This window comes from Pholcus phalangioides, unplaced genomic scaffold (assembly GCF_987345545.1).
Source record: "Pholcus phalangioides strain wild (caught in Gottingen) unplaced genomic scaffold, Ppha-v1.0 ptg000039l_1, whole genome shotgun sequence".
NCBI classification, from domain to species: domain Eukaryota; kingdom Metazoa; phylum Arthropoda; class Arachnida; order Araneae; family Pholcidae; genus Pholcus; species Pholcus phalangioides.
Genome location: NW_028301625.1, coordinates 25,622,440 through 25,766,618, shown reverse-complemented (window position 1 = coordinate 25,766,618; position 144,179 = coordinate 25,622,440). Strand labels below are relative to the sequence as shown.

The following is a 144,179-nucleotide window of genomic DNA, read 5'->3' as shown; positions in this document are numbered from 1 at the left end:
TCTCGAGGCGGCTGAACTCTGAAGGCTGGGCCACGCCTGGCCAAATGTCACGAGGCAGCTTTGTGTATTATGTGTAATATATACATTTTATATAATCGTTTTCACGGTCCGGGGGACCCAGGGGACTCGGAAGGGGGACACTTACACTTTCAGCACAACTCACTAGGCAGTAAATTGCCTATGGGATTTTACCAAGGCATTCGTGCTTTGAAGTTGGGAACCACAGAAAACCAACTTCAGCCGACCACCACTGTATCGACGGTGGGTTCAAATGTGTAACTGCACCGCAAGTCACATAAGCGATCTGTAAATGTGCCACTTGGTCCATTTATTATAAAATTCGGTCTGAGGCCGCGTCCCACATTCAGCCCGCGGGTCTTGGGTTGAGCATGTATGATATATAGGGTTGTATGTAATATGTAAGGAAAGTCCCTAGGCCACATTTTACTGGCGAACCGATGATCCTACAGGCATACTTCCAATTAGGAAAGTATCCAAATAGCGTGTAGAACTCAGATACGCCATTCATGTTGCAAGGGGTCGTGTAGTTATTAAAATACAAAACTAACTTTTTATATGGACACCTTGTCCTTAAAAAACCCAATTAGAACGTTGTTGCCCAGTCTCCTCTGAGGCCAACAAAATTCCAAGTTTGTAAGTGCAACATTCACTGAGATATTCAAATTCAAAAATCGGAGTAAAATTGGGAAAGAACAGCATAAATAAGAAAAAAAAGCGTTGTCCGTTAAGTTTTGCTGTTTGCCCCCCGGATTTTCCTCCAATTTTTGAATTTGAATATCTCAGTGAATGTTGCACTTACAAACGTGGAATTTTGTTGGCCTCAGAGGAGATAGGGCAACAACATTCTAATCGGGTTTTTAAGGACAGGGTGTCCATAAAAAAAGTTTTGCATTTTAATAACTATACGACCCTTTGCAACATGAATGGCGTATCTGAGTTCTACACGCTATTTGGATACTTTCCTAATTGGAAGTATGCCTCTAGGATCATCGGTTCGCCAGTAAAATGTGGCCTAGGGACTTTCCTTACATATTATATACAATCCTATATATAATACATGCTCAACCCAAGACCCGCGGACTGAATGTGGGCCGCGACCTCAGACCGAATTTTATAATAAATGGACTAAGTGGCACATTTACAGATCGCTCATGTGACTTGCGGTGCAGTTACACATCACTTAAGTGGCCTGCAAGACATTTAGATTACTAATATGACCACGGCACATTTACAGATCACTTGATTGACTCATGGAACATCTACAGATCACTTGAGTGTCCCACGGCACCGTTCTAGAGCCCTTAAAAACCTGTGGTATATTTAGAAATAACTTGAGTGGTTCGTGTGCATTCCTTAAAACCGAGCACAACTCCGTTCTATTGTCATAGGCAATTTACTACCTAGTGGGTTGTACCGGAAGCGTAAGTGTCCCCCCCCCTCCCGAATCCCCGGGTCCTCCGGGCCGTGAAAACGGTTATATACAAAGTATACATTACACATAATGCACAAAGCTGCCTCGCGACATTTGGCCAGTTGTGGCCCAGCATTCAAAGCTCAGTCGCCTGGAGAGCAGTTGCCTAATTGACGCGGTTTTCAGAGCGCTGCCTTACGACAGTTGCCTATACAAGCAGCTTTTGACCTCTCTCGTTCTTGAAGTGTAGACAGTCGGCCTTTGAGTTGTGGGCTTCCAAGTGAGCCCCGATGTTTGGTTGGGCCATTGATCATTGGTAATTTTTGTCGCACCACGATCATTTTCTGCACACGAGGGCTAATTAGACCGGGACTTACAATTTATGGACGATTCCGAACGGCAGGCTTGTTTTGTATACTCATCGAGAGGTTGGGGCGCTAACCCCTCGATGAGGGGACTCCCTGCGGTAGCAATTTTTGGTAGGGCCACTGATGCCTTGTCATTGTTCCCGGCCGACGTCGAGGCCAACCAATGGGTCTTATAGGGGTGGTGAGCTCCCAGGTGAGACACTGAACTGAAGGACCTGCAACAGCCCAAGGCTATCGCTTGGTGATTTATTGTCTTTTACACCCGAAGGGATGGGCTGAAGCGGAGAAATAGCCACCATCGCCCGCCACGGGACCCCCATGGGCACCCGGAGGCAAACGCCACAACCCATGAGCGACGAGCCCCCAGGGCCCGGAGCACCGGCGGCCACTCCTAAAAGAGCCACCTCCACCACTTCTGGCCCGGAGAACAACAATCCAGTCCCCAAGCGCACACAGCTCCAACTCGTCAGCATCCGTACCTCCAGGTGAGGCAGTTCCGCAGCACATCCCCAGATCACTTAGGTGACCCGCGGTCCAATTCCAGATCATTCGAGTGGCCCGCGACACGTTCCCAAACCTCTGAAGTGGCCCCACGCTCTCCTAAAGCTCGAGCACCCTTGCTGTATATCGATCGAAATAAAAGTTTTAAAAAGATGGCACACCGAGACGGAATCCACTGCAGGTTTTTTTTTTTTATCTCTCCACCACATTAAGTTAATAGGAAAGAGTGATCATTATACACACACATATATATATATACTCTCTCTCTGAATCAACAGCAAAGAGATTGATGTTATCAGGTTCCCAAGACGCACGACATCCGGGGCTTTCCTGATGGCGTAAAAATCGACTGGACAATTACTGGTTTCGTTCTTCAATAAGGGGTTGTGCAACTCGACTCGAGCTTTGTAATACACTGCTAAGAGAAAGGCTCTAAAGAAACATCAAATAACGCCACAGTCAAGGATGTTGCAGTGTAAGTTGGACCAATAAAAATCCTATATTTCTACTTTTTTGTACATACCTTTATATAACAATAATAATAATAATAATATTTTTTTCAGGGATTCTTGTCTCGTCAACATTTTTTTTTTTTTAAAAAAGAGGGATTAATAGAATTTTAGCGTGTGTTAAGCTTCATGGAATGATCAAGATGGATGAGAATTGTCAGGAGAAACGTCTTAAGAAGAATCGTTTGTCTGCGGTTTTTTTTTTTTTTTTTCACGTACAGTGGAATCTCGTTTATACGTCGCTCAGTTATACGACTTTCACATTTGTACGACGTTTAGCTTCGGTCGCGATTGGTTCCTTATACATCTGTGATTCCCAACGTGGGCGTTAACGCCCCCTTGGGGGCGATGGGAAGTTGCAGGGGGGCGGTAGAAGCTACGGGTGTAGCATAGGATCCTATGGGTTGGATTGCGTTGGGGGGGGGGGAGGAAATAATTTCTGAAGAAGGGGGCGACGGAACAAAAAAGGTTGGGAACCCATGCTATACATTTTAACCACTTTCCTGACTTGAACGTTTCACACACACGGTTATCCGCTTCTTCCCGAAATTGACTTGCTTATGCTAGGCACGGGCATCGTAATATTTGCCCCTAGAGAGTGCTGACGAAAAGTAGACATTTAACTAAATCTGTACAAACGCTATGGCTTCATGCGACAGCAATACAGGGTGGGCAAAAAGTCTGTAGAAACTTAAAAAAAGGAAAAAACCGGAAAAATAACCGAAATAAAAAAACGGTTTGCACTGTTAGCATAGCTAGGTCACGTTTAAGATAGGAAGAAAAATAACTGAAAAAAAAGACCGATAGGTGGCGCTGGTACGAGCGAGTGGAAATATGCGAATGAGACAGTTATAAGAACTTGCGCTTCTAATCCACAAGCAGTTCACCGTTGTAAACCGTGTATGTGGGCCTGCTGCACTCTGCCGTTGCCGGATTTGTGACTCCCAATGTGTTATCCCCTGTGGTGGTGGTCACGTGGAGCAAACACATACTGCTGTAATAAACGATTTGGAGGCATTCTGTTCGTTATTTGCCATTTGCATATCTTATATTTGACTTGTGTACGTCAGCGCCAACTATCGGCTGTTTTTTAGTTATTTTTTTCCTGTCTTAAAAAAATTCCCGTGACCTTAGCGATGCTAACCTTGCAAACCGTTTTTTATTTCGGTTATTTTTCCGGTTTTTATGAATTTTTGAAGTTTCTATGCGCGGACTTTTTCCCGCCCTGTATAATGATATCTATATACATTATATTGTAATCTAATTACATAGAGTGCAGGCCACTTCATTGACTTGAAATGTGTCGCGGCCCACTCAATTAAGTGATCTGGTACAGCTCCGCGGATCACTTAAGTGATTTCTAAATGTGCCGCGGACTAAATGATCTTTAGATGTGCCGCGGATACAGTGGATTACTTTAGTGACCTAGAACTGTGGCGCAGGTCACTTAAGTGATCTTTAAATGTGCTACGAATCACTTTAGTGTTTTGGAACTGTGCCGCGGTGATCTGTAAATGTGCCACGGGCCACTTGAGTGATCTGGGAATGCACCGCGGGTGATAAAATTATCTTTAGATGGGCCACGCGTCTCTAAAACCGCGCCGTGGATTGCTTCAGTGCTTTAAACTTCGCCGCGGTGATCTGTAAATAGGCAGAGGGTTAATTCAGTGATCTGGAACTGTGGTATCGGTCACTTAAGTGATTTTTAAATGTGCCACAAATCACTTTAGTGCTTTGGAATTGTGCCACAGTGATCTGTGAACAGGCCGCGGGTGACTTAAGTGATCTGGAACTGTGACGCGGGTCAATCAAGTGCTCTGGAACCGCCACAGGTCACTCAAGTGATCTGTAAACATGCCGCGGGACTGCGCTGCAGGTCACTTACGCGATCTGGAAATGTGTCGGCTAGTTTATTTTACAAAATTAGGTTTGAAATCGCCACATTAGATGACTCCGAGGGCCACATTTGCACAGCGGGTCATGGGTTGAGCATATACTCTGTAGACAGTGAAAACGCAAGATGCAAATCAAACACATTGAATTTATTTCAAAATATTCAAATAAATTCAATGGATGTTTTGTGTATGTCTGTTGGGGGGCACTTCTTTCAAAAGAGTGAGTTATGGGACTTAGGCATCTATAGGACGTTTTGACCCGGCATCTTAAACGTCGTATAAACGAGGTTCCACTGTATTTGAAGCGTGTACCATCTATCATACGAGGGTGTCACAAATCTTAATTCTACTTTGAAAGGATAATAATAATAACAATATTAATAATATGTGCGGTGTCTTACACAATAGGTGTCTTCTTCAAAGGGATTTTGAGATTTATACTTGAGAAAAAAAATCGTAAGAGAAAGTTCTTGTTCCGGGTCGGAAGGTCTTATATGGTTTTTTGATTCGTTTTGATTTTACGCTATTTTTACTATGTAGTTGAATTCGTTTCTAGAATATGTATGGATTCAATTTTTGTTGTTGTTGTTGAAATGATGAGATTGTTGTAGAACAGCGTTTCTCAGCCTATGGTCGGCGACGGTGGCATAGGTGGTCCGCAGGCGGACTTGAAAAAATTATCCACCCGTTGTAATTGATATTAGTAATATCCATATGGGTTCATATAAAATTGTGCTTTCATACTTAGGTTCACCGTACATCATCGAGGATGTTACAGGAAGTTGCGATCGTAAATACGGGATATCACTACATTTTTGCCAAAAATTGCTATTTATTCCAGTAATTTATTCCTTTTTTTTGCACTTGAAAACAAAGCAATTTCTTTTCAAGTGCAATTTATAATTGTTTTTAAATGCAATTTATAATTGTTTTTAAATGCAATTTATAATTGTTTTTAAATGCAATTTATTGCTAATTCTAAAATTGCTGAAGGGTATAGATATACAGGGCTGCTATAAATCGCAGTAAACAAAAATGTATTTCACGAAAAAAAGTATTCAAATGATCTCTGTATCGGTGAATTTAAACGATTAATTTTAAATTTTTCAGTGAATGAAAAATGCCTAAGAATATCACACTTCAGACCAGTAGTTTTAAAACCAGCGTGACGTGTCACTTTAGACCAGTGGTTCTCTACCTCTCTACCTTTTTGAGACCGTGGCCTGGTAAATTAAATTTCTATGAATCGAAGGCCCAGTCCTGTTAAAGTTTACGTGGAAGAGAGTAGATCAAATTTGCCCAAGTCTGGAATTTTGAATTTTCCTCCATTCTGGAATTCTGAATTTTCTTCCATTCTGGAATTCTGAATTTGCAGAATATAGTTGTGTATTATTACAGAGTTGGTGACTTCTTAATACAGTTTACTTGTTCATAAGACAGTAAATAAGTGATTACAACTGACATTAATAAAATTATCACCGTTGATTTATAGTAATTATATGCGATGAAAAATGCCTAGAATTACAGGAATACAATGTCGCGGCCCAGTATGACTGATGTCAAGGTCCAACACTAGGCCGAGTCCAGTGCTGACCATAGAACCTGGATCACCTCAACACATGCCCACCCTCTCCGGGAATTACCCGGATCCCTTATGGTCCGTAGGAAGACTTCAGAGATGACATCTAGTACAAAGATCTTCGTGAGTAAGTATGTAAATATGTAAGTGTTGTTACTTCCGGTAAAGTATGAGTTCTCAAAACCCAATTTTCCGGGAGGGAACCCATGATCATAGGCGTAAAATTATTGGAAATATTGGGAGGGCTCAAAAATATTCGGGGAGGGGTCTCAAAGTCAATATTTCTATAGGTATAATGGGAATAGAGGGGCAAATATTGGAGGGAAAGACCGACTCTTACGTATACGTACGAGACTTGCGTAACCCTAGAAAAGCATAGATTTACTGACCCCTTAGATATGCATATGAGGCTAGAGTAACCCTAGAAATACGTAGAAAATTCACAAACTCCTATGCTTACGCGCATATCCGTACAAGGCTTACATAATCAAAGAAAAGCGTACAAAGTTTACTGATGAGTCGGAGTCTCTTGCGTACTCCCTCCTGTATTGCACCATAATTTCTACTTTTCATTATCTTAAAACACTTTATTTTAGCCCTTTCAAAGCTCTACGGAGATATTCGAAATGGGTTCAGCCCCCTTTATTTCGGATAAGGGAAGTACTACCAATGCATTAAAAGCAGTAATAGGATTTCACAGAATTTCATCGAAATCTTTTAGGGGTGACACGCGAGATATTCAAAATTCTAATCTCATTCGCAAGGGTGCCGCGAACCATGGACGGACTTCATTTGAGGGAAGCCCATCTTCCACCCTGGGTGAAAGTTGTTTGATCAGTCGGTGTGAATATATATTGTTTAAATCCCCCCCTCCAAATTATGGGGTGGCGCCCATGAGGGAAATCAACCCCAGCAACGAAAGTAAAAATTTTGGGATTCTTATCTCTGTCAAGATCGGGCAGGGGCGTTACGAAATGTTAAAAAAAATCATAATCTTTATCCCAAGGGTGCTATTAACGCATTCAAATATCTTGACCTTTCATGACGGAAATATATTTTTTAAACAAATATTTTTGCTGTTAAAATTAAAATTTTTTAAATTAACAGTAGTGATGCGCTGAATGGGATACGATTAGTGTTCCTACTTTGGGCAGTTTGCCTGTTATGACCGTTGTATTTATACAATTTTCTGTTAGCCAGAGCAGAAATAATTGCTATATAATTATGTTTCGTTATATCCACTAAGGAAAGGCATCGGCGCTCATCCACTTTTCCCCACATCAACATTGATGGTAGGTCGCCTGTGTGTCTCAAGTGATTCTTGTATAATTCCGGACTATTGAGGAAGACGGTGTCATTATATTATTTAATGTCTGCGTTGAAACTATAGTTCAGGGCACTCGAGAGCCATCTAATTGAAAAACTGCTCGTCCGCCTCTTGACATTTACAACAATAATATAAAAATTCAGTATTTTACTCAACTGTAGTTATCCCTTGATGTAGTGTGTCTCAAACTTTTGGGACCCACGGCTCCCTTGCCCTAGTCATAAATCATTTGCAGCTCCCCAGAATAGTCTAGTAGATATTCTGCATCCAATAAAAGAACCACCTCAAAGCACTGAAAACAGAAACACATCAATATCGTCAGCACGTCGTGACGTCCCTAGGAACCGCGACGCACACTTTGAGAACCACTGTTTTAATGGTGAAAGTAGAGTTCCCGTATCTCTAAACAAGAGTTTCTAATTCTTCGGTCCGCGAAAGATGGTAGAGGTGGTCCACAGGCAGAATTTTGATGATTCAATGATATTTGTGACCATGATCTCATTTATCGATTTTACAGACTATACACGGTAGTAAGGAAAGTCCCGAAGCCAAAATTTACTGGCAAACCGTTGATCTTAGAGGCGTACTTCTAATTAGTATGTACTAATTATAAGTATTCATAATAGCAAACACATACTTCTAAAAGTATTCAAATAACTTGTAGAGAGAGACCTTAGATACGTCATTAATATTGCAAAGGGTTAGAAAATAATTAAAATACAAAAACTAACTTTTTATACTGACACCCTGTCCTCACAAACCCAATTGGAAAGGTGTTGTACTGTCTCTTCTGAGGCTAACAAAACAAAATCCCTCGTTTGTGAATGCAATATCCACTGAGATATCTGAATTCAAAAATTGGAGAAAAATTGGAAAAGCATAGCATAAATAAAGGAAAGAAGCGTTGTTCGTTTTAGCGTTTGTTGTTCTTTCGTAATTTTTCTCAAATTTTTGAATTCAAATATGTCAGTGAATATTGCACTTACAAATGTGGAATTTTTCTTGCTGGCCTCTGAAGAGACAGGACAAGAACTTTGTAATTGGGTTTTGAGGACAGGGTGCCCGTATAAAAAGTTAATTTTGTATTTTAATAACGATGCAATCCCTTGGAAAATGAATGACGTATAGAAGGTCTACATGTTATTTGGGGACTTTTTCTAATTGGAAATATGCCTCTAGGATCAACGGTTCACCAGTAAAATGTGGCCTACGGACTTTCTTTACTACTCTGTATAATTTCGATATTGTTCATTGCTGAAGAGTTTTAGAAATTATCTATTTAAACTGTAAGATTTCACGTGCTTTCATTTTCAATTTTTTTAATATTTTGCATTTTATTCAATTTTATATTACAGTTAAACTTCGATTAACCGTCACTCGTTTAACCCCCAGTTTCTGTTATCCATCACCGTCTAAAAATAAATGTGGAAAAAAATCCCCAGGTTTTAGTCCAAAAAGATCAGATCACTGCTATGGTCGGTGCAAATGCCACCGACAATCATAGATTACTCCTTGTAATTGGGTAACTTCAAAAAAAAAAAAAAACCACGTGCTTTCAAAAATTTAAATATGAACGCGTTGCCTGTGAACCATTATGCCAAAAAAGTGCTCGGATGGACCAAACTTGGATGGAAGCGACGTTATAGAAAAGCTTTTATCGAAGGCTTGCTTTCATCTGATGATGAAATCCGTGACTGTCAAAGAATTTTGGAAGAGATACAACATATACGAGTAAAGGACGCTATTTTCAATGTCGCCACTGCCTAGGCTGACCTTATATTGAAGTTTATATTGATCGTTGTGTGTGTGTGTGCGTAAAATTAAAATCATATGTATGTATTATTCACTTTTAAAGGATTTTATTTTCATTTTCGTCCCAAGCCTGCAGTGAAATTACGTTATTGTACACAGGCGTACGCAGAATTTTCTCAAGGTAAGGGGTTCGATTTTTTTTTCTTCTCAAGGGGGGAATTCACGTTTTTTCCTGCAAAATAACACTATAATCTCGGCTTGGGGGATAAGAACTCCAACCCCCCCCCCTTTGCGTACGCCAATGATTTTACATATGTATTAAGAGATTTCTGTTATCCCTATTCGGTTATCCGTCACAGCGCTGGTCCGGACGGTGACAGTTAATCGAAAGTTTTACTGTACTTTTTACTTGTTTATTTACTTGCTTATGTACTTTTACTTGTTTTATTTTTCTCTTTCTTTTTTTTATATATATTTATACATTTTATTATATATATATACAATTATTTATATTGGCCTATATATATATATATACAAATTTTCTTTAACTGTGCAAATGGATTTCTGTAGTTGGAATGAAGATAAAATAAAATAAAATTCAAATAGAATAAGAAATTATTCAATTGTGTGTGTGTGCAGCTGATATTAGTATGATATATTTTATATTAAATAAAAAAATTACACCTTCATACTTGGTTTAACCATATCTCATGGAGGAAAAATAACGAAATTTTTTTTCCGATTTTAATTCCGGATTATTACAAATTGTGGCCGAAAAAAGAAATTTTCGTCAAGATTGGCAATTATATCTAAAAAAGCCGAAGGACGGGGAATTTTGCTTATTTTACTGCATATCGTAGTAAACAAAAATGTACAGTATTTTGTGGAAAAAAGTTCATTATTGGATTTTAGATATGGCGAAACATGAGACATTGTTAATTGTCCACAAAAACATTGCGATGAGTCGCAAAATCACCAATCGTTGCAAAAATTGACAATAAGCAAGAATTAAAGGGCTACTGGAAATTGCAGTGAGTTAAAATAAAGTTCACGGAAAAAACGTTGAACAAGACAAGCATGTATGCGAAATTAATATTTATAGTCAATTATCATAATATGTACTGCTCAAAACAATTGAGATATGTATAATTTATTTAAACTTATTGAAATGATTAGCTCTCGGGACACAACTCCTTGTGAATAATTAACAATGTTCTTTGTCAATATTTTATCAATTAAAACGTTTGAAAAAAATCACAATTAAATAAAAAATTACATTTCCCTAATTGTTTTGAGAAATGCAGTTTTTAAGTTATAAAAAAATTGTCTTCACTCACGATCATGGGCGTACGCAGAATTTTCTCGGGGGGGGGGGGGTTTCAATTTTTTTTCTTCTTAAGGGAGGTTCACGTTTTTTCCTGCTAAACGACACTATAATCTCGGTTTGAGGGCGGGGTTAGAACCCCCCCCCCCCTTTGCGTACGCCAATGCTCACGATATCAGAAAAGATTAAAAATTCATTATAAGTTCAACTTCGTTGTAGAAACAGGACCATTTGATAAAAAAAGTCGGAAAGGAAAATGTCAAGAATGTCCCGTAACATGTGGGCTCTAAATGATCATACTACTTATGCTGTGAGTCAGTGGTCCATCGAATTGTTTCAGGCATTTTACTGGTTCTCAAGAAAGGCTGAGAAACACAGCTCTCAATGGATTAAATGGGATAGTAAATGTATATTCGGCGCCCAAGGAATACCAAGTCTCGATAAAGTTTCGTGGTAAATTTGTTAGTACGTAATTACAGATGATAATAATCATTAGAAGTATTGTATTTCAGAAGTAATTATTCTTTAGGGATTGCTATAAGGCTATCTTTCGATGTATTTAAATTCATTGTTATGTTTTTGCTACATATATACATTAATGGATAGTAATAGCCATTCCCTCTATCTCTCTCTCCTAGTGGAAAGTCGCAGATTTCACCTTCCCATACCTTCGGAGCTTCCAGATTCGAACCTCACAATTTGCCCACCACAACCACCATCAGCTCGTAGCAGTAGTGTTATTGGTGCGTGCGGTAAGTGTTTCTGATCGGCCATCGAACGCTTTTCACCCACGTGTACACTCACTCACGCACAGGGTTGTGTTGTGTTGGCCCGATGGCTCTTTAATTGAGCATTGCTGCCTGGTGCTTTCTTTCTGCTTCGATCTCACATCCCCTCTCTCCTTTCAACTTAACATTGAATACAACGCCGCGCTGCAGCAATTTCACCCCATCTCCATCCGCGCTTTCAATTTAAGCCTATCATTGGAACAAGGTAATGGTGGTAGGGCAGATGCCCGAAGCATCATTTTCCACGGGTGCTACTGGGTTGCCGCTTTTGGAATCTTAGTCTTATTAGTTCGTTGAACATTTATTGGCTTTTCCATCCGTTTCCGTTTTCCGCCGTAATTTCAGTCTCTTATGCCAATATAGCGGGAAAAATAAATTATACAATTATATACTATGCTACGAGCTGAGTTTTAAATAGGGTCGAATTGAACTTTATGAGAGTATAACTTTCTGATGACTAAGTAAGCACGTATTATCGATATTCGAGATATTGATAAAAGACTCCGATGCGAAACCGATCGATTTATCGGAGTGCTGTTTGCCCGAAAATAATTTTAGTGTTATTTATGAATACTGTAAAAAGATACCTTTGTGTGAGCAACAGCCGTTAATGGAAATCGCATTTCAATATAATTTTTAGATTCTCAATATTTGTCGTTTATACTTGTTACACCTAAAACAATTGGTTGTAGACCTTATTTTTGAAGTATCTCAAACTCGTGGTTGTAACGGAACAATTCCTTTGAAAAGCGTTTGCTTCAAACCGCTGCTACTGAGTTTGTTTGATCTTCGTTGATCTTCTGAAGAATTTGGTTGAACATCTGTAGTATTTCGTCGAATACCCTAGAGATCTGAAGTACCTCAAGGTCTCATCAATTTTATTCAATGGCGTCGTTGTTTACCTGAACTATACGACTGAATTAGATTCAAACATTCTGACTCACATACTTATTCAGTCATTCCATTTGGAATGTTGTTTTTTTGCATGGCTGAAAAAAAAGAGCTTAAGTTACTTCACGAACGAATTGCGAAGTACTCGCTTTGATACAACGCCTCGATATTAGCACTCATAGAACAGTTTTTATGCATCTATGTACGGGGCAATATTAGTCTGAAGAAAGTTGTATGGCAGTGACACGTGTTTCAACAAGGCAACTTCTGAAGAACGTATGTGCCCTGTTATGCTTTAGGAGTTTCATCAGTGACCATGATAACGTAAAGCATTAGTGGTGCATGTGATCATGGAGGGGGGGGGGGGAGCCTTGACGTCTGCGGATGTCAAAGATTGTTGGCACAATTATGGTCTGGAAACACCAGTTTCATTATTATGCCACTATAAATGTGACATGTCAAGTTGGACAAAAACTTTCTGAGAGCAACTTTTGGTGATAATCCAAACTAGAAAGTTGAAGAATCGGTCCCACACAGTGTATGGGTTGGCGATAATATTCTCAATGTTCATTGTCTCCTTCAGGATCATGGTTATGTGTCCATACCTACTGGAAAATTGGTAACCAATGACTTAACAACACAGCAGAATCAGCAGCATGTGAATATTTGCAGTGCCCCAATGACCCATGCAATTTTGAAGGATGAAAGATACCCACTAACTTTATTTGCCAAATTTTTTCCCCTACAGGTGCCAGTCCGTTTGGCAGTATTAATATGAAAAAAGACTGTGGAACATGGAAGACACGAGATAAATAGATGTTTATGAACATCTATTTTTCCAAACGTGGTATTCGAAAACTGATAGACACGTGGAAGAGGATTGCCGAATGAAGAGACAATCGCTATTATCATAACCGAAGATTGTGTTCTGGATGAATTTACTGTAAGATGTGCCATCAACCGTCCGAGGATACATGTGGTTCCAGCATAATGGAGCTGTCGTGCTTTTGCCATGAAATCCGGAATGACTTAGGGGGCCATTCAAGTATTACGTCAGCATCGATGGGGGGGAGGGGTTTCCGATTTGCTGTCTTTTGATGACCAGGGGGAGGGGGGGGGTGGATTGGATAATACTTATGTCATCAACCACCCTTTATGAAGATATGAAATATTCTTAATGGCGTCTTATTCGGTGTGCCAAAAACGGAAAAAACCTTTCGATAGTTATTGGGCACCTGAACTAACATTCTCCCTATTGATAAGTACCATAGACTTAAGATATAAATAGACCGCGCACGCTATTCATAAAACTTGTCGAACGTGAAGAAAAGATGAGCAGTATTGTCGGGGAAAGAACAGGTTCTGCGCTATTACATTTGGCGCGTTTTCGCAGAAGCTAGGATGCTGCTGTAACGAAATTTGACTCAATTCGATCAAGTTGATGAAAACTTTTCTTCATTTTTTCAATGAATTTCACTCATTTTTATGTGAAATATTTAGGGAGTATCAGATTTGAAAAAATAAATTCTATAAAATAAACAAATATTGGAAAACGGAACAACGTATATGTTGTAAAGCCTAATTCATTTATATTTTTAAATATTCTCTTCATTCACTTTGTCGCTTTTAATTTCGAAAATTTATTTATATTAGAGGTTATTAAAACAAAAATATATCTTTCCAGAACATTACAATTACTCTATATACTCATAATTAATGTATAATTAATTATAATGCATCGTATTATGTTATGTAATGTAACACATTCACACTCATACCATATTCAGTCATGAAATAATATTCAAACAATAAGAAAAAGTTTCATTTCTAACATTCCTGAAAAACATTCCTGATGAGTTGAGCAAAACTCATCACACAAAACTGTAAACACTTACATAATATTTCAGGATTAAAATAGATTTTACTCAAGAAAATTACAGAATCTCATCATCAATTTCTCTAAATTATAAGAATTAAAATTCCATGTAGAGTATATATGTGATAATTTAAAGTGTGTGTATATATATATATATATATATATATAATATTTTAGGATATAATATTTCATATATATAATATAATATTTACACATGTCACATATATATATATGTGGCATATGTAATCTCTTCGCTCCAAAAGTATGCATATGTTAATCTTAATTTAAGGTATTAAATCGTTTTTAGAATGATTCTTTTTCAAGATAACATCTGAGGTACACAATATATGACTTCAGGTCTTAGTACAGATATTGACTCAAAAAATCAATTGAATAATTAATTTTCTTGTTTGAAGCGGCAATTTCACATACAACAAACATAAATTAATGAATAAAAAAATTTCTTTTCTGTAATAGTTTTATCTCAGGTGTGAAGAGGGGTAAAAATACTATTATTTTTAGAGGTTGTTATGCATTTTTATGCAAAACTGCAATTGTCTAGAGGGGGGGGGGAAGTTTTCCTCACATTCTATTTAAATAGAATATTTTTCATAAATTTCTCCTTCTGAAAAGCATATTTTCTTCCAAGTTGAGCAAAACTCGAATGAACTCATTAGCTCGCCAAATCTCGCCAAATCTTGCGGAGACGTATATTTCAGTTAAAACTTCATAAAACTCACAATTTCAATCATTTATTGCCAAAAATTCTATTAAAACATTTAATAATGATTTATGACATTTGAATTTTACCAAAACTTGGAACTTTAATTGAATTAAATCCAAAATGGAGTCGTTAAAAACTGAGATTACGTCAGAAATCCATTGCATCGTCAATTTAATATTCCAATTTTTAATTTATAAGAAGAGGAATAAGCAAAAAAGTATTTCCTTGTGAAAGGATACTGGTCCCCCTTTCCTAAACCGCTCAGAACATCCGAAAGCTGCGCAAGTGTTGACCATTCTAATCAAAAATAAGACAGCGCGTGTAGATCGTCATACGAATAGCCATAAGGAAAGCATTGCCAGCGAGATTCCCTGACCAGCCTTTCGACCGGAGTCACGTGACTCCGGATCTTTGCTTCCCATTGTAACCCCTCGCGCGCACTCTATAGTATTATTACTCTGTGATAAGTACCCCTACAGAGTCACTTCAATGATATCTAAATGTTTCACGAATCCTTCAAGTGTGCTCTGGAAATGTTTCCGGGCCACTTAAGTGCTCTGTAACTTTGCCACGCATCACTCAAGTGATCCGTAATTATGCCACGGATCACTTAAGTAATCTGTGAATGTTTCGCGGGTAATTTGAGCGATGTAGAATCACATTGGGGGCCGCTTAAGTGCTCTAAAATTGTGCCACGTGTCACTCAAGGAATATCTAAATGTGCCACGGATCGTTTAAGTGTTCTGGAACTGTGTTACGGGTTACTTAGGTGATCTTTGAATGTGAAAGTGATCGTTGAGGCCTACTTCAGTGATCTGAAAATGTGCCACGGGTAATGTAAGCGATTTGTAAATGTGCTGCTTAGTTCATTTTTACAAAATTAGGTTTGAGAGGTAAGCCACATCAGATAACCTTCAGGGCCACATTTGGTCTGCGGGTCAAGGGTTTACCATATATGGCTTAAAGGGTGGATCGCAATAAATTTTTTAAAGAGACATTTTTTGGGTTCTTACTTTTCAAATAGCATTGAAATTAACAGAAATCGATTATAATAACACATATAAAGGTATTTTTTTCGAAATTTTAATTTTTTAAAAATATTTTTTGAATTAAAAAAAATATATATTTTTTCGTCTGGGGAGCGCACGAACCCCCATGCCCTCTCTCTCGTACGTTTCTGATACCACCAATATGCGTTAGGAGGTAGGGGGCAGTGATGACGAAATTTTGCTGACAAGGAGGGGGGAGGGGGTTAGAGTTTTGCTGACTTTTGCTGACTAGGAGGGGGGGGGTAAAAAATTTCTAAAAATTTGCTTACGTAATACTTGAACGACCCCTTAGATACTAAATTTCTACTCCAACGGATCGGACACGCTGAGCACATCGCATGCCCACCCGCGATTTCATGATGTCTTTTTTTCAGCTCCTTTTTTTGAGTCCACCTGAAGGGTATACGCGACTCTCAGCTGCAAAACCTGGTTATCAAAAGTTATATCATTATAGTCGAACTTCGGTTAACGAGCCTAATTCATTTGCTCGTTATCTGAATCACTCGTTTATGTCGAATCAAACTTCCCCATAGGAAATAAGAGAAACTCGGATAATTCGTTCCACAAACATTCATTAACAAAAAATAACAAAAACAGCATTTAATCAATAGCAGAACACAATAATAGTAAAATAAATAATACACACACAATACAATAATCTTAAAATAATACAATAACGCTATAAATAAACATCAATGCGATAATGTTTACAAATTAACTTACTCTAAACGACGAGAGAGAGGAGGACTATCGATAATGATGACTTACGGAACTTACTGTTGTCTGCAGACTTATTCCCCTTATTGTGACTTTGAAACCTAAGAACCTATCCAAATGGCACTTGCTTTTGCCTCCTTTTTAGTATTTCTCGAAAATAGGAAAATTTTTTATTGTCGTTGGACAGAATCATTGCTCGCACTGCTACAGCTTTATTTGGGTGGTTTCTTTTCTACAAAATTTGCACGGCTTCCCACATTTTACACATTTACCATCTTTCTCATCTCCATTAGAAGAGTGAGGGATTCCCCCTCATTTCTCTTTCTCAGGCGAGATGCCTTCTATATGCTCTTGCCGTTGCATGCAATGGAGATCCATCAGTTCGTCTACGGTTAACTCCTAGCCATGTTCTTCCACTAGTTCTTGAATGCCATATTCATTCACTTCCAGTCTCATGGTCTTCCCCAAAAACAATCTCTTCGACAAATTTTGTAAATTATAGCGCAAGAAATTGACTTTTTGGAATTTGACCATTTTACGTAAGCGTACACATAATCTTTACAATCCCCCTGTACAGAGTGTTAATATGGATATTTTTTTTATCTACTTTTATTTTCTTTTTTGTTTTGTATATTCTTGCATGAGTATATTTAAAGCTTTATATTTGGATATTAAAAAATGTATATATTAAATTCATTACACTAATGAGATAGAATGCTAATGTACTACATAACTTGCTATTAATCGGCTCATTCTGTTACTTTATATTTAGAAAAGAAAAATATACTGAGAAGTAAAATCAATTGCATAACCCTAACCATCATTAAATTAATTTTTGAAAAATTTATGTCAAAATTTGTTCAAAACTTCAGCTCGTTATGCGAATCACTCGTAAACCGAATCATTCGTTAACTGAAGTTGCACTGTAATAATTTGTTTATTTGGGTATACACAACTACAGGAAACCGAATTGCAGTTGTGGAAAAAACACATAATACCAAAAGCATAAACACAAATTCATATAGCTTCTTTATATACAAATCACTCAGAATTAGAGAAAGACAAAAAATATCATCAATCATTGAAAAACATGGAAATCATTAAAATCATCAAAAACAACATATACAAACAGACTCCACATAGTAAATATAAAACTACAATCGTAACATCAGATCTCTAATATTCTTTATAGAAGTACAAAAAAAGTCGATGGATTCAGATAAACTATATTGCACGAATTACTGAGTCTTTCAATAGTGCAAGAATGACAGATATTGGTAGAAAACTACCTCAATACAAAAATATTTTGTTCAATATTGAGGTACACGAAAATTAATTTTGAATAACAACAGCGTTCAACCGATTCTGTGGATCAATAATTTAAGAAAAAATAACATGAGAAAGAAATCACGTCTTTGCTCTAAGCTGTACTGTGTGTTTCTGCCTCAAACACATTCGACCACATTATTGTTTGGCCATTCATTCTTGAAAAATGCTGCTCTGTGTGTGGTGTTGCATCCCGTCGCGAACAGTTTCAAGGGAAAGTGCCCAAATACCACCCCCCAAGCAAAAAAATCGTTAATTCTGAAAATTTGTTTAGAATTAAAAATAATTTTTAAAAACTGATTTAAGTAACTCAACTTAATCAGTTTTTACCATACCTAATATGAAGTGATGCAAATGTGCTTTACTGCAAATTCTTGTACTAATAAATTTTTTCCAACCAAAATAAATAAATAAAATATACAACGCAAATTTTGGATTTTCATCAAAGGGGGTGTCCTAACACCCATCTCCCCTTTTTCAGTTATTTATCTACACATTTATTTTTTATTGGAAACTTGATTAAAACTGTGTTAAGATCGCTTATAACAAATTTATGGAGATGAAAACACGTTTATACACGTTTATACATTTTTATACATAAGTTTTATTAGTAAATAAGGTACATCTAAATTATTTAGTCATTCAAACAGGAATAGCAAACAAAGTTTTTGAGCTTTGTTGACGATGAATACATCTCGTGTGTGGCGCCACTTGAAGCATTTTTCTCAAACGTGTTACTAGTTTTAATATATCTTACAGAAACATATTTCTTTGTTTTATTTTCGGAGGTTTTGTTGATGATTTTCCAGGCTGATATTTTTCTTCAATATGATGAGACTTCTCTCGGCCTTTGATTAGAATTGTTTTCTCCTTACGTTCTTCCACCATTTTTTTTAATATTTTCATAGAGGATTTTAGAGATGCTTTCTGGAGACTCGTCCTGTCACCAAGAATAAGGTCTTGGTTCTGGAAGATGTTAAAGCTAGATGACTGGAAATTTTTTATGTCTCTTGGATCATAAATCAATCGTAATGACTCTAAGTAGTCAGGGAAAAAATATGTACAAATACAAATACAAATACAACACCACAACAGGCAAAATGCCCAGCGAGGTGGCTGAGAAAAAGATGCCCATAACAAATATGGATGTCATATATTACTAAAATACAGCAACCCAATTAAAAATGTAATTAGAAACATTATAAACGATATATACACATGATAGAATATTATACAATGCCCATAAAGAATACTTATGGTTGTCTTATTCTAAGTATTAATAACTTCTCGATTTACCCCAACATGTTTATCGTATTTCTTTTTAAACGTGTCAATTGTGTTACAATTTACTACCTCCGGGGGTAAGCTATTCTATTTATTAACAACCCTATTAGAGAAAAATTCCCTGCCACACCATAACCTTGCATTGTCCCTCACCAATCGATACTGGTGTCCCCTTGTAAAAGCAGTCGATTGGCGGTGTACTAAAAGTTCGTGGTCCATCCTATCCATCCCATTGAAAATTTTGAACACTTCGATCATATCTCCTCGACACCTGCGTTCATCCAATGTAAACATATTCAAAAAATGAAGTCTCTCTTCATAACTCAAGCCCCGTGTTCCAATAAGGACACGTGTAGCTCTTCAACCAAGTCTATGTCCCCCTGTAGGTATGGTCTCCAAAACCTTACAGCATACTCCAGTCCAGGACGAACTAAACCTCGAAAAAGCGGAAGAATGATTTTAGGAGAACGCGAAGAGACCTTCTTGAAAATGAGACCAGGCATTTTATTCACTTTTTTGACCACCGCTGAACAATGTTCAGAAAACCTAAGCCGCTCGTCAATGAGAATTCCCAAATCGGTGACCCTAGTTGCATCCGGGATAGTGACACCATTCAACTCGTAAGAGAACCGTGGGTTGCTCGAACCAAAATGAGCTACCATGCACTTATCAACGCTAAACGTCATGCTCCATTCATTTGCCCATGCTGAAATCCTGTTTAAGTTGGTCTGGAGCACCTCCCTATCGCTTTGATTCCCGATTACCCCCATTAGCTTCACATCATCTGCGAAATTTGCTAGTTATCCCATCGATACCCTGATCGAGTTTATCGATAAAAAGTGAAAAACTATGGGGCCAAGGACACTTCCTTGAGGAACTCCACTTGTGACGCCTGTCCAACCAGAGAATTCCCCGTTCACCATAACTCGTTGCGACCTATCTCTTAACCACGATTCTTCTATCCAATTCAGCAAGTTGCCCCCAATTCCAATCTCGTGTAAACACTTCAAGAGTTTACCATGTTGGACCCGATCGAATGCCTTCTGGAAATCAAGGTAAACAACATCTACATTTTTGCTCTTATCACAAGAAAAGTATATTATGAGTGTCCTAGATCTGTCTCCCCCGGGACACGGATTTGAGATACTCAGAGGGGATGAGTTAGGAATTCAGCTATAGCAAAAACTGTGACTACTCCTGACTGAACGACTATAGCTACACGATTATGACGACTATGCAACGCAATATTCACTTTGGGATCTATAGTTATCAATCGCTAACTGATGCAAAACTTACCATAAGGCTTAAATATGTGTTCAAAGTTGATTTCGCACTGTAAAACGTTTTATAAAGAGAGCAAAGCAACTTTGTCACTGCAAGTAGTCAACTGAATGGTTGTGAAGAGTTTCGTGGCACTTTCGCAAGATAGCAGCTCTGTACATGCAAATTAGAGAGGGGGGGGGAAGACAAATTTAGGGCAGGCACGGTTCTCAGGCACTTTCCCTTATATTCCCCTGTATAATTAATTAACTGAGTGGAAGATAAGGGTAATTTTGATTTTTCAATGATCTCGCAATTTTTGCGAGACATAATTAATTGATAACTTGAGATTGTATTTGAAAGTCGAGATCACTATCATGATTTTTAATAACCATGTATCTAAAAATTTTATACTTTCGCTCTAAGGTTATCAGCATAGAAAACGTAAACCATCCGGCATTCTTTGCGGAGAGGTGTCTAATTTCCTATCCTTGATTGTTGACGCTGGTTGCGTGCCGTTCATGCACACCAACCAACCCAACCAAACCTCTACACATAGCTTCAATCTCACTCCTCCACACCCTTTTTAGTAACAAACACGAAACACTGTGTCCGCCCTACCCAACTCCTTCATAGTAAGTGCGTCTAATGGATTCCTGATAGTAGTCAGTGAGATTGCCGCTATGTTTCGGAGAGGGAGAGAGCACGATGGCGGTAGTGGTGGTGGCGGCAATCCGATGATGATGATGAGAGAGAGAGAGGAGTGGAGTCATATGTCCAGGTTCACATCAGAGAAAGGCAGTGAAACAATTCAGATCCCACACAGCTCTGTACTAAAACCAATTGAAGCTTGTACAAATACATATACATAGTTACTGGATACTAGAAAGTGGGGAATAATGGGAATCAGTTTCTCAGTACGGAAATACGAAAATCTCTCTCGTACCCAATCTCTGGTTTTAAAGCTCATTTGATTGGATGGTCTTCTCCAAAGCACAATAACGGTGAGATTTCATCTAATGATTAAATTGATTCTCACGAACTAATAGTTTCGGGTACATAGTCGGGTTCAAAAACCCTTCCGCGAGGGAGAGTTTACTAAATTTCCAAGATTATTTTACTCTATGAAAGATACCTGGACAATTACTGTACGTACAATTCAATGATAAAACTGGATTTCTCAAGATCATGGACTGGTCTGATACATTTTCAGTAACTCCTGAACGTACAATAATACTTGATCATATAAATGAAATTCCTACTGGCATACAACTTGTGGAATGAATTATTAATTTTATAAAGATATTTTTTCGTTTTGACCTTATATAGCCACAAAATTTTATGTACGTTCAAGCAATCACATTTCATTTTAAATAACCTAAGACGGAACTGTTTCAACGCATGAGCCCACTTGGCCTTGGGCCTCGTGATACTATGATTTTCGATAGTAAGTTTGTAAATAGGCAGGAACTTTTCCAGTTAGGTAAGAGGTCTTCAGAGAAAATCAGCCCGCCTGGTAGCCCATGTTGCTGGACTGCTCAGACACTAGTCTGTCAATTTTTACGGCCACTTATGAATTAAATCACCCGATGTTTCTACTATGGAAAAGCATGAACCAAAGACAATTAGCATGACGCTTTAAGCAGGCCATGTTCTCGAGTTTAATTTATAGATTTTAGTCCAAGAGGACTACTGGAAGGGCAGCCAGCGGGGGAGATAAAGTCCAACTCATAGATATGAGCCATTTGAATTTAATTTCTTGTATTATGTATTAAATAATATTTAATTTCTCATATGGTCTCGTTAAATGAGTTCTTCTATCCACCTGACCAACTGGTAGGCACACTGTCACATGCGTTAAGACTGCCTTGCATACAGGAATACTCTAGGACAGTGGTTCTCAACCGGTGATCCGCGGAGCCCTTGGGGCTCCGTGTGCACTCGCTCCTCGGCCACTCGAGTGAAATTTAAAAAAAACAGTAAATATGAAAAAAATAATTATGAATATTTTTAAATAATATAAAAACAAATCAATAACTTTGATGAATAAATAAAAAATCTGCCCACACACACACACACACACACACACACACACACACACACACACACGGCTCCGCCATAGAAATTATATACCAGAAAGGGTTCCGCGAGTCAAAACAGGATGAGAACCGCTGCTCTAGGAACAGAATTTTTGATAGATATCGAGTCAAGATGGGGACCCGTAAATTGTTTTTTGGTAGATGTTTAGAGCAAAAGTAATTAATACCTCGACCTCCGGGCTGGACCCTTGTCACATCCCTTGTAGAGCGGCATGCATATACATCAATCTTTGTGGCCACTCATGAATTAAATCACGCGATGTTTCTACTAGAAAAGCATCAAACAAAACCATGACGCTTTCAGCACACCATGTTCTCGAGTTTAATTTAAATAATAACGTAATGTTATACAGGGTGTTCTGTTAATGGACCGACGAACTCAGAGGGTTGTTAGTAGGCATCGAGAGGAACAAAAATTGCAATGGAACATGGTGTCGCAAACCACGTTGAGAGGGTGAAAATCGCGAAAAACGCATGCAGGCTCTGAGTCCAGAGGAAACGAAAGGTGGATGTCAGTTGATCGCTGAATGCGTTCGTAGGTTCGCTCACCGAAGTAAGCAGCGTCGTGAAACGCATTCACTGGGGTAGAATCACGCGCTGCGGACGACGTAAATTAGCGCTATTACGGTAGTAAGCACGAGTATCGTGATGGCTGACTACACGAATGAGGAATATGCTGATATGCATCTGATTTACGGTCGAGCAGATGGCAATGGGCACTTAGCACAGCGGATGTACCAACAGCACTATCCGATGAGGCGTTGCCTGCACCATACTACCTTCGCCACGATCGGTCGACTATTACGGTAGACGTGACCTTCCACCCAGCACGGCGTGATGCAAGGAGACCGCGCAATGTACGCACTTCTCAAATGGAAGAAACCGTGCTGCAACGGTTGCCGATTCCCCGTCGACAGGTACATGAGCGGTTGTAGCTGAACTCGATGTTCAGCACACGGCGGTCTGGAATGTTCTGCATAGTGAAAAGATGTACCCCTTCCACATCCAGAAGGTACAGTGCCTAACGTCGTTGTAGACTGTGCAATGACGTCAGCGGCCGCCACTCCCAACAACTCTTGTAATAATGAATCAAATAAGTCTTTTTGTAGTTATTATTGTACTTCTTGTCGTTCCAGAGTGTCGTCGAAACCTGCATGCGTTTTTCGCGATTTTCACCCTCTCAACGTGGTTTGCGACACCATGTTCCATTGCAATTTTTGTTCCTCTTAATGTCTACTAACAATCCTCTGGGTTTGTCGATCCATTAACAGAACATCCTGTATAGTGAACTACTAATTTTTTTTAAACAACGGGCCACAAAATGATCAAGATTCCCCCTAAGTAGAATTTTAACCACTTGTGGAAGGATCAGACCAAGCGCAACCTGTGGCCCTTGAAGATATCTGATGTGCCCTGCGATGCTAAATGTAATAATATTAGACCTTAATGAATATTTTTAAAAAAAGAAGAATATGAATATACTAAAACTCATGAGAGACAGGTGTACAATTCTAATTCTCTATAAGTCGAAATCTACCATTGAGGGTAAAGGCTATATCTAGTAAAAAATGGTGATTCTAATCAGGTCCGTTCGTTCGTAATCGTTCTTACCTAGTTCAGAAGCTTCCAGCCTGAACATTTTGGGCATTTTTTTAACTTCTTATCCTGCTGCAAAGGCTGTTTTTTTGTGGTATAAAACACTTAATGGAATTACCTCTAACAAAATTGAAGAAATGAAAGAAACAAAAACTTAATTAAAAAAAATCCCCTGTTTGACTTAAGATCACGGGATCAGGCCCCATTATCCCGCCAGTTAAGATGCCACTGATCATAATTTTATTTTGAAATTTTGCACTATTTGATTTCATTGTTGCACGCTAACGGGTAAATCTCTTTAAAAACCAATTACACAAGCGGCCCAAGAACGGTTAAGAATCCATTAAGTGACCCGCACTCATCAAAAGATTGAGCACTCCTGTGGGTTAGACAATCCTGTATGAAGATACTGAAGAAAAATGCAATTTTTTACATGTAATAATAGTAGAACTTCTATACGATCTTTTTGATCGAAAAAATGAATATTTGTTTGAATAAAACTTAGTTTCAGAGTTATATTTGATATACAATGTGCTTATTTTTCTCCGGGAAAAATAAAGCAATTCTTTACATATATTGTAGCTTATTTACTTGCTTTAGAAAAGAGACACACGGGCGGCATGTCTGTGGACAAGAGACGCATAGAAAGAATTTCAAGAACGCGTTTTTCTGAGAGAGATGTAACATAAGACGTTCTTTCCTCCTGCACCATGATTTGCCTAACGAGATGCATTTTGCATAGAAAAAAGCCTGAATCTTTCCTTCTTCGAAGTGTTGCTATAAGATCTTGGAATCACTTTTCAAGACACGGCAAAGAGACACATCTATTCCCTATATATTCTCGAACAATTTCTTTCTACCGTGTTATATATAAAGGCAGTTTTCTCCCACAAATATAACGTGTTGTAAAAACGGTTTCAGATTTTAGTCGACATTTTTATTTTTCATTTCTTATCGTTCGAAAGTCGCGATTTTGAAAAATGACGCAACGATACAGTAACGAACGCAATCAATACATTTATTTCACATAAAATACAAAAAAATTATAAGAAAATAATAAATTGAAAAGAAAAATGGATAATAAACCCGAATATTAAGCCCGGAAGTTTAGGCACTAAAAATGATCAAAATAGGCACTAAAAAGGCATTTATAATTAAATAACGGAAGAAAGGAAAATAACTAAAGCTTAGACATTAAGTGTCCGAAAACTGGCTGAATATTGATTGCACTTACTTCGAATTACGAAAGCCTGGATAACCAGGCGGAGATCCAGATGTAGTTCGGAAAGAAAATTCACAGTTTGAATTTTCTTCCCGAACTACATCTCGATCTCCGCTTGGTTATAAAGGCTTTCGTACTTCTTATGAACAGCGGAGAATGACATCGTTTCTCTCTATGCACTTACTCCGTTTACTGTTTCAATTATAGCTTATAATAACTGCATGATTTTCAAAATTAAATTAATTCCATGCCAAAAATAGTGCTTGTTGTCCCTCAAGATTAAATCAATTCCAGAGCCAGCGGCGGATGGGTTTCCACGCCGGAGGGGCTAAGAAACCCTGGAGACAACGTCAGCATCGGTCGGAGAGATCTGGATCGACGATTCCAGCAGCGACTTCTCCAAATGCCACTATCGTTGATCCTGCAGTAAGTCATGGGAGAGAAGATGACTGTGCGTTGAAAGTTTGAAGTCTCAGCGAAGTTTGTGTCGGTCACCTATCGCCATGCTGTGTTCGCAGCCGACATCCAGGACTAGTGCATACTCGGACTGGACTTCCTGAAGAAGCATGGATTCTCTTTGAACATTCGGAGCGACCAATTGCGAACACTGAAAAAACAACACATTGTCCTACTTGGAGGTTGTCGCGACAAAGTTCTTTTGCGAAAAGTGATGGCCATTCCAGAAGCAGGAATCCCCGACGGTGGCAGAATCGGAACCGTTTTCTTGAGAAGGCCAGGGGCCGGAAGAGAGGGATCCAGCATTTCATGGAAGCATCGCGGAGAGATTCTGGCTCCATGCTCGCAGAACTGTCATCGTTGCCTCAAGGCAGATGGGAAATACTGCCCTGCGGACCGTATAATGCGCCAGCTAACATCTCAGGACTTAAGTGACGATTCTTGGAGCAACGAGAACCGAAAAGCACAACTGGAAGATCCCGTCATACGAGTGATCATACACTAGAAGAAATCTACTAGTAACAGACCAGCGTGGCAAAAGACGTCGCCTATTTCAATCCGACCACCAAGAGATATTGGGCCCTCTGGGACTCCTTGGAGATGGCATGCTCTACCATCGTTGGAAGTCAGATGCCGGAAAGACTTTCAGATGGCAACTCATTATATCCGGAGGCCTTGTAGAAGAAGTTTTAAAGATTTGCACGGAAGCCCGACTGATGTACATTTCGGCATCACTAGAACGCTACAAAAGTTAAGCGAGATTCTATGGACTCGGACAGGAGAATTTGAAGCGAGAAGATATGTGTTCGAGAGGCAGGACTTTTTTAGTTGCTGTAAATAAAACGGTTTCTTCGTTCTCAAATACTCGTTCCTGTAAGTTTTTACGCATCTTCATGTCCTCGATGAAGAACCCGAAAGATCCGCGCGACAGAACAATATGTTTATGAAAAAAAATACTAAATTGAGTTATTGAGTTATTGGTTTCAAAAATCGAAGATTTCGAACAAAAGAATGAAATCACGGGGAAGTTAATAGCGATCTCGACTGTATAACGAAGTTGGGGAGGGAGTAATGACCACCGACCCAAACTTTAAACGTAATTTGAGACTCCTTTATGGAAACTGATACCCTTTTGAAGCGGCTGCGTGATACGCAATCGAGATTCTAGAATGAATAGATGATTGATCGGTTTCCGTACCCAAGACGAAAGACTATTTCCTGCGATCAGAGAGAACTTCATAAGAGCTTAAAATAAAAAAACAAAAATAAATGTATATATAATAGTTCATCCCTGAATGTGTGCTTCTTCCATGATTATGTGAAAATCTTGCTTTTCAACTCGGTCATTTTTTTCTAACTTAATCATCTTTTGGTCTGTTTTGACATTGAAGATGCCAATCGTATATTGACCAAAGCAAAAAAAAAAAAAAAAAAAAATGAAAAAGAGGACATTGACCATGGCATTCACATCAGTGATGTCCCGATATAAAAGTGAGAAATCTCGCCAGTAGCGTACCTTAAGAATAAGGTGAAATGCCGCGGGAAGACTGATAATAATAATAAATTAAATAAAAAAAAAAAGGTCAACATGTTATTTTATGGTGTTTTTTGGTTCATCTTCCCACAGGAATGATTCTTTTTCCTTAAATGTCATTTTATTTTCTTTATTATTTCCCTCGATAATGTTTTTTTTTCTTTCTCGTTGAAAAAATTAGGGAGATTGATTCGAGTCTGAGGAAAAAGAGAGAGGGAGAAGAATAAAATAACGTCCATTGTGTATAACATTGTATAAGAAAATTGTAAGATTTCCGTATTTCTCAAGGAAGTGTTCGGTTTTGATAGAAAGATTGATCAGTTCTCTCTCGAGATACTCACTTGTTTTCTATTGAAGTGTTTTCCCAAGGAGGAGTCATGTAGGGGCCCTGGGGTTCTGGGAATATTTATCAAAAGTTTTCGAAAGCGAATTTTCACATGAAGGTGTTCGAGCGCCTATTTTTGACTGTTCTTACAATTCCTGGCCACACGAATTGCACAACGAGTCAACTTTAGGGGTGTGTGCTATTGGTGAGGTTGCAACTTGCCCCACGTTTTGGGAACCCCGCATTTACGGTTTTAATAATTTCTTTCATAAATTCTGAATGTTCATCAATTCTGGAATTCAGCATTTTTATTTAGAAAGAAATAATTCTTTTATTATTTCTTTCATTCACAAATTCTGAATTTCCACCGTATATTTTTGTAAATTCAGAATTTTCATCAATTCTAAAAACTTTTAATTCTGAAACTATTTTTTTTCATTTATTCTGAATTTTCATGAATTATGAAAGTATTTTTTTAAAATTTATTCTGAGTTTTCATCAATTCTGGAAAATCATATCTTTCATTTATTATAAATTTTCAATCAATTCTGGAATTCTTTCTTTCTTTTATTCTGAATTTTCATCAATTCTGAAATTAATCCTTGCATTTATTCCTAATTTTCATGATTTTTATTTTTTGAATTTTCGATTCCCTTCTCTCACAGAAGAAAAAAAATCGGGGCTAAGGGGGCCCTGCTATTATTTTTGCACTGCAGGGCCCTGCGTCTGCTAAGTGCGGCCCTCACTTAAATAACCTATTTGAGAAGTTGCAGAAAATTAGATATCAATCTAGTATCACTTTTTTCTCCCAATTAATACACTTTTTAATTACCACAAACTAATTATCAGGGATGAAATTATGATAAAATAATTACCATAAATATAAATAATCGTCTCATGTTTTCAGTGAAAAAAATACATTTCAATTTACTTCAGTCTTGCACTGTATTTCTCGACGAGGATATTGTGAAAATACTGTATAAACTATAGAGCATGCATTCTCAACCCATGGCCCCTCGTCCTCAAACTTGATTTTGTAAAAATAAACTAAGCGGCACATTAACAGATTACTTTTGCGACCCAAAGCACATTCTCAGACTAATTAAGATACCCGCGACGTAATTACATAACGTGAGTGACCAGCGGCACCATCCCAGATCTCTTAAGTGACCCGCAGCACATTCCCAGATCACTTGAGTGACCCCCACGGCATATTTATAGATGACTTGAGTAGGCTTAACCCACGAGACATTTACAGATCACTCAAGTGACCCGCGGCATATTTACATACCGCTATGTAAGTATCCATGTTTTCCAACCAATGAAAAGGCCCCGCACTTTTCTAAAGGTTGAGCACCCTTGCGTTAGAGCAGCGGTTCTCAACCGGTGCTCCGTACGCACTCCCCAGGGGCTCCGCGGCCGCTCAAGTAAACAAAAACCAGTTAATTTCAAAAAAATAATTATGAATACTTTTAAATAATAAAAATAAATCAGTAACTTTGATGAATAAGTGAAAAAATATGCCTATGGGGCTCCTCCATAGAATTTATATGCCAAAAAGGGCTCCGCGAGTCAGAAAGGTTGAGAATCGCTGCGTTAGAGCATAGTTTCCCAACCTTTTTTGTCCCATCGCCCCCTTCTTCAGAAATATTTTTCTCCCATCGCCCCCAACGCAATCTAACCCATAGGCTCTTATGTTATACCCATAGCTTCTACCACCCCCCTGGAACATTCTATCGCCCCCAGGGGGCGTTAACGCCCACGTTGGGAATCACTGCGTTAGAGAAGTGTGTGATTTTGCCGACAAGTTTGACGATAAATATCGATGTCTCGTACTTAATGGTAACGATTTTCCGTATTTTTATCGATGACATGGTTACCCGAATCATGATGGAATAACAACTTTTCGCACAGTATATATGACTGTATTTGATTATATTTTTCATCAAAAAACGAAACGTCTTGGAAACGTCAACCTCGGTTATGACGACAATGTTTCGTGAAATCTTCGATGTCGTTATAACCAGGTTTGACTGCATCTCAAGATTCTGAATATCAATATACGTACTTTCCCAGTGTCTCTCAACTTTTTTTATTTATTTCCCCCTTGAGAACATATTTTCTTCTGGTGGCCCTCCCCGTCTTATCGAGGCCCTCCTCCTCCCGTCCTCGTCCAGGAAGGAGACCATTTCTACTTGTTGAATTGATTTTTTAAGTCATTTTGTATTGAACAAAAGTAAGGTTGTTTTCCATACCCTGGGCGTGAGCTCCGCTCTTGTGGGGTTTTTTTGCAGAGCAGAGAGGGAGAGAGGAGAGTTTCAATATCATGGGCCCTGGCTGAAGTGATGGTCTAGGGCAGCGGTTCTCAACCTTTTTTCACTCGCGGAGCCCTATCCAGTGTATAATTTCTATGGCGGAGCCCTGTTTGATTCGAAGAGCCCTTTTTTTGTACATAATTTTTATGGCAGAACCTTGTAGGCCTCTTTTATTTATCAAATTTACTGATTTATATTATTTTCCTCGAGTCGTCGCGGAGCACCGGTCTAGGGGCACCTTCTTAGCTCGAATTAACAGCTTACATAGTAGTAGATCTCGGAACAATCTGATCATGGACACGAGGTCCGCTGAAGCATGCCTGGATTGGCACATGCGTTAACCATTTAATCGGCATAGCAGAAAATCACTAAATACCCTGTAAAATGCCATAATTTTTTTTTTCTGAGGTAAGTTTTCTTAAGATTTTCAGCTGGTGGTAAGTAAAGGGGATAAGATTTTCCATTGAGAAATCAGCTTTACAAGATATCTGTGCTCGTCATTGCCAAAATGAAAAGTTTTTAAGAAGACGAAATATCTCGTCAATGTTGGTGATATGGTTAAGAGGATAATGGTTCTATGGCCAGTTCTGCTGTATTCTAAAAGAATTATCACTTTTCTCTTCACCATATTTCACTTGAAAGCTTCATTTCTTCACATTTTTTTTCTTTTCACAAATCTCTGTTGCTCCTGACATGACTCCACTTGATTCTCACCACTGGCCGTCTTAACGCCATAGGCCCATCCGGGCCCGGAGCCTCAAGTATATAGCGGGGCCTCATGAAAATGAGATCCGGCCAAAGTATTTGAGCAAAAGCATCCAAACTGGTGGGTGGACATTTAGGGTAGATTCACATCAGACACGGCAACCACTATTTGACATAAAAATGTTTGTCTGCGCCTGTGCAGCCATGATAGGAAAGATATGAATACGTTCATTGGTTTTATGTTGAAGAATATTTGCCGTGTCTGACACGACACGGTGAGTACCTGTAGATGTGAATCCACCCCTTATAGTTAGGTAGGGCCTCTGAAAATCATTTGTCCCGGAAGCCATGATGCTTTTGAGATGGCCCTACCCATGGCCCCTTAAAATATCCCAGGATCACAAGGGGGGGGGGCATACTATACGTAAACATATATATATATATATATCATTGTTCATTGCCCAAGAACATTCTTCCAAGAACATGTTAATAAATAAAGTTTTAGTATCTTTCGGCCATCTTGGAAAAGAGGAAACAAATATAGTTACTCGTTTTGGCAATTACATAAGTAATCTCCCAATTTATTACGTATTATTAACAACCAAACAAAGTAATTGAGTCATTTATCTGCGTATTAACTCTGCTAATTAATATGGAGTCCTAATACCGCTTAGAGGGGATTTTTTTGCGTCTCATTCCGAATATCCGATACTGTCGATAAAATAAAACGTTACCGAACATTAAGTCGACGAATAGTCATTACCATTGGGTGATTATATGTATTTATTCGTCGTAAGTTTTCATATAAATCACCTATTGTTGTAGAGGGGCTATTGTTTGTGGCGAGAATTTTGGATCCTGTATAGTGTATGATATAGTATAAAGATTATGAATTAGAATCACTCTTTACGTCTAACACTGGGGAATAGTCTCATCAACAAATATCATCAGTAGACTCAGATTCTTGATCCTACATTTACATCTTAATATCTAATTTAGCCGGATAACAGAAAAGCCGGATAAGCTGGAGTTCTATAAATACAGTAGGCCTACTCGTTTTCTACTCTCCCTCCCCTTTCACCATCGAGAACATCTCTCGAGAGAATCAGACACTGCTAAAAACCCTATAAGAGAGACGTTCACTGAATTCTACACCAGGTGTTCAGAGATCAAACTTACTTGAAAATTTTTTGGTCACACTATATAATGTTACTCACGAAATCAATTAAATAAATGTAAAGGGTTCCGCTCTTGGATGAGAGATGGAAACTCTAAATAAGACATCGGGCCTCGATAGCAGAATATGGTTCAAAAGAGGACCATGGGTGAAAAAAGGTTAAAAATCACTGATCTAATGTCTCCAGGCGTCACTTGGGGGAAGTAAGTACCATACTGTTATCATACGTCCCGTATTTTACGACGCACAACTATTATATTTTGGGCGGTCACCTCCACTGGATCCTCGCCAGAATGTCTCTGATCCGACAAAATAGATAAAACTGACCTCATAGACCTTTTAGAATCGGTTGAAGTCTAATTGGCGTTCGTGTATAAAATAGGACCGAGTCGAAATCGTTATCCGCGAACGACGTCCACTCATTGTCAGTACCATCCGTAGGATGTGACAAAAATGATTTGGATCATTAAGCACACGTAAGACAAATAACAAATCCACTTTATGAAGTAGAGGTCTATTAGCTTCAAGCAAAATTGAGGTGTCACACGAAGGCCACTTCATTTAAAAGATCGTATGAAATCGATATCTCAATACTCGTGTCACGTGTGTTTTGGTTGCGTATTCGGGAAGATCGGAACGTTATTTAGTTGGCCTCAACCTTTGCTCTCACGCGATCGCTCCTCCCATTCTGGCTCTTACTACAAATACAACTATTAATAGAATAAATACACTTCTGGACAAAAAAAAGAGCTAAATGTGAATACGTATGGGAGATTAACACGGAACAGTTACTGGAACGAACTAACTTGAACAGCAAACAACTAAGAAGTATGGTACTCGTTATGCACAAATGAATCACAAAGGTTTTAAAAACGGCTGAATTCATTGGCATTGCCAAACAAACTAATAGATATATAGGAAATACGGATATGATGAAATGCCATTTTTAATTTTTTTTTTCCAATTTAAAACATGATTGCACTGAAACTTATATTTTTTATAAAATTAGGATTCTCGTCGTTGCACTGAAAAATGTATGGTATTTATAGATATGTGTATGTGTGTGTATCATGTCTGTGAGAAAACAGGTACTTAAAAAAATGGGTATCAGCAGGGTAATGTGGGAATAGGGAGTTCACAATGAAGAAAACCAACTAAAGTTGATTAAATATGACTTGATGAGCAGTGTTGCCAACAATCAAAAAATTTCCAACCAGATTCTTCATCAAAAACAACTAGAAACCGAGCTTAAAACAACCAGAATCAATTTAGTCATTATTTGGATGACCATGCGTCCTGTCTTTTCGGGACATTTTCATATTTCCTCGTAATTTAGTAGTAGATTAATAGCACACAGGAAAATTTTTAAAGAAGACTAGAAAAATAACTAGCATCTAGATGGATATTTCTTCCCATAATAAATTGCCAAAAAAAAACCCCGATCTAGTCAGAAAATAACTAAGTTGGCAACACTGTTGATGAGAGAGAGAGAGAGTCTATATATGACGATAAAAAGTAAAAATACTCAGTTTGTGTTTTGTTGATGATTGTTGTGATGTCACACACGTACATTTGCATAAGTCACGATATCTCTTCTCCACAACAGTCAAGGTGGACTCCACAAAGAACAGGACACACACATTATCCCCCAGACCTATCTTGTCTCAACGTATCTTTGGACAACTTACTGTCTTGAGATATTTATATAGTACGATAGATGGTATCAAATCAGATAATACTTATAGTATTCCATATAACAGGGTATCCCATAAATAGAGGTACAAACTTTAATGGGAGTTAGAGCCCCTAGGTAGTGCTGTTCACGACAGCCCTTGAGGAGAGAAATACGGGATTTTTTCTCATTTTTTACTGCCAACTCCCTGTGTTCGTATACCGTTGCATATGCTCTTCCTGCATCAACTACCGCTCAAATGTGGAAAAATCACATATGCCTACCGTATTTCCCCTCCAGCGCTGTCATGAATAGCGCCCCCTACCAACTTACGATGACGTTTCAGTTATACAATTCTCAATCCTATTGATGTTCTTTACCTCGCCTTAAAGCTTGTACCTCTATTTATGTATATAGGTTATTAAGGAAAGTCCCCAAGCCGCATTTTACTGGTGAACCATTGATCCGAGAGACATACTTTCAATTAGAAAAGTATCCAAATAACGTGTAGACCATAGTTTCCCAAACTTTTTGTTCCATCGTCCACTTCTTCAGAAATTTTTTTCTCCTATCGCACCCAACTGAAGCGAACCCGTAAAATTCTGTTATACCCGTAGCTTCTATCGCTCCCCTAGACTCATTCCATCGCCCACCAGGTGACGACATTGCCAACTTTGGGAAACACTGCTGCAGAGCATCAGGGGGGCATTTTGAAATATTTTATCACTTTTCCACTTGGCGGCCATACCCGAAGGCAGAGTATATAAACACGGTATTACATATTTATTACCCAACCGTTAGTTATGTGATAAAATTTCCTATGGATATTAAGCTCCTTAAAACCAGGGTGACGTATCCGTCAAATTTGAGCAAAAATATAACGCCAGCATTGCAGGTATAGCTATAGCTAATCGCTGCTCCCTATCCTACTCTTTTGTTCACGATTTCCAAGACATCACTTGGAGCGGAAAACATGGTTCTTTTTTCGAAGATGGACGGCGTTCACTCTCCTTTATAGGCACCTAAACGAGCATAAGAAGCATGGTGACGTCAACTGCACGACAGCATTCTACGGGAAATTGACACTCTGTGACTCCTAATGTGTTGGTGGCTAAGCATGGCCCACACATCCTGCAGGAGAAGCCACCTAGGCTAAAATCTTTTGTGGGCCCCTTGGTCAGATTTTTTACGGGCGTGAAAAATTGAATAAGTGAATTTAAAGTGTGAAGAAGCAAAATTGAACAAGAATCGTCCCGGGCTACAGCCCTGTCAGCCCCACGCCCATCCTTGTAAGGGACCATTGTGGCTACCTCTAAAACATGGAAAAGTATGCGCAGGCATACACGGATGTTGTGGTGCTGGCTACTACTTCCAACTCCTGCTGAGACGTCACACATTGCCAGGCACCATTAAAGGAGGGTAGGCTCTTCTATAAGGCACCACCTACAAAGAAGAGCGGACTTCAGGAAAAAAGAGCAGCTTTGCCGCTCCAAGTAATGTCTTGGAAATAGCTGAAAAAAAGCAGGATAGGGAACAGCTATTGTCTATAGCGTCAGACTTCTTCTCAAGGATTAAGTGTAGGTCAGTGTGGTGGTTCAAGAAGCTATAATTTGATGTAGAGCTTCATGAAACACTAGGCTGATTCATCCGAATACTTTGATGGTGGATGCATCTGTTCACCTTTATAGGCACCTTAGTCCGTAGTAAATTTAATTATAGTTCAAGGGTGCTCAACCAGTGGGAGAGTGCGACCCACTTGATTGGTTTAAAAACGTGTCGCGAGCCACTTAAGTGATCTATAAATATGCCACGGATCACTCAAGTGATCCGAACTCTAAACTGTGACGCGGATATTTTAAGCGATTTGGAAATGTGCTACGGGCCACTTTGAGGATCTAGAACTGTCTAGCGGGTAACTTGAGTGATGTGGAACTGCACCGCGGGCCACTTAAGTGCTGTGGAATTGTGCCACATGTCATTTGAGTAACTTGTAAATAAGACGCGGGTAACTTAAGTGATCTGGAACGGTGCCGTGGGTCACTCAAGTGATCTGTAAATGTATTACTGATCACTTAAAGGATCTGTTAATGTACTACGGATCACTTAAAGGATTTGTTAATGTACTATGGATCACTTAAAGGATCTGTTAATGTATCGGGGTTGATTAAGTGATTTAGGAATGCGCCGTGGACCACTTGCGTGAATTGGAACTAAATGGAGTAATGTGCAATTGCACCGCTGACAGCGAAAGTAGGTACTCTGGAATGTGTCATGGGTCACTCAATACGTACATTCCACGTTCCCAAATCACATAAGTGACCCGCAGCATATTTACAGATCCCTTGAGTGACCCACGGCACAGTTCGAGAGCAATTAAGAGACCTGCGACACATAGGTCATCTGGAACTGTGTCGCAGTTTCACTCAATATGTCACGGGACACTGAAGTGATTTGTAAATGTACTGCTTAGTTTATTTTTACAAATTTAGTTTCGAGGTCGCGGCCTCTTCAGATGACACCGAGGGCCACATTTGGATCGTGTCATAGGTTGAGCATATATGATGCAATTAATGATTTGATTTTTATGAGTGCAATTTTGGAAGCTGAACTACCTTTATTGATTAGTGAAAATTAATTTTATTTCCCGGCAAATAGTGATCGAAATTAATATCACTATCATTTATGTAATTCTCATAGTCTCAGCACTGAAACAAATATTTGTTATACAGGGTGTCCTATAAGTGCGTGTTAATGCCATCAAACATCCGTCGCAGATATATGATTCCTATTTAAAAGATGCTCAAAAGGCGCTCAAAAATTACGCTGTACCAGTTTTAGGAGTGAAAATACAGCTTGTCAAAAAATAATAAATTTTTTACGGCCCCGTCTTTTAATTTCCAAATAGAAAGTTGGTGCCCTGTCTCCCCTCAGACCAAAAAAAAATCCAAGTTTCCAAGTGCTGATATCGCTAAGATATTTGAATTCTAAAATCGCAAAAAGTTGGGGAAGGACAGCATAAACGAGGGAAAGGAGCGTTGTGTCCGTTAGTTTTTGCTGATATTTCTTACTTTTTCTCCGATTTTTGAATTCAAATATCTTAGCGAATATTGCACTTAGAAACATGAATTTTTTTTCTGTTCGTCTCAGGACATACAAGTCAGGGAGACAACTTTCTAATTGGAAGTTAGAGTACAAGGGGACCGTATAAAAATTTAGATTTTTTTTAAATTTGTTACATACTATATTTTCACTCTCAAAACTGGTACAGAGTAATTTTTGAGCATTTTTTTTAACAATGGAATCGTACCTCTACGACGGACGTTTGATGAGATAAAGGCCGCATTATCACGCACTCACAGGACACCCTGTATATAACACGAGTTACGCAATTCAAAGATTACGACTATCATTTTTCAATGATCACGCCACTCAGCAAATAACCAACCGTCAACGTTATTATGATCGTCGAGAAATCTTTTAGAAATAAATTTTTTAAGAAACAAAATTACTACGGGAACAATCATCGATCATTAAAAACACTCTCCATTGTTGTTATGGCAACACATTCCATTACATACTTTCTTATCCAATTATTATACAAGAAGAAAAAAATGAAAATAAAACGAAAATTGTTCCACGCGGATCGCACCGAGAGAACAACTAACTCCACAATAACATCATCTTTAATAACGATATTTTTTTATACTGTATACACACACACACATAATACACCGAGAATGTCTATTAATTACAAAATACATGCGTGCAGGATGGAAATCCGAGAATAAGACATCCGAAAACTACGGCGTCATTTGCATTTATAATAAATTTGGGAGATCTTTCGCTCGTCTCCTCAGAAGCAAATTTAAAAACATTTATGAAAATCAAAGCAAAACTTTATACTTTATATATTCATACGGAGCCCTGAATATCAGAACCCATATATTGAATATGTATTTTTACCTTCATTGTCATAATTATCAAGTAATTAGTACACAACCTCGTGTGTATAGTCCCAATACTTATCCAATTACGAAACACGAATCGCCTTAATTAGTCACGTCAAATGCGCATATACTTAATTAATTTCGAGGGATAAATTAGACGCAACTTTTTTTTTTTGTATACTTTTGTTTCGTGTATGGTAATTAATAAATTTTTTCCCGCATTTGGTTTTAAGGTAAAACAACACTTTAATAACCGCAATGTTAATTATAATAATTTGAACATCAATTACACAAAAAAATATTTTATCACAGTATACGGAGTGTTTTCACGGAGAGTGTCCGAAAGGATTGAAACTTTGATCATTGATCATTTTTGTTACACCATGGTCATTTTCTGCACACGAGGGCTAATTCGACTGGGACCTACAATTTATTGCCGAATCCGAACGGCCGCCAGTTTTTTTTATACTCACTGAGAGGCTGGTGCGATAACACCTGGGTGTGGGACTCCCTGCTGTCAGTGGCGTACGCAAAGGGGGGGGGGTTGCAAACCGAGATTATAGTGTAATTTTGCAGTTTTGCAGGAAGAAACGTAAAAACGCCCCCCCCCCTTTGAGAAGAAAAAAAATTGAACCCCCCCCCCCCTTAAGAACTGTGGTCATGTCGCAATTTCTGTTGTACCCCTGTGTCAAGAAAGTTTCTGATAAGGACGAGCGGGTAAGACACCTCTAAACATCCTTTGGTACTTTATGTGAGCTTATTATCCACCTGGACTACAGCGCCCCCGTCTCTGTTAGTGCTATAAAGGATGGTTTCGTAATTCCCGCTACCGTTTTTTATTGGCAATTCGTTGATTCTAGAGGCATGTTTCAAATTAGAAAAAAAATATCCAAATAACGTGTAGACCTCAGATACGTCAGTCATGTTGCAAAGGGTTGAAACGTTATTAAAATAACTCAACTTTTTATACGGACACCCTGTCCTCAAAAACACAATTAAAAAGTTGTTGACATGTCCCTTCTGTGTGTGTGTGTGTGTGTGTGAGGCCAACAAAAAAAAATATCCACGTTTCTAAAAGCAATGCCCACTGAGATTGAAAAATTTAGAAAGAAACAGCAAAAATAACGACAACGCTTCTTTCTCTCATTTATGCTGTTCTTTCCCAACTTTTCTCAAATTTTTGAATTGGAATATCTCAGCGAATATTAAACTTGGAAACGTGCAATTTTTTTGGCCTCGGGAAAGACAGAGCAACAACTTTCTAATTGAGTTTTTTAGGACACACACACACAGGATGTCCGTCATATTTTCATTTTAATAACTATGCAGCACAACACCAATTGCAACATGAATGACGTAAATGAAGTCTACACTTTATTTGTTACTTCTAGTTGGAATTGTCTCTAGGACAAGGCCCCCACATCCTAGAGTGATGACCTAGGCCGGAGACTCTGACGGGCCTCTAGACCAGACTCTTCAAGGGCCCCTTTATAGCTAATTTATAGCGTGAAAGAATAAAAAAATGATGAGAATCGTGTCCCGAGCCCCAGAGCTAGAGCCCTGCCAGCCCTACCCTTGTGGGGGCCATGCTGTAGGCGGCAAGGGAAATTACGGAATTACCCTGTATAAAATGATAATTGGTGGAAACATAAAATTGAAATCAAAATCGTTATACGACCACAATAAAAAAAATTTAAATTAATTAAATCTATTACTTTTTTTCATTGATTCGGGAATGAAATTATCTTGTAACATTCGAATAAAAATTCATCGATATATTTATGATTGAAATTGTTGATTTTTTAAAACTTTTGTGAGTTTTCGAAGTTTTAAATTTTTTTGAGACGGTTATTTTAGTAATTATAGTAATTTGAATGTCAATGACAAAAATATTTTATTATATCACACGGAGTGTTTCACGGAGAGTGCCCGAAACGAATAAAATATCTAAGGTTAATTCTTAAATAAAATGTAGGAAGTGGCTATCAATAGAAGAGAGGAATTTTGCCATAGTTATGCCGATTTCGTAAAATGATAATAATTGGTAATAGGTGGAAATATAGAAATTAAAGTCATTATGCAACCACAATCAAAGAATATTTCAATTAATTAAATCTGCGTTTTTTTCTGATCAATTTGAATGAAATTTACCCTTCATCATTCGAATGAAAATTCGTCGGGATATTCATGATGGAAATACTTGATTTTTTTCCATTTTTTGTGACGTTTTTGAATTTTTTAATTTATTGAGACTGTTATTTTCGTAATTGTATTAATTTGAATTACTATAATTAGTATAATGAGTATGTGTGAAAATCAGCCAAAATACGGCAAAAATAAGAAACTTTCAATTCGTAAAAAAAAAATCTGCGTTTTTTTTTATTAATTCGTATGAAATTTATTTCGTAACATTGGTATAAAAAGTTATCGGGATATTTATGTTTAAAAATTCTTTATTTTGTAAATTTTTCCTCGAATTTTTTAAGTTTTTAAAATGTTTAAGATAGTTAATTATTATAATAATTTAAATATCAAAGACAAAAAAAATATTTTATTAGAGTATACGGAATGTTTTACTGAGAGCGTCCGAAAGGATTAAAATTTCTTCTGTTAATTTTATAAAATTGAAGTAAAATATGAAAAATGTCTATTAAAAGACTGAAATGAGCTGAGATAGTGCCAATTCTGCGAAGAGATGATTGGTGGCATTATAGAAATTATAATCATTATACGGTCACAATATGAAAAGTTCAATTAATTAAATCTGCGTTGTTTTGTTGATTCTTGTGAAATTTATTTAGTAATATTTGAATGAAAATGTGTTGAGACATTTATGACTGAAAATTTTGATTTTTTGCCGTCTGCTGTGACTTAAATGTTTTAAAATTTTTCGAGACTTTTGGTTGAGAAAATTTATGTAAAATAAGTATTAAGATCAGAGAGTATATAGCCTCGATGAAATAAATGTGAATTAATAATATTTATGAATATTTCTTAAAAAAACCGACATTTTCCACGCAACATACGAATAAAAATTCATCGGGATATTTATAATTAAAATTCTTGATTTTTTTTAAATTTTTGCTCAGTTTGTTTTATTTCAATGGCCTGCCTTTATCAATCGATTTTATCGAGTATGTCTATTATAAATTAATGTATAAGTTATTATTTTGCATAGTTGTGAACTTCCTTGATAACAAAATAATTGTTGCTGGATTGTTTTTTAATCATGTGAATCTGGGGCTAGTTGTCTCAGGCGAAACGGGGGCTATAGTTGTCCCATGTGACAACTTACGCCTGAGGGAATTATAGTGTGTTAGTTTGCCTTCCCTTGGTTGTTTTCTTTCAACGTGTATGTATAATGCAAGAATATATAGTACTATGTTATAGTGAGTTCATCCACTTTATTTCATTGTAGTCCGAGAAACAACAATTTCAGAGAATATTGTGAAAAATTCCCTCAGCGTTGATTCCAAAAGCGAGTCTGGGGTCATGGGGTCCGAGCTTCTTTTTTTTGAAGCCGGGAGCCCTTTTGAACTTATTTGTTTAAAATAATGCGAATGTGTATTAATAAAAATTCTGAATAATTTGCAGGCTCTTATTTCTCTCTGTGCGGTACGCAACTAACTGTACCCGTCTGTGTCCCACTTTCTGTTAAGATACCATTGTGCACAATTGGCAGCGGTTTTCCCAGTAGCCGAAATTACTGTTCATAAAATTCAAACAATTTGCAGTTTAATTACGTTATCAACATTTATAATTTTCAAGTGTAGCAAGGGAAGTAGGGTACATCAAAAACATACTATATAAAACTAAGTAATTAATTATTTCAAATTTTTATGTCTATTTTGATGGAGAGATTAATAATAAGATAGAGTTGAACAAGAGAATTCGTGATCAATTTTATAAAGTATATTTGGTTCTACCATTTTCAATATATGTTTTATAATGAGTGAATACTTAGTTAATGCTGCGTGACAACGTACTCCACGGTCTATGACAACGTGCCCCGTATATAGGTTTGGTTGTCACACTCGACAAGAAATTTTTAAAAATTTCTATTTCATAGCTGTAGTACATGCCAATTGTTCAAACTTGAAAGTAATTTATCAAACATTTGGATTGTTTTGAATTAGTTACCCGAAATAAATTGAAATGTAAAAAGTGCGACACTACTCCGAATGAAAATTCGTCGGGATATTTTTTCTATCATTAAAATACCCAATTTTTATACATATACTGTATATACCATTTTTTACGACTTTTTCCAAGTTTTAAAATTTTTGTTGTAAGTTTAAGTTTAATGTAAGTAAGTTGCACGTTTAACGTAATAAGTGACTTAAAAGAACAGATTAGAAAAATTTAATTAAAAAATTGAAATTTTACCTTTTTTTCAGTTTTTGCCATTTTTCAAAGTTCTAAAACTTTTCGAGACAATTATTTTCTTAATAAATTGTACACGTAAAAATTTTAAAATATGCACGTAAAAAATGGGAAAAATCAATAATTTCAACTGCCAATATCCCATCGAATATTCATTCAAATAATCACGCTTACGGTAAATTCATTTACAATAAAGAGAATCACAAATTTTGTTAATCAACATTTTTTATTCATTGAGAAGCGATATAACAAAATTTCAATTTCTTCATTTTCAATAATTACCATCCACGAAAGGGGAACTCTATCACAGCTCAATTTTCTACTTATTCTCTTATTATAAAATTATTATAAAATCCCTTATAGAATTTATATCCTTTTCGGACACTCTCTCTCTTCACATTAAAAAAAAATCTATAAAATAAAACAGATTCCATTCCACCAAAAAAAAAAAATGAAAAGAAATCATTAAAAGAAGGAAAAACGATCACATGTTGCTTTTCTCACTCCCTTGATATTTTTAGCAGAAAAGTGAAACTACAGAAAACGGGAAAAATAAGGAAACTCTATTTTTCTGTGGAAATAAGGAAAAAAAAAAACAATTTATGTTGGAGGGGGGGGGGGGGTTGGTATCGAACCAAGGATTTTTCTAATTAAATATATACCGCACCATTGTTTTCGTACATGAACGTGTTCTTTTTCACCGATTTCCACACAAACCATCTTCATCTCCCGGCCCATCTCCCACACTTCAATAACAGGCAGGTTGCTACATCTATCTATCTATCCATAGTAAAGGCAAAACTCGAGTGAAGTGAAGTAAGGGCAGTCATACCTGCGTGTGTGTGTGTGTGTATGTATGTGTATGTCGGCGGCGAAACAATATCTTGTAACGCACGCAACCGAATGGGCACCATCTCACTTCACTGTAATTTCGGGTTCTAGTAGCTCATCTTTTAGTTTTCTACACCGTGGATGGAGGATGGAAGGATGGCATTTTCGAATTAGAGACCATTGACGGTGTGGGTTCCCCCTTTCGTATATTTCCGTGTTGTAATGTACAAACTTGGCGACTGGTTTCGTTTTTGGCATCATACAAGGCATTATAATTATGATTAATTTTTTTTTTAAGAAAGAGAGAGAGAAGATGACTTAATTTTCCGTGTTTTATAATTGGAATAATTTATTACTGTACGGTGGGATTTATGGTGGTTTGTGGTGGAATATCTTTGAATGAGGAGGGACAGAGAATGCCCCCCCAAGGGTGGGGGTTGACAGTGCTCCAGGGCTCCGGGTGTCCGGGATGATTCTTGTCATTTTTTGTATTTTTAATATATTTATTTACTATGATTTTCAGACTCGAACATTCGTTTTTTGGAATTTTCGAAACGTTTTTGCATTTTTGAGTTACAAAAACATACTTTTTAATAAGTATGCGCAGCTATTGAAACCCCAAGAAACTGGCAAACTGCCTGTCTCGTTCTTTGGGGACCCCCTGGCACAGGCAAATCAGCACAAGCAACACTCAATTTTCCTGATGCTTACCATAAGATGAGAGGTGATTGGTGGGACGGATACATGGAACATGACTTAGTTATCTTTAATGACTTTTACTCATGGCTAACCTTTGACTCACTCTTGAGACTGATAGACCGATATCCTCTACGTGTACCCGTAAAAGGAGGGTTCGTACAGTTCAAGGCACGACTAATTATCATCACGTCTAAACAGGACCCGTTCGACTGGTATCCAAACATCGTAAACAGATCTGCACCTTCAGAAGGCTTAACCTTATCATGAACTTTGATCAAGACCTCAAGGACTGTTATAACGGATCACATGCAGCATGTCTAACAGCACAGGGTACAGAGTTCACACAGTGGGACATGTTCCAAATTTTCCTATAAGTAACAGATCACTCATGCCAAATATAGCAGTCGTTCATTCAAGAGTCAAGCATGTGGAGACACAGACTACTCCGCAGAGGCCTCGGACTCCGCAGCCGGTACCCAGTACGTCGGATTGGCCGGGCACGCTGGCATGGCAGGCAGATTTTAGCAACATAGACGAGGACTCGCAGGCTACTATACTCGAGACTCAGGATACCTATCACAACACGCTATTCCCGTGGGACTTATCGTCGGATTAGAGCACAACCTGCTGTACCCAGAAGCTGGCTACAAATACCTACTCGCAGGTATGTGTCTTTGAAACCTATACAGTCCTTCACTATGACATTTGGAATGCGTCAAACTCAAAGCGACTCTCCATGCAAACTACTCACAGACTATGAAAAAGTGACTCAATGGCTACTGACTGACAAGGGACAACTAGCAACCATGCCCGAAACACCTGGGACCAGTATAAAGCTAAACGACTAGTCTTATGGTCAGCGTACTTCAAAAATACCAACTAAGACATATACAGATATGTAGTCGACGGCAAGAACATACTAGTCCAAGACAGATCTCTAGAAACCGTCTATAGCAGTGGTTCTCAACCTTTTCAAGCCTGCGGCCCGGTTTCATTCATTTTTGTGAGTCGAAGGCTCGGTCAAACACACGTCCAACGGAAAATGAATGAAGAAAAATGAAACGGCTAATCACTTGCGACCCGGTATAAATGATATCAGGTCCCGTACCGGGCCGCGGTCTAGCGGTTCAGAAACACTGGTCTATAGGCACTCCAATTCTGTCATGCGCGTACTATGGGACAAGGACGGCGTCATACCTAAAGCAACAGTACAATACAACGACGAGGAAGGACCTTTTTGTAAGGGGCAACTAAAAAACCGTTCAAGTGCCATCACCGTATCGCTAAATGTCATTGGATTAATGACTCTCTTACTTAAAGATCTCAAGACCAGCAACACAAAATGATTGATAACACGTAAGTTTTGATACTCAAAAAATGTATTAAAAACATAAATATAATCAAATATTTATTTTTTCAATTTTTTTTTGTTTTCATTCATTTATGTAGTATTTTTTTTGTGAAGAAATATATATAATTCACTTCATTCAAATTTTTTTCAACCAAGATGATGCAGGATATGTTCATCTTCACACGCACATTTTTTTCAGAATTGTGTTGCTAAATGTTATGTAATAAATCACACTTTTCCTGAAGGAACTTTCTCCTGGAAGTCAACTTAAATCCCCCCCCCCCGCCCGAAAGATTAAGGGCTGCCCTCTGATGAAAGCCCACAAAAAGTTTATATTCATAATATTTCTAACTCAATATTAATCCTTTAAGTCAGAGCTCAGCTCCCTGAGGTCAAAAGGAAAAATTCTACAGTGAGAAAAAGCAACCCCCCACATTTGTGGCACGAGAGTTTGAGAGGGCCCATGGAAGATCCCAGCATAGGAGCCCTGTTGCAGGATGTGGAGGCCATATGGCAGATCCTCCTGTATCCTGAATCTCCAGTAGAGATTTTTATAAGGGATATTCCCATAAATTTTTTTATAGTGTTAAAAAATAAGAACAGTAACAGGAGTTATTCCCCCCTCCCCTCCGGGCTGGAACACGCAAGAACTGGAACAATTTTCATGCTGACGAATGCCGTTTCGTTATAATGATGTTTTTTGTACACGATTATGTACAGTAGTGTTAGGGTAACCGAAGGGGCGCGCGGTAGCCCAGGTCGATAAGATACTCGCCTAAAGTACCAAAGGATGTTTAGAGGTGTCGCGAGTTCGATGCCCGGTTTGTCCTTCGCAAAAAATGACCGTGGTGTGACAAAAATGATCAAATGGTAATCGGAACGAATCTTATGAGGTGATGTTGGGGGAGGGGGCTCTGACATTGGAGTCCTGGTCGAAGCAATAATCGTGAGGCCTTCATGACTAGTAGGGTAAGAGGACCAGTAGGGTACACAGAGGAATTCCATTATGGCGCCCCGATTTAACACGAACTCCGCTTAGCGCCAGAATTTTTCAATGAATAAATCTTCCATACACAGGGATTACAGCTGGTCGACAGTGATCCAATATAACTCCAAATTCTTTCTAGCGACAGAATTCTGCAAAATATATCGGGGTTAGACAAAAGGGGAAAGAGGCTCACATGGGCGAATTCATAGCCCCCCCCCCACCCGCGTTAAAAGTGTATTATATTGACATAGGCGGAGGCAGAGTTGAAATTCGCCCCCACCCGTTCGCTATGCACACTTTGGATGATTCGCCCCTCCCTGTTCTAGTAGCCTGTATCCGCTTTTTTAGAGGGGGGTAAGCTAAGGACAAATGGCCTACTCGTCTTTGCAAAAATCAGGTCTAGAATTATTTCAATATGAAAAAACTAAAATATCTATATATGATTGCTTTTGATTATCGATTATCTTAAAGTTGATACAAAATTGTTACATATACACTCATGTCCATAAATTAAGGATAATTCAGAATCACGCGGAAATCGAAATCTAAAGTAAAAATTTCACCTGTAGAATTATCACACACATCTGCAAGAATGATATGCAAATTTCAGGAAGCCACCAGATGATACCGATAGTACGTCACAATGACGAGAGTGTAAGGGGGGGGGGTATATAAGGAATGGTGGCAAAGAAGTAAAATTATTCACAAGAGTTCTGTAAGGCGCTCAGTGCCATAAGCGAATAGTTATGACACAGAGGACGCATGTGGATGATTTTTTACGCGGTAGAATTATCGGCCGCCTGGAATGTGGGCGTACTCAGATAGAAGTATCCGAGGAACTTGGAATTGCCCAAAGTGTCATCTCTAGGCTTTGGCAACGATTCCAAGATAACGGAAATGTCAGTAGACGTTACAGTACAGGTCGCCCCCGAGTTACAACGCCGAATGAAGACCGGTATTTGGCAGTAACTGCCAAAAGAAGCAGACGGAGCACAGCATCCGACCTGTCTCGTCAGCTATCTACAGCCACGGGTACCACAGTTTCAAGGTAAACCGTGTACAGACGTTTGGGAGATATTGGTCTATATACTCGCAGGGCTGTCAGATGTTTTCCGCTCACGGCAACTCACTGTCGGCAGTAATTAGCCTGGAGTAGAGAACATGCAATGTGGACATCGTCACAGTGGGCTTGTGTGATGTTTTCCGACGAGTCCAGGTTTAGCTTGCAGTCTGATTCACGTCGGACTTTCATATGGAGAACGCCAGGTACCCGTTACCACCAAGACAACATCATTGAACGACACCGTTACGGTGGTGCAGCATTGCTCGTTTGGGGTGGAATTATACTGGGTTCCAAAACAGATCTGCATGTTCAAACCGGAACCATGAAAGCCCAAATTTATCGGACATCATTCTGGAACAACATGCACGTTTGTTTAGGGGTGCCATGGGCGCAGAATTTGTGTTTATGGATGACAACGCCCGTCCTCACCGAGCAAACATCGTGAACGAATGCCTTGAATCTGAGGATATAACCCGTATGGAATGGCCAGCATTCTCACCTGACTTGAATCCGATAGAGCATGTGTGGGACATACTTGGCCGACGAGTTGCAGCCCGTCAACCACCTCCTACATGTGTACCGGAACTTCGGAGAGCATCGCTTGCTGAGTGGAGTGATCTTCCCCAAGATCAGATCGATAATTTGATACTCAGCATACCTAGGCGTTGTACGGACTGTATTTCATCGCATGGGAGACATACAATGTATTAACCATTATACCAACCATGTAATAGTAAGTTTTTGTAAAGGAGATATTTTTTACAATTGCTCCAGGGAGCAAAAATCGTAGTTTTTATAAATGGTATCATACATACACCATCGTTTTTGTTCTTTATCTTTTGTTTAATAAATGGGCTTTATGAATAAGTAACGTTTGTTTTGTTTCTGAACCTTTATTTGCCGGAGCTGGCATTATCCTTAATTTATGGACATGAGTGTATTTGCGACAATGTATTTCCATCAGGAATTTGATCAGGTATTTCTACCTGTTGCTCAGAGCACAACGGTGCTCACTGATACATCGAAAAACATAGGAATATGTACCGGCCGTAAAATCGTTTTTGTATCCATGTCTTACAGTGTAAAATTGGTTCGTATTAGCGATCGCGGTCATTCTGTGTCAGGCACCTTCAACCTGACAGTCATCTTCAATCCAGAAAGATTTTCTTTTGGGCACCACGGTACTCACTAATGCTCAGAAGAGTGCTCGACCCTTGCGCTTGATTTCGTAGTCGTGTAGTATCAATAGACCAACACGGAATTGATTAAATATCCTCTAAACAAGGTGGATTCAAGATTGAGCTTTATGTTGTGATTTGAAACGCTGTCGCAGCTATTTTTCTTTTAGGATAGTGAGGAGGGCAACAGAGCAACGGCCCGGTTGTCCGGGACAATTCTTGAAATTTTTTCGTTTTCTCACACTATAAATTCACTGTACCGAGGCACATGAAAAATCTGGCCTGTGGACCGCCAAGGACCCCAGCTTAGGGACCTTACTGAAGGATGTGGGATGCATGCCGAGGGATAGTGCTTTGCGATGAATTGGTATAATGACTGTTTTATACGTAGTAATATGGCAAAAGAGTCCAAAACAACATTAATATATTTTCTGAATTTGAATCAGTTGTTTCAAAACTGAGCGTATTTTATATACAGGGTGATTTTTCGATTCCTGTTACCGCATTTTCCTGGTGAACCGTTGGCCCTAGAGGCATATTTCCGATTAGAAAAAGTATAAAAGTAGAGAGTAAACAATGTGTCACTCTCCGCTGTTCATTCGAAGTACGACAGCCTGGATAACCAAGTCGAGAAGAAGTTCGGACAGAAAATTCCCATTACTCTCTTTGTGGGGAATTGAATCACCAACCTCTCACTGCCCGGGCGAGTGCTTTACCAATGAGCTACAAAGGACGGATTGAAAATACAGTGTGTAACAAATAAAAAATCTAAATTTTAATACGGTCCCCCCCCCCCATGTTCTCTAACTTAGAAAGTTGTCCCCCGGTCTCTCCCGATGCAAACAAAAGAAAATTCCATGTTTCTAAGTGCAATATTCACAGAGATATTCGAATTAGAAGAACGTAGCGTTATGTGCGAATTTCATCGTTAAATGCGGGTAAAACCGTTTTTCCGCATTTTACGCTGTTGTTTCCCGAATTTCCCACGTTCTTCTAATTCGAATATCTCTCTGAATATTGCACTTAGAAACATGGAATTTTCTTTTGTTTGCATCAGGAGAGACCGGGTGACAACTTTCTAAGTTAGAGAACATGGGGGGGGGGGGTATTAAAATTTTGATTTTTTATTTGTTATACAACTGTATTTTCACACTCAAAACTGGTACAGGGTAATTTTTGAATGCCTGTTGAGCATTTTCTAAATTGGAGTCCTACCTCTACGACGGTTAATGAGATAAAAGCCGTGCTAGCACTTACAGGATACCCTGTATAATACATTGCCCATAAAAAAGATTATGGTTGTCTTAACTAAGTATGGGTATTTAGAAGACACCAACGAATAAGGCAAATAATTTGCCTTATTCGTTGGTGTCTTCTAAATATTCTTGGGCAAAGTGGATCAACTCTTCTATCTTCTAAGTATGGGTAGCTTCTCGATTTGTCCCACTATGTCTATCGTACGTCTTTTTAAACATATGAACTGTGTTAGAATTCACGACCCTCGGAGGTAAGCCATTTATACCAGACTGTTACTCTCCAAATAATAGCATACACACTGAGTTTTCGTAATGAAACTCAAACAACTTTGATAGATACAAACTAAGGATTTCTAACGAGATCATGTCAGAGACTGATGCTCAGTTTCGAGCCCAGGAAACATTTTAAAAGAGAAAGGAGCCGAGAAAACTATCGGTTATAAATTACAGAGTTCTTCAATTAAAGTGAAATTTAAAACTCGCTATCAATGCTGTCACAAGATCCACAATCTCGCTGTACCTTATCAACGAAGCTGCTATTTATCCCCCAGGTTAAAACTATGGACACTATCATCAATGTCGTTTTCTCTAGAAAGAGAGGGTGGGAAACTTTTCCTCTTGAGGAAAACATGCAAATTTTTTGACAGAATGACTAACTTTGAGCTAAACTCTCACTGCCGCTGCTGCTGTTGAAAATTGGCTGCTTACTCTCTATCTCTATCTTATCTCCGATGCACGTCTTCTTTGCCGCCCTTCCGTATGCAAACTCTCTTTTTCCACTCCCGTGTGTGTTTCATATTGTATATTACGGCAGGAACAGCATCATCTTTTTTGATTTTTGCGTGAATATTTTTTTTTTTTTTTTGGCGGTTATATGAGTGTTCGATTGCAAGCTTGAATGGCGTGCGCCATTGGGCAACCCTGCCAAAGCAACCCACCCCGGCATTTAAAGGTGGGCTGTTGTCTCACAAATCCTTTCCCACGTTTAAGGTTTTCATGAATTCTGATGGCGGGTCTCTACTACCTTTTCCACCCGTTTTTAGCGCTGCCTGCCTCTCTTACAAAAATAAAGAGCGAGGGAGAGAGAGAGAGAGAGAGAGAGAGAAAGAACACTAAAAAAAAATAAAATAAAAATCCATGCTTTTCGGGCTGCGTGATATATTGTTCCTAACCGCCATCCTCGCGTGTTCCCAAAAATGAAACCTTACCTTTTCTCTGGTGCTTTTAAAAAGCCTGTGACTGAAGCGAAAATTCACGTAAAATGATGAACTAGGTTGTGCGAACACATACGGAGGGTGAGACGCTTGTGCATGTATGAGAATAAAAAAATAAATAAATAAAATATAAGAAAAAAATGCATGAAAATCAAATGAAACTCAAGTAAAGTAAGTAAGTAAGAGTATTTTTGCCTCACTCACCTCCCAGTATAATATAATCTCGAGTTGCTTTACAAAGAAGCTCCGAAATTCATCCCTTGTTTCAACATCTTCGCGCCATGTTGGGAAGATCGTTTTAATGTTGAGAAAGAGAGAGAGAGAGAGTTATGGCACGAAGGGTTTCGTACACGAGCTAGAGTCAAATCGTGGATTATACATCTAGCTGCACGCTCGGCTCTCAACTATTTCCATGCGTGTGTAAATGCCGAAAATAATAATATTTAAAAAAAAAATACACTATGTTTATTTATTTCATTTTTTCGTGTAGGTCTGTCTTGCACACGATTTAGTATATCGCGAATGTATTTTTTTCTCTTGTATTTAAAACAACCGTATATATTACATATCGTTTATAATTCAGAAATGAGAGTATTTTTAGCTTGAGCATGATATGCTTACATTATCCCTAAGCGAAAAATGGTTATACTATACTAGTTTCTAACCTTTTCAGAAAATGTAGTCCAAATGAATTTTCTTTTACATGTGGGAAGATTAGTCTTAAATGTACTATTTGACACCGGGTCTCAATTCACCCTCTAAAACAGTGGATCTCTAACTTTTGTCACCCACGGCTTCCCGCCCAATTTGTGGCTCACCTAAGGCACAACAGAATAGTTTAGTAGGTGTTTTCACCTATAAAAGAACCTCTTCAAAGCATAAGTAGGCACACAAATCTATATATCCAGCTCACACGACGTTCCTGGCAAAGTATGGCGACGCACATTTTGAGAAGCACTGCTCTAAAAGACTCTGAATATAAGTTAACACTAGACTGGATAACACGTTATACCTGTAAGGGCCATCGCAGTCATTTTGACTGCTGGTTCTTTCCAGCACACTATATTTAATCACAATAAATTTTTGAAGTAAAAAATAGCAAGCATTGTCCCACATGGTTATTCTATTAATTTCGAAGAATTTTTTTTTCTTAAGCATACAGGGTGCCCATAAAATGACTTTAAATATAAAAATATAGAGGACAATTATTGACAAGATTGTCCATGAAAAAAATATAGATAAACATTGCACTAACATTACAACGCACATTGCTCCATTTTGACGATGCAAGTCTTTTTATATGTGTATCAAGGTCTTTTATATTCAGACTATTTTGTTGTTCGCGCACACTGTGAATAACATATAATGATATGTCACCATGAATTTGCACTATTGAGGAAAAATACTATAGCACTTACTAAAATTCCGCTCTACTAATTAATTTATAAAGAGTACACAAATTAGAAAAAATACATTTCTGTCTTTTTCATCAGTGTTATCTGATTCAGACGAATCACTTCCGGAATCCCTACTTTTTCGGGTGGATATAGCAAAAAGTCATAATTAACATGTGTGTATGGAACTTTTAGGCGGATATGGGATGGAAAATTGGTATTATTAGCATAGTTGGGAGGGTGGAGGTTGAAAATCCTCCCCATTGTTCAATATTGATCCGTCTCCCCATTCCAAGAGCCTGTATCCGCTTATGATGGTACTATGTGACTGAAAAATATTTTCGGAACATGAAATTTGAATTTTTAAATGAGAAAACTGATTTTAAATGGGAAAACTGTGTCCCTTTAATTGTCAAGCATTGAAATATAAAGAAGAAAAATTTTTTTTGAGGAGTTAATATTAAGCAAATGGGGTGCCCTGAATATCACTTCATGACAAAAAAAAATTATTGTCAATATTTGCCAAAAAAAAATCTAATGTTGCAATATAGGGAGCAAACTGTATGTGATTTACACAGATTAGAATAGTATAAAAATGTCATTTATTGTTAGCCAACTTACTTTTCTATCATTGTTAAAAAATTCACAGCAATATTTCCCCTCCACACATGGTAATTCACTAAAAATGCAAGGATTAACAGTCGTCCTTGTTTGAATTGTTAACAAATAGGAGACGTGTACCTTTGAGCAATTCTGCTGGTAATAATAGAAACTTTATGAGCAGCTCACAAGTAAAAATCGAATTCTTAGGAGTTTCTCGGAAGCACCAATGTCGAGAAACGAGCTCCGAATATACAATACTTCCACTTGAGAAATATAAGAAACTCATGTTGCTTGAGAACAACACAGTCGAATAAAGGGTTAAGTGAGCCTCTTGCGGCCCTGTATGTGGAAGACCGGAAAAAGGCCACGGCCCGACGGTGAAGAAACACTATGTAGTCACTTTCCCGAAGACTTTCCCGGAAAAACGGAGGATAGGTTTGAAATTTGCTTACGTAGCTCATAAGAGGTGATGTTAAAGACTTATTCCAGTACAAGGTCTAGACTGCGAAAGGGGGGGGGGAGAGGGATCCAAATGCTGACTATGGTATGGGACAGTGGTTTCCAACGTTTTAGTTGGCGCAGTTATGAGACTATTCCGAGGCACCCAAACACAGAGTGAATCAAAAAATGACTGAACTTCTTAAAAATTCATGAAAATGAAATAAATTTGCATGTGAGAGTGCGGTTTTTTTTTAAGTCAGTGTCTGATTTCAGATTTTTCATATCAATAAAACAATTTTTGAAAATTTACCCGGTAGGCGGCACACTAGTTCTTTTATTATTCTGTTGCTATATATATATTTTAATCTGTATTTTTTTACAAAACACAGAACCGTTATAAAGCTGAAGCAGCTGATTCACCAGTTCAAGCAGAATAATTCAACCAGCGATGCCTCATTAACAAAACTCAACTTACATCGACTCTTATAAAGGGTCCCCTTATCCAGGGCAGTAACTAGGGAGAAGAGATGGAGGCAGGTGTGGGATCCCGAGAATCCCTGATTAGCTCTTGTGGAACCCCAGTTGGAAACGTATGGTTTAGAGCACAGTTTCCCAAACTTTTTTTTAATAGCGACTCGTTCTTCAGAAATTATTTCTTCTCACCGCTTCCAGCTCAAGTCAACTCATAAGATCCTATGTTATAGCCGTAGCTTCTGCCGTCTTCCTGGATCATTCCATCGCCCCCTCCCCGGGGAGCAATATTGCCCACTTTGAGAAACACTAGTTCGGCGTAAGGTGCTTGGAATATACCGAGGGGACTCATCGCCCACCATCTTAGAGTGGCAAAACCAGTTATCTGTTCAATGTGACGTGTGAGCGTTAAAACAAAAACAGCATAAAGAGCAGCCATTGGCTGCAGTGATAATATTGACGTCACACTTAGCAAAAATATGGCGGATGAGCCTGCCTGGGGTTTTCAGGAGTTCTAGTTTAGAGTAATGGGGCAACATTTTTCTAGCCCGTACCATTATCAGGACCACAAATCTTACGGGTGACACTAATTTTTATCGACAATCTCATACAAGGTTGTAAGACGTCACGTCTGTACGGGATTGCAACCTGTAGACTAGAATGTGGCCACGACAAACTTATTTTCTGCGGTTGATATGGCTAATTTAGTATAATAAACAAATCGGGTTACCTTGGAGCTGAATGCCTCTCCCGAAGTCCAGCAGCCATTTGGTAGTTCGAAACAATGTTCTATGAACAATGAGTTGCACGAGGTTCATTTATTCCTATTAGTTTTCTTATTCCTGGCAATAGCCCTCAAAATTTTTTAATAGGTGATGCAGTCAGTTTTCATATAAAACGCATGGGGTCACGGAAGAAACGAAGTACAGTCCTTAAGCTGAGTCTTGTTATGAAACATAGAATATTGAGATCATCTTAACACAATTTTAAGATAAATGACGCAGTGCTGGTAGTTATTACGGAGGACACAGAGGTTTCGCAAACCTCAGAACATCTCGGCTTCAGAATAATGACCTAGAGATCAGTACCAAAATTTTGTTCTCGGTCTTATTAACCTGTATTATACAGTCCGGCGCTGGTTGTTTTTATTTTTCTTTCCCTCACTCGAGCAAAAAGTCGTCAAAAATTGGAATCTTATTTCATTCTTAAGAAATGATTAAAAGAGATGAGTTAGAGCTCAGTTGTAAGGGGTTTCCCTATTTTTTTTTTTTTTTTCAAAAAATATCTTAAAATATCGAAAACAAAAAATTATCTCGATAGTTTTATTTTATAACGAGAAGCCATAGGAAATTAGATATTTTGAAATATTTCTCAATGTTGTAATTTTGATGCCTTATGTGGTGAAAAATGAAAGAGGTAAAGAATTTTTAGTGGTGTCCTTTTCCTCATAGGGTTACCTTTATCAAAGTTTATAGCGACAGAGGAATATAACATACATTTCTTTAATACTCTTAAAAATGACCAAGAGGATAAATGACCCTCGATGAGATAAAACAAATTAATCAAACCTCACTGGTTTTCATTAATTTATAGATAACATCAACATCTCGCTTATGGCAAATACATAATCTATAAAACCGGCTTTTAATCTTGAATTTCCAATTAAAGAAATGCCGTATAAGAATAGGTCTATAGAGCCTGTAACAACTTTTATTATCCTTTATCTTTTTTTGTCTATACTGTATACACAATAATCATTTATAAACGACAGAGACAAATATGGTATACTTACCGTGTCATCATAAGCAGTAAATGCTTTTCCAATAAACCAAATAGAAAAAAAAAAAAGTGTCCAAAAAAGAGGACACGGCAAAATGAAAACCTCTCGCAAGTATCGGATAGAATAAAATTATCGATTATTTCGTTGTTTTTTTGTTTTTTTTTTCTCTCTTAAAAAAATAGGAAATAGACCAATGAATAAAAACCTGTATAAGAACAACGACGACAACAACATGATGAAAGGAGAAAAAAAAAAAAAAATGGAGATTACGGTTTATACCGACCCAAGACTTTTTATACTTGGCTCATGTGTTCGTAAAAACGAGATAAATGACTAGATTTTGTTGTTGAGGGTGGGTAGAGGCTCTCTCAGCAGCTATTCGCATCGCTCATACTGTCAGGAGGAAATGGAACTAGCTATCCTCTTTACTACCTTACGATGAAGTTTTGGCATCCATGTACCTATCCTCTTCCCGTGAATGTCGAAAAGTAGGCGAAAGTGGAGAACGTGAGATGGAAATAATAAAAAAAAAATAAAAAATAAGTAAAAAAATAAGGCCCGATATTTTCTTTTCTGTAAATTTATTGACCGGGCCCGATACTACGTTTTATGAAAGAACAAGAAGAAGCATCGTCGTCATCTCTGGTCGTCACGCAACCTTCTTCTTCTCCATGTTTAGAATCAGTCTTTTAAAATATTATTCATAGTCGTACGGGGATCCGTTGAGGAGTATATCGCGCTAGCCAAACTGATGGAGATTGCGTCGTGGGACATTATTTTTAAAGCATGAGAACTATGGGAATGGTTGCGATGGCTGATAGCAAAAAAAAAACAAAAAAAAAAACTGCTTCTTTTTTAAGGGACGGGAGGAAAAAAATTATTCTTTGAATATTTTTTTTTTTTTTTTTTGTGTTTTAGATCAAGGAGGTTAGTGACATGTTGGATTAATCAGTTACATAGGGAAAAATGAACTTCCGAGTTGAGCTACTTTTTCCAGCACGATTTGCTTTGTTTGTAAATGTTGTATGATATTAGCGAGAGCTGCTAATTAGTGAATCTGGCCTGCTTGAGAAATAAGCGTTTGAGAAGATTAGCAATATGACTCTTGATAAAAGATGCGAAGGTCGGTCTTTTGTAGGTCGATTGTTGTCTACATGTTAGAGGACAGGGCCTGTTTCGCATAAGTTCGGGCCCTGCACAAAAATGCATTTTTGGGGGCCCTTATATACAGTGTTCTCTGAGGCAGAGGTGTGAGGAGGGGAAAGGGACCCGTGCCTACAATAGGAAAATTTTCAGGGCCACCGGCACATTTATCGTTTACCCATGTGAGAAACAGACCCTGCTAGAAGATATTAATCAAAGTGTGGTGGTTATGAAAAATGTTGATCTCAAAATATAACTGGCACAATTCATTCTGAAATATGACGACAGGACAGTGTAAGCAATACTATTCATACTGAATATTGTTTAAATGGAGATATAAGCAACACAATCCACGCTGAATATGTTTATATGCAAATTTAAGCAAAGACAATCAATGAAAACATATGGTGCTGATATGAAAGCGTACGAAACACATTATAGTCTTGAAAATGCTTATATAAAAATGTAATTAACAAAATCTACACTGAAATATATTGATATGAATATACAGGGTGATTCAAAACTCAACGTGCAAACTTTTAGGGGAGGTAGAAAACACAAAAACAAAACGGAATTTTTTGTATTTTGTATTTTTGTGTTTTCTACCTCCCCTAAAACTTTGTACGTTGAGTTTTGAATCACCCTGTATAGTAAAAGCAAAACAATCCGCGCTGAAATGTGTTGATATGAAAATGCAAGCTATATAATATCCGCTAAAAGATATGGAAACTAGGATGTAAATAATATTAACCTTCCTCAAAGGTTCAAAGGTGTTTGATGATAACTATGTAATCAATATGAAAATGTAAACTATGTTAGAAGACGCTGAAATTGTAACCATCAACTTGGACCCAATCTCCTCTCTTTATCACTTACGTGATTATCATATCTTCACCTTTGCATAATTCCATTTTCATTTTCGTAGGAATATACAGTTTATAGTAATTGCTATGCCATGCTTTTCCGAAGAATGCTTCGGTCATATTGATTTAATGAGAATCTTCGACAAAGATAATCGAGCAATAAATAAGTAAGAAAGAATTAATTATTCGTCTTTATTTAAGCAATAGTTTCTACCTCTCATGGCTCTCCTTATTTTTGAATTGCTCTTATTTATACGCGACGAGAAGGCAATGTTTTTTGTTGCTTACTGCAGCAAACTCGTTGGTTTCATGTTTTTTTCCTCTCTCTCATGGGTTGAAGTGAAAGGTTGCTTTAACGCGAATTGCGGGTTTGTCTTAGAATTAAATCAGCACTGTCAGCATCCGCACATACGCTCCGACGTGAGTTAAATTTCATTATACTCTACAATCAAATGCCAGAAAGCGCAGACTTGGAAAACGAGAGAAAAGGTGTTGCAAATACTTTTGGGAGAACAAAACACTAGCGTGAAGTTAGTGCCCACTTTTTTTGTTTCTCTTACGCCATTACGAGCGGTTTCAATTTTTTTTCACTCGAGCACGGAAGTTTCACTTTTTTTTATAACAAACTTGTGGAAAGTGTTTCATTTCGGTGCTCACGCGATTCCAGAGGATGGAGACCGTACCCATAGAAGCACGCAGTCGGTTGCCTAACAGAATACGTAAAATCCCGTGAGCAGGCTGAAGCGAGGGCATTCCTTACCATGCACGAAGTGCTTACGGTTTTTCAGCTCCTTGTTTTTAATCTCTTGTCTATCCCAGCGCTTTTTTTAATTACGCATTGACTGAATCCCATTAACGTCTAATGGATCCCATATCAACATGTTGGTTATATTTCTAAATAATTATTTGTTTCGTGTTTCAAAAAAACTTGATCAAATTTATTTTTCCGACTATCGTAGAATTAGTTCTATTTCCTTTCCGTATTTCTGACCAACGCCGCGTATTAATCAAACGGACGCGTGAGGGAATCAAAGATATATGGTCTATTATCCGATCGCCACGTTTAGTGTCCAGTTCCGCAAAGAAGTTGTACAAAGTATTTGCTCCCAGGATCGAGTTGCTTGTCCCTAATAATAAACTGGCCATAAATTCTGCGAATCTTTCCACCGAGCGACGGGTTTCCATGATCGCGGAAATGCATTACCTGTTACGAGGGACGAGTTTCGCTTAACGGAGACCTTGACGTAACGGATGACCAGCGGCCATCTCCTGATGGCCACAGACCTACGGAAAGCGTCACGAATGATTGATGTTGCTGATAGCAGGATCTACCACAGTGATAGGGTAGTGTGGGAACTGCATTACGGTGGCGAAGCTGTTGTTGCAAACTCAAAGACAAAATAACAAATGTGTGATCGAACTAATATCAGCAAGTCACGCTTAGGCATGTGTTACCCATGGAATAGGAAGGGAAACAAACGGAAACAAAGATGCAGACTTACTTTCTTGTTTCGTTTATTCATTGTTTTGCTCTGAAGGAACAGATTGCCTCGCACGAACAACACTATTTTCTCCACGAGTCTGAGTCATCATGACCTATCCGGTTGTTTTGAACTTTTTAGCTAGAAATCTTTAGCTTTTTCTCTTACTCGCTTCTCAACACCACTAAGCCTTTGATGTCGAGAACAGCTGAAAAATCGTAATAATTTACAAAAAATTTCCACAGTTCTACAGAGAAAGTATTTCGCCTTATTCTAATCCTAATGTATAGAGGATTTTTTTTAACGTCAAATGATTCGAAGCGTTTGACACAATCGATTTCGATCGCTTTTTAATCTTTTTTCGTGTTAATAGGAAAATATTTTATTTTATTATCTATAGATGATGTGCGTTTCAGATACGCTTTGTGTAAAGGCGACGCATGAACTCCATCGCATTGATGAGACAAACGACAACGAGTCTCAATTGTAAAGAAAGAATTTTTTCCCCGTGAATTCAAATCCTATCGTTTATTTTTCTTAATGTCAAAATATCTGATTTTCGTCGTTTCTTAGAAAGTTGTTTCTGAGAATTTTTCACCAACAAATGCATCCATTTGCGTTTTCTTTGCAATCAATAAGATTTTGGTCTGAGAAAAAAAGAACAGCTTACCTGTATACACCTTTATAAAAGATTATAAATTTTTAGAATTTTTACGAAAGTTGAGAGCAGTAGCCCCAGGTCGCTAAGACACAGTTCCGTAAAACATGTTCAGACGTTATATGACTTGGAAATCCACTTGGTTTTTGGCATGAAACGTTTAAAGCATGTTTGGATGTGGAAGAGAAATGATGCTAAGACGGCCGTATAACAATTGATACTGCAAGTAGACTCTGCGCCAAATAATTAAAACATTCACAAGTTCATTAGAAAAGAACATCCATGCAAAAGAAATCAACAGCTATCAGAGGAACAATTATGCCAGTTGTGTGATTTCTTAAAAATCTGAATGTAAAAGCCACGTGTTATAGCGGCTATTAATTAACCGTGGTGATGCATACTGGAAACCGGGTACCTTTCGGACATACTGTGTACTTCGTAGTAAAAAGGGGGGGGGGTCTAGCTTTATTTAAATCAGAACAAAATAACCTAAACATTTCCGGTGTAATTTTTGTTCCCTTTGAACATGGGTTACAAAAGTTCTCATTAGATTATTAACCTAACGTTTGTGTGTGGGTGAAAGTTTCTAGGATACAAAGAGCCCCCCTCCCATGAGGAAACTTATTGACATGCTAGAAAGAGTTTTATTAGTTGCTTCCTATCGGTAAACTGATTTCCCAAAATAAAGTGGTGGTACATATATAGTGTGTCCGGGCTAAAGGTATCCAAAAGTAATGGCTTATAGTGAGAGAACTACACATGAACTCCTTAAGTTTATTTAAAGGTTGATAAAAATGAATGTGAGTACTTTTAGTGCCCTGCAGATGAATAAACGGTACTCTATATCTTGCCAAGTGTTAAGTAGCATTTGAGGTGTTATTACATCAACTACTGCAGAGATGCACTGTTTCAAATTATCCAAATCGTGAACGTTTTGCTAATGAACAATCATTTCAATGAAGCTTCAAGCAAAAAAAAAATCCAATGGCGTTATATCCGGAGATCTGGTAGGCCAGGAGGTGAGGCTTCTTCTTCTGGTCCATCGTCCAGGAAAGATCTTATTCAAAACTCGGTACCATTCTCATGAAAGTGTGGTGATGGGCCATCTTACTGAAAGAGGAAATTTGATGGAATCTGTGGAACAGCAAAGTTCTCCAACATAGCAAAATAAATGTGTGTCCTGCCACTGTCGGTTCTGTAAAGAAAAAATAATAATTCAATTCAATTTATTTATTCCGGTTATTCCTAGGCCGATTAGGGTCGATATTAGGTCAGGTCTTAACTTGAAAAAAAGAATCAACAAAACCATTTAAATCCGTTAAAAATGAAAGTGCACGCATGTGTATCTCTGGAGTGAAGAGGGTATAGTGCTGACGGTACTTTCAAGTACCAGGTTCAGGTTGTGTACTAAATAACTAAAAAAAATAGTTCTTTGTTTTTAGGTTTAATTAAAACTAAAATTACTTAGCAAAATATTTACGTGATAATTATTTTATTTTTTCATAATGTGGCAGTGAAAGGGTTAAGTAAAACTGCTAAATAGGCCCTATATTATCTTAACAATTTATGCTTACAGTTCCATTTTCAGATTACTGCAGTTTTATTACGAATATTTCATGAAAAAAACTGGTCCCGAGATCAACCATAATAGGCTCGCGATCAACTGGTTGCTGACACACGCACACTGCTGCTGCCTTGATTCTAAATCCAGAGAACCAAACTACCTTTGTCTCATCAATAGCCCATTCGATTTTCTTGTACTAGAAATAAGTTTGAGTAGATGTAATACAAGAATCATTTCTCAACCATAACAGAATAAAACATTCTATAGATTTGCGTTTTGTAAGCTAAGCGTAACAACAACATAAAAAAATATATATCGAAATTAGCTGTGAAAATCCATTTGTCGAATCTCTGTCTATGGGCAAATAGTACGTCTGTCTCTCTCGCTATCCAATTTGAACGCATGAGCAAGCTTTTGTATGTATTATATTGACACGTGTTCTCCTTTGGTGAACATTTGCACTTAGGATGTCTTTATTGAACGAAAGTCATTTATCAAGCATTACGCTTGAGTTGGAAAACGTGATCTTGTTATATAACAGCTCTTGTTTAGTCCATTCAATGGTTCCACGCGCGTGTGTTCAGCAAAGCTAATAAAAAACCAACCGGCAGCCATTTCACAAAATTATGCTCATATTTAACGTTATAATTATGTAAGACTTCAACTACAATCTTCGATACTTTATCATGAACAAAATGTTTTTTTTTTCCACAGGAATCGTAATATTTTGTAACGCGCGAATCCTTTAATCCTCTTCTATCCTTAAAATCGAATTCTAATAATGACTGGATCAGTTTTTTTCGCGATCTCTTGTCACGGCATTTCACAAAAATCATCGTTAAGACGTGAAAATCGACTTGTGACAATTCTCTTGTCAAAAACAAAAAAGATGTCTTTCGTCGTCGAATTATAGGAACGTGGAATGAATCCAAACAAAGGTATTATAAGGATGAAGAATTCCTCGAACGATTATTTCATAATATACCGCACTGGAAATAAAGATGGAAAAAAATAGCGAACCGTGTTTCTTGATGATCTCCACTTGCTCGTAAAAAATTGGCATTTAGCTTTTTAATCTTATAACAACCATTAGATTACACATATGTGTAATACGAAAATTCTTCCTTAAAATCTATCGTTACAGTCAGATACGCTTATATCCTGCTAAACATATCGGAATTCCATTCGATACCAAAGATTCATCATGCTCATGCGATTTCATAAAACGAGTATCTCAAGAGAGTCTCCACATCCCTAATTCATTGACATTACTACTTTACCACACGCTCCAGTCATATATCGCCACACGTCAATTTCCAAGCAGTTGAGTTGGATGGGAAATGAAAGTGTCATCTATATCGGTGGTCGCCCCAGGCTCGGTAGGTCAAGATCTTTTCTGATGTTCTTCCCCGGATTCGAACTCTTCGATCTTGATGGAAACCTTCATGGTGGAAGACGAGCATATTACCACTGTACCAATCGGTTACTATCATTGACATTATCGGAAAATATTCATGTTCGGACAGGGGTGTAAGTGAGGGGTGGGGGAGGCAGGTCTAGCGGCCTGGAAGATGTGTGGACCACACAGACGGGAGCCAAATTAATCTTTTTACATTTTTCAGGTCTGAGTGGAGTTATCTATACAGGGTGTCCTGTAAGTCGTAATTCGGCTTTTATCTCATCAACCGTTCGTCGTAGAGATAAGATTCTAATTTGAAAAATGCTCAAAATGTGTTCGAAAATCATCCTCCACTAGTTTTGAGAGCGAAAATACAGTGTGTCAGAAAATAAAAAAAATTAAATTTTTATGCTAACACCCTGTCCTAAAAAACCAAATTAGAAAGCTGTTGCCCTATCTCTCCCGAGGCCAAAAAAATTCATGTTTCCAAGTGCAATATTCGCTGAGATATTTTAATTAAAAAATTGGAGAAAAGTCAGGAGGAAAAACAGAATAATAAGGGAAAGAAGCGTTCTCCGTTCTCTTTCCTTTCCCAACTTTTCTTCAATTTTGATTTCGAATATCGAACTTTTTTTTCGAAGCGAAGTTTCTCTATCACACACATTGTTTAAAATTCAAATCCTCTTACAAAAACATTTATTTCTGAATGTGGCCAATCCTGGTAGCTGTTCGTCTAATGCTTAAGAATAACAGTGCTCCCAACCTATTAAAGAAAACTTTTAATCTATCCAAATTAAACCAATCGGTAAATATTTTAGTTTCGGTTTTACCAAAAACCACACACGTTATCGGCCGGGGTAGCTTAGTCTCTGAAAACCTTACCGTCCCGAATCATAAAATATTAGAAATATATAAGTAATATATAATATATTGATTTACACAGCATCATTTATAATGATCTACGAAGCATGTATATATCTATCCATTATTTCTTTTAAAGTTTCGGTGTATTTAAATAACTTATTCGAACTAGATTCTAGTTGAGTAAGTAGTAGCATCGATGTGGAACTTTGAACGTTTCCACGCGAACGAGCGTTTCCAAAAATTTTCGTATTTTTATATAATTATTTTTTACTTTATCCTTGACTTGAAAAAAGAAAAAAAAATATTATTATATATATATTCGAAGCCTTTTCGGAATCTTTGTGAAATTTTATTTAAGTCACGCAATTGAACCATTATAACAGTCGATTAGAGCTTTATGCACTAATAGTAATTACAAGTTTAAGTGTTAAAATTCCTTCGAGAATGGAATAAGAAAAAAGAAGCGACAGGCGATTAATGGGTGAAAAGCTTCGAAAAACACCGAAATGCTGAAATGTTTCAGCTCATGTTCTGTATTAACGAGAATTCAATTATTTTTTCAACACAGTCCGACTCATTATTAGACTATATATATGATTTTTTTTTAGTATCTGCACGTAAATGTTAAGTTAGAAAGTTTTCGTGCCAAATACCACAAATTCCTTTTTTTACTCTTCAAAAAAAGACTTCTCGCCTCCAAATAAAAAGCCTTAAACTCCCCAAAAAAAACTTTTTAAAAAAAAGAATTAGTTTCTTCAACATTAATGCTCCAACACCTTTTTTTTTTACTCTCAAGTATTAATATATTTAGCATCTTAACACGGTAATTTTTTCTGTTACAATCCAATACGAATGTAACGAAAAAATAATTGTTAAGGAACAAGAGGTTTTGGTTTGTGAAATATGTAAATTCTCTGTGTTTTAGAATTTTTGGAATTTTTTCCGAACGTTTGTTATTTTGTTTTTCACCTGCCTGGTGAAATGTGATGAATGGTTTGATATTGAATCTGGAAATATATATATATATAGATTGTAAAAACCCAGAGAAGAGGCCTGGACTTTGTACCGTTAGGGGCGCAACAAATTGCTTAGATTTTCTTAGATTTCTTCGACGAGTTGCATGTCCAGGGATAGCAGAACCAGCGGGGGGGGGGGGGGTTGAAGGGGTGCCCCCGTGTATTATCTAAAATGAAGCAAGTGGAGCGGCCATTTGATGTCGTCGATTGTTATCTGCCATTGTATTTTCAGGATTTAATAAACAAGAGTATAATAGAATAGTTATTGAGGTAAAAACAAAAAAAAAAATTCCCCATAAATAATATCAATTACAAAGACTTGCGCTTCTATCTACTTATTACACCTATCTAATTATACTGAAAAAAATTTACTCCATAGAAATTTAATGAAAATTCACTGAGATATTAGTGATTGAAATTTTAGATTTTCGCGTGATAAAGCAAATAAAAGTCAAAACATTTCAATACTTCAAAAAAAGACACAGAACGAGAATTCCAATCCCCGATGTCTCAGCGAATTTTCATTCAATTGTTAAGGAGTGAATTTTTCTCGGAATAATAGAAATTGCCACAACTTTCACAAATTCAATTTCTTTTTATAGGCAGTAAAGTTTTAATTTTTTAGTACTTTTTAAAGTTGTTTTTATCTCGGAATTTTTATTATATTAAATTTTTAAAATAATAGAAATTTTTATATACTATCTATAATACCCGGCGCTGCCCGGGTTTTCTTCAGTAAGGCTTTTTGGATCACGCGATTTCCCCTTCTTTCTTTGAGGGACATAAAAACCGTGTCTAAGTTAACCAATATGGCGACTCTTGAAAGAAACAAATCCAGAAACGTAGAAATGAATACATTTTTTTCCTTTTTTAAGGAGCGTTAGGTATTTTGATGCCCCTCCCCCCGAACTTCAAGTTATCGAGATCTGCCTGTTTTCAGCCTCCAAAAATGCTTAATTAAAGCTGTGGAATGTTTCGATGTACTCTTACGGGTTCATAATTAATTTTAAATCATTAATTAATTAATTTTAATCAAAAGACATTACGGAGACATTAATTTTCATGCTTGAGAAAATATGAATAAAAAATTGAAAAATCAATGTTATTGTACGAATATCCAACTCAAAAAGCCGGCCCGGCTAATTACTTCATATTTAATCTTCTGGGCTTCGTATATCGCTAAGCGAATTCAATATTTCAAAAATCGAGAATTCTATACAATTTTTAAAATTACTGATGTGGCAGGAAACCCCCACTAAATTTCCGCATTTCTGCATTAAAATCGGCAATTTTACAACTGATTTCCATGAGATCATCCTTTGCCTGTCCCTCAAAGTGATGCTGATGATGACTCTGACGACTATTGAAAAAGCGGCAAGCCATTGTAAAGGCATAAACACGTTTGAAACGCATTGCTAGGGAACCATGGTAACCAAAGTAAACGTTCCGAAAGTGATTGTTGAGGCCCAAAAACCATTGTTGCCCGACAGTTTTTTGCCCATTTGGGGCATTTGCCCTGCTCTGATGAAATTTTAAAGTAGCCTATCGTTTAAGTCGGGTCCCATTTGGTATATATTCAAAATTTGGCGATGATCGATCTAAAATTGTAGATTTGTATAGAGAACATACACAGACACACAGACAGACAGAAAATCAATTTTATATATATAGATTTCATTATAACAATTTTTGGAACGTTTGAAGCATAACAACAAAGTTTTCTACTTTATAATAATAATATAAATTTTAAAATATACTGTAGAATTTGTATTGTCTCATTGATCGCCTAATCACTTTTTTTCACTATATTCCAACGTGGCATTAATAATAATTTAAAGACAAAACTATAAAGCATGATCTATTTATAGTCGAAATTTGACGAATCATCAATGAAATATAATGATAATAATAGAAAATAAATAATTACACAAGGCTAATGACATCTCCCCCCCCCCAAAAAAAAATTCAAAAAACTAGCTCAACCGATGAAGACAAATACGAAAATTATTCAATTGTAATTATTCGAATCACTATAAGTCATGCTTATTTGGTTTCGCGTTGAAGTTATTGCGTGTCTAACCAATAACGTTCTTTCATTTTATTCTCACGAAACTTGTTGATTCTTATCGATCAAATATATCCATCCATAATAAAAATAAAATTGCCCAAAAAAATCATTTTTAGATATTTTTTGACAAAACCAAATTTAAACTTAAAAAAAAACTCTATCAAACCAATTTAATGATTCCATTTAATTCGATTCCGATATTAAATTAAATCGAAATACATTTTTTTTATAACGGATAATGTATAATAAATTCACAATTCGATGAGAGAGAGAAAATCGAACGCAACAATCCGTGATCGATAAAAAAACATCGATATCTGTCAGACATGTTAATCTAACCTACCATTTTTGTGACCAGTCTTTTTATAGGTCACAGTCCTTAACGGTCGATAACCTATCCATAAAAATTATCTAGATCGAAAATATCAATCTATTGGAGATACCCGGATACACGAATATAAATGTCTACAATTTATTTCAATCGAATTTTAATATTAAATCGTATTTTTTCAAAGAAAACTTTCCATTAAATCCGATTTTATTGATTAATAATATAAAAAATTAAGATATATAACAAAATCCAATGAATACATATTTATATTAGGAGAAAACTGTTAAAAAATATGTATAATACATTCTAAAGTAAACACATGTCACACAGTATTTCCTTAAAATTCCGTTTCGAAGTTCAATTGTTGAGACAAATAATAATAATGGTGGAAACGAGTATTATATTGCATAAAAGTCGAATCTTATTCGTTCGAAATTAGATGATGTTTATTTAAAGGAATTATAAAAAAATACGTATGTCAGGGAAGAGAATAAAAATTTCCAAAATGTCTAGAGAGATCTAAAATGTCTTTAAGAAAGTACTTCAAATTAATTTCAATTTTTTTTCCTTTTTTTTCAGTTCCTTCACAGAACCTTGAAAAAGAAAAGCAATAGACGTGTAGAATGAAATACACAATAATGTATTTAAAAAAATATGGCGAGATTTAGATGGAAATATGAAGAATAGAATATAACGAATATATATAGGGTGATTATAAATTCATGGGATAAACTTAAAGAGGTGATATAAGAATCTTAAACAAGTATTTTTGGTCATTGAATGTGTGGTCGAAAGGCAATAGGGCATTTTTAGAGTGTACAACAACATTTCACCAAAAACAAATATCATATTTTTCCGACGGTTCTGCAGCGGTATGTGCTATCAACCATTCGAGGGCGCATATGCACCTTCGGATTGTATTGGAGTTTGTTTTTTTACTGGTGCAAGTCTTCAAGGTTACACTGCGGAAAACAATGATCAAGCAGTACAATGACTTGTGGTAGAATTTGGTTTACCCAAGTCGCACCATAAGAAGACACAACATTACCCTGCGGTCAAAAATATTTTTAATTTTTGACCGTCTTTTAGAGGGCATGGGCCCCTATGTTCTCTCCGTCGTATTATGCTTTTGGTCACAAACGTATGAACTGAGTGCTGTTACTTCGCTATGAAATTCTGCAGCAACATATAAATATAAAGGTAGGAAAAACTTATCTTTATATGCTACGCAACATAAAACATAACCAATGTAACGCGGATAATCACGATTTCAAGAACTAGAAAATGAGGAGAGCGGTTCTTGGATTTTCAATAAATAAATTTTGTCTTTGGATTCAGAATAAATATAGTAATTTATTAATTTTTATGTTTTTGCATAAAAGTGCGCAAAAGCACATTGGTGATTCTTGATCGAAGATTTTTCTTCAAATTGTTTTTATAAATTTTCTAAAAATACAAGACCACAACAGGCAAAATTCCCAACGAGGTGGCTGAGAGAAAGATGCCGATAACAAATATGGATGTCAGATATTTAAAAAATACAGCAATCCAATTAAAAATGCAATTACAAACAATGCATATACATGATAAAATATTCTACAATGCCCATGATAAATACTTATGGTTATCTTATTTTAGAATAAGACAACCATAACCGTATGGATAGCTTCTCGATTTACCCCAACATGTTTATCGTATTTCTTTTTAAGCGTGTCAATTGTGTTAGAATTTACTTATTCCCGGGGGTATAAGCTATTCCATTTATCAGCAACCCTATTAGAAAAAAATTCCCTTATGTAGAATTTTAATGCGTTATATTATGATATATATGTGATAAGTAGCTCAGTTAATCCTTTGAAGGGCAGACGTTTTTCCAAAACCCACAGAAAAAATATATAAAGGTGCACCCACTATGGGACCACCCTCCCCCTTCCAAAAAAGAGTTATTATATTGTACTATTTATTTACTCTCATTAGGATGTTTTTATTTAGGAAATTCTCTAGCGACATCTTAAATCATCAACGTTACCGTGACCAACACTTTGGGAACCACTGTATCAATGTAATAGAGGTGAAGAAAGAAAACTCTTTTCACATAGCCGCAGGGCGGTAGAATTTCTTGGACCGGCATCGTTGATAGCACATATCGCAACAAATCCGTCAAAGAAATATGATACTTGTTTTTGGTGAAGTGCTGTTGAGCACTCTCTAAAAACGTCCTCTACCACCTTTGCTATTGTGATTCGACCGTGCATTCTGATGAAAAATGCTTCTTTAGGTATCTTACATCACCTCTTAAATATTGTCCCATGAATTTAGAATCACCCTGTATAGTATCGAATATAAATATCTATAATTAATTTTAATTGAATTTTAATACTCGCATTTTCCTAGTGAAAATACGTATTCAATTCCAATAAATCCGACTTCATTCACCAACACCATAAAAAAATTAAAATAAAATCCAATAAATAAATATTTTTATTAGGAGAAAATCGTAAAAAATACATATAATACAGTTGACGCTCGATATAACGACCCCTTTCGTCCCGTCGAAAATGGACGTTATATTGGGAGGGTCGTTGTATTGAAAATAAAACTTATATGATAGTCGTTCTATGAATACATTTGGGACTCATCCTACCGGTCGTTGTAATTCAATGGTCGATAAAACGTCGGTCGTTATAACGAGCGTTGACTGTACATTCTAAAGTAAACACACGTCACACACGCAGTATTTACTTAAATTTCCTTTTCGAAGTTCGATTGTTGAGAAAAACAATAATAATGGTGGAAACGAGTATTATGTAAAGTCGAACATATATACTATTCGTTCAAAAATATATGGTGTTTATTTAAAGAAATAAAATAATTATATAAATTTTATATATACAGGGTGTCCTGTAAGTGCTAATGTTGCCGTTATCTCGTCAACCGTCCGTCGTAGAGGTAAAGTTTCAACTTAAAAAATGCTCAAAGGCTTTAAAAAATTTACCCTGCACCAGTTTTGAGAGTAAAAATAGTGTGTCACAAAATTAAAAATATCTAAATTTTTATACGGTTCCCTTGTCCTCTAACTTCCAATTAGGATGTTGTTGCCCTGTATCTCCTGAGGCCCACAGAAAAAAATATTCGCTGAGATATTCGAAGTCAAAAATTTGAGAAAAGTTGGGAAAGAACAGCATAAAGGAAGGAAAGGAGCTTTGTCCGTTAGTTTTTTCTGTTCTTCCATAACTTCTCTCCGGTTTGTGAATTCGATTATCTAAGCGAATATTGCACTTAGAAACATCGAATTTTTTCTGTTGGGCTCGAGAGATACAAGGCAATAACATTCTAATTGGAAATTAGGGGACATGGGGACCGTATAAAAATTCAGATTTTTATTTTTATTTTTTGATACTCTGTATTTTCACTCTCAAAACTGGTACAGGGTAATTTTTGAAAATTTTTTAATTGGGAATTTTCTAAATTGAAACTATAGCTCCACGATGGACGGTTCACGCGATAGTGGCTGCATTAGCACTTACAGGACACCCTGTATGTCAAAGGAGATTAAAAATCTTCGATATCTAGAGAAATCTGCATGAAAGTATTTCAAATTAATTTCAATTTTTTTTTTCATTTTCGCGACAGATTTCTTGAGAAAGAAAAGCAACACACGTATAGAATGAAATACAATAATATACAAAAAAGATGGATTTTAGATGGGTAAATAGTGGATAGTAATATAACGAATATAAATATCTATAATAAATTTATTTTAATCGAATTTTAATATTAAATCGTATTTTCTTAGAGATAACATTCCAATAAATCCGATTCTATTGATTAACACCATAAAAAAAAATTAAGATACATAACATAAAATCGAATAAATAAATATTTATATTAGGAGAAAATCGTAAAAAAAAAAAAAGTGTAATATACACATTCTAAAGTAAATTCTAAAGTAAACACATGTCACAGTGTTTACTTAAAATTCCGTGTCGAAGTTCAATTGTTGAGGAAAAATAATAATAATAATGGAAACGAGTATTGTATAAAAGTCGAATCTCCTATTCGTTCGAAATTAGATGATGTTTATTTAAAGGAGTAAAATAGAAATAATAATAAAAAAAAAATTTTATACATATATCAGGGGAAGAGAATAAAAATCTTCTATGTCTAGAGAAATCTTCAAGAAAGTATTTCAAATTAATTTCAAATTTTTTCTCTCTCTCTCTCGTTCTTTTTTTTTCCAGTTTCTTGACAGATACCTTGAGAAGGAAAAGCAATAGACGTATAGAATGAAATACAATAATATACAAAATAAAAAATGAAGCGGGATTTAGATGGGAAATGGAAGATAATAATAATAAAAAAATGTGAGAAAGAGAGAGATTGGAATGTGTGTGTGTGTGTGTGAGAGAGAGAGAGAGCATGTGAAGATTTCCGACTGATTAGCAACAACAAGAAATTGCTCCCTGTCTCTGTAATTAATTCTAGACGGAAATGATGTCACAAAATGAGGCGGAAGTGGCAGATTCCCTGGCAAATTTTCATTTTATTTCATTTTTTTATTATTATTCGGCGTCTTTTATTTTCCGTTTATAGGAGTCTACACACACACACACACACACACCTCGGCATCTTAATATCGAAAATGGCGGCGTCAAAAATAAAAAAATAATAATAATAAAAAAGGAGTTTTAAGGAGTGAGAGAAGTGAGTTTTTGGAGAAAAATCGCGAGTTGGTTGGTTGTCGGTGGTGGTGGATGGATGGCACCTCAATTCAAAGAGAAGGAGGCGCAGTTGATATTGAACTGCCTCGGGCTGTGTGTACACAGTACGGGATGGCAAAAGGTGTACAGAAGGAACGGCTTTCTACAGCCCTCTTCGGGCTGTACATATCCGAATCTCCTCTTTTCCCATATCTCCCACTACTACTCTACTCCGACACAAAGCTTTTGACACGAGCACATGCGAGACATTCGCTGCTACTACATACCACTATAACGGGTTACTACTGCTTTTGCGATCGTTCCATTGTATTTAATCGCCGAATATCGCCAATATGGATGACATTTCTGTATTCGCGATAGTTTGATCGTGTCACGTCATTCTAAGCATACTGTAATACAGTTCACGCTTATTATAATGACCATGAGTAGTTGTGGCCGTTTCATTTACAAGTCTCATATTTTTTCCTATTCATCACATGTTGTTTTTCATTCAATACAGGGTGATTCAGAATTTAAGGGACAAACTTTAAGGGATGATAGAACACACCTAAACAAAGGTTTTTCGTCATGGAATGTGTGATCGAACATGCAAGGTCGAGGAGCAAATTCTGTGATAAGACACATTGGTTAATGACGCTAATTTTGGCGATGAGGTCCGCAAAGGCGTCAATAGGAATCTCGTACCCCATGCCCAGGAGATGGACCCAAAAAAATAAGTCGAGAGAGAGGAGATATGGTAGGAGATGGGTGCCCCCATGTAATGAGCTCACAGTATCCAATCCGTTGAAACAGAAATGTAGTGTTTGAGTGGTTCAGAATTTCCCAGCAAAGGTCTACTTCGTTACGTTGGAGCCATATGCATTCTAGGATGGTTGATAGCACATATCGCAGTAAATCCATTGGAAAAATATAATATTTGCTACTGGTGAGGTGCTACTGTACACTCTCTAAAAGCACCTTCTCAGTCTTTGATATCGCGATCCGACCACACATTACATGGCCAGAAATGCTTGTTTAGGGTGTCTTGTATCACCTCTTAAAGTTCCTTATATGAATTTAAAATCACCCTAACGAACCACCTGTAAAGATTTTTCAATCTAATACAACGTCCAAACTCAACTCTTTCTCGCCACTTTTTTAAATTTTGAAATTTTGAACCAGAAATGAAAGAAAACTTTGTGTGCTTTAGTTTATTTGACTTTTGTATTGGAGAATTAAGTATAATGAGAGACATAATGGGGATGTTGTTGTTATTACCACAAGACATTATACCGTTTGTAATTTTTTGGCGCACATGGTCCTCACACGAGTAAAAACCAAACACCGCGGCGTTTGGTTTTCATTCGGTGAGATTAGACCGGATTAGATCGGCCCGCAGGTTCTAATCCGAAGGTGCATATGCACCAATAAAAACCAGACTTTTCTTTAAACTGAAGTTTGGTTTTTATTCGTGCGTGATCATCACAAGGTCATGCCAGACAATGACAAGCCAGTTGCGGATCCAAAGAAATGTGTTGAGAGGCGATTTATTGTGTTGGTTCGTTTGACTGCTGTGTAAAATACGGGACACAGCAATTTTTTCCGTATTATTCAGCTTTTGGGAGAGGTGATAGCCCCCGTCGCCTCTCTCTGTATCTTTGCTGCGACAAGCGGTACAATGACATGGGGTAGATTTTGCGTTACCCAGGCTGCGCCATGAGGAATACTACCACATTACAACTCCCTGCACCCTCGAGTGATTGATAGCATATATCGCGGCAAATACGTTGGATAGTATCATATTTTCTTTTGGTGAAATGCTATTAGGCACTCATGAAAAACACCCTTTGCTCTTGCGATTCGATCTCAAACAAATGCTTTTTAGGCGTCTTTTATCACCTTTTTAAAGATTGTCCCATGAATCACCCTGTATATCATATACTATATATATATAACTTTCTTATTTTCTTTTTTTACATGTACAAGCAAAATCAATCTATGCTGTAAATTAAAATTTTGGAAATGTTTAAAATGTGATAAATGTGATGTAATTTTTTAGAAATGTTAGCTTGAAATTTTGATTGTTTATAGTTAATTTCATAAATGGCTGAAATTTTAAGAATGGCTTACGATATAACTGCTGTTATTTATTTTTCCATGTTCATCGAATGCAGGCTACTGTATATAGAATTTCTTACGCTATAAAAGTGTTTGTAATTTTGTCGCCAAATGGATGATGAATTGGCAATGATGGTAGTCTATTGAAGACGTGAAATCTTGGACCAAATATTTCTTGGCGAACGTGTGTGTTCGGGGTGCAGCGGAAATTAAAGACAAGGGCCATAGTATAGTAGCAGCATAGCTTCGGGCAACTCTCTCTCTCTCTCTGTGTGTTATACGTACGTACTGTATTCGCAACAATCCATCCGACATCTTGTTATCCGTGTACTCTGCCACCGCCTTTTGCACACATCTGTACATATAAATGGTGGCTCTTCAGTCCGGAACAATTTCCCGTTTTTTTATACTTTTTTTTCATTCTCCCGTTTCCCGAAAGGCAGTTGAAATAAATATCTGCCCACAAAAACGGTAGGTAGGTCAAAACTAATAAAAGCTCGAATGGCTTTTTGTTATCGAAGAAATCTTTTTTTCAAATATAAAATTTAAAGCAATTAAGAACTTTTTTTGCACGTGTTTTAAAAACTTTTCAAAAATTTTTAACACTGTTTCACTGATTTGTTCGTTGTTTAACCAGCTGCCTGCTCTCCCTGTTTCTCCAGAACGGTGCTTGTGAAACTTTATTCCTTTTTTACATAAAGAATAATGTAGAGACATATAAATTTTTGGGCGAATTGAGAACCAAGCCAAGTAAAAAAATTTTCTTGTGTTTCCTTAGAATAATTTCCGCGTGGACAAGTAGGGCAATTGTTCCCCCCCCCCCCCTATAATCTGGTGTGCAAAATTTAAACATATTCCTTGATTCGCCTATGTCCACCTTTGTCTGTAGGACCATTCGATGACGAGCTGACTGACCAATATGTACAGTCTTTGGTGAATAGAAGGCTGATATCTCTCGGGTGACATTTCAGCAATGTACTCGTGTATTCGCGGACTGACCAATGGTCTTTTAACATAATCGTGAAGATTTCATCCTGCTTTTCTGCTCGGAGGCCTCTCAAGGCAGAACTTGGCTCTGTAATGCATGTAAACCTAATAATAAAAAAATATTTTCTGTAATTTTAGTATAATTTAGTTTTCTATAGTTTTAAGTTGAATTTTCCATAATTTTTAATTCATTTTCCGGTAATTTTGATTGAATTAAATTTTCGATAATTTTGATTGAATTAAATTTTCGATAATTTTGATTGAATTTAATTTTCGATAATTTTGATTGAATTTAATTTTCGATAATTTTGATTGAATTTAATTTTCGATAATTTTGATTGAATTTAATTTTCGATAATTTTGATTGAATTTAATTTTCGATAATTTTGATTGAATTTAATTTTCTATAATTTAGTCAAAATTTTTGCCTAACAAAATTTAAAATTGTCTATAAATTTAATCAAAAAACTTTTGCCTCGAAAAACAGTTTAATCGATATTTCTGAGAGATTTCGACTTTGTATGGAATTCTATGAATTCCACATACTTTAACTTCATTTTGCATCATTTTTCAAACGATGCTTAACGAAATGAAGTTGGAATTTCAACATGGCTGAATGTTAAAAATCTTTATAGTTGAATAAAAATCAGAGAAAAATGTATTATATTCACAATTACGAGAATCGCAATTCGTGCTTTGAAATCATCCTCGTGTCTATTTAGCTCTAATAGTAGAATGAGAAAAAAAAAGGATAATAAATATAAAATAAAAATATAAATATGGTGATATGATGATATTAAATTATACCATGTAAATTATATTTGGTAGTTCATGTTTTGGTTCTAATTTAAAAAAATGAAAAAAAAATTGTTTTTGCAAACAATTAGTGCATAAAAAGTTATCTAACCTGGTACCTAAAGTACCGTCATTGGATTAAAAGGTTAATATGAATATTACAAAGATAATTATTGATTATAATCAATAAAAGACATTGAATTACAAAAAGGAATATTTCCGAAATAAATGAAACAAACATTTATTTCAATGAACAAACTTTATTTTTTTAATAAAAAAAAAGAAAAGCCATTTTTTTTCACAGGTATCATCATTCATTCATTCAATCACTCTTTTATCGATTGATTGATTTTTCAGAAAAGAATATCTTTCCAAATTTTCTTTTATATCTAATATATATGTATAAGGACATATATATATATATATATATATAATCGTTCGTCGCGAATGAATATTTTTCAATTTCATCCAGAAAATGGGATAACATCTCCTATGTGCGTGCGTGTGTGTGTATTAAGTGCAATTGAAATAGATACACGCACAGGAGTATATTACAGGACACACATAATTATACAGAGTATATCGAGTGATTTTTCTCATCTGAGAACACATTGCCCAATTCAATTATACATATTTAATATATATATTTAATATTATCAGTGGACAGGTCAAATACACGTTGGTCAGTTTATGGGACCATTACTTATTAACCAATGGACATTGGGCAATGTACTGACCAGAAAAAAAAGCCACTCATTATTGAATTTATTATTATTAAAAAAAATGAGCACTGGGATCACTGTAGTCATCACACGAGCTTGAAATTCCATAAATTGTCACATTTTTTGGGGATAGGAATAAAAATAAACAACCGAAAATTCTCCATGTTTCTTATATAAAGCTCATTCACAGTACATCATCATGATCCAAATAATGTATTAGCCGCGGAACACCCATACATATAATAGTATATATTATATATGTGAAATGCTAACGGGACTAAATTCGGAAAACACCAAAAAATGTATTTATTATTGTTTGTATAATTATTATTTTTTCATTAAATGATACATTTTGAACATACAACCGCTAATGAAGAAGTCTCTAATTGGACTTCATCGACGGACAAAAGACAGACATTATCGTGTCCATCTTGAGTTCTTATTACGCTATATACACTTTATTTATTTATATATATATATAATGTATTTTTTTAAATACGTTTTACATTAGAAGATATAGGCAAATCGATAGGCAAATTTTTCGGGGATGATTCGGTTTTTCAAAATTTCCATCGATATCAAATTCCACAGCGCTCCCGAAAATATTCCGAGGAATTTAGCGACAAATTTCGTTAGGGTTATACAGTATGTACATTAAAGTCATAATTTTTTTCCTATATACATTTATATACAAAATTTTGTTTTTTTATTCATTGTGTAGTAATAATGTTGAAAGAATGAAATTTTTTTGTCAAAATATTAATTAAGCTCATGTCGTGGAAAATTTTGGACCTATCACATGACTAGTGTCTTGGTGATTATTCAAATATTTATATATAGGGTGATTCTAAATTCATGGGGCAAACTTTAAGAGGTTATATAAGAACACCTAAATAAGCATTTATAACCATGGTATGTGCGGTCAAATCACAATAGCAAAGGGTCTTCAACGTTTTCCATCCGATCACTAATCAGTGTCTTGGCGGGCCACGAGTTGAAGATTCCTACTGTAGAGGGTGTTTTTAGAGAGTGCACAACAGCACTTCACCAAAAACAAACACAGTCGATTCCGCTTATAACGTTTACCCACTTAGTATGACTTATTTTCGTGGTCGCAACTCTAATTTTTATTACGATTTCCCGTTTAAAATTTTTTTCCCCGCTTACAACGTATAAATAAACGTTAAATAAACTAGTTTTGTGAAAAAACGTTATACGTTATAAGCGGGATCCACTGTAGTATATTTTTGCGGTACATCTGCTACGGTATGTGCTATCAACCATTCGAGGCTGCATATGCACCTTCGGATTGTATTGTAGTTTGTTTTTATTGATGCAAGAACTATCAAGGTTATGCTGTGCAAAACAATGTGCCAAATGATCAAGCGGTATAATGAGTTGAGGTAGTGTTTGCATTACCCAGGAAGCGCTATGGCATTTATTTGCATTACCCAGGATAGCCTACCACATTACAACACTCTACACCCTCTACTGGTTGCACTTATTGCAGCAAATCCTTCCGATAAATATATTTGTTGTTGGTGAAGTGCTGTTGTGCACTTTCTAAAAACGCCTTCTACCGTCTTTGACAGCACATTCTATGACCAAAAATGATAGTTTAGGAGTTTTATATCGCCTCTTAAAGTTTGTCCCATGAATTTAGAATCACCCTGTACGGCGTATACCAAGGTAAAATAAAAAAATTGGCATTTACTATTTTCATCTTTCAATCATGAACGTCTTGAGGAGATTTTTAAAAAAAAAAAAGATGTTCAAGCATCTCTAAAGGGTTTTTTTCCGTAGTTTTACTTAATTTACTTGTTCAACGACCTGTGGAGTATTTTTCCTTTTTTTTAGGAAATGTTCGCCTCTATGTTTTATATATATTTATTATTATTATTATATCTTGTATGTATGTGAAAGAGATAGACAGCATTTGCGTGTGAGCGACCAATCTTTTGATCTGCGAAGCATGATTTCTCGTTATAAAAGAAGTTCGGGAAATTATGTAGAAATGGGCCAAAAAATACGCAATTAAGATACTCGTCCAACCTTATATTCCTTCCTCGTGCGCTTCGCTAAGTGATTTCGGTTAGTTTCAACGGTTTACGCCATCTTGTTTGTCTTTGTGTGTGTTGGTATATTGCATTTTTTGTCTCATGTGTTCCTTACCCCCCTTGAGAATAGGTAACATAGAGTGTTGAACAATAACCTATAGCGTGCCGTATCGTCATATAAATTGTGGGAAATTCAACGATTCTATTCGCTATCCTCGTTTTTTTGGAGAATTATTTCGGTTTTGAACTCTCAAGTCATCAAGTTACAATTTTATATGATAATAATATATTGCGAAAGAACGGGTATTCGACCATTTCGTTTTCAACTATAATAATCGCTAGTTACGGTACTTTAAACTTTTTATCATTTCAAAAAATTTGTAGATAACAATCGTGAGAAGGTAAATAATATTAATTTTCGTGGAGAGGAAAATAAATATTACTATTACTTTATATGAATTCCTTGTTGAATACATTTATAAAAATCATCAAGAGTTACTAACTGGTTTCCACATCTATCTTTATGGATTTTAAATTAGATTAAAATTTTAATTAAATTATTTTGAGAAATGTTTCAAATTGGATTTTTTCTCCCCAAACAAGCAATTCGCAAATTTTTGACTCATGCGGTTCCTACCTATTGGTCTGTCACCGTCATAGTAATTATTCTAGATAGTTAAAGTTATTTTAAAAACAATTTATATATATAAAGGTTTATATTTATGTAAACTATATTTCTTGCAGATGGAATTATGTACAGTTGAATTTTTTTTTTGGTTATGCCATCAATTAATGTATTTTATTAATTGAATATTGATGGGATCATTTGGCTTTTTACTGTTTCACGATTATTGAAAATGAAAATTATGTGGAAACAAGTAATACTGTATTATCTTTTGTTACGGAAATGTAATAAAAATTAGTATTATTGGTTATCTTTAATATGGCCCTCACTTAATATATTTAAAAGGCATTTATAAAGTTTCTTATTAGTTCCGAGATTTATCCCTATTGATTTTAAATTCAATTAGAATTTCAATCAATTTGTTTTGTTTGTTTCAATCAAAAATGTTGCAAATTAGATTGGCAACAAATAGATTTTTTCCTAAATGCAGAATTTCTAACATGATTTTGTAATTTTTGAAGAATAGGTATAATAATACTGATGGCAAATTTTTCAATTTCAAAGTATGTATCGCCACATTAGTTGTTCTAGGTAATTAACGTATAATTTAAAAAATTATTTGAAAAAAAAATATATTGCATAAATTATATTTCTTGTAGATAAACTTGAAAATTATGTAAAAGTTGAAGTTTTTAAATTTTTTTGTAATGTCATTAATTAATTTAATATTGATGGATCTTTCAACTTTTTATTGTTTCAGGATTATTGAAAATTACAACTGTGTGGACATAAATAGTATCATGTTTTATTATACAAATACAAATACAACACCACAACAGGCGAAATGCCCAGCGGGGTGGCTGAAAGGCCATTGGAGAAAGGCATTTATTATTTTTTATTATCTTTAATAAATTACTCCTTTGATACAATTATTATGTGTGATCATTGAAAGTTCCTTACTGATTTCAAGACGTATCCCTATTGATTTCAAATTCAATTGAATATCATTGGAATTGTGTTGGAAAATGTTTTTGTTAGTTGATTTTCAAAAAGCAGAATTTCTAGCACGATTTTTTAATTTTCGAAGAATAGTTATAATAATAACGAAAAATTTGTAATTTCCAATATATTATTTCTTGTAATTAAAGTAGTTTTATAAATTATTTAATATGCAGTGCATGTATTTTATTTCTTGTAGATTGACTTTGAGACTATGTAAAGGGTTTTTTTTGTTAAGTAAATGATAGCGTTGGTTTGTTTGTCGGCCATTTGGATACATGAGGTCAGCTTGTATTTGATGTATGTGTACGACCGGGAGCGCTGTGATTCGGACTGGATAAAAGTCCCTTATTATTAATACATAGTAATGATAATAATGCCCATAAAGAAGAACAATAAGAAGCGTCAGTTTTTGTTTTAAGGAGGATGTAAGATCACTGTTGAGGTCTGTGTAGATGATGGTGGGGTGGGTGGTGCGAATTGTGGTTTCTATGTGGCGAAGGGCTTCGGCTCGAATCCGACGTGGTAGAGACGGCAGCAGGACTACTCGGTGGCGCGCTGCTGCCGCAAAAGCTAGCGAAACTTCCGTTGGTGTTGTCTTCGTCGTCGGTTTGACCGTCGCCGGGCCTTCGCCGAAGCTCGGCAGTCGACGAATCGGTAGACGAACGCCGCATCAGGCCCGGCGGGAGACTTCCGCCAAGGCTGCTGCCGCCACGGACGCCTCCAGGCGTGCCGTTCGTCCGATTCTGCATGTGATTATTCAAGCCACTCGAACCACCGTTATTAGTACTGCCGTTCGTCTGCTGTTTAAGTTGTTGCTGCTGCTGCATCTGCTGTTGCAATAGCCTACAAGATGATACAACAAGAGAATGAAAAGTAATAATATTTTTAGGACACGGAAAACTATTCTAATTTAGAACGAGACAGTCAAAACGCATTCAATAAGTAATGCAAAGAGAGTAAGTATTATATATAGAAAGAGAGACTTGAGAGAAAAACGTCCTTGGATATATACCTTTCCGAAGACGAATATTCTCTCTCTCTTTTGAATTTACAAAATCAATATTTGCAGACATTAAAATTAAAGGAGAAGTTCCGGTTGAAGTGCTTCATCGCACATGCGCCGTTCTCATCACGTGACGTGAGAGATTTTTCACCCTCCCATCCAATACAAGCATTCATTTTATGAAACCAAATAACTTGAGTCCAATTTTATTCGAGCATTTGCTCCACAAACATTTAACATAACAACAAAAGAAGTATCTTGAATATCACTTTTTTATTTAAAAAAAATTTACGTGGAGGAAATAAAATGGAACGCGTAAGTCTTCATACATGCTTAACAGCCAAGATTGATTCATCATTTACATTCGAACCACTTAAGACGTTTCTAGTTAATGCTTTTATATACTTGAGACGTTTATTGCGTAAATTTCGTACATTGCCGTGTGTATTTGCGTGTGACTTTTAAACCTGTATGCCGGAGGTGAAGGGCACTATGCCCATTTTTTCTATATTGAAATAACGCTATCAATTTGCTGTACTTTCGTTAAGCTATACAGTGGTGTAGGACACCGAGTCCTATTTCAATAAATAACAGATATTCACTTTATAAAAGACCTTATATCACTAGAAAATACACAAAAAACCCCTTTAAACTGCTCTTCTGTTAAATTTCACTTTTGTGACATGGTTCCTTCTACCTCTTTTGCATATAGAAATATTACCATTACATACAACGGGGAGGATAATCATTTGACTTCATCTATAATATTCAAGCAAATGTTAAAATCTAGTGCATACTATGAATACGGTTTCGATTCTATAGAACTGTGTTTTGATCAGTCTCTCGATTGTGAGCTTAAAGGTCCTCAGTTCAACATGTTTGTGTCCTAGTGATTGCTTAAATATCAATTTTGTCAATAGGCGACTTTGAATGATATATTCTGGTCCGAGAGAATCTCAAACAACTAATGAATATTTCCAGAGATAGATAAAATAGTGTCAGTAATAAGAGAGTTGATGGCTATTTAATGTAAACTTATGAAACGGTTTGTTGGAGAAATTGTCACTTTACGATATTCATTCGATCTATTATACGAAGATTCTTCTCCGAACAGAGAGTCAACAAAGGTTTCAAAGTGAACTTCGAGTTTTGTGGAACAGTAAGCAGCTGTTGGTAATCGCGATCACCGAGGTAAACACTCGACTCGTTTGCCTCGTGGTTCGAGAGGTAACTTTGAAAATGCAACGCAAACCCGCCCTACAAAACTTCAAGTGTAACCACCGAACACAAGCTCTGTGTTGTGTTAAAGATGATGGTTGGTTGTAGAGAAAGAGAGAGAGACGAGCATAAAGGCATAGCTACAGTAGTAGTTCGTGGCACACGCACATTGGATGGCTGGCAAAAGCGGAATTCGCATGCCGCAAACAACGTCGAAGCACCCTAAATTACAATATTAAGTTTCCCAAATTTAAGTTTAAAGCTTACGTTATATTTTAAATACAATTAAAAGAGGGCCGCTCCTTCCGTAATTGCAACGGTGAATGCCGGCATTAACCATTAGTTTTAAAACCTTCAGTTTTCAAATCTTAGGGAGCAGGAGCTAAGATAATTTTGAGATAGCTTTTAAGGGTCTTCCCCGCGCGCACGTACAAACTACTCAGTGCATACGAAAGCCATTAAAATTTCGGTCATTACGCAAATCGCGCCCGCATGGGAAAAGTACATTAATCGGCAAGTAGAGATGGAGAGAGAGAGAGAGTGAGCAACAGCACACACACACCTTTCCATTCTCCATCATCCCCAAACATCTCTTGGAGAGAAACCGGGAGAGAATTTATTTCGAGATTAGATGAGCGCTTGGGGAAAAGTGAATTAATTGCAAGGCGTAAACAAAAGGCGGCAAACAATAATACATATCTTGTTTGAATGAAGAAATTAGAAATAAATAAATAACCTACGAAATTAAGAAAATCCTGCGCCGCAAAACTAACGACTTCCGAAGGGTTTTGGGATGGAGAGAGAGAGAGAGTAAGTCAGAGTCAGCCCCGATCAAATCACGAAAGCCTGGCTCTTTGTTCTTCTCAAAAGCGCATCTTTACTGTGTAGCGCCGGCAAAAGTAATGACCCACCGTTGCTGATAGCCGAACGGGAGAAGTTATCTCACAAAATGCTCAAAGGTACCAGGCAATTTGTGGACAAGGCAATTTCTTCCCACATAACCTCCTATCCTCGTTCGTTCGATAACGTATTTCAAACTTTAAACATGGCTGGTTTTAGAAACAAAATGTTGCCGTTCAATTAAACGTAATATGTCTGTATGCAATTTCGTGAGATTAGAGAACACATGAGACCGCTCGATACGTTAAGAAAAATTTCAAAAACATTCAATCGGGTTTTTTTTTTATTACGTCTAATTATGTCGCGGCTAAAAACACATCGACAAATTTTTCGAAATTCGAGAAATGCACGGAAGAGTCTCAAACTGAACCTAGTCTCAAACTGCTTAAGACTATTACTGTTACAATCAGTAGTAGTGTTTCGATGACCGACTACCCCTTCGAGGCATTTTTTTTAAATAGTTCGGTTTTTACAAAAAAAAACAAAAAAAAACCAACATGTGGGGTTCTAATCGTAATATTGTAGAAAATAAGAAAATCCAGCGAGATTTCTGAGATATTTTGAAACCTTTTTGAGATAGTCAATATTATGCTTTCGAAATTAGATATATAGCCTACTTACGTCAGACATTTTACAAACTGCAGCTTTTATTCAAATATTTTCGATACTGTATGTTGCTATGACGGTTGTCTATGGAATGAACTAAGTTTTAAGACACTAAATATTCTCTGAAACACAGTAATGCCCATCTTAACGGTTACCCCCTGTTTTACGGTAAAATAAAAATATCCCGACAAAAAGCCAATTTAAATAATGTATTTTGAACCCCTATTTAACGGTCACCCACAGATACGGTCACGGGCACCATCTTCATCATTCGTTCCATTGGACTAAAAGTCTTGTACGGACACAAATAGTTCCATTTTAGTTCGAATTATGCTCACTAGATGGCAGCAAAAGTTTAAATATTTAATCAACTTTTTTATATTTGGCTACTTTTGAATGAAGTTTTGGCTTGAAGTTTGTTAATGCTTGGCACCCCTGATGTCCGTATAGAATGTGTTGCTGATGTGCTCCTATATTTTATATTATTCCCCGCTGTTTAATATGGATAGCTCCAGTATAATCTCGTCGCTCTCTATCACTAAGAAAAAAAATTGATGTCTCAAATACAGTGAAAAACGTAAAATTGGGGTTCGTGCTCTTGCAAATAAATTCAATGCATTGATTGAATACATTTTCCTGTAAACGTAATCACGGAAAGTCACTGGATTTAGTCTTTCACCTTAAACATTTCGAAGGAGTTGAAATACTCAGCAAAACCCACCACACTACGACTAATTAGTTTTTCCAAAAGATGTTAATTCAGTATGCAAACTTTGTATAATATTTATTTTGTAATTTTAATTTCGCATCTATGCAAAAATTATGTATTTTCATCACTTTAACGCATCTCATATTGTCAGAATTTCATTGATATTCAAATAGAGAGCCACTTCAGTTACTGCTAATGCTATATAATACAATTAATACAGGAACCCCCCTCTGATACGGTCACCCTTCTGTCACGGTTAATTTTTTTTTGTCCGAGAAATAATAAATTCCGAGTATATGACCAAGTTAATAGCTCATTGTACAGCCCATACTAGCTGAAACATTGTTTAAAATTTCATGAAAATATTTTACATACTTTTGAGAAATTTAGTTTTCAAGCAATAAAGTAACAAAAAAAGAATCTTTGTAAAAGGCGTTCAAAAACTGTTTGATGCCACTGAAGCCATTGTGTCAGATGATTTAGCTCAGTTACAGCTTTGTACTTGTTGCACGCACAAAAATAAAACTGTTTTGGAATTCTGTGAGAATAAAACTCTTTAAAATAAATTAATAAAATAGTTTTTACGCAATTCGTCATTTGAAGGTAGTTAGTCGCGTCAACCCTACAGTACGCAATGTTGCCAATTGGCAACATATTATTTACCCCGTTTATATTCCGTTGCCAATTAGTAACTTCATGTCTGAGACATTCATTATTCTCAATGTTTCATTTTCGTTCGAAAAACAATTAATGGACAGCAGTAAAACTCCCCAATACAAAAAAAAATGTAGATAGTAACCTGTCAAAAAAAAATCATGAATTTGTAGGGTTAAAATGTTTGATGGAAGAGTTGATCAGCTTTGCCCAAGAATATTAAGAAGACACCAACGAATAAGGCAAATACACGAAAATACAAAAAAATCCTAATGCATTTCAACACCATCGGGTGTCGTCTTTAGAGGAAAAATATTTAACCACTAGTCACGCTGACCGAGTTTCCTACTTGGGTTGAATACCAAAAACAATAGGATTTTTTGTATTTTCGTGTATTTGCCTTATTCGTTGGTGTCTTCTTAACAAAATGTTTTATTTGCATCTCTTTTTTTACTTTGACATTTGCAACCCGAATTTTTTTACTTACTATTCAGGGTGATTCTAAATCAGTGTTTCTCAATCACCGGACCGCGGCCTAGTACCGGGCCCTGACACTAGTCACACCGGGCCGCGAGAGTGATTCGCAGTTTAATTTTCCCCATTAATTTCTCGTTAGTTGTGTGTATGGCCGGGCCTTTCACTTACACAAAAGAGATTTACCGGGCCGCGGGCTTACAAAGGTTGAGAACCACTGTTCTAAATTCATGGAACAAACTTTAAGAGGTGATATAAAACTCCTGAAAAAGCATTTTTGGCCATGGAATGTGTGTCGAATCGCAATAACAAAGGTGGTAGAGAGTGTTTTTTTAAAGAGTGCACAACAGAACTTCACGAAAAGCAAATATAATATTTTTCTGACGGATTTGCTGTAATAAGTGCAATAAACCATTCGAGGGTGCAGAGTATTGTAATGTGGTAGGCCTTCTCACAGTGCAACCTGGGTAATGCACGGTGCAACTGGGTCTACCACAAGTCATTATACCACTTGATCATTGTTTGACGCAACATAACCTTGATGGTCCTTGCACCAATAAAAAACAAACTCCAATCCAATCTAAAGGTTCATATGCACCCTCGAATGGTTGATAGCACATATCGCAGCAAATCAGTTGGAAAGATATGACATTTATTTTTGGTGACGTGCTGTTGTGCACTCTAAAAAACACCCTCTACCGTCTTTGCAATTGCGATTTGACCAAACATTCCATGATCAAAAATGCTTATTTAGGTGTCTTATATCACTTCTTAAAGTTTGTCTCATAAATTTAGAATCACCCTGTAGTTTGAATTACAAAGAAGGTAGTTATAAACTTATATTTGGAGAATAATATTACTGTAGTTCAATACACATGTATTTTATATGCAATTCTTGAGACTCTGTACGTCCTCTTTAAAGCTCTGTATAAGCAGTACAATTCGAAATACATTTTTTAAATGATTTTTCCAGCTTTCTATACGTGTTAGTAACTATGGAAAAAATTATCATCTCGAAAAATCATTCATTGTAGGCTTAATAAATGTTACATGATTCCCCGAATGTAAAGCTTCTCACTCGATATGCAGATAGTTAATCGCTGTCACAAGTACATTACATATCTGATTGATTCGAGAGGAACTCCCCCCCCCCACCCCCCCACCCCCAGTTTTCTAGGCTACCTAAGCTTTTATAAAGAATACGAAACGTATCCCTAGTGCGTACGTATACATAACCATAAACAAAAAAAGCAAGATTGGAAGCAGAGAGAGATTCGATTCCCACCAGTTGTCATTATTCCTTGCATTCTTACTCATCTGTGAGAATTGTTTGCTATTAAGCTATTTCCTTTCGCCATGTCATCTTTGACTTCTATCTTTTTTGTAAAGTTCTTCGGTTTCCCATCCAATTATCAAAACAGAACAAACAAGTTACGCTAAAAAAAAAAGCGTTACGTTGAAAAATCTTCTCTCATAAATAAAAAAAAATAAGAGAAATCTTAAGCAATATATTACGTCTGAAGATAGAAGCTTCTTTCTTAATTATATCGTCAAAGTGAACCAACCTTTCAACGCATTCATCCCAGACGTTACAGAATTGCAACAAGAAAAAAAATATACATCCTTTTTTTCGATGTACGTATAACCCGGAACCGGTTCTTTTTCAGCTCAATTTTGTTTTATTTGCCTAATATCTTTGTGTTTCATCGATTGAAGTGTTGAGCATTCATTCCTCTCGGAAAGTGTTTAGTAATTCTTTCATTTTAAAGGTAAGATGTTTGATCATCTGCGAGCTAAATCGTTAATTCCCTTCTAGTGCCAATTCTTTGACCACCGTCTTACTCAATTTACATTCGGTATATTTAGCAACAATTCAAAGAGCCCCATTCTCTTTCGCTCCATCAGGTGGACGTACGCAACTTCTCGAGATAACCTGCAAATGACAATCACTACCGATTACGTAATGGTTAATGATAAGGCATTGCAAGATAAGTCTCCATAAATAAATCTGCCATTACACAGACATTTAACTTCCGCGAAATTACATTTGTCGCCATTGAATCAATAAAAATGAATAATTATGTTTTCCAAAAATACGGCATTCTGCAAATTATGTCATTTTTGGGAGGATTTGAACCCAGAACTTATTTGTTTGAATAAAAACTGTACAACAATGTTTAAAAAAACACGTGATCAGTCACTTTCTTTTAAATACAAGCGAGGAAAGTAAAATTCAATCACTTTAGAAATATTACCGTATTCCATCGCATTATCCGTAGGTCTAAGTCGTTAAAAATCGGGGGGGGGGGGACATCAGTTTTTGAATGTTGGAGTCTGTTCCATTTTTGGAATGCGCCGGGCAACATTTAATAAGGATCACAGAATACATTCAAAAGACAGATATCAATTTACATTAATTACTGAATAAATGATAATAGTTTTTTACTGAAACAAACGTGTTTTTCCCAGCAATCTGATAACGATAATGAAGGTTTAATATTTACTTATTGCTCTTATTTAACTTCGTTCGATCCAATACAAAATGCGGGTATTGTTATTTTGCACATGATCATTCATGTTTACAGATCGAAGAAATATGCTGTCGCTTTTGTATTCGAACCAGGTCCGTAACTAGAATTTCTGCCGCCCTGGGCAAACATGATTCGGCCGCCCGAAGCAAACATTATTTTGCCGGCCCCACAACTTTAAAGTTCGATAATTTTATAACGGTGTTTTTTGTTCCAACCAAAAATTGCCGCCCCTTAAGTTTTGCCACTCGAGGCAGTTGCCCCCATCCCTAGTTACGGACCTGATTCGAACATCATGTTTATAGTGCAGTTCTTCAATTTTTCGTTCAACTTATTTCAATTTTATACACATGATCAAGGATCACAAGAAAATACGTTGCAATATAAGAGAGTTTGGAACACTATATATATATAATCTTTACACTATTCATTACTGTCTTTTTTCAGAATCAAAGGCAGAGGAGATGCGTAATTGCTGTGGGGGCGTGGAAGTGTTACTAGAGTCAAACGTGTGTTGAAATTTTTGCTTTACGATTCTAATCGATCTGGAGCTAGGCGTCTTGGTTTGGCGTGCAATTTACTGCCATTAATGAGATGGGTTGGAAATGAAGACACTGTCTATCGGTGGTTGCCTCAAGCTCGTTAGAGAAAATATCTTATCTATATCCTCCCTCGGTTTGAACCTGGGACCGTGACGGCAACCTTCAGGGTGGTAGACGAGCATCTTACCACCACGCCACTCGGGCGCAATTATAGTAAAACAGGAACCAGATCAAAATCGAATACAAATTCCGCTTCTATTATTGGTTTTGAAACATCCGCTAAAAGTAAAGTCCAGGTGAAGTTACGACGGAGTTAATACTCCAATGTTGGTTTCTTTTGATCATAGGCGCTAATGGTTGAGAAATTTGAAGTTGAAAGCTTCATACTGGCCTCGCGGCATCGTTGTGATGCTGATGCTGGAAAAATGTAAGCATCGAATCCAGTGTTTATAAGGAACTGCAAATTAGGATATTTTCATTTAACTCTTCTAATCTACGCAAACGAATTTGCTTAGTATGAGGAATTTTTAATGAATCAAGATTTGTGGTAGTAAAAGCAAGCATAGGCCTAATGCTACAACTATCTTGACGTAGTGAAACAGAAAGGATCTTAAAATGCAAATAGGCTGTGGACAACCTGAGGACAAATTAGGTTCAAATCAGCCAATTCAACTGATTCTTACAGTAGGCTTACAGATATTAAAGAATTATCCGATATCTGCGACTCGAATTTTTCGGAATGTCAGCTAATGCAGGGGAATACGGTATTCACATGAAAAGAAACTTCAATTCAAGAATTTCAGATGTAATATCCGGATTTAGTTTATTATAAGAATTTTTTCTTTCAGGATTTATAACAAATCCAGGATCCAATGTAATAAATATAACAAGTGTTCAAGTCCACGACTAATTAGTAATTAATTATTTACCGCGTCTTAATTAGTGGGTGACACGAGAAATAAACAGTTCGGTCGATTTTTTACAAAAGAGCAAACGTCGAAGGTAACCTAAATATGAAAAGTTTTCTTTTCGTGATCCTTCAAAAGACAAGTTTTTTTGAATCTTTTATTTGTTTCTGGGAAGGAAAAAAACATCATAAAAAATATTTAAAGAGCGAAAAATGAGAGAGAGAGAGAGAGAGAGAGAAAGAGGCGCGCTAAAAAATCCAAGTGTTCGTTCATATAGAGATAATGTTGGTGAGCTTGTTAGGCACCAGCGAGCCATGACCGTCAAAAGATTTAAGCCCCGAGTTCATGAACCGTTCACACCGACCTCCGGTAGGTACAACATAGCCTACCCTGAAAATGAAGTGATTTTCTTCTCTTCCCGATCACCGCACGCCAATGAAATCGATTATCATCATCATCATCGAAAACATCACGTCTAGAGTAACACGCGTATAATTATAACGCTCGATTCCACTGTGGTACAATCTACAGGGTGGGTGGGCGAAAAGTTCATGACATTTAAAAAATTAAAAAAAAATCAACCAAATCGATTTAAAATAATGCGGTTTGCACTAAAATACTTATCGTTGTTTTAGTTTGAGTTTTTTTTTTAAATTAAGAAATAAATCATAACTTCATTCACATATGGCAACGCATCATATAAAACTTAACTTACCGTCAAATGGAGTGACTCGGATACATGCTCAAATTTTTTTTTTTTTAGATGTGTGGCTCATGGAGAGGTGATTATAGGTTGAGCACAGCAAGAGTGAGACTCCATGATTCAAAATTGTGCCCAAATCTCTTATAATTATCGCGTCTTTTTTTTTCCAAGGTTTAATGAAACCATTGCACAACCTTGTTTACAGAGCTTAGTGATTACATGTTACAGTCTTGATAGAAATTTACTTTGGAAGGTACTACTTATTGTTTCAATTGTGGTTGATGAATTATCTGATTAAATCAATTTGTTAATTAATGGTTGTATGACTAGTGAAAATTTTAAGAATTGCAGGGTGACTTGGGGACAGTATTTTATATTAGTTTTTCCAGGAAAACATAACCATATTGATGACCTGGATTGTCTAAACCCAGAGGAGGCTTCAACCAGTGTAGTAGGCTTATTAATCATAATAGAACCGAAATAAATAAATAAACCGCATAAGAGACAGAAAATTGAAGACGGCTTTTTCATGGCAGAAAATTCTGAAATCGATGCTCCTACACCACAAGAGATGAAAGATAAACATTTTGTTCTAACGTCCACTGTAGAACAGTTTGATGAAGGACGAAGTAGACTTGACATCAGAATTGGAGACTTTATTTTAGTTAAATACGAGGGAAAAGAGGAAAATGTCCAGGTCAGATTACTGAAATTTTTGATTATGAATATCATGTAGATATCATGGGGAAAAATGGTAAATATTAGAAGTCAGAACTGAAAGGGAAGATTTGGTATTCATCTGACTCTGTATTGAGAAAGATAAACCCTCCAAAAAAATAGCACGTGTGTTTGACTAGACAGATTTACATTGTAGACATGAAAGAATAATTTTCAGTAATCTAAATATTTGTAATAAAACCAAAATTTATGTGTATTTATACATTTTTTTTATTTTTCCTGACTTATTTCCAGTGGGTGAGATGGAAACACACGCTTCGATAGACAAAATATCACGATAATAGAGTAGTGTACCCAAGTCACCCCGTCAAATAAGGTGACTTGTGGTATGACTTTATGTTCATTTTTCTCCATTATTATAAGTTACAAAACAGTTATCCTTGCATAAAAACATGGGGAAAAACTTCTTCTTTCTCTTTAGTGGTGAAACTTTTAGTAAAAAATGTTGATTCATAAGGGAGGTAATACAAAAAGTGATCAAGAATCTGTACCCAAGTCATCCTATTTGACGGTAACGTAAAATGCAACACAAACAGAGCATGTGATTAATGTTTGTCATGATTTGCAATACATAAAACTGCCATGTGTCAATATGAGCACCCTCTGTAGTTCGGGCTTCATCTAAACCAGTGTTTCCCAAAGTGGGCAACATCACCCACTGGGGGTGGGGGCGATGGAGCGTACCGAGAGAGGTGATTATATTTATGGATACAATATACGATCCTATGGGCCTACTCAAGAGGGGGGCGATGGAAAAAATTTCTCTCGGGGGACCCATATTCTCAGCGGGGGCGTTTGGGAAACTGTAATCTAAACCATTGGTTCTCAATGTGTGCGTCGCGGCTCTGAGGAGCGTATCCAACCTCTTTCAGGAGCATTGCGAGTAGTTGGTGAATTGATGTGTCCGTTCAGTGCTTTGAAGTTATTCTTTTTTAGACTATTCTGAAGAGCCGTGAACAAATGATCACAAGTCCAAGAGAGCAGCGAGTGGAAAAAGTTTGTGAAATCACTGATCTAAACGATATTCAATTTCTAACAACGTATCTGCTAACATCAATTGCGGAAGAGTCTTGAGTGGTACCTGAGATTCCGTGGTTCTAGAATGTTGGTATCAGAAGGCAATATATTTAGAGATCGCATTCCATTGAGCTATGCAAATAGCTGATACAAGCATGCACAAATGCAAAGCAGCTCATTTCTGTCAAAAAATATGATTTGCTAATGTCGTTGATCTGTTTTGCTATCTACGCTATTTATGTTGCTTTTTGTTATGTCGAGTTTTTAATGATACCACGCCATCTGTAAGAAAAATTTAAAACTTTTTTTAATTTGCGAAAAAAAAGTCTCTACGCTTCAATAAGTAACTTACCTTAGCGCAAACTGCTTTTTCATGTCGATTGATGTATAAGTGTATCATGCACTTTTCATCAAACCTGTATTTTAAAAGTGTTATGTATCGGGTGTCTACAAATTAGAGTGATTTTTTTATGTTGACAATATTAGAGATGTTGTGATTGAGCTTGATGCTAAAAGAAACGTTCATTTTTTTCAAAGCTAGAATGGTTAATGAAATAAATTATTTCGGGAGAAAGGGACTGCTAGCGACCCATAAGAGAACTGTGGTAGCATTACAGCCGGTTCGATGACATCAAACAGGCAAAAAACGTTTGCTATCTTTATTACCAGAGTTGTACGTGACAAACGTATCAAAACATGTTGAAAAATTGGCTCATGCCACAACTGAAGATCAATAGTGTGAACTTCATCTACCAACGGGATTGAGGATGGTGATCAGTCCCATTTCCATCGCGATATTTGTGACTTGAACATCAGATTGCAAAAGCAAAAAGAATCGGTTATGTTGGGAATGTGATGATTATCAGCTGCTGTTATGGCCTCCACGTTCATCCTGTTAGTGCGTCAAAAAACTATAACTTTCGCAATGTAGTTTTGAAATTTTGTGATCATATGTCAATTCATATTCCTATAGTAAGATCCTGAAGCTACTCTAATTATTTGTACATACCCTCTATATTAGAACTATCATTACTCGCAGAAAAAAAAAGATTGCGAAAATACCTTTCGTTGACAATTATTTTCTGATTATTGGAAGTCCGATTCGGTTAAAATATTCTTTTTTGTATACAGGGTATCCTGTAAGTTCTAATGCCTCCTTTATCTCATCAATCGTTCGCCGTAGAGGTATGGTTATAATTTAAAAATGCTCGAAATGTATGTTCAGAAATCACCCTGTAAGAGTATTGAGACTGAAAATACAATGTGTTACAAAATAAAAAAAAAAATCTAAATTTTTATATGGACACCCTATCCTAAATAAACCAATTAGAAAGTTGTTACCCTGTCTCTTCTGAGGCCAACAATTTTTTTCACTCTTCTAAATGCAATATTCGTGGAGATATTTGAATTGAAAAAATCGGAAAAAAACGGAACGAACAGAATAAACTACCGGTCAATGCTTCTTTGCCCCATTTTTGCCGTCCTTTCCCAACTTTCCTTTGTTTTGAATTAAAATATCTCAGCGAATCACGTAGAAACGTGGTATTTTCTTCTCTTTTTTTTGGCCTTGGGAGAGACAGGGCAACAACTTCCTTGATTGGGTTTTTCAGGCCAGGGTGTCCATATAAAAATTCAGATTTTTATTTTGTGGCACACTGTATTTTCTCTCTCAAAACTGGTACAGGGTGATTTCTGAACACATTTTGAGCATTTTTAAATTCAAACCATACGTCTACGACGAACTGTTGATGAGATATAGGCCGCATTAGGACTTACAGGACACCCTGTATATTCCGCGTGTTATCGTTGTAATTATGGAAAGTTCTATGACGTTTAGCCTCTGCTGTGAATATCGATCAAAGAGATGGAAACTTCTGTACAGGGGTGGCTCAAGAAAAAACCTACTCGCGCGGAACCTACTTTTGGTACACCATATAACCACGTTTTTTACAAATATAAATACAAATACAAAGGCCACAACAGACAAAATGCCCAACGAAGTGGCTGAAAAAAGATGCCCATAAAAAATATGGGTGTCGCATATATATCTATGCTTTACCAAAATACAGCAATCAAAAATATAAGAGCAATAAAAAACCCATAATTATGATAAAGTATAAATATACTGCCCATATAAAATTATGATTGTCTCATCTAAGTATGGATAACTTCTCGATTTATCCCAACATGTTTATCGTATTTCTCTTTTTAAACGTGTCAATCGTGTTAGAATTCACGACCCCCGGAAATAAGCTATTCCATTTATTCACAACCCTATTGGAGAAAAACTCCCTGAGACACACCGGAACCTAGAATAGTCCCTTACCACAATCGATACTACTACTACTTCACCAAGCACCAACTCTGGCAATATCGCTATATTGAAATTTACTGCCATTAGTGAGATGGGTTGGAAGTGAAGGCGCTGTCTATCGGTGGTCGACTCGAGTTCGTTAGGGAAAATATCTTATCTATATCCTCCCTGGGGTTCGAACCCGGGACCCTGACAACAACCTTCACGATGGTAGACGAGCATCTTACCACCATGCCACTCGGGTACTACCAATCGATACTGGTATCCCCCTTGTCGAAGCAGTTGATTCACGATGTATTGATAACTCATGGCCCATTTTATCTGTCCCGTTGAAAATTCAAACACTTCAGTCATATCCCCCCCCCCCCGACATCTGCGCTCTTCCAATGTAAAAATTAAAAAAATCGAGTCTCTCTTCATAGCTCAATCCCAGTGTGCCACCAAGAGCACGCGTGGCTCTTCTATGCGCTCCCTTGACCAAATCAATGTCTCTGTAAGTATGGTCTCCAAAACTTGACGTCATACTCCGATCCCGGACGAACTAAGCCCCGGAAAAGTGGTAGGATCACTTTAGGAGAACGCGAAGAGACCTTTTTGAGAATGGAACAGAGCATTCTATTCAATTTTTTGACCAACGCTGAACAATGTTCAAAAAACCTAAGCCGCTCGTCAATGAGAATAAAATTTTGGTCAGCAAAGCTTTTTTTTTTTGCCCTTTCAGCTCGGATTCGGCGTTCTTCCTAGAGCGGCGCCATGTGCGGCCACATGGATTGCCTCTGCTTGTGTATGTAATGCAGACGCGTAAACAGATTTGAGTTTCATTACGGAAGCTAAATTAAGATACACAGACAAGGATGATGTTGAATTTACGATAACAAGAAGAAAAAAAAGTATTAAAGCTTTTGTTGTCCAGACAGTAGTAATAAGTTGCACGCAGATGTGATATCATCATCACACACTCTTTTAAGAAGGAAAAACTAGCTTTCGTAGTTCTCAGTAGCGTCAAATTTTTCGTTGGTAGGATCGCTGACTAGCGTGATGAGGTGCCGAGTGCTTGCAGACCCTTGATGCAACTAGATAGTTCGCACGCAACACTCTAGCAACAATTAGGTAAGCTCTTCATAAAACGTTATACGCAAGAAAACGAAACCACTCTCTCTCTCTCTTTTCTCAGAAGCTACGTAGCCGAAAGTCAAGAAGATTAATTTTAAAAAGCCAACACACACACAAACCACTTTTTTTACTTCCACAAACTAACATTAGTGATGTTGCTTAACTGAGTGTTTGGACCATGATAGTTAACTCTCACGCCAGTAAGAGAAAGTTACTGCATATATCAAGTTTCATGCCTATACACTGTATGCGTATACGCATTAAATTTTTCACGTAGCATATATGCGTTACAGTAAAAGCCCTGGGATTTACCGAAGCTCACCGGTAAAACTCCGGAAAATGCTCGTGAACGTTATTTTGGGCTTGTACCAAAACAATTAACAAAATCAATCAGTGCAAGCCCATTTTCTTCCACCGGTGTCTTTACGAGTCCGTTATTGGTTAACCAACAGTTAAAAACTTATTACTACACAATAGCCTACTAAGTTTTTATTACACAATCAATATTATGAATTAATTATACAAGGTGCCTATGTAACAGGGCGTATGATATTTTATTGACGAACCCTTGATTCTAGAGGCATACTTTCAATTAACAAAGCATCCAAATAATGTGTAATAGTCTACTCAGATATGTCATTCATCTTGCAAAGGGTTGTATGATTATTAAAATTAAAAAAAAATTGACTTTTTATACTCACACCCTGTGCTTCAAAAACCCAGTTAGAAAATTGTTGCCCTGTCTCTCCTGATGCCAACAAAAAAAATCCACGTTCCTAAGTGCAATGTTCACTGAGATATTCGAATTCGAAAAACGAAGGAAAGTTGGGAAAAAAAAACAGTTGAATGCGGGTATAAAAAACAGTTTACCATTAACATTTTTATTTTAATAACTATACAACTTCGTGCAACATGAATGACATATCTGAGTACTGCACGTTATTTGGATACTTTTTCTTATTGGGAGTATGCCTCCAGAATCAACGTTTCGTCATTAAAATACCATACGCCCTGTTACTCATGCACCCTGTATATTAACTATAATTATTAGTTTTGATTTTAAATTTTCTGGATGCTAGAGCCCACGATCTTCAGTTATTAATTAATTTTATCAGTTATTAATTAATAACAACGATACTCGTAAAAGTTTTCGTTTTGGGCCCTAAGCAGTTCACTTTAGGTTTAGGTTTTACCGGTAAAACATATTATTTATCTGTCTTTGCGCTTTTATCATGACAAACTACTGCATATTTTCCCAAGTACCCTGCAAAATACGATGTCTCTGATTTTAATGTCCTCAATTTGTTAATTTTTTTCGAAAATTATTCAATTATTTTCTGAAGTGTGTAACCAATGTCTTGCTTTCTAAAGTGTTAGATTTAAAAGATGCTTCAATATACTGAAATACAATACTAACGAAGCTTTTTAGAACTGAGTAAACAGTTCAAAATGCGGAACTCATTTATAGAGTGTGTTATTGAAGCTTAAGCGATGCACCTTCCAGAATCATACACTTCCCGAATGCTTTTTTGTGTTTCGGAAGAAGATTTGGATAAATCAATATAAGCCTGAAGGATTTTACACTATCAGTTTAGGTGTCACAAATGTGTGTGTGCGCGCTGGTATATATTTTACACATTAAAGTCTCGTTGTTAGTGAAATATAGCCATAAATGGACAAGTGACGTAAAAAAGAGTAATTTATATACAGAATGGACAGAGCACTAATTCACTTAACAACAACATGGGAAAAAAATCCACTGCAAAAACTGACGTAACACACGTGGAGGCTAACTAAATTGTTAAATACCACGTGTATTACACGTGGAGCCATACGTAAATTGAAAGTAGAATGGTGTGGTATTGTGCTATGGATTGTTTGTTGTATTGAGAACGTTATGATCATATTGTGGCAATTTCTTACCTAACCTAACCCAACGGACCTGGAGTGACTTAAGCTGCATCTTCTTATAGCTGTAAACACAAATTCAACAAAGAACCAAGTCGATTACGTGTAATTTAGATGCAGGTTATATTCTGTGAGTGGTCAAATTCTCACGTGAGTGATAAATAAAACTTTTACTTAAGATTTTTTACAAAATTTGAAAAAAAAACAACCAATAAGCCTATGGGTTACATTCGCTCTAACGTAACCGATACGCTTAATGGTTGTATTTTTCAAGTTTTATAAAAGAACTTAAAAATATATACATAAAACTTTTATAGCGTCTTAGTCTTAGTCCCAGTCTTAGCTTTCGTTCCCCAGCTGGAGCAGGTAATGTGTCACTGAAATTACAGTGAAGCTAAAACGCATTAAAAGTTGCAATAACACATTGTCCATCTCCGGGTCAATAGTTTCTAGTTTTGAACGGCATTCCCCCCACAAGGGCGAGCTGATACAGCTCCAGCTCGCGAACTCGGGACGATTCACACATTCATTTTTTTATTTTTCACACTATAAATTACAGGGAGCCCACCAAAGACCCTATTCTAGGAGCCCTGCAGCAGGATATGGGGGGCTATGTTGGACGGACATTGAAAAACCGACAGTGCGTGCAACCACCAAACGAAATCAAAAACCTTAAACACTTCCCCGTAACATCGTGACCGCGCAGCCGTTCGCAACCGAGTCGCGAACCATGTTTACCCTGGAACCAAAGACAAAACATTGTTATAAAATATCGAATATAGGCCTATATCTGGTTTTCTTTTATTTTGTTATTACGAAACGAAAACACCAAAGAACATCTTTAGGAAATAAAAACCGGCCTTTATGTGGCGTTGAAGAGGAGGCGTGTGCGTGCGTGTTGAGAGAGAGCATCGTATTGTAGCCACAATGTTTGAAGTCTTTCTCTCGCAGTCTCATTGACTTTTTCCACTCGAGCCATTGAGTGCGACAACAAGGATATCGAAGAGCCCATGCAATGCAATATATATACAGTATATATATATATATATATAAGAAAAAGCTCTGGTCAAAATCACAGACTGGTTCTAAGAGTAGAAATGAATAATAATAATAAAAGGAGAAGAGAAGCAATGATCTCGAATGATGAAAAAATGAATAAGTGAATGAAGTGTAGAGAGTGAGAGGTGTGTGTTGTAACATGAGTGACGTTTCCGGCTGGGCCGCTCTAAAATCAACACTAGGAGCCGCTCCTTCTTTCAAGAGAGAGATGAGGGCTCTTCGTTTCCTGCTGCTTGCATTAAGAAAACAGGGCTTCTTCTCTGGAATTTTATTTGAATGAATTCAAGCTTTGCAACGTTTTTACTATATGTGTGTTCCTTTTTATTAGATTAAACATCACAAGTACACTAGTACACTAGAGTCTCGATAATTCGAGCCTCGAAACCTCCAAGTTCTGGAATTTTTCAAAATTTCTTTTCAAAACAACTCTGATTTTCGCAAAGAACTTCATTTTGTGTCATTTTCCTCACGAACAAGAGTAATTCCAGTTAGAAAAAGAACTTGATATTTAGACTGGGGTCTCCAGGCCTGAATTTTCCACAGGTCTCAATATAGAGGCGTTTATCAAGCACTGGGCTCTGACCATGGCCCCCACATCCTGGAGCGGGGCGCCTAGGCTGGGATCTTTTGCGGGGCCAACCCGTCAGACTTTTCACGGGCCCCTTCTGTAGTTAATTTATAGCGTAAAAAAACATAAAAATTATGAGAACTATCACGGACCCCAGGGCTAGAGTCCTGTCAGCCCCCCCCCTTCTTTGTCGGGGCCATGGCCCTGACATCATTGACACCGTGCCGCGAGTGATTAGCCGTTCGATTTTTCATCGTTCATTTTCCGTTGATCGTGTGGTTGACCGAGCCTTCCACTCACAAAAAAGGATGGAACCGGTCAGCGGGCTCGCAAAGGTTGAGTGAGAACCACTGCTCTATAGCAACCATGTTTAACCTGTTGCTCGCGAGCACCATGCTGCTCCTCGAAGCACTAAGCATGCTCAATGCTCGTGGCGGATTTCATGCTCACGAGCACTTAATCAACGCTTCAATTAAACACCTTGTATATAAAAATGGCATTCAATTATTCAAATTATGCAAATTTCATTCAGACATAAGTCTATCAAAATTGTGCCGTAAGGGGTTCTCTTCGTGTGATGATGGTTACAGGCAGTGCTCGCAACTCAAAAAAAATTGAAAAGCCCTATTCTAAAGTGGGAAAAAAATAATACTCATATCTTGGGCCCTCTATATGCCCTCAGCCACCTTTATGCACAATTCGTGGGTCTTATACAGAGTCCGTGGATCAAGGATAAAGCAAGTAGGAGTAGATACCCTCGCCACATAAAAAAGTAATTTTCTATTTTTTTCGGATAATCCGAGTTTTTAGTAGCCTAATTCGAAATCCAAGGTGGTTTCGGTCCCGTTCACCTCGGATTATCGAGACCCTTCTGTACACATATCCCTCGCTCTACGCGATCTTACTTTACGCGTTTTTTTTTTTGCTATAACGATTTTGAAAAGTTGATGTAAGAAATCGCAACCTGCGAACCTGGAGGATGATTTCAATTCTGAAAATGCTCTTCGATATCGGAAGACATGGTATACAGCGGTGGCTCTCAAAGTGGGCACCGTGTCTCTTTGGGGCGCCACCGACCATTGTCAGGAGCTCCGTGGTGAGCTGTCCTTGTGTGCCTATGAAGCGGGTTTTTGTTGGGCTATTCTGGGAAGCCGCTGATACATGTCCACAAGGGCAGAGGTCTTCAACCTTTTTCTAGTTGCGAGCACTGTCTGTACCCATCATAAAAGCCACATCGAATCAGTGCCATTACGGCAAGTTTGAAACACGCATGCTTTCCCTCCTCCTAACCAAATCATGGCCCACCGCTCTGTCTCAACGAAGAGATTTTAGCAGGTGGTCGAAGAAGACATGGGTCATGCAAGAATGCATATGTACGTGTTGTGAATCTTCCTTCAATTTTTCAAACTATGAGTGAAGTGCAATGTTTGAATAATTGTACCGTTGTAGGCCTGTTGCTCTCTTTGATGAGACTATTTAACGTCATACGTAGCCTATGCCTGAAATCAGTGTCATTTAATCCTTAAATGCAATTTGTACAAGGCATTTAGTTGGAACGTTGATCAAGTGCTCGCGAGCACAAAATGGGACACGAGCATCGAACTCTCTGAGTGCTTCAGGAAGCTCCGTAGTCCTCGCGTGCAACAAATTGAAGTTGCTTGCACTAGGATAAAAGAGCCATGGTAGTCAAAAGATTGAGAACCACTGGTATACCAGTGATACCTGGCTATACATACATACAGTGATACCTCTGCTAACGAAGATAATTTGTTCCGGAATCACACACGTTGCCCGAAACGCGATTTTCCGCAGGTGTCTATGGAAAACCGTTTCATTCGTTCTAGGAGATACCCAGAATTTAAAAGTAACTTTCATAAAGCTCCAAAAAGCGCAAGAAACTGATCAAAAGTTGAGGCAAACAACTTCACAATTGGATGAAGGAGAGCTTAAAAAAAAGATGGATAACTGAACATCTTTTTATTTTACACTGTCAGGTTCGTGAATCATGGTGAAGAAAAAAGCTTGTGAGTTGGTGTAATATGGCAATCTTATTTCTCGCTCTCACACGCGCAGGTAAAAGATAAGTTCCTAGAACGTACAGATTGTTCATTTTGGTATTAAGTCTTACCGTAGAACTATGCACTGAAACCATTTTTTTCCTCCTTTTTTATGCATTTTCTCTTGCCTTAATGAATTCATTCATTTTTCATGAAATTTCTCAAAATTTTTCTGAAAGAAAAAAAATTGATGTATTCTCTCTAAAAGCGCGATTCTAATTTGGAAATAAATTAATCTTTCTCAAGTGACAGTTACTCATTGGATTCATTTTGATTGGCACGAAAACTTAGCTCAAGACGCGTCTGTTTTATGTCACCTCATGTATCCATATCAACTAAAATGCTCGTTAGCCATTACAGAATAACGTCGAAAAAAAATCTTCGTCAGCTGACGCGTTCATTAGCCAAAGTATCACTGTAGTTGAAATGTCAAAATCTATTGATTTGAGGATGTAGATGAGGCAAATGTGCATGAAACTTTCAAATCCTAGTCATCAGAACCCACAATTATACATCATTTGGGAACCCTCTGACAATGAGAACAGAATTTTAATCGAAAAAGATCAGAATGAGACTGGGGTTATATATTTACGAAAGATATCTGAAACTCTCTGGCTTGTAACATCATTCTAACAGAGACGAAGAATGCTTCTTATCAGCTTGTTGCATATTTGTAAGCTTAGGTGGCGCCACTGAAATATTTTGTACGTCTATATACAGTATATATACCCCTTGCAACTGTGATGCGGTTCCTTTCGTTGTGATGCTTATTTGCGTTGTATGCCAGTATGTTTTACTGCACAGTTGTTTATTATCTAATGTATTTAATCAATTCACATTAACTCCGTATAATGGATTAAAACTTCGTTAGAGTTCTTTTGCATACAATTGTGTCGACTGCTTCGTTACGACTGCCTTATTACTCGGTTATTTCGCTGGCGACGAGGATGGGATTCATCATTTTCAAGCAGAATCCGAAGCTGAAATGCTAAAAAAATGAAATAATGAAACTGATGAAAGTATTGAATTTTTAGAGATGGAGGGGACGTTTAATTTCATTTAAAACTAAGTTTCGGTTTTACTACCTTTGCATTTATACGACATATTAACCTTATGTGAACGGAGCTTCACTGTACCTACCATTGTTTAAGAACACACAAATCTTTCAAACCGGTTCTAAAACCCATTTCAAAGATATTTCGATAATAAAAAAATATTAAAAGCAGTATTATATATAGAAAATCTTTTCACGAGGGCATATCAAAGGTAAAGATTCATTCCAAAACAAAAATGTCTCAGACAATAAATGAATACGAGATATTCATGATAAATACATATAAATCAGTTTTTGACATAATCAATATTTTCATATCAATTATGTAATCGTACGACCAGGCAAGTTTAAAAAAGTTGTGTCCCTGCTATTGCAGCAGCTGCTCGTCATAGAACGAAATCAGGTGCTAGATACATGCTCTTGTAAGCCAAGGTAACAAATAATATACACCACGAACTAAATTCAGTTTGTAGGTGAGATGACTTCTCCACATTTCTATTTGGATTTTTGGAGCGATTTTCGAGTACGAAGAGAAGCCTACTCTAACCTAAGACAATTTTCTTGTAACATCTACACATTTTGATTTCGTACTATGTATTTAGAGTATAATACGAAGCTGCTAAAACTCTTATACAAATAACTATCCCTAATTTTAATCTGAAAATTTACCCACTTGCTTAAGAAAATTAATTAATGATCAGTTGTGTGTGCGTGTGAACATTTTTATCGCCCTATTTAAGACTACTTGAAACACCATATTGTTCAGCGTAAACAAATCTAAAGATCAAGGAATCTATCTCATTCAGTAACCTTTGGTACGGCGGTAACTAATGAATGGAGCTGATTATGCAAGAGGGTCACACAGAGTCTAAAATCCTACACACATGGACGAAATTGATATCTTACTGTCGCTATGAACATATATAAGGAGACATCCAACTAGACTCTGCCTACAACATCCACTAGAATAACAACAGCAGCAATCGGAATCGCGAAACGAAAATGGATTATATATTCAATATTAGTAAGGATTATTATCCAATAGGATTCTATTCAATATTATTATAGAAATTCACCAGAAAGCTTATAATCAGGAAGTTACTCGATATTATCGAATACCATGTTTAGGATTTGAGAAATAACCATCAATATTATTGTTATAAGATAACCAGTTGGCGAGATTCCAGTTATATCATCTTTTATTCCATTATGTATTTTCTTTAATGGTCCCATCGAGTATCTCTCCCGTTATTTAACAATAATTATAGTTTTTTTTTTTTAAATTTTAATGAAAAAAAAAATATTGATGTATATAATTTGTGTCTCAAATTTATTCTGAATTAAAAGATTTTTTTTATATGCATGTAAAGTCTCACGAAGTGAAAACAGGAAAGCTCCTTGAATTTTTTGTCTTCACGAAGATTCTCTTTTTAGAATTTCAAAACTTATTGATTTTTTTTTAGGAAAAATGGAAAAAAATCACCGATTTTTTATTTTTATTTTTTGAATCTCAGAACGTTAGTTGTTTTATCGATACGGGAGAATTCCTTTTTTTGTGGGAGAAGGTTATGAAAAAAATAAGAGAAAAGAAAAAAAAATCTATGAATGGTATTGTTTCCTTTCTTACGATACACGATACTCATATCGGATGTTGGATAAATCGATTTGTTCGGGGGAAGGGAGAGTCATCCCCTCCCCATTCCTCATCCCAAATAACATCGATGATTTCTAGTTTACCAGTTTTGGGAATGCATCGCCGTTCCAGCTACTAATAACGTCTTTCACAGGAATTTGCGTGTGAATTGTTCTGATACGTATAGACTATAAATAAGCAATGTATGTTCTATACCTGCCAAGTATCTTTAATGTAGGGGGACCCGGTTGGCTCCGATATATTGGAACTAGCCAAGTCTTGAGGTTCCTATCTTTCCCTATGGCAGGGCTGTAACTAGGATTTTTTCCGCCCTCACAACTTTAAACTTCGATAGTTTTATAACGGTGTTTAATCGTTCCCATCTAAAATTGCCGCCCCTAAATTTTGCCACCCGAGGCAGTTGTCCCCCTCTGCCTCCTCTAGTTCCGGCCCTGCCTGTGGGATACAGTCATGGAGGTCACAGTTCTTTTATGATTTGCCGAACTTTCGGCACATAGAAACTATTTCAAAAATGTTCGCGGAAAAAAAATTGGTGTGTTATTGATGTGGTATAAAAGAGCTGTTTTATTCGTTTTGTCTCCCCTTATTGAATCCTATAGTTTGGAGATGATTCCAATGGTTGTTGGAGCGCTTCAATGGCCTAGCCGGAATTTGAACACAAGTTCGTTGAATAAGTGGCGTATGCTGACTGTAGGAAACAAACAATAGGAAAGTTGCAGCAATTGAGTTAACATAAAATGTTGAACGCGTAGCTCACGTCAATAAGACATCCGTCTAATAATCTACCGCGAAGAACATTGCAGGGTTTTGTGAGTACGAAACCAACCCAGTTCTCTGACACAAGGGAGGATATTTGGCACAAAAGTGACTGCTCAAGTACAGGGTGGGCAAAAAGTCCGTAGAAACTTTAAAAATGAATAAAAACCGGAAAAAAACCGAAATAAAAAACGGTTTGCAGAGTTAGCATCGCTAGGTCACGGGAATTTTTTTAAGACAGGAAAAAACTCAAAACACAGCCGATAGGTGGCGCTGGTACGAACGACTTCACTGGAAATATGCAAATGAGACGGTTATAAGAACTTGCGCTCCTAATCCACAACCACTTCACCGTTGTAAACCGTGTATGTAGACCTGCTGCACTCTGCCGTTGCTAGATTTGTGACTCGCCTGCAATGTTTTATCCCCTGTGGTGGTGGTCATGTGGAACACATACTGCTGTAATAAACGATTTGGAGGCATTCTGTTCGTTATTTGCATTTCTTTACTTTGACTTGTTACGTCAGTGCTACCTATCGGCTGTTTTTATTGTGTTATTTTTGTTATTTTTTTCTCTGTCTGTGACCTAGCGATGCTAACCCTGCAAACCGTTTTTTATTTCGGTTATTTTTCCGGTTTTTATGAATTTTTAAAGTTTCTACGGACTTTTTGCCCACCCTGTATTAGACCACAGCTTAAAGTCCCCCATACTGAGAGATTTCCGACACCTTCAGTGACACGAATTCAATTTTAGTTATTATCAACGGGTGTTATGTACATTATGGAGAGTTCCACGGTATCAAAAGCAGTGAAACATTTTATTGATGCTTCAATAAAAGCATTCATGTTTGTTTGGGTTCCTTTATTTGGTCTTACAACCATCAGGGGGGGGGGGGGTTCCACGTAAACCAAAACGTTGGAAACTTCTGAGTGCTAGCTAACGATGATAATGAATTTATCATCTTTAGGTGGAATTCACGGACATGCTTTTCTATGTTGGTATAGTTTATTTCGATTTTCTCCAACTTTCTTCTGCTTTTACATAGAGTTTTGACCCACACTGTGCATATACAGAAGTCTACCTACATGAGATGAGGTTTACTTTTTAAAATCAGGCCTTACAACGTTTCTCAATTTGTGGAAGCAGTAGATTTTGCAGGAGCTCTTCGTAGGCATATTTTAAAAATATGATTATAATGAACCAAAATTATTCAACCAAGTTTTCCACCAATACCATTTTATAGTATGAATACTCTGTATATATAAAATTCATTTTCTAAGTGTGTGTGTGTGTGGGGACGGAGGGGATGTATGTTCTCTATGCAAATCTACAATTTTGGACCGATCTCCCCCCCACCCCCCAAATTTTGCAAATATATCAACACTGGGCTCGACTTGATCGATATGCTACTTTAAAAGTTCGTCAGAGCAGGGAAAATGCCCGAAATGGGCAAAACACTGACGAGCAACAATGGTTCTTAGGCTACAACAATGACTTTTGGAATGTTTACTTTGGTTACCGTGGTTTCTTAACAATACGTTTTAGACATTTGCCTTTACAATGGTTTGTTACTTCTTTAATGCTCTCAGTATATTGAAAAACCCCAGACACTAGCATTCAATAAAAAATTAATAATTTTTTCGGGGTTTTCACATTGAAAACATCATAATCTCGCCTGAGACCCCCCCCCCCCCCCCAGCGTACCCAAGTGGTAACTGGAAGAGTAACAGCAAAAAATTTCCGGGTATAAAAATCAACCGCGTATAAGAATCAAAATGGCTGAACCAAACGTGTTTCTTATAAGCGGCGAGTACTGTAAACGATTTTGGAAGGACTGAAAGATTTTTCAATTGCTGGTTCTTAAGTCTGAAAGGTTGAGAAAATCTGATGTATTGGAATTAGATTGTGATTGTTTAAAATCGAGTAAATGTTTTTTTTTTACTTTCACTATGGCGTCAAAATATTTGACGTAGACCCTATAGTTTATTTTTGTTACAGTAGGCTATACGGCAGGCGAACCGTGATTGCCTTAGCGCTTGAAAGCAGGAACTGATGAAGATTAACTTCTATAGTATTAAGGGAGGATGTGTACCGGACACGGCACTTCCAAGAGACAACTTAATGTCATAGGTATTAGGAAAGACCTAATAGTAAGAGTTGCTTTTATAAGGAAGAGAGAGATAAGTTCTCTGTGAGTATGAGGTGTTTTCCGCTCGTGAAGATTCGAGCAGTTGGGTCGTCATTTGATTGAGTCCTGCGGAGCTCCTTCAGCTTCAGGTCTTTTAATCAAGGACTTTATTCCCACCCAACTCGAACGCAGTAAATTACCCTATAGTTAAATGACCGGAGTTGGTGTACGACCACGAAAGAAATAAAGGGGTATTCTATCCATTGGGACAAATAGGATTATGAATTGGGATTATGCATGCATCGGCAATTTTGTGACTTATTTGAAATTTTCGATCCCGATAAAGTGTGTTTGAAAATCTCTCACATTCGGCCGATTTTGATCAAAATTGTACCACCAAATATTCAGTTATGAATTCTATAGTTTGGCGAAGGATTTTTTTTTAAATCCGGGGGTTGCACTAACCCTTCTCGAGCATTGAAAATATCAACAGTTTCATGGAGAGGAGAAATATATATACAGAATGTCTATCTGTCCATGGGCGGTGAATTTCGGGTGTTATCGCCTCACGAGGGAGGTTGGGTTGCATCCTACTCCTCCTTTTCGCACGAGAAGTACGGGGAGATCCATCCACAATATAGCAGGTAGTAATATACGTGAGTAAACACGCATATCTCAAATTGTCTCACACAAAAATTCTCGGAGAATACTCATCTTTCACTCACGCTCTGTCACGACATGGGGCGGATGAGTTTCCGCACATTTATTGCTTCGTGCTTTACTACTGTCTAGTGTAATTCAACCAAAGAAATGTCATGGACTGTCTGGATGCCGAAGAAAATGGCATTTCAACATCGAAATATCTTTTCAGAAACAGCATCATCAAAAAATAATAACTTCAAAAAAAAATCAAATTTTCATCATATCTCTTAACGTTATTTTTTGAATACATTTTCCACAAATAAGATCTAAACTCGTATCAATCAAGATTTTTTCCTCATATATCTCTGCTTCTATAGTCACTGTAATTGCGTGTTTTTTTACGTCACAAATATCCTTCTTCCTATCCCTCCCCAACAAACAAAAAAAATCAAATTTTTTTCAATCCATAGATCAATTGAAATCAAAGTCTTATCGAATTCAGGTCACTGATCATATAGAAAATTGCGATATCACGAATGTATAACCCGTTGATCTCGAGGAGTTTTTCAGACTACCGATAGAGAGACATGTAAAAGTTCAATTCAACATTTACCAAAGGGGAAAAATGTCTCTTGGTCATTTCAGTGTCTATTTTTTGACAAAATGTGGATAGATCTTTTAGTGTCAATCTAATGGACTGTGACATTTATACAGAATGAGAGTGGTGGGGGAATTCTATCATTTATAGCAGGTTTCCCAACTTTTCTGAAAACAAGGACTAGCAAAATGTTTGAAACAATTTGACGGACCATTTGTGTCCCGTATTGCAGAGCATTCCTGTAATTTTCGTTGTTCCGATTTTTTTTTTGTCATACATTTGTCCCGTTTTTCAACGATACTTATTTGAATTTGTAATATTTACTGAAGTCGTGAACACACACAGTGTTTTCATGATATAAATTATATTATAATAATTATGGCAAAAATAATAAATATTCATCTTACATATTTGTCAGGTTTAACAACACAAATTTTTGGAATTTCAATTACGGTTTGTGATTGAGAGTACTTCTGACATGGTTTTTTATGACGATTGATGTGCCGTATTTTATGGATTCTTATTTAAGATCCCAGTTTAGAGTATTTTTCTCAATGAAATATGGTCATCAGATGATTTAAATATCGTGAAATTTCGTGAATTAAATATTTGTTTACTGCGACCCTTTATTTCCACACCCTTCAGGAATTTTAACAGCAATTAGTAAATTGTATTTAACACAATAAATTACAATTTTTGCAAGATTTAGTGATATCCCGTATTTAGGATCGAAATTTCCTGCATTTTCCTCGATGATGTATGGTAAACTCAATTATGAAGGTATAAATTTATTTGAACCCATGTGGATATTACTAATATTAGTTACAACGGGTGAATAATTTTATCAAGTCTGTCTGCGGACCATAGATTGAGAAATGCTGATTTATGGAATATGAAAAAGAAGAGTAAGTAGCTTGAACTGAGATTTTTCAATTTTTCAACTTTTACGTCTTTAGTAAAAGTTGGTAGATATTTGTGTGATAAACACACAAACGCACACCGTTATATGCATAAATACCGCACGTATAAAATAGAATGTATCGGCAGCACTCTGGGAAATCCCGACTTTTTTTTGCTAGCAATAAAATCAATCGATTCCATTGAAGAACGATCGATAATAGCTGATTGTTTAAAAATAGAAAAAAAAGCCAATAAACAAACTGGATGGTGGTGAAGATTTAGTATTGACCTAAATCGACTTGTGTTTGAGTACTTTAAAAAAAGAGAGAAATTATGGGTGATGAATGGTTATTGACGAGGATTGATTAATACAAAATTGATTTTGATTTCGTATTTTCCCGAAACGACATTCGATCTGAATAGCTTCAATAGCGTATATATATATTAGGTACATGAATTGACAAAATATAAATGCTCTATATTAATTTGAAAAACTACCCGTTCTCTACAGTGAACATTATGATGAAAAGAAAATGAATTTGGTCAATGTATATGTTACCATTTACGAGGACATTCGTTTGATTTGAATTATACTATAGTTATGAGTAGTTGGTTATATGTTAAATTTGAGAAACGCAATGATGAATATTCACTGTTGTGATAGCTACAGACATCACGGTGTCATTGGCCGATGATGACCGATTATTTTTTGACATGCAATCATGTGGTTAGCGTACCAACCTCTGGTTAAGAAATCTTACATTCGAATTCCAACAGAGCATAGATATCTCCTGCCAATACGCGTTGTTATTAACTATGATTAATTATGATTTAGCTCTAACTTATTGATCCCATTAAAATTCACCCAATAGAGAATTATAAAATGACGAAAATATTGTGCAAATTTAATTCTTAAATGCATATTTTTGCATTTGTGCAAAGGGTTCTTTAAACGTTTATTAGGAAGCTAATTTGAAGATAGAAATTCAGAATTGCCTTTGCACACATAAGGAGAGGTCATATTCTTCCTATTTTATATTTTGAATTTGTTAGTAGAATGTCCCAATTAAAACGACAATAACTCTTTCGTTGTTGCAGAGAAAGTGTGGCTGTGATTTCACTGATTTGTAAAATGTTTTGTCTGCATTTTTTTTTACCTCGAGGTTTGCAATCCGAATTTTTTTCTTACTATAATTTGAATCACAAAAAAGGTAGTTATCTATATTTTGAGAGTAATAATACTTCGATACATTTATTTTATGTGCGATTTTTGAGGCTTTGAACGTCTGCAGTAAGGCTCTGAATAAGCAGTACAATTCGAAATAGATTTTTCTGACTTTCAATATATGTCATTGAATGTGAAAAAAAATTATCAGCTCGAAAAAAATTGAACATTTATGGGTTAAGACTCGCATTAAGCGTATACGTGGTTTAATATCTTGTTACATAACTCAATGCATTCACGCTATTTCAGGTCAGACACTACTTAAACTTCAAATGAAATTAACATAAAGTACATTTTTTTTCCACAAACATGACCTCCCCCCCCCCCCTTTTCCATGTATAAAATAAAATAAGAGTTAAAAGGTATTGTTTGAGGTCAATTTAACCTAGAAAGGAAGGAAAAATTCATTTATAAAGAGAGATGATCTGCACACTCCATATGTTATTTAAAGTGATTTTCATATATATATATATATATAAGCAACATTCCCCACCCGGTGTTTAATTCTAAACGTGAAGTAAACGAAGCTGTTGGAGCTGAAATCTTCAGGCAATCCCGTCTATATGTTCTGTGATAGCACACATTTGTTGCCTCTTTTGATGAAAGTACCACTTCATTTAAGCATCCCTTGCAGGCATTATCTTCCCCTCATGACCCTACATGGAACAGCTCTGACACAAAACACATACTCTGACGTTGGGGAGCGAAAAAATCGTTTCCCCCAGGACTCACGCAAATTGACCTTTTCCCGAAAATGAGGTGGTTTTCAGGTTTCCCCTCCATTTTTGCCGTTGGGTATTCCAAGATGGGGGGAGTTAAACCATATTAGAAACGTATTGGGAAAATCGAGGAGGTTGAGCAGATGAGATATAATACATTGTAACAAAAGACAGGGTACGTGTTATGTTGGCCCTAAACCTCGTCCAGTTTCACGGGATAAAAATACTGTTCAATGTTTATTGAGTTTCGCCTCTGATAAATACACGAATTCTGTATCGCAAACCCCTATATTTTGGAAACTTTAACCAATTAATTTCGCAATGTCTGCGGCGTAACGCTCGACATATTAGTTCGTAACCGTCGAACTCATTCTATTATTTTTGAAACGTGAGATTAAAAGATGGAAAATGTTTTACTTGTCTCGATATTTTTGCCATTCTATTCGAGATGACTTCCTCATTTTGAGGTCTTTTCAAAAGCATTTCTGTTGTCGAAATCAGGTATTTCGTCTTTTCCCCTCGAGAGAGAGAAGCCCTCAAATCACATGGGAAATTAAGTTGCCTTTAATTAACTGTCCTTCCCCATTTCTTTAACCTCGGGCCACAATTGCAACGAGGCTTGTAATGTGACGTACAATCGACGTCATTGCAGAGTTTGCTTGCCGTATAGACAGAGACAGAGAGAGAGTTCTGACATTACTTGAACTAACTTTGACAGCTCGTACTAATTATGGCCTAGATGATGACATGCCATTCATATTATATGTGTTGACACGGCCTACCAAGATGTTTCGATAGTAGCGGGCACAATATTTGCCTCTTAAATTCTTCTACAGTCTAGCTCGAAGCGATTTGAATTAATTACAATTCTGTATATGATTTTATATGAATGCTGTCATCGAGGAACAAAAAATATATACATTCTTGTGGAAATAACTTCGAACGAGTATTCGGTATGTGTAATTAGAATACCTATAAGGAAATACACTGCAGTCAATCTCATTCATTTTATGTTCATATTGTAGCTGAAATGATGTATCGAATAAATGTATCGAAATACTGAAAAAAGAATGTGCATAAATATTTTATGTAATACATAATTCAGTATGGATCTGTGAAACCCAATCCGTGCACTTTTCGGAACATTTTCTCACCACCATTTTCTATTATGAAATGCTTCTAGAATTTGTTTGATACAAAAATGGCTGCAAATACATTATCTTTCGATGGGGTTAGAAAATACGTTGGCAAGTGTTAAATTTGTAGACTTATTAAACACGGAAAAGTCCGATAGTTTTGTATATTATACAAATTTCCAATGGATGATTCTTTTGACAAAGTTCACTTTAACTAGACCACGCAATCCAAAACTTTTCAAAGGTTTCCTCTTCGTAGTAATTCGAATGATCATATTGTTCCATTTCAGAATCCTGTTTGTTTCCCACCGAAAATCAAGGCTCGCGAGAGATCACCGCGTTTGCAATAGCACAGGTAACATCGTAGTACTATTACGATAGGCATTACAACGAGATTAGGATCGGAGCAGAAATCGCACGACATCGTCTTAACACGATGACAAGAGCACACAGGTTGCGCGATACTCTATCCCAATCCAACCCACTTTCATATATATATATACATGTATTAAGTTCATTACTTGAGCAGCGCCACAAGCAAGCCGAAGACGGTGTTCAAAAGCTTTATACACTCACTATACATTGTAATGGTTTCCTCTGGAGTGGTATCGCGTGCAGTGATATCCACGGGAGAAAATTGCGGAGGGAATATAATATCCTCGCACGAAATTTACGCTTGAAAGAGCCGCTAGTCGTGGCCGAGACGGATTCTGAAACAACAACAGCACAAAAGAGTTCTGAAGGGCTTCATTGCGGTCGGTGGCTTTTACTGATTTTTCACGCAATATGTTTAGTATATATCTCTCAAGCTCTTTTTTTTCTCCCTTTGATACTGTAACTAGAGCTTTTGTGCCGTACCACTTGAGGTGCCCTGCTTCAACAAATCCAGGTTGCATACACTCACTTTGAACAGTTCAACTATAACATAGAACATGGCATTTATCCCCGGACTAACGTGACTGCGACCTAAACAATATCGACAGGTGTGCCGAATCATGATTCCTGCAAAACACTCATACCTGATATTAGAGTGATTTAATGTAAAAAATACAGGAAGCGAAAACACGATTCTCTAACAATCTTCCAAGATCTAAATTGCAATTTCATGTGATAGGCCTATCCGGATTTACGACTTGCGTTAATATGAAACTATTATAAATAAAAGTGAAAGTATATAAATTCAGGAAATCGAGAACGTTTTGAAACACTCTGTTCAATATTTCCATCGTAAATTTATCATTCCAAGTGTACCTAAAGATACACAGAAAAGGTAGTATATGTCATCCACTCTAACTATATATACAGGGTGCATGAGTAAAAGGACGTGTGGTATTTTACTGGCTAACCGTTGATCCTAGACGCATGCTTCCAATTAGAAAAAGTAACCAAATAACGTGTAGTACACAGATATGTAATTCATATCGCATGGGGTTGCATAGTTAATAAAATAAAAATGATAACTTTTTTCATACGGAGATCCTGTGCTCAAGAACCCTATTACAAAGTTGTTGCCCTGTCTCGCCCGATGCCAACAAAAAAATTTCCATTTTTCTAAGTACAATATTCGCTGAGATATTCGAATTCGAAAGACGGTGGAAAATTGGTAAAAACCACGTTAAATACGGATAAAAAGTTTTCCCCGCATTTTACTCTGTTTTTTCCCAACTGGCCTCCGTTTTTTTGAATTTGAATATATCAGTGAATATTAGCACTTAGAAACATTAATTTTTTTTTTTGGTTGGCATCAGGAGAGAAGGGCAACAACTTTGCAATTGAGTTCTTGAGCACAAGATGTCCGTATATAAAAGTTACCATTTTTATTTTATTAACTATACAACCCCTTGCAATATGAATTGTATATCTGAGTAGTACTACACGTTATTTGTATACTTTTTCTAACTGGAAGTATGTTTTTAGGATCAACGGGGTTCACCAGTTAAAATACCATACGTCCTGTTACCTACACACCCTGTATATATTGCTTGTATCTATTTTTACATAATGAAGTTGAAGTACCAGGTTTTTTCTTTACAATGTAAGTGCGAAGATAATTTCTGTTGCATTGCATGTAGAAAATAGCTTTCATTTAACACGCCGATATTTTAAAATAAGTTCATTTGGTATTTCTATAGTCATCAAGCACCAGTTTTTAAAATGACTCACACACTGTAATTGAGTCGGCCAGTGGCAAAGCTCGTTAAGTTAAATCCAGATTATTTTACAGAAAGTGAAAAAAACTTTGGTAGAGTGGTTATTTTTTTCGAGCTAACTGCTTGAAATTTAACATGTTAACGGAAAAGCTCGTTCTGAATCCGAATTCATATAAATACTTTTCCTAAATTTGGCATAGTTTTTGCGTTATTTAATGAATTTTTTCTGATTTACCGAGCTTTGCTGCTGTATGAAGGATTTATTAAGTTTTGCGCAGTAGTGGTGGTCAGCTGAAGTCGGTTTTCTGCGATTTGCCGGCTTCGAGGTGCGAATGCGATCCGGTTTCCCATTAGAAAAAGTCAGCACGACAGGCAGACCTATAACACGATACTAACATAACAAGAAAAAAATTACATCTTTACTTCAGAAAATGGAAGACAGATGGCAGCACGAACATGAAACAAGCGCAACTCAACAACACAAATACGTTAGGGTCACACTTAGGGTTACCAACCGTCCTCCTTAGGAGGGCATGTTCTTTTTTGATGTCATTTCAAACGCCCTCCTACGTTTCGGAAAATTTGCCCTTTTGCCCTCCTTTTCTGGTTTCCGGAATTATTTTCCTTTTTTACTGGAAAAATTATTTTTCCTCCACTTTGAAACATATATTTCTTCTTCATTGATATGAGTTTTTTTTGTGTTTTTTCCCCCACATACGCATTCATCAACAGTCGTCGAAATTCCCAAAAGTTTTTGTTTCTGCTTTTCTTTGATGGTTCTGTTTTAGAGTTGGGAAAAATTATTGTTGTGGCCAGTTTTTTATTGGTCGGAATAGTATTACCATCTGTTGTGGAAATTGGGACAAGTGACGTCACTAAGGGTGCGCACTGACGTCCTCCTTTCTCAGTTTTCGAATCTGGTAACCCTAGTCAAACATCCACTCAGAACACACATTCCGGCATGTGCCGATTCGTTAGAAATTCCATAGAGGAATGTGTACAAGGGTTCATGCTCGGTTAAGTAGTAGTAGTAGTATCACTTCATTATGGTTTCTATTCTTCTTTAAACAAAAAGCAACGAAGAAATTTTATAAAGTAAAATTTAATAAAATACATTGAAAAAAAAAAGATAAAACTATCACCATCTTTCATTATTTTCGGGATTTTTTCATCAACACTGATGATACTCATCTACGTCGAATTTCACTATCGTTATTTTATTGTAGCATGACCTGAGCCAGCTGGTTTAACTAACTATAAGTTTAAATTTTGTGCTCAGAAGACATGGAGTCATGTAAAATTACTTTAAAAAATAACTAAAAGGACGATAAAATCACTGTGAATTACACAAAATGAATAAACCAGCAGTTAATTGAAAAGGGCTAATCCTCACGTGAGACAGTGTTGCCCTGCTCCTGCAGCATTAAAATCCAAAAAATACGTGGAAAAGTATTGATAGGAGACTTGTAATATATATATCAAAAAGAACAGTAGTAGGATAGAAAAGAGCCAGAATTTAACGAGTTTTGCTGCCAAACCATGTGTACCAAGTACGTACAGATGAGGATATAACGAGTTTCCATGTAAGTCGAATCGAATGGATTAATGGGGCAGTCGACAAGAGTTTTGCAGCAGTATCGGATTTTCTAAGCTTTTTTCCGAAGGTTTAGAAATGTTTTGCAACTGTTTGAGCGACGGATCCCACAGATTGTCTCAACGAACAAAATGGCGTGAAAGTCTCGATTATCGACTTTTTGGATTTAATGAGTTTTGCAACTCTGGGCGACTCAATTAAAAGTCAACATCACCTAGAATATTGTTTATTTTTAGGGTTTTACCCAAAACAAACTTGAACATTCTGACATATTTGAATTGAGCATATGCTGTATATAGTTCATTTTCCCATCTTTTTAAATCTTAAAATTCCCACTTAAATTCTTATAATTTACCTAAAATATTTTTTGATAATAATGTATTGACTGCGCTTCAATACTTAAATAAGCTCTCTAATTAATATTTTTTAAACCAATATTATTCTAAATACTATAGGCCTACTGCCGCCATTTTTCGGTAAGAGAAAGTGTGTGTGGTATGTGTATTACACAGCATTTTTCCCGCCACGCGCTAAAATGGTATTTTTACTGGAATGAAATGGCTTTGCTTTCTCTCCGGCCGATCGTTATATTCGTATTAATAATACTCTTTAGAAACTTTTGTTTTTGATTTTTTGAAATCAAAATATATAAAAATGATTATTGCAATCTTTTCTTCTCTTACGTAGTTTATTTACTGTAGCCTACTTATTACGATTTTGATTTTTCCTTCCTGATTGACCTAATTGTTTCCCACTATCAAATTTCATTGATAGAAATTCGAAACTTTTATCAATAAAAATTTAAGGAAAAAAAAGCATAATATTGATCATGAGAAAATAAACTCATATGTCATTTACATGACATTACTCAATGAATCATTAGGTAAATGACATTGTAGTGGTAAAGGAACCTGGTTTTTATTTTTGGATTTCATCACAACTTTTCACGGCTGAATTTTTTTTTTGTAAAGAAATATAATGGCACTCACAACATTGTATGTGGTCAAAAAAATTTCTTTTGGTTAAATGAAAATATTTTGTCGTAGCACGGTATTTTTATACACGTAAAGGTCAATCAGGCCTAGATTTACTATTTAAAATCATTTCCGAATGGCTATACTTCTATGTCTTTTACTGAGTTTCGAACCCAGAACAGCAGAACCACTGGTTACTGCACTAACTACTTGGCTGCAAAATGGCTAAGGTTTAAATCTGTAGGCCACCTCGTAGCCAGAGGAACATAAATCCAAAAACCTGTTGCGAAAAAAAATTTCTATTTTGCATTAGCTGAATGGTAATTTTAATATTGTTAAATCTTGTTGCAAGAAATACACATGTTTGAACTTCAGAAGCCTCGTAGAGCATTAATAAATCACATAAAACAGAACATTTAAAGTAAAATACTAAAAGCGTAAAAGTTGGAGTTACGTTCCTTTTCCTGTGGTTTAGCCCATAGGCGTCGGAACCTAGACGCTGAGGATATTTGAACCCCTAATAAATTTTGTGAAAGGGCTGGGCTTTTTTCAGCAATAAATTTATACACAATGCAATGCATCCTTCCTCTCTTGAGTGCAGGCTTCAGTCCCGTATATACGGGATGTCTAGCAATTTTCAGCCCCCTCAATATTTTCTTCATGTTAGCGCCTCTGGTATAGGCGACAAAGATACTTGCTCGATAAATTCAAAAGTAGAATAGTCAAATTAAAATTTCTTTTATTCCACATTTCCATTACATACAATTCACGTCTATGCGGGTAAAAATGCCGGCTAAAGTATGCCTTAAAAAAATGCCTTAAAAAAATAATACGTACATAAAATGGTTTACAGAACGCTCTGGCATCTGCATTTAAACTTTTTTTTAATTAGTAGGTTACTGTAATGGGAGAATGGTATGCCGTTACACGAAAAATTTAAAATTTATAACTAACAAAGCAACAGAATTGACCATGTGGAATTGAACGCTATTTCATTACGTTCAATTTTCATAGTAGTACAATAAGTGACAGGAACCAAATCCATAAAACTCATGAAGCAAGAGAGAGAAAACAAGAAAAGTCGAAACGGATTTTGAGACCTTGTTGGAAAATCACATGAAGCGTGAGTAAGTAGTGAGTAGCGTAAGTCTATTCACTTAATTAAGGGCTACGTATGCAGCCGCAACGCAACAACCGCGCTAAGTACTAGGCAGCACCAACAGTGTCTCTAGAGATTTTCTGAACCGTGCTTGAATTTTTCCTGAAGAAAACCAGTAGAGAGAGAAGCTTTTGAGAAAGAGGGAGAAAAGTGATTAAAAAAAATAAAATCACAAATAACATAGATCAAATGATTGGCCTGATGTACTGATCTTGTTCAAGCTTCTCCCATGTAGTTAGCACGCGCCGTACATGCCATTTAAACCAAATTAGATCACTCTAATTTTGAACCTGCAGACAGTTAAAACAAGGCTGCCTATAACAGACGCGGAGCCCGGTGCGAAATTATAGTAGCGGGGCCAGGGGTCATCTCAACAATTTCGGGGTTCCTTTAGCCCCGATTTTATAAATTTGGAGGGATTACGACATTCCAAAAATTCATACAAAATATAGAGATGCTGGAAAAATATCAATACAAAAGCATATAAACACGCGGTTAAATATAAATTTACACAAAAAATTTATGAAAAAATAACACAAAAATAATGAAATTTTCGATTGATGAAAATTTGGAATCGATAAATTTAAAATAAAAAAAATAATAATTGAAAGAGAAATTCCAGCACCTTAGAAAATTTGGAATTAATGAAAATTAAGAATTTATAAAAAAAATCGGAATATCGTTGAAAATTCAGAATTTATAAAAAGAATTTGGAATCGATGGAAATTTAAAATTAATGAAAGACAACTCCAGAATCAATGAAAGACATAATTTCAGATTTTATGAAAGACATAATTCCAAATTTTATGAAAGAAATAATTTCAGAATTGGTGGAATATTTCAATAATTTGATGGTCCCGCTTTGATTTTTAGCTCTTGGTCCTTTCGGCCCACAACTAGAAACAAAAATGTATTTTGTCTCACAGGGCAAAAAAATTTTTTTTATGATTTTGGATGAACAGAGGGTGATTTTGTGGCCATCGCTTTTCCCGAGAGAAACCTAGTATAGCGATATAGGGGAGCCTCCTTAGTTTATCTCCGTGGTGGACAAATGTTTCCTTACTAAAGGTTGACTCTGAGAAAGACCAAATTTGAACTTCTACCCATACATATCCCAAGTGGGATTCGAACCCATACCTGCTGCCGAACAATTAACCGTTTCCTTCACAGGCGATGCAAAACATCAAAAAACAAACCTAAAATCTTTAAAAAAGAAAAAATGCAAATTCATCAAATTTTTCAAATTCACATTCAATGGAATTAAAAAAAACCATATAATCATTTTTCACACGTATTTCATAATTATAAACACTCTCTATTGCAAAATTTAAAAAAAATATTTAAAAAAATTATCAAAAAAAAAAAAATTTCTGAAACTTTTTTATTAACGTTACTTAACTTGAAAGATAAACATCGATAACCCAAAAAAATTGAAATTGTAAAAAAATATAAATTTTTTTTATCTTCCACAAAAAAAAAAATTCCTATAAAAAAAACCGTGACTGAGGGTTAGGCATTCATTAAAGTAAGCAAACACGGCTATTCAAATATCACCTGAAATTATTCGACTCGAAAGAAAAATTCAAATGAAAAACTAATTTTTTCCCCCAAAAAAATTTCAATTTTTTTTAATCAAGTGTCAATGAAACGTGTGCAATTTTTCGATTTAGCCCGAGTCTCATTGGAACTAAATTCATTAACTTTGGGTCTTACGATATTATCACTTTATTGGAAGATACGACCTTCTTTTTTTTTTCATTCTCCCCTATTTCCCTTCAAAAAACTAAATTTTTTCAGCAAATAGTAATAATTTGCAGCGAAGCGTCTCTAAATTTAATTTATATATCGTAAACTTTCAGGAGTTTCGGCATAGATTTAACTCCGTTAAAAAAAAAAAATAATATAATAAAATATTTTTTTTTTACAAACTTACACAATGACAACGCTTCGTATCTTCAACGCTAAAAATCAGATTATTATCTTAATATGATTAATGAATGACTTAAATGAGAACTTTTTTTCAATAGCGATAAAATCTATATTATGTCTTGTCTATACAAATTTAGTGACCTGATTAAAAAAAAATTATGAATCATAATTCCGTATTATAATGTATTAATGTAACAATACCGAAAAAAAGTGTCAAAAACTGCTTAGTCTGACCCTAAATTTAGGACAAGAAACTTTCACGCAAGGAAGGACCATGGGATGAATGAATCGCTTGGACACTCTTCCGTCATAATCAGAGCATCCGAAAAAATATCTCTATTGCCTTTTTTTTTTGTCATTTCGAATAATATGTATGAAACGTTTATGGTCTTGTTTTGTCTATGCTTATTTTCAGTGGACATTGAGTTACATTAACGGGAAGAATGAAACTAGTCCATCTTTCACGCTAGATAAAGAAAAAGAAACGTCCTTAATGAAATAAAGAAAAATTATGGATGTATGAGATATAATAAAGACGAATGTCGTGTGTGTCTGATCAGACAAAATGATAAGAGACCTACTCATTCATTTCTTTCACGTACTCTTATCCGCGTGTATTGTTTATCCGTATTATATCTCGTTTTATCATCTTAAGTCCTTTCCGCGATTGTCCATCTTGACTTCCCTTGGACATATAGGCTCCACTGTAGACATATCACGATGGATACATTTTTTAAATATTTTTTTTTACTCGTCTGAAAATCATCAATCGTACAATTTGTCGTAATTTTGACTAATAAATGTCACCATATACAAATAATGATAATATTAATGTGTTCAATATCAAATATTAGGCCAATTTTTTCTTCTCTCTGCCCTATTTCGTTACAAATCATTTATTTTATTGTGAAGACACTGTTGGTTTTCTCATGATAGGCTACTATCAATCTCTTAGCTATCTTTACTACTTTTTTTTTCCTTCAATTTTAATCGTCATTCATTGATTCCCCCTTTCTTAAACTGTTGAAACAAAGATCCGGTGGTTTTTAAATTTATTTGAATAAATAAATGAAACTTTTTTAATAACACTTTCATTAAATTTTTTAATTTAATAAAACCAAGAAATATTCTGTATTTTCAAAACTGAAAAAATTATCAGGGGCAAGTTATTTTTAGGTGGAAGTTGATGCATTTGGATACTTAAATTTTTTTTTCGTTTATAATTGCTTGTCCATATCCGCGTTACGTAGAGTGTAATGGAATACATAGTCGTTCGTACGCATCCAAATTTCAAATTCTGCTCTTTTGAAAATAAGACTACACACTATTATTCATTCACGAATAGTCACGTCAAAAATCGATCTATCATTTTATTTTTTTCATTTGATCATTTTTGTTGCACCAGGGTCATTTTCTGCATACGAGGGCTAATTTGGGACCTACAATTTATTGCCGATTCCGAACGGCAGGCTTGTTTTTTATACTCATCGAGAGGTTGGTGCGCTAACCCCTCGATGGGAGACTCCCTGCGGTAGCAATTTTTTACTGCGGTCAAGTCGCCGTTTTTGTTGTACCCGTGTGTCAAGAAAGTTTTCTGACAAGGAATAACAATATTTTTGTATAGGAAGTGGAGGGGTTATGAAATAGTCGGGTGATATGGAAATACCGGGTTTTCTCCTTTAGGTATAGCCCCAAAAGAATAAGTTGTAAATTACTTCAAAATGTTCCCATGATGCTTCTATAGTCGGTTTCTCATGATTGTCACCATCATTACGGCTTCTGTAGGAGAAGATTCGTTTTTCTACCTGCAGAAACTTACTCGGGGAAGTTTTGGAAAGCGGTTATTAATTATTGGAAGAGAGTGCCTAATAATTTCAAACTAAGCCCAGTGTAGGCTACATCACAAAAGTTGCGTTTTATTGTGTTGTGTTAATTTTGTTAACTATTGATTCTCTCCGATTAGAACGCTAGATGTAACACTATTTTTTCCAAGATAGTGAGTCGTGTTATATGGAGAAGTATCCAGTGCGATCATAACGAATGGGCCCAGGTGAAGAAGGGGCCTCGTCATAACGCGATCTGGTTATAAAATTCGACAGTATGTATGTAAATTGATAAGCAGGTATTTTTAGCCAGGTAGCGGGCCTCGGAAAAATCATTTGCGGGAGCCTGTGGTGCTCTAAAGACGGAACTATTTGTTTGCCCTAAGTTTTATCTGAGTTGGACTAGAATATCTCTTCAAGACAGAAAGTTTTAAAAGATAGAGCAGGAGAGAGAGAGAGAGAAAGTCTGGGAATAATGTGTGTCCGGTTTTATGTGGGCCACACACTTTGATTGTGTTCTAGGGTAGAGAAAGAATATTGCAGCACCTTTATGCTAGAGCAGTGTTTCTCAAGTTGTGCGTCGCGGCTTCAAGGAGTCTCGCGGCGAGCTGAAGATATTGATCTGCATGACTATTAATGTTTCGAAGTGGTTCTTTTACATGGAGGAAATAGCTACCAAACTATTATGAGGAGTCGCATATCAACCATGAATCGTGCAAGGGAGCCGCGGGTGACAAGTTTGAGAACCGCTTTCCCAGAAACATGAATGTGCAAATTTTCACTTTTTGCGTTTATCAGCTGGTTGGATCACCTATTTTCCTAAGTTTTGCCAAAAACGAGAATGTGTATTCCTTATTAAAACACGTGTTACAAAACATTTTATTAAAATAACATCCATAGATTAGCATGAGTAGAGTAAACATTCAAACGACATTACGCCATTTCTCAAGTTTTCGAAATTTGTACATTCATGTTTCCGGCATAAAAGAGACGATATGCGACTTTTGTAAATAGACCATGACACCATCAACCATAAAAATCAACTATGAGTTTTTATTTTTCATTGTCATAAACTCATTAAGCAAGTCATTAAGCATCTTGTTTTTGATCAATTTCCGTTAGTTTACTTCATTTTGAACCCCCATCCCATATTACCCCCCGAATATAATTTGGGAGGGGAGTAATATGTGTGTTTATGTATTACTATTATGCTATTATTTATTACTGATATGTTATTGCAATATTTGAGGGTATGACTTAATACCGTTATACCCTCAAATACATTTTTCCCTCGGATATAATAATTAATATTTAATACCATACACTTTTCTACAATGACATGAATCCAAATTTTATAAAAATACAGATTCCGTGTTCCGGTCATTTTTTAACCTTTTATGGTCTCGTGTTTATTTGAATATGACAAATGCATGTGGTAAAAAACCCATTATATCAATGTCTTTTCTCAATTTTATTTTGGTATTTTAGAAAGCACATCTTTCAGTGTCATTTCAGTACAAAATACAGGCAGCTATATAAGTAATACAACACTTTTAAGGTAAATCCAATACACACACACACACACAATACTTACAATATTTTTTTTTATCTAGACAGAGTTGACGCCTTGTCTGTCATTTTTTGAGAGAATTTTACATGTTCAAAGATTTATAAAATCGTACGAAATTGAGGGGTTTGGAAATACAATTCGAGGTAAAAACTATTCAACTTTACTAAGCAAGAGTTTATCTGTTTATAGATAACATTAAAATCCAGGCAAACTTGCCCAACTATTTTAGCTAATTAAAAAATTCACTGTAATTAATTAAATTGCTGTGTTGGTGTATTATTTCAATTAAAAATATGCTAACAACACCAATTTACATTCATTTTTGTAAAAAAAATTGTTTTCAATACGTTTTTAATAGGGGTGAACTATAGAGGGTTTGATTAGATTAATTAAAAAATATATAAAAATGGTATTTCATAATACAGTAAAACCTCGATATAACGATACTCTGCAGGCAAAGAAAAAATACTGTTATAGAGGGATTATAGTTATATTAAGCGGCAACACTATAATCACGCGTCACCGCATTTGTGCTGTTGTCGATCAGGAAATACGCTTTAAAGTATTTATTCACCGTTAAAAACTGCAATTGATTGGTTGATTAATATTGTATTTAATAAAACCTATTTAATTCATTGCCCTGCAAAGGGGTTTACTGTAGTGCAATAATGTGTCTTACACAGAAAGTGTCAATAACAACATCTTTCACTATACTTTCGGTGATCATGCTTTGCACTGATGTTATTAGACGCCCTTGGAAGAATGAAAACAAGTGATGAAATTAAAATTGAATTTATGACATCTTTAAGGGAAATTTCAAATTATCGTTTTAGCGGTTTCAAAATCTCATAAAAAGTATTGTTATATAGAGGGAGTTATATCGTAGTAGAGGATATCGTTGTATTGGGAAGAGTTTAACATTACAATTTAACATTAACTAAAGAGTATTTGAAAAAATATCATTGTAGCGAGTTTTCACTGTATTTCCGCACTTCCTATATAATGTGATAGTTCATAAACAAACAATATTTTCTCGCTGATTCTCAAGAAATAAACCAAAATATTCGTCTAATGTTGTATATAAATACGAAAAAAAATCTGTGGATGTTGTTGTTGGAACTTCAGTATATGCAAATACTTCCGCAACAGTATATGTAAGGAAGAAGAATTTCTCTCGTATATGTATATAAATATGAGCGGGGGAAGGGTGTTGCTGTACTAATAGTAGATACTAACGGATGATGACAATCGCGAAACTGCGAAACGCTCAATTTGCATGAAATCGCGCACCAGCCGGAAACCCCCACGAACATAGAAGAGTAAGTAACTCAACCAGAAAACACACTCACTCGCAAACGATAGATTTGTAAAAGTGTATTCGTGATGGTGGTACATTGAAGGAGAAAGGGGCCAACGTGTTTGTGGGCAGATTTCCGGACGATATTGCGGATCGTATTAGGGGTTGTGGCTGGGTTGGCCGGGATCAAAATTGCGGATACTCTGTCATTTTATGCATGAGGGGTAGGTGATCTCTTTACAGGAAAAGGAAGCAACCCAACACAAAAGGAACAGAAAAAAAAAGTTGTCAAGCAAAATATACACGCAGTGAAAAATGTCCAGATATAAGCACTTATACGCGTCGGTGGTGTATTATCATCATAAATATTTCTTTTTCTTTTTTTTTTTTATTCCAACCAAATAACCAGGCACGTATTTTTCTCATAAAAAAGTACTGGAGTTTCACATTCTTCTCCTTTCATGATGGAAAAAAATCGTATTTTTTTTCCTCACGAATTTTCTCTGTCGGTGTCTAAGTATCATGTATGGTTTTTTTTTTCTTATTCAGAGACTAGTAAAAGGTTTTGCGCACAAGAACCGTGCAGCTAATGCTAGAAGAATATGTGTTATCAATGAAAGACACAAAAGCATTCACATGCTTGTTTTTTTTTTTATTGAAAACTGAAAATTTTGCGCTTTAACGAGATGCTCAGAAATAAAAATTTTCAATTATGAAATTCGCGTCATATTTGCAATATATATATTTTTAAATTTAAATGATATGAAGAATAAATTGCGATATGATATCGAGTCGAATAAAATAGATCTATTGTTTTTTTTAAGAAATTATACTGCTGTGTTAACAGGAAGAAACCGTTTTGGTTCTTCATCCAGCCTATCAAATCCAATTCGTTTTTTATTACATACACCAATACTTGACCAAACACCAACTCCGGCCATATCGCTATATTGCAATTTACTGCCTGCCATTAACGGGGTGGATTGGAAATGAAGGCGCCATCTGTCGGTGGTCACCTCGAGCTGGTTAAGGAAAACCTGGAACCTCATGGCAACTTCCCCCAATTTTTATATGCCTATGGGGGCAAGCGTTAATTTTTTGTTACTGCCAAAATTTTTTGTCAAAAATGCCTACCTAATTAACTGTAATGTAAATGTTACCATTGTTGCATAGAAAGTTATTAGTCGTTCTCTGGTTACGGGTTGGGGACAGCTGACGTAGACCTAAACCATAAACTAGTGTTTCTCAAACTTTAGTCAGCCGCGGCTCCCTTGCCCAATTCATGTTTCCACTGCCGTTCCCCAAAATAGTTTGGTAGATGTTTTCAATTATAAAAGAACCACTTCAAAGCATAAATAGGCACACAAATCAATATCTCCAGTTCGCGCGACACCCCTGACAAAGATTGGCGACACCCCTAGGAACCGTGACGCACACTTTGAGAAACACAGCCATAAACCTTTTCAGCGGCACAGAAGAAATCACTAAACCCCCTTCAAAATGTGTTTCCTTTTTTACTTTATTCCGATTTTCAGCAATGCAAGCTCAGGGTTATAGGGAAAATTTTTCCATTGGGAAATCAACTTTACATAATATCTGGGCTTTTGTCAATGCTGAAATAAGAGGCTTTAAAGGACGCGAGATATCTCGTCAATGCCGCTTAAAGAGTTAAGGGAACCATTGAAAGAACTACCACCAAAAAATAACAGCGGAGTTCAAATCCTATATATAGCTGGTACTTATATATTACTTGAAATAATATTTCCTCATTTTCACTTTTGCTCTCACGTGGATAAAAAGTGGAACGGAAAAAAATAATGAAGAGCGAATACAAATGGCTTTCTAGAACAATAAATCTGTAGATTCCATAATTGTGATGTGTAGTCATGTATCAAATATGTTTTATCAAGTATCTCTCACTTATCAAATGAAATATTTTTCTAATATTTATTAAATTTTTTATTAGAACATTTTTCACAGAAAGCATGCATATGTAGCAGTGAAAACTATTGTCCCCACAAGGGTAGGGCTGACAGGACTCCAGCCCTGGGGCCCGGAATGATTCTAATCATTTTTTGTTTTTTTATGATATAAATTCATGATAAAGGGACCCGTGAAAGTCTGGTCTGGGACCCACAAAAGATGTCTAGCCTAGGGGCTCCGCTCCAGGATGTGGGGGCCATGCTAAAGCACTGGCCGCTACCCCGATCTATCCCAATTTAAATTAACCGTAATGCAAGCTATGAAAGATCTAAAATTCATCTAGAACCCCTGGATACTTTGAAGAGTGCATATGTCAGGACGGCATTGAAATAGGCGTGGAATTTACGTACTGTGGTTTTGTAAATGAAGCTTACAAGGATGAAACTAAATTTAGTGTCCAACTTTTTTTGTATAATACGTTATATTTTAGAGTTCAAAACTACGCATAAATGAATTTTCTCATCATCCGATTTAACGGCAAGGCTTAGGAAGTTTCATCCGAGAATCTTTCATCTTCTCGCATTGGCTGAATTACTAGTAAATTAGGTTTTCATTAACCAAAATATACCATTTCTGTGGGTACCTGCTTCCAGGTCTCGATGTTTTTACAATAATATTCTTTTTCATTCCCGTGAATGAACGAAAATCGATCAGTTCGGAATATATGAATAGTTACGAAAATTGAGAGAACTAACATTGTTTTAACATTCATTGTGTACTACTGTACTCTACTGTACTATCCCCTACCCTCTCGTAGTACTATTACGAAAGTGCCATCTGTTGGTAAGATTCGTAACTACGAAATATCCAGGAACTAAGAGAAAGGGGAAAATACACAATACACATATATTGCAGTAAACCCCCCCCCCCCCACACATAATTTTTATTTCCCTCCACTCCTAATCTTCAGTAAAATCATCCTTTTCCCAAACGAATGGAAAATATTTTCCTTATTTTCAGTGCATTGCATTCTGAGAAGACCATTGTGAATATGAGTTATCAATATATTATAAAACGATCAACGACTGACAAGCAATGAGTTTATTTTTATAATTATAGTGTAACTGAATGTAATAAAATTCATGTTCGATAAAATTCTCAAAAACATATGAAATCTACAAATATATCTAAACTTCCATAAAAAACCTTAAAACATATCAATACATAAACTTATCAATACATTATTTTCTTAAGTAGTTTAGAGTATGACAAGTCAGTATCTGCTTATATACAAGGTTCACTTACTGAATAAATTTCCTCCATTATTTCGCCAAGATGTCAATGAAGAATGTTTTATTACGAAATCAATAGTTTTCTCCAGAATAGTATCTTTTCATGTTCACCCCACAAATATTCTTCAAGATGATAATAACATGATAAGGACATGAGCTCATCGATTTGTCAGCTGGATTCCACTTTCACTTTCTTTCGACAAAAATTATTTTTTACAGCCCTTCTAGCTTCTAATTCAAGACGCACTGTATTTGTTTATATTATACTTCAAGTATCAATTTTCAGTATTTCTTGCAAATTTCAGTGGCCATGCCAATTGCGATTCATCATCATTTTCCCGTCAACCACTTGAGTAAGTTCGATATCAATCATCGCAGTATTTACGTTATACAAACTGTATATAGTCAAAGATGCTTTCTTTTGCATTATAATATACTCACCAATATTACGACAACCAACGTCCCAGATTAGATTTTATAATATTCTAGCCGCTATACTTACGAATTAATCAGCAAGATTCCGTATAGTTTCTTGATATAAGTATATTTTCTGGACTTACCGTAACCATCATTCTATAGATTCAAGATCTGGCTAATTTTTTTTTTGTAAATGCTAATGGTCGATTTATCAGCCGAAGCGAATAAATACTGGTAATCACATCTACACAAAGTCTGGAAAAAAAAGACAGTTTCAGTTCCCCACATAACTCTGAATTTTTCCAAACTCTGCAGTTGATGGATGACTGTAATCGACCCAATCTCCATTATATAATTTTAAAATCATAGCGATCAGATAGTGGATCTATAGTATGAATAAAAAAGAAGTGAGACCAGATATGAGCAGATACTGACTTTGGAGTCTTAGATCTATAAAAAATATAAACTAATTACATATTAGTCTAATACTACACTCTATCTGACAGTAAAGTCCGAAACTACACTGACGTGACGTGATAATCACGTCACGTTAGAGACTTTGAATTCTGCTTCGCGTGGAAATTCTATGAGGTGGAAATTGTGCGACGTTAAATTCCCACGTCGCAGAATTTCTTCGAATCAGAATTCACAACTTCTCTGACATGACGAGAAATCACGTCACGTCTGTGTAGTGCGTTTCGGCCTTTATAGGTAGAAACTTAATCATCGTAACCAAATACAAAAAAGTACGAAACCTTTCCTATTTCTCCGTAGAATACCATAGATATTGATCAAACATTTCTGAATCTACAAGTTAAAAAGTTTTAAATAATCTGTCATTCTTCCTCGCAATTTTCCTCGCAAAGAAATTTTTTTTTCCTTATAGCTGTAATTACAATGATTTCAAAGCCAAACTGGTGCAAGATCACACAAAGCAAGAGAAAATTGGAATTTACTTAGCAATGAAGTACACGGTTAAAAACGGAAAAATGCCATTATCACCATTAATATTTTTTTTTTTTTTTTTGATGTTCAAAGAAACAATCACAAAAATAGGGGGAAAAAATTAAATAAAAAAAATGGCAACGCACATTTCTTCAATCGCAATTAAAAACTGTTGAAGGTTCTTCCACATTTGAAATGAAGCCACATAATGAAGAATTTCTTTTTATTTTTTGTTAATGTTTAAATGATCAAAATGATGGTTTTAAGCAAAATAATAAAAAATAGTTTTTTTTTTTTCCTCTAGCTTGTACAAGAATGTTAATGCAAGAAGCAGAGATATTAAGAGAAAGAAAAAAAAATAGCAGAGAAATACATTAGTAGGGAAGGGGGACATAATACTAGAGATCACGGTATTTTCTCATTTGGAAAATTAACTATTTTAGGCCATGAGGTTATTAATTTTAGCGGATCGCCTTCGTGCGATACTGGATTGGTTATTAACTTATAAATTAAGGCTTTAAATTAAAATAACGAATATGGAACGAAGTTAATGAGCAATTAATTAAAAGCGGCAAAAAAAAAAAATTCCCCCCACTTGAAAGTAAGGCGATAAACGTGCCAATGTACTTAAGCCAAATTTAAAAATCTTTCTTATTATTACGTATTTAATATCTTAATTTTTTTATATGATTTTCTCCTTTTTTTCTCACACTAAGAATTTCGATTAAGAGTGTTCCACCCCTTTTCGTCCTAAATGATTTTTATTCGACGTGGTTTTCGAATTTCAAAGAAAAAAAGTTACATGCAGCCTATTAGATGGAAATGTTGTAGAAATAATTTTGCATTGGTTCGAAAATATAGATCGCGAAACACATCATTAGACATCGACAGGCTATTTTTTCTTATTGCTTATATAATAATAATTATTATTATTGAATTAGCGTTTGATTGACAGACTTCATGAAACGTTGGTGGTTCTGTCCGTTCGTTTTATCGCAATGATTGAATTTCGTAGACCCATATAGTTTTTTTCAAGCGCTACTTTCTAGCGAACGGCTAGAAAGCGACTTCCACCGACTTGAGCCGACCATCTAACGGCGATGCGAATGGTTTTCGAAAACTTCTTTGAAATAAATTTGAAACAGTTAATGGTTTGTAGGTATGCAACATAAATTTCGCGCAACTGTTACTCTACCATTCTATGCAGGCTGCTTGAAATTTAAAAGCTGTGAATTGGTTAATATGGTCAAATGGCTACTGTTTTCCGATATTATGTCAGAATATTAGTTCCATATATCTCTCTTATCTGTTTGGAATCTCGTTGCGATTCAGTAGGCCCTAGGCCTACAGTAAAAAAAGACGAATTTTGAATGTCTAATACATTTAAGTCTTCTCGGAAACAGAATGCGAACTTGAAGATCAGATGAGTAGCACCTCTTACTTGATCACATCTCTGCTTAATCAAACCATCTACTCGGAGTCACTAAAAGAAAAGAAAATTTACTGTCACCCACTGCAAGTATTCATGTTGCCGCTCGCCTCCCCGTTATTGCGAACGGGAAAAAGAGTTAACTCGGCACCCTTCCTACTCCAGCACCCGGGGCACCAGATACCCTGTCCTCTCCTAGTTGCGGCCCTGCATCAACTATCAATTCAGACCTGCAAACATCTACTGATGACAAAAATCCCTGGTATTAGGGAAACGTTCAGGACGCACGACGGCTGTTTAACCCGACAAACTCTCCTTCGATTGACAGCGACCTCGAAAACACGATCAGTTATCATGCGAATAGCATTAGTTTCTGATGAATAAACGTTTTTCGGTATTTTAGTTTATGGTTCGAAGTGTTGATGAAGTTTCAGTCTTGATTTTACGAAAAATGTCCATGAGAGATAATAAATAAAGTACCGATGTCGGGGCCGTAACTAGGATTTGAGTGTGTGTGTGTGTGTGTGGGGGGGGGGGGGGGAACGACATCTTTTCACTCTCATCACTTTCTTCTAAACCTACCGCCATGGAAAATTTACTACCAAGTCTGAGTGCGTATGGTGTTGTCTAACTTTTCACTGTTGCCATCTATATTTTAAATTTTGAGTGACTTATAATGATCAAATATTTATAGGCCTGTTCAAGGCCATAGCGGGGAGGTTTGTGGTCTGGTCCCACCCCCGAAATGTGAGAAAATGACCGAAAAAAGGGAAAAAGATGGTCATATCTATTGTTCTATCACTTTGGTCCCTCCCCGAACGAAATTTCTGGCTACGGGCCTGAGCCTGTTTGTCTCTGTAGCGAGACTTTTTAACGGGGAGATCGGTTCGCATTCGCAACTCGAAGTTGGGAATAAACAAAAGCCCAACTTTAATCGACAACCATTGTGGCACCAATGGCATACGAACCCAGGTCCTCACGATGGCGAGAACGTCACTATAACCACTCGACCACCACAACGGCCAGCGCCAGCTAAGTAAAATTAGATGATTTTGTAACGTTGTTATTGTTCCCTCCTAAAATTTGCCTCCATTACGGAATGATAGAGAGCAACTGCTCTCTTTAATTCCGACCCTGCAGATGTATAGAAAGCTATCATTTTTAAATAAGTTTATTCGGATTGAATTTTCTGATCATGATAAGAGACCGAACGACGTTAAACATTAATGTAAGAAAACTTGTTGCACGATTCGAATGAAGGGAAAGAAAAGCTTTGTGATTTGCCAACTACTACCAGTTAATTAATTTCCATCCGACAGACACACACACACGTATGGCAGGTTATGAGTTGTTAGATGAATCAAAAGAAAGAAAATTCGAGATCACGTGATATAACCCTCCATCATATGCATCCGAAGGTTGAAAAAGAAGTAACGGCTCAAAGGATTTCCTCTTTTATTAATGGGTTGTGTGTGTTTCTCCGTCTATTACATTCGACAGCTTGTTTCATGAGCTAAAGATCACGTATTTTTAAACTCGTCTTGTCAATCACACAGAGAGATAGCTTCCTTGAAGAACAAGAAGGTGATGAGATGACTACGATTGTAGTTTTACGAACCAGCAGGATATACTAAATAGTGTTAGCGCAGTTGGGATCCAAAAAACCAGGCACTGCAACGAATTTCTCCTGCTGCGATAATAGTTTCGCTTCTTTTGTAATACCGAGAGAGAGAAAGAAGAAGAAAACGTGTCGAAACGTTTCTTGTTTTCTTTAAAAGATAGCAAGTGCTTAAGCTTATAATACGAGTTAATATTTATAAAGCTACTTCAAACTTTCGGTTACGCCACTGAGTGACAAAACTCTGATTGCGTCTATCGTATGTGTGATAACAAATTTCATCAGATGTGTAATTTACATTTCACTTTTTTGATAGGTTCAAATTAGGGCTGGGAATCTATTAAAATTTTTAAATGGTTAATCATAAAATTTTAATCCATTAACTAATGGATTAATCTAATGCTTTTCGTAACCATATTGAAGCAATTTAATATGCTGAACATATTTTGTTCGAACCTGGAATTTCTTCACTTGGATCTTGTTGTCTTTTTTAAAAATCGGTTATTTCAAATACCATTACAAGGCCACAACAGGCAAAATGCCCAACGAAGTGACTGAGAAAAAGATACCCATAACAAGTATGGATGTCATATATTACTAAGATATTAGAAAATCTTTTAACTCAAATCTTTTAGAATCTTTTAACTCAGATCTTTTAGAATCTTTTAACTCAGATCTTTTAGAATCTTTTAACTCAGATCTTTTAGAATCTTTTAACTCAGATCTTTTAGAATCTTTTAACTCAGATCTTTTAGAATCTTTTAACTCAGATCTTTTAGAATCTTTTAACTCAGATTAGTTCTGTGCTCAGATAGCAAAATGTTACGTCACTTTTTTAAAATTTCACGATGGCAAATTTGTGAACAATATTTTTCCAAAATGTGATACCGTGACTTTTTGACTTGATACAATTTGCCTCCGTTGTTTCTTCATAAGCTGAAAGAGAAAGACAAAATTTTGCGACCTCCCAAAATTTTGACGAACGAGACTCCGGAATGCGAACCACTCAATTTTTTGGGAAAATTAACATATGACATTTTGCCATCTGAGTGCAGAGTTACTTATTTCGAAACTACTTTTGATCATACTGTTGCTTGTTTTCCTAGAAACTCTTCTTAAATGGGAAATGGTACTAGTAAGGAAAGAATACGAAAAACGACCGTTCATAGTGGAGACAATAAGTTTAGGTTTTGACTTAAACTCCCATCAAACTCAGTTTGAAACTGAAATCGTCAGTTTTCGTTGAATCCACTAGTATTTCCCCATGCCCCGAAAATTTGATCAAAGTATTGATTCAAATATTTTTAAATATTGTCCTTTATCAAAAATGTTATATATAGATACATAATTTAAGACATGTAATTTTGTTTGATAAATCAAGTTCAATTACTAACTTTTTACGCAAATTTTAATCGAACTTCAATCAAATTGATCGAGTCGATTGACTGAATTTTTTAACTACGAATCAACAATTAACCGATCGATTAACCGACCCGATTAATCGAACCAGCCCTAGTTTAAATATTCACATAACGTTACCAATCCCCATCTCTTTCGTAGATACACCTTAAATATGCGTAGGCCTGCCTCTCGACATTTAAAACTCCGTCGATTAAAATTCAAATGTCGGTCGAATATCAATAAACAAATCCCCCTTCGAAATAACTGTATATGTATCTCGAGAAAATTTAATTAACATTCTAGGTTAATTATAGCATCTCATTATATACCCAAATTAAAAATGATCAATTCTCGTAAAGAAATGGGAATTAAGAAATAATTACTGATTTCTTCCCCCAAAAGAATCGAAAAACAGCGTAATGATCTTTTTCCCCACCATCAAAATGTAATCCAAAAAATCATAGATTTCATGAAATCCAATAGAAATTTGAAATGGCGTATAAAATGTTTGTTTTGTGTTCATTTTCAGTTAGAGAAGGAGGGGGGGGGGCTGTTTTGAGCTCAATATCCCAATAGATATCTCTCAAACAGTTGAAAATTATTAAGTATTGGCGGAGGGAGATTGGGCCCACATGGGCCTGCTCCCCCCCCCCCCCAACCTACTGCAGGGATCCTTGTCTGGAATGTTTTCGCAGGCTCCCCTGTAGTGAATTTATAGCGTGAAAAATCTAAAATGTGGAGAATCGCTCCGGGCCCCTGGGCCTGAGCCCTATCAGCCTCACCCCTGTGGTGGTCATACCCATGGGCCCGATATAAGTCTACGCTCATGATTTTGTATAATGGTCTTGGACAAACTTGAGTTTTGCTGAAAGAATCATCACCAAATGATGTGGTAACAATGCATTATAGCATGGCTGCAACTAGAAGAGAGCAGGCGGGTCTGTTGCCCCGGGCGCTGGACTAGAGGGGGCACCGAAATCATCGTTCAACTGCTCCTTCTATACTACACAGGGTGACCAAATGCCTGCTTGTCCCGGCTCAGAAAGTATCTAGTTGCGGCGCTCGATATTCGTACCTAAGATTATCTATCCAATCATCCTCAGGGCAATGCTAACATATGTTTGTCTACCATGAGCAATAAAACAGATTCGACAGCATTATCATTGTAGCATGAAACTCTTTAAAAGTCATGATTGACTCTGGTTGAAAACGAAACTCAATGAGGAATAGCATCGATACTGATGCAGGGTGTGAATTAGAATCTTTATAATTAGATTATTTTAAATTTTTAAATTCATATTGCACCAAATAAATGGATAAATTTAATCTTTTAAAATCGGAAGTTTATGAATATACATATATATATTGAGTTGAAAATTTTTTGCCTACCATTTTCGAAACTTCACTGCGAAAATACTGATCACTACAAAAAGTGTCTCGAACTGAATTAGAAAACAAAAATTCAGTTTAATTTTTGTACTCACCGATTTTTAGCAGCTGCAGCCCTGTCTCTCTGCCTCCGATTTTTAAACCAGTTTCCTACTTGAGTTGGCGTGAGCCCAGTGGCCTGTGCTAGCTCACGCTTTTTAGTGGGGTTTGGGTAAGGGTCCTGCAGGTACCATTCCCTTAGAAGGCTCCTGGTTCGTTCCTTGAAGCAGTGGGTTTTCTGCTCGCCGTCCCATATCGTCCTTGGCAGCGGATACTTTTTACGCACCCGGTACTTGTCGACTGGACCGAGGGGCCGACCACGCAGTTTTTCAGCTTCCTGGTAGTGGGCTTCCAGCCACATGGCCTGTAATTTGGCATGAGAGTTCTTCGTGAAGCGATGATTCTCGAGAATGTGGTAGAGTTCACGGAAACTTCCCGTGTGGAAAGCGACTAAAGCCCGTGCACGAAGTACTGCTTCGTTTTTATTGAGTTCGGAACAGTTCGGATGGGCCACTGGTAAGCTCCAGAGGAAACGTCCTAGCCTTTCAACATCCCCGCTTTCTTCTAAAGTCTCGCATACGGCGGCCACTTGGCTCACCGTAAAATTCAGTGTGGGGAGTACGAACATGGGGCTGTAAGGGCTAGTTGGCCCCAGCCCTAGTGCCATCGCTGCTTCTGCTAATCAAGCCCGTCAAGGTGTTACTCGTGGTCCCAAGACCTCGGCCGTAACTGAGCAGGAGTACGATCCTCTTTGAGCGGCTTGGGGATATCACTGGGTTGTCGCCTTGAAACCGGATCGCGTCGCCAAGGGATTCGATACTTTACGCCGTTCCGCGCCAAACCATGGCACCGCTTCCAAGTTCAGCGAACTTGTCTCTCTTTTTCTCAGTCAGTGTTTACGGAAATATTCAATGGGAGAGACACTAAGCACATTATACTGTTGAACTAAATAACAATTTTTAACAATAGTTTCGCTTTTTAAATGTGATAATCATAATGTCTTCAATAACTGTACAAAATTCAAAGTAATAATTATTTAAAATAAAAAAATTGTAACGTAATATGATATCTCAATTCCTAGTTCTGATACTAAACTGCATTATAAATAGCGATCAGTTTAATAATATATTTAGAAATTTTCCACAAAATTTTTTTCTGAATAGTAGGTATAAAATAATCCCTCGTTATATGTCGCCCATGTAGGGAAACAAAGAAAAAACGTGATATTACCGATCTAGATTTAATGTGCAGTTTTCATCATTGAATTTAAATTTTTTAAAAACAATACCCCAGTGTATGGTGTCACTAGAAGTGTTAAATGACACTGTATAACAATTAAATACGGCATTAACAAAATGAATAAGATGCTTGAAAAAAATTGACTTAATTTTATTTTGCTTTTGAACATATTTTAATTTTTCAATTTGTTATGTTGAGATGAAATAGTAACCCAGATTAAGTTTTGTCTCTAATTTCAAAAGCTATGCGATCGACTATAATAAAAATTAAAAAAAAAATTATTATTACATAAAAAAAAGACAAGTTGAGAAACTAACGTAGGAGTAATAAAACAAATAGGGCCGTGAGATTCACTTTTTTTCTTTAAATTTAAATTAAAACAGAAATTTCGTGTAAAAAAGTTGATGAGAAACGAGCAGAGAAGTATGGAAATGAAACTTTCACTCACCAAATTAACTGAAACGTGATAAATTGCCAGATCGTAGCAACCCAGTACCCTTGACACCCATTAGTGCTAAACACGGGGCGTGCGGGCGCCATGGATAGGTGCATTGAGCCTTTAGAAGACGCTATTGGTCGGCCTCTTTACCTTTTATGGATGGAGGACGTTCTGTAAGCTCTCTGCATCCAATGAGGAGAGGAATCTTACGCCCCTGGGGATCACGATAGCCATTCAGACGCAACACGTTCACCAGTCCGGAGGCGAACTGCCAATCAGGGGTTTATATTTCGAGGAGGCTCTATCTTTGTAGCTTCTATCGTCTCCGGAGATGGTTATTTAGATAATGGCACCCCTCGGTATTGGGAAGATAGCCAACACCACGGTGGGGGGAACGAAGAGGGAAAGTGTTTGTGTTGTGTGTGGAGGAGGAAGAATAGAGAAAAACGAATTGGGTCGATGAGGAAGAGATAGATCTTTTGGAGGAGAGTTCCGTTCATGAAGTGACAATGGATGCCAGCAATTTTATTTCTCTTCTCCTCTTTATTTTGACACCTAATGGTTATCATTGGTGGCGAAGGGGACGCGACTCAGAGCGCAGCTTTTGCGGGAGAAACTACCGCGACGAAAATTATTCAATTTATAATACGAGAAAATATTTTAACTGAAAAAAAAATACTTCGTGATCTTCGTATGATTTATTTAAAAATTTTACGTTTATTGAGCCTAGATCACACATGTTCAACCCATGGCCCGCGGGCCAAATGTTACCCTCGGAGTGAGAGGAGTACGCCGGGGGGGGGGGAGCTCCGTGCTCCCCCTCCCCAAGCCGACCGAAAATTAGGGAAAAACTTAATATTTCGAAAGAATTAGAACATCGAAAGAAAGTATCCTTGTTATATGCTATATAAACCAATTTCTGTTAATGCTGGTAAAATGCTGTTAAATGCTGGTTACTCAAATTTTGTGCCCCACCCCTCAAGCTTTTTGTGAACAAAGGTAGATCCTGTGTACGCCCCTGCTCGGACTTACCTGATGTGGCCCGTGAAATCAAACCTAAATTTGTAAAAGGTCACATTTCCAGATCACCAGAGGTGGATTTAACGGTGGAAGCACCTAGCGTGCACCCTGGGCTCCGACGTATGAAGGTCACCGCAAAACACCAACTCCACGCTTTTTTTAATTTAAGCGGGCTCAATATTTTCTGCTGTGCTCGGTGCCTCAACTGACCTTAATCTGTCTCTACTGATCACCTATGTGACCTGCGGTGCAGTTCCACTCGAGTGGCTGGTGGCACATTTCCAAATCACTCAAGTGACCCGCAGCATAAAACAGCGACACAGTTCCAGATCATTTAAACTGTGCCTGAGTGCCGCCGTGGTAAGATGCTCGTCTTTCACTGTGAAGGTTACCATCGCGGTCCATGGGTTCGAAACCAGGCATAAAACATTAGAAGCAAGTTCTTTACCTACCGAGTCTGGAGTGACCACCGATGGATGGATGGATGGAGCCCAAAAATGCTGTATGGCGATATATGACCGGAGTTGGTGTGCGTTAAAGTAGATCATTTAAGCTCATGGCACATTTACAGATAATTTAAGTGGCCACTTCACGTTTACTGATCTTTTAAGTGACCCGTATTGCGTTTTCAGATCACTTGAGTGACTTGTGGCGTATTTACAAATCATTTATGTGATCCACATAATGCTTACAGAGCATCTAAGTGACCTGTGGCACATTTAGAGAACTTTAGATCCCTTAAGTGGCACGCGGCAAATTTACAGATCACTTAAATAGCCTGTGGCTCTGTCCATATCACTTTATTAAGTTGCCCGCGACGAGTTTTCGAATCAATGAAGTGGCCCGCAATGTCCCTAAGTTTGAGCACCGTTGGGCTAGGTCAGAGGTCTTCAAACTTTTTCAAGTCGCGAGCACTGCCTGTACCCATCATCAAAAGAAGAACACGCTTACGGCAAGTTTGACATGCGAATACATAAAATCAGGATGATTTCAATTGAATTCAATTTGTACAAAGTGTTTAATTGGAACGTTGATCAAGTGCTCGCGAGCACGAAATCGGACACGAGCATGGAGCAGTCTTGGTGCTTCAGGGAGCACCGTGGTGGTGCTCGCAAGCAACTGGTTGAAGATGCCTAGGCTAGGTTATCTGTAGAAAAGCTTGATATATATTAGATATATATTAGGTACAGAATAAACATTATTATTTATTTTTTCGATTTTTACTAGAAATTAATTTTTGATATCCTCATCCTAATGACCTGTGGTCACAAGGTACAGGGTCAGCCAAAACTCTGTGTAGTAACTTTAAAAATTCATAAAAACCGGATAAATAACCGAAATAAAAAACGGTTTACAGGGTTAGCATCCCTAGGTCGTGGGAAGTTTTCAAGGCAGGAAAAAAAACTCGAAAAACAGCCGATAGGTGGCGCCGACGTACGCAACGGCAAAGTGCATTTAATTAAAAATAATGAGATTCGCCATGAGCTGCCAGGCTGGAGAAGTGCCAGCCTCCTACGTTTGGGGGCCATGGACCTTATATCGTGTTGTAGACTCATCGGTCATGTGCATTCTTCGTGTATGCGCATATCAGGTTTATACCAGAAGTCCTCTAAGAAACTTTTTGTCGTGCCATCGGGACATGAACATATTTAATTAAAAACTATAACATATAGCCTATTCATTAAATATATTCTCACTCTTCCGTTGTGCCGCTTCTATAGCCTATATCATGTTCTATACAGGGTGATCTGTAAGTGCTAATTCAGCCATTATCTCATCAACCTTACGTCGTAGAGGTATAGTTTCAATTTCGGAAATGCTCAAAGGGCGCTCAAAAATTATCCTGCACCCAGTTTTGAGGGTGAAAATACAGTGAGTAAAAAAATAAAAAATCTAAATTTTTATACGGTCCCCTTGTCCTCTAATTTCCAATTAGAAAGTTGAAAAATTTCAAGTTTTCAAGTACACTATTCGCTGAGATATTTGAATTCAAAAACTAGAGAAAAAATGAGGGAAAGGAAATCTGTCCGTTAGTATTTGCTGTTCTTCCATAACTTTTCTCCGATTTTTGAATTCAAATATCTTATCGAATATTACACTTAGAAACATGGAATTTTTTTCTGTTTGCCTCAGAAGATGCATGGCAACAATTTCCTAATTGGAAGTTAGAGAAAAAGAGGGCCGTAAAAAAATTTAGATTTTCTACTTTGTCATACACTGTATGTGTTCTCAAAACTGGTACAGGGTAATTTTTGAATGCCTTTTGAGCATTTTTTAAATTGGAATCATACTTCTACGACGGCCGGTTGATGAGATAAAGACCGCGTTAGCACTTACAGGACACCCTATGTGTTCAATTATTAAACATTCAAACAAATTTTTAAAAAAAAAAACCATCTCATTAATCACGTTTTTTTATCAAATCATTTTTATAATTTATTTCGCGTTAATAGAAATTATACTCTCGAGCCACTCTATATGAAAATATAATAAAAATTCACAAACACAATACTAATAGATAGCATAACCAAAAGCCACTCAAAAAACAATATCACAATACTCACCCACCACCATCCTTTGCCCTTGGGCCTCTGCCCGTGGTGGGAAAAGTCATTTGTGTATTACATTTTATTAATTTTTTAACTAAATTGCAAAAAAAAAAAATCGGTTTCGTCCTGCAAAAGAGAGTCAGACCTCCCTACTCTAAAAGTTCCTGCCAAGAAGTGTGTGACACACCTAGAATACGAGCACTCTGACAAAGATGCTGCTACCTTCTAATTTGTCAATAGGGATCATGCGTTAAGTCTGGAATTTCATCCCAACGCGGTAATAAAACGGAAGAGAATGTACACAGTCGATACTGCTTATAACATTCCTTATTAGCACGTTTTTCCGCTTACAACGTTTTTGATAAACGGGATAATTGGGACCCACTGTATATAATTTGACGGAAGTCGCCAAGTAAAAAATATAGCAGAGTAAAGAGTGGAGAGATCAAGGAAAAAAAAGTAATGTGTCCAATGCTGATCATATACAATTTTCAGACATGTGAGCTTTTCACACTCACATTTTGAAAGCATAGCCCCACCAACTTTACTTACATCATATTGCATTGCCTTATTGGAAAAGAATTAAGTAGTGTTATCTTCATATTTAATATTACAACTGTAAATACATTCACAGACTCCTCAATGAAAAGTGGTTACCTCTACTAAATTAAAATCTATATATTGATAGCTACCCAGTTTTAATCGATTTTCTTTCCATTAACTGTACGACGGGACCTGCGAATTTAGTCGTATAAGATCCTCAATTCTAAACTTGAATTGAATAATAAATTATCAAAATTTAATGTTTTTTAAAGACAAGATATAAATCTTTCCAAAGAACCAACCAAGTTCCCACACACAACCAACGCCACTCCCATAACATTAAACATCAGCTTTACGCGTATTCCCAGTATGTGTCTATACATCACAAGATAAAAAAACTTTTTCTCTTGAAGAAAACCAATTTAACTTTACTCTCAATGTAGAAACAAAGAGAATTTTCTGACCTGAGGGTGAATCATTATTTTCTTTAATTTTTAAGGTAAAAATATTCCTCGTGTAATGCAAGGGGAAAAAATTAAACACGAAATTTGCATTCGTGAAAAAAAAAAAAATCTACTCCTCCCATGATGCTCGTCGAAAAGTACAGATTACCACGTAGAGGTATAGGTATTAGTAATTACTTTCTCACAACTTATATTCCCAAGAGTAAAAGTAATACAAACACCACGCGTTATCTAATCAAATTACAGTGGCTTATTTAGCAAAAATGCTCCATTTATACAAATTTTAATTGAAACTCCAAAGAATAAAAAAAATTACTCTCTTATCGAATTACTGGTAAAAATTTAATATTTATCGAAAGAATGTCATAAGTTAACTTCTCTGTCTTTTTTTATATTTTCTAAAAATCTCTTAATATTGAGCTAAAACTGTAGATAAAACACATTTTTTTTTAGTTTTTCAAACAATTTTTTTTCTTATTCCAAATTCGATTGTAATTTTCCTTTCACTTTTCTAAAAGCATTTGGAAGCACTTTTCCCTAAATTTGATTCAAAAATTACAGCAAAGGAATGAAAAGAGTTTTCACAAGACAAGAAAAATGGGAGAAAATGTAATTTTGTTTAACTGCCAATATTTCGGGAGAAATTTGATTTATGATCGAACGGAATTCGTAAATTAATTTCGACTTTATTTTATTGGTTGCATTGAATTGGAGTGGAATTCTCGAAATTTTTCTTATTTTTCCTGTTATTTGTTTTTCTTTTAAGTTTGAAATCGTTCACTGTATGAATGAATATCTACATAATTTATTTATTTAAGTACGTTGAAAGAATTTTTTTTTCATTGTTATTCGTTGTTCAATATTTACTTTCCAATTGATATTTTTATTTCCCGTGAAGTTTAATTTAGATTATAGGTTTTTCTTTGTGTCCTCTTTAATCTTGCATAAGCGTTACTGACTTAAAACTTTAACTGAATAATTATGATAAATGGAACTTTTTTTCCTTTGGAATTTGACATTCCAATTTATTTATTTGTTTACTGTGTTTTCCCCTCTGATGATTTTGGAAGAACATTGATGAAGGGAAAGTATTTTTTTAGACTTTCGGACTATTGAAAATCAAGGTGTCGAGTAGTCTAATATTGATGATGATTAGTAGGGATCTACTTGGCGCATGCGTTATAATACTTGGAGAGATTTATAAAATTTCCCCACTTTTTTTACCCATATTATTTTGCGTTGTGTGCACTTCATTTCCGTTTTACCCTCTTTCGAGAGTGAAGGAGTTGTCCCAAAAGTTTGTGTGTACCTAACAGTCTGAGTGCGTATCTAATCAAATTCATTCTCAGCCACCTATATTTAAAATTGTGAGTGAATTTAAATGACAATATTTGTACCTTTGTAGGGTTCATTGCTCTCCACGGTGAGACTGAATCGCATTCGCGCCAAAAATTGGAAAACCGAGTCCAGCCAATCACTAATATGCTACCAGTGGGGATCAAGTCCGGGTCTTCGTGATGTGAGACCATCATGATGCTAAATATAGCCGAACAATATGGTAGTATGTATTAAACTGAGAATTGTTGTTTCAAGGAAATATTTTCATACGGATTATTACTTTTTTTTCCCTTAAATCCAATATAAAATGGCTTCTATTAACAGATAATCGCTATAACAGGTCTAAATTCAAAATATTGACCTGAATGCATGCAAGATGTGTCTCCAAGCACCATTTCCTACATATGTGTTAACTGAAATTAAAATAAAGGTGATAATTCAAGGTTGTGAGCATTATTGTTGGAATAGTTAATATTATCGAATAGTAACAATACTGAAATAGCACTAATTTTCAAATGCCATGAATAAAAGAGGTGTAATTAATGCAACAACAAGTAACATACAACAATTTTTATAATTTCAACACCATTATCAAGGGCCGCAACTAGTAACGAAAATTTACTTTGTCGCCCGGGGCGTGCTCATTTTGACTCTCCTTCCCCGTAGTTTTGAACTAAAAAACAGCAGGAAATCGCCCGAGTGGCGCAGTCGTAAGATGCTCGTCTTCCACTATGTAGCTTACCGTCCATGGGTTCGAATCCGGGCGTAGAACATCAGGAACAAGTTCTTTGTCTATCGACCCTGGGGCATCCACCGATAGATGGCGCCTTCATTTCCAACTCCACTAGTTGGAAATTGCCGAATGGCGGTATATGACCGCAGTTGAAGTGCGGTAAAGTAGCAGTAAACATAGCGCCCTTCCTGATCCGGTAACCACGGTACCAGGCTCTCCTGTCCTTCCCTAATTGCTGCCCTGCCCTTATCTGAAATATATCAAATTTTTATTTTAACATTCATTTCGTTTTCTGACGCGTTTGCACTCGTTGGAAGTTCACATCAATACAAAAAATCGCAATTACATTATTTCCTTTTCCCACCTGCATCGTGTAGATGGTATAGCCTGCTACTATACTAGAGAGTTCCGAACAAAACTTCCACTTTCCATGCGTTTAAAGCTTTGGAGACGTCTTTTGAACTTAACTACATAGGGTTCAAAACCCTGAAATTGTTAATTTCACAATGAAAAGTCACCTTGATCCAGGGCAGTAACCGGGGGGGGGGGGGGGCTAGGTCACTTTGGTTGTCCCTCCCAATAAACCGATTGTCCCTCTTCGAAAAACATTTCTAACAGTGCTGATCCAGTCTGTGTCCTCCACTGGAAAAATCAATGGTTTCAACGTTATTTTTTGTTTCCCCTAAAATATAAGATTGCTGCTCAAAGCAACTACCTCCTTTCCCTCTTCTTAATTCTGTGTTTCATTTTTTTTTTGCTTCTACGGCTGTCTTAACTCAGCGCGGAGTGAAATTTCATCTCTGCCCCTACCGGTACTCGAACCCGGGTCAATCGAATGCCGGTTGAGTACTCTACCTACCAAGCTATATATATATATATAGTGCCAGATCTTCTCTAGTTCCAGCACTGTTTTCATCTTTGTGAAAAAAATCAGAATAAATCTATTCTCGAAGGCAACAAATAACAGAAATTTCATTCCGTCTTGAAAATTAGTCGCTTGAGAACTAGTGGCACCTGCAGAAGATACTGGTGACTTCGGTTTGCATGGACCATAATAGCGATATTCACAAATTTACTATGGAGTAAATTTCTTAATTAATAAAAGTTAAAGTAGAAAGTCCAAATATATGGGCTAGCTGTTGAATGAACTAGACTAGTAGAAGGCTCTGCCACTTTATGATGAGGGCATGAATGTATGACATTGTGGAAGGACGGAGCCGTCCGCGTGAGAAGCAGACGCCATTTTTTCATTAAATCACAATATATTTTCATACCTCAAAACTTTATCAGGTGAGTTAATTTGATTCTCTGAAAATTTAATTGATAATTATTGTATGTTTCGTTGTTACCATATCACAGAAAAGATACCATATCAATG

The 144,179-nt window shown here is 36.5% G+C and overlaps 1 protein-coding gene across 1 annotated transcript; it reads right to left on the bottom strand.

Annotated features, from left to right (window-relative positions):
- Positions 1 to 75,591: 75,591 nt before the first annotated feature.
- On the bottom strand, positions 75,592 to 135,204 carry LOC149065761 (homeobox protein SIX6-like). Its single transcript, XM_089253854.1, has 2 exons — positions 134,533 to 135,204; positions 75,592 to 80,538 (listed from the first exon to the last, which is right to left on the bottom strand). The coding sequence occupies exons 1-2, from the start codon at positions 135,141 to 135,143 to the stop codon at positions 80,127 to 80,129; spliced, it is 1,023 nt and encodes a 340-aa protein (XP_089109980.1). The 5' UTR covers positions 135,144 to 135,204; the 3' UTR covers positions 75,592 to 80,126.
- Between the last annotated feature and the right edge of the window lie 8,975 nt (positions 135,205 to 144,179).

What these genes read in the sequence shown, in the direction of transcription:
- LOC149065761 (XM_089253854.1), bottom strand. Translation starts at nt 135,143, where the DNA reads ATGGCACTAGGGCTGGGGCCAACTAGCCCTTACAGCCCCATGTTCGTA. An exon ending in GCTGCAGCTGCTAAAAATCG is followed by an intron (nt 80,539 to 134,532) that starts GTGAGTACAAAA and finishes ATCATCTTGTAG; the next exon opens with GCTATTGCAACAGCAGATGC.